This window comes from Pseudopodoces humilis, chromosome 9 (genome assembly GCF_049639895.1).
Source record: "Pseudopodoces humilis isolate 2021_Gansu_Grassland_sample_001 chromosome 9, ASM4963989v1, whole genome shotgun sequence".
Lineage (NCBI taxonomy): Eukaryota > Metazoa > Chordata > Aves > Passeriformes > Paridae > Pseudopodoces > Pseudopodoces humilis.
The window spans coordinates 29853988-29998166 of NC_142208.1; the positions used below are offsets into that span (position 1 = coordinate 29853988).

The 144179-nt window shown below is 40.5% G+C and overlaps 2 protein-coding genes across 2 annotated transcripts; one reads left to right on the top strand and one right to left on the bottom strand.

The window, feature by feature from the left end:
• The first annotated feature begins 15966 nt into the window (after window positions 1–15966).
• SLC18A2 (solute carrier family 18 member A2) lies at window positions 15967–43236 on the top strand. The gene is made up of 15 exons (XM_005520778.3): window positions 15967–16295; window positions 18055–18406; window positions 25625–25683; window positions 27734–27817; window positions 30158–30250; window positions 30645–30734; window positions 30831–30874; window positions 30949–31009; window positions 34342–34437; window positions 37289–37367; window positions 37616–37667; window positions 38082–38145; window positions 39115–39234; window positions 39794–39927; window positions 41801–43236. The coding sequence occupies exons 1-15, from the start codon at window positions 16175–16177 to the stop codon at window positions 41909–41911; spliced, it is 1560 nt and encodes a 519-aa protein (XP_005520835.1). The 5' UTR covers window positions 15967–16174; the 3' UTR covers window positions 41912–43236.
• A 1217-nt stretch (window positions 43237–44453) lies between these two features.
• PDZD8 (PDZ domain containing 8) lies at window positions 44454–96654 on the bottom strand. Its single transcript, XM_005520779.3, has 5 exons — window positions 95666–96654; window positions 79434–79556; window positions 75360–75462; window positions 50147–50309; window positions 44454–49078 (listed from the first exon to the last, which is right to left on the bottom strand). The coding sequence occupies exons 1-5, from the start codon at window positions 96568–96570 to the stop codon at window positions 46884–46886; spliced, it is 3489 nt and encodes a 1162-aa protein (XP_005520836.1). The 5' UTR covers window positions 96571–96654; the 3' UTR covers window positions 44454–46883.
• Between the last annotated feature and the right edge of the window lie 47525 nt (window positions 96655–144179).

Genomic DNA, 144179 nt, shown 5'->3' on the forward strand with positions numbered 1-144179 from the left:
CCTAAAGCAAATTACAGCCTCCCTTGGCTTTATTTGCCTTTATCCATTGAAGTGTGGTAATAATACCTTTGAGGACTGTGGCAAAGCCTAATATGCTGTTTGCTCGCCATAGGATAAAAGATTTAATTAATACCAGAGGAGGAGCTAGATTCTAATTCTTTGTTCCCATAATTGATCTCTACAGGCCTTTCTAGCATTAGAAAAATGAACATTTCAGACAGAAAGACTTATTTTGAAGTTTATTGTCTTGTACTGACAAAAAAATCACTGGACACACACAAAAAATTTTAAAAAGTCAAACCAAACCACCATCCATCACATTCCAATTAAAATAATGGTCAAAACAAACCCTAACACAGTCAGAACAATGCTGACTTCAGGGTGTGTTGGAAGACAGGGGAGCTCTTTAAAACCATTTCACCAAGCACACCCCATGTACAAGTGGGGGTGTGAGATGGGTAATCACTTCAGGAACTCAGTGGGAAGGTGCTTGTTACCATTTCAGGGTTAGGAATAGAGAAAGAACATGGATCTGGCTGAAGAATACCCTGAATGCACAAGTTTTCTCTTCAGGCAGATCAGTTCCCCCTGCACTTCCCCATCATGCTCATGGAAACAAGTAGCAAGGAGGATGCTTTCAGAACCACTGTGTAAAGCTGGTGTCACCACTGTGCAGTGCCAGGAGTTCAATTTGGTGATCCTCCTGAGTCCTTTCCAACCAAGGATATTCTAATCTATGAATACTAAATGCCACAATGCATCCTGGATGTGAAATTTATGTCTCCACTCAAATTTCAGGCTGAAAAAACATCCCTGAGATATCCCCCTGGAGGCACACAGAGCCTTTTCTCCTCCTTTGGAGCCCTGGTCTTTGTTGGAAGCCTCCAAACATGATTTTTGTTTCCTGGGTTATCTCTGAAGCAAACTCTGCCATTTCCATCCCATTGCAAGCAGTGATGTTTCCTATTTTGCAGCCAGTCAATATTTGAATTGGCAGGAAGATGGGGTGTTTCAAAGGACAGATAATCTTTTATTTGTTCTCTTCCATCCTTGCCTATACTCAGCCCAGACTTCTGCTTAAATGTCTCCAGTTTCTCTTATTACTGTTATTTTTAGTGGAATTTTAGTTCCAATGGTAGGGGCCACGGGACTTAAATCATTCCAGCCTATAGCCCAGGTAGCATAGCTGATTCTAACTGCACGAGGCAGCTCTGATGTGAACACAAAAATGTCAGCTCCTGCACCACAGCCCCATCCCAGAATAACACCGACCTTGCCACCCCTCTAAATGCTGCTCTGGATGCTGAACTTTCCCTGCCCTGAGAGCAGGAGGAAATGTAATGCACAGGGAAAGAGACTGGCTGCCAGCGATGGCCATCAGTGCAGGGATCAGTGATGAAACGAAGGAAGAGGAGATGTTAACCAGAGGTGACATGTTCCTAAGTGTCATTCCTGGGCCATGGAGGGGACTGTGTGACCTTGGGGTGCCTTCCTGAGAGGAAGAGGGAGAATGGGTGCAGATCCCTGCTGGTGGCACCGTGCTAGCCCCTGCTGTCCCCTTTTGCTGTCCCCCAGTGCTGACCCTCGCAGGGGTTTTTCCGTGTCTGCTTTTGAAGGAGAAGACAGGGGCTGAGCATGCAGAGCAGGCACAGCAGCCACCACTGCCCTTCCCCTGTGCTCCCTGTCTGCCTCTTCCTGCTCCCACCACCCTCCTCCAGGGCAATTCTCTCACCATCTCAGACAGAAATCCGGGCAGAAATCCGTGTTGCATGGAGCAGCCTGGATTTACAGTGGGGGCTTCTGAGAGGGACCAGGACAGCATCAGCACTGCGCCCCTTGGGCTGCTCTGCAGATCCAGAGGGGTGAAAACTGCTCCAAATCCATCTTCCCAACACAGATTTATTACCCTGGGCTTCACCAGTGTCCTCATTCACGGTTGTGCAAGCTGTGGCTGTGACTCTGTGACTTGGGGCTGCAGCAGCCCCTGCTTTCCCAGGCAGTGGCTGTTGTCAGATAAGAGCAAGATAAAACAAGGGCTGCTCACACACGGAGGAGAGAGGCTGTACACGCACACAAAATGAGCCCAAGCATTCATTTTGCTATCTGCCCAATGAATTTTGCTTCTGGTATTAGGAAAGACTGGCTGGAAAGCTGTAATAAAAAGCTCAGGGGTTATATCAAAGCAAGCAAATCATTTTGGTGAGTATTAAGTTCCATTTATCAATTAATTTTTTTGGGGACAAACAAATTTTAAAAAGAGCAAGATCTGTTTAATAGAGTTACCTTTTGAAAACCTATCAGAAAAGCAGTGTGCTTTAAATAAGATCATATATCCATAGGTAATTCTTGGGAAGGCTTACAGGATCCAGAAAGGAAATGTTAACATTTAAAAGTGTTAAATGTTAAATGTTTGTTTCTGTTTAATGATCTTCACTATACATTTCAGACCCTGCTCTTTTTCTGACTCTACAAGTTGTGTATATAAAACCGACAAATAGAAACAGAAGCATGTTATCTGTGCAATCGAATAGGACTAAACCACACACAAAAGAGTTTCTAATATTATCAGCTATTTACACTGAATGGATTATTGTCTCACAAAGAAATTCAGCCGGATTACAATATTTGATAAACACCAAGAAGGAGTGCTCTTCCTGTGCAATATCCACAAGGAGAAGTTCCAGCTACAGGATATTGCTGTGCTTTTGTAAACATTTCAAGCACAGCACTGGTTGATGGAAATGCTGTTTGGATTTAGGTGGTCATGCTCAGGCTGCAAGGTAACAAATGGCTCACAAAGAAGCTCGGTGCTGTCTCATGGAGTATTGCTGCTGCACAGAGTATTGGTGAACCCCTTGGTTCTGGTATGGAGGGAGCCTGCAGTCCCAGCCCAGGACTGGAAGTTTTTTATGTTATTCCCTGCATAACTAAATCATGTTGAGGCAATTCCTGCCCTGAGGAACACCTGATTACTCCGAACAGCAGAGGCAGAGCTGCGTGCAGGAGTGCAAGGGGGAAACAGCACAGCCGAAGGTCAAGCAAGCAGCAATTTCTGTGCCACCTGTGCCAAGATTTTTGTACTCATGGGCTGAGGGAGGACAACAGAGTTTCCTTAAATCTTCTTTGGAGAATGTTTCTGGTGTCAAGAAAAGCAGAAGATGAAGGACAGTCTATTTATTGAGAAGATAAGAGAGTCTGAGCATTGGGGGAGTGTCCTGAAGCTGGCACAGAGGTGCCCAAGGGCACACCTTCAGCCAGGCTCTGTTCTTTAAAGCAGCCTGCTTACTCTGCTATTCGTGGACACAGCCACTGCACTTTCCAGCAGGTGCAGTAAATGCAATTAGTTGCTATGGATATTGATCCTGCCTTTAGAGCCGAACTTTGAAGTTGGTTTGGGTTATCTGAAAAACAAAGAGGTAGCACGATGCTTTGCCTTCACTAGGATCGCAAATTATTTCTTTTATCCTTGAATTTTCCTTTTATTGCTTTGCTTTCTCTCTTTTATTTATTCTTGTGAAGAGACAGTCTGTGCAAATATTGTGATTTGAAAATAGAAGCAATGGAGGCAGCCTATTGAAAGCTCCTTTCATGTAGATGCAGGCTCTGGCAGAGCTAGATCAGAAGTTATTATTTTTTTTTTTTTGCAAAGAAGTGGGAATACCTGATTGTTTTTGACAAAGAGAAATCACAAGGAAAGAAAAACATAGTATATAATTACAATCAAAATTCTAGATATGCTCAAGATTGGATTCAAACTGAGACTGCAAACAGCCCAGAATGCAGATGTCCAGCTTATTAAAAAAAATAAAAAGGTTATTTAGAAATATCTAGATTTTAATTTTAAATTTCCAGAACTCCTGAAGATTTCAGGAACTTGATTCTCAGATCCGTGGTTTGGGTTGCCTTTATCTTAAAGTTATGACGGATCTGCTACTATGCAGTTATATGGCTATCTTAAAAAAAAACAGGAAAAAGATTTTACATTTAAAAAAAAATATTTAATTTAGGAAATTAGGAATATTTATTTCAGAAAATGAATCAGCTACAGATATGCAATGCTGAAAAACTGTGCCCTGTTCATATTTTGGTGGTTTATATTTCTTATCAGAAGCTTTGCCTTATGGCGATTGTTCACAGTGTAAAATTTCAAAAGCATACTTAATTACTCCTGAAAAAGGATTTTCAATCAGAAATCAGGGAAAGTTATTGGAAAACACATCATTACACAGAAGTCAACTGGCACCTTCATCACTTCTTCACCTTCTTTACTGGAGGCTATCTAGAGAATTATAATTATTATTATGGTTATGTATATAATTTGTATATAAATATGGCTATGGATGTAATTTTCAGCTTTCAGTGGATATATCTTACCTGGATTCCTCATGGAAAAGGCACAGAAAGAGAAGGAAAAAAAACAAATTAAGATATGCTCTCCTGTTAAAATCCAGAGCCTTTTTCCCACGTCAGGGCTTTAAATAAGGAACTAAACCAGGGAAGACATTCCTCTCTAGTACAAGTCACAGTGGTGCTCAGTCCATTTCCCTTTCAATCCAGAAAATGCGGTCAAAATGAGATTTCTGCTTTAAATCTGCATATAATTCTCGTGTGAAGCATCTGTAGTGCCTGGATTTCATCCCACTAACTGCAGGCATTTTGGAAAACCCAAAACCTGCTTTCTTTATGTAAGAATTTCCTTTCATAAAAAACAAAAAAATTGTAGCCTGTAAACCTGGGACTGTTTATTATTCTTAAAGCGATTCTTGTCCATAAATTCTCACATATGATGGGAAACCCTAGAAGCTAAAAATCAAGAAACTGCATGTAAATATTCACCAGCACGGAGTCATAAAACACAGTAAAGAACCTGAAAGCTGAAGGGAAGAGGCTATGAACATGGTCCTCCCTTAATTTAGCTGAGTGAAGCAAACAAACCTTTGGAAAATGAAAATGAAGAAATCAGATCATGAATAACTATAAAGGCTCATTAAAACCTAGACGTGCGCCCCTCAAATATAATTACCTTTAATATGATTTCATCAAATGTCACTGGAGAGCTGGAAACTCATAATGATGAAACACTTTTCACCCTACAGTGAGGAGGCCTCATCTGGCTTTATAAATATTGACAGTGACTGACTCTTCCTGCAGGGAGAATCTGGTGGCTGGAAAAAGTGGATGTTTAATCTAATTGAGAGCCCAGGCTGCGTCACTCTGGCCCCTCTCAGCCCTGGTGCTGTGTCCCAACACCTGCAGGATGGTCACCTCCACTCAAATCTCACACACTGGATGCTAAGCATTTGTCAGACCTGAATATCCAACTGTGGAACTTCCCTCCCCTAAAATGATTCACAAGGATTAACTAACCTGCCCTGGATCAAAGCACCAGTTGTGGTGAGCTGACGTGTAAAGCAGAGGAACTAGAAGGATTTGTGACTGTGGAAAAGCTGTCCCCAAATATTTTGTGTGTGATTGGCTTTGTTTACACAGGAAAATGGAAGGAAAAATGGTATAAAACTATATAGGTTAAAAAAAAATTATATAAAGCCAGGATTGTATGACAAGGAAGATACGCTGTGTTACAGAATCCGGATTTTACATAAGTTCTTTCCTTTTCAGACAGACAAAAATGTGAAAACCCTAAGTAAAATTTAAAACTTTTGATGTCATGCACAGAGGAATCCCTTCATTCCTTTTGCAGAAATACTCTCCTGCTCATGGGCTGGTCCCTGGATAAAGATGGGTGTACTGGAGGTTTTTAAATGCAGTGTTCAGTAAATGACACTTTTTGATTTCATGGCTTCTGTGGTCTTACCGTTGTGTCTTATCCATTCTGCTGTATTAAAGAAAAACATATCTTGTTGCCAAACTAAGCCTTTTTAAAGTTTTCAGGGAAAGCTCTGGTTGCAGCTTAGTTTTTACAGTTCATGGCTTCTCAGTTTGAACAAATGCATCTTTTGATTCAGCACTCACCCTGTTATTTGTAGTTAACTTTTCAACACCAAAAGGTTGAATCTCTCCCTCCCTGGAGGCTGTGAGGAAGATTGGTGCTGGTCAGTGGCTCTCCCAGCAGAGAGCTTCTCAAGACTCCCCTCTCCAGGAGGGACCTTGCTGATCTTTCTACACCCTTCCCATTCCACATGCCAGACACAACCAGGTTCCTTGCCATGGTATCTGTTAATTCCTGGGTTTTTTTAACCATCTAACACCAAGCCAGCTTTGCTCCTCTCTTGCATTACTTGCATAAAATGGCAAAACTGAGAAAGCAGAGGGGTAAAGAGGTGTTTTATTGATCTGCTTTCCCCTGGAAGATCCATGGAAATCCTGTAGCCCATGGACCATTGGGGCTCATCCAGGACTCCTGTGGCTCTGAGAAGCTGTCACTGTCAGCAGGCCTAACACATCAGGAAAGTTTTAACCCTTAAAAGTGGAATTTCATATGAAAATATGCAGCAAGTTCACCGATGGCCAGAACTTTCTTCACTGCTTGGAGCTTTTCTGGCTCCTATTTTCTTCCTCTTTTTCTGAATGCATTTAACACAGCTTCGTGCTTTTACTCATTGTATTCCCTTGGAAAATGTCCATAAAGACACCAGGAAAAGCTCAGTCAAATATGCTGCAATAGAAATGTCCAGTTGCAATGCAAACATTAGGTTTTTTTAAAGTAGGACTGAAAACAAAACTGCAGATCTCAGTTTATTAGTATATTGTATCCAAACCTATATATACATAAATATATTATATATATTTATATGTATATAGGTTTGGATATATATAAATATATTATATATTTATATATAATCATTATATATATATAAATATATATATATATAAATATAAAAATATAAATTTATATATATAAATACCTATATACATATAAATCCATTTATACATCAATGTGACATTACATGTCCATGCTCATGGATCCCTGCACATACTACACTAAATTATCAATCACATTAAGACTACACAAGACTCAAAAAAGCTTGAAACACCTACAGAAAACAGGAGGGAGCACAGCCAGTTTTGATGGCTTCTGACAATAAATAGTAACCTTTATTTTTCACTTACATAGCACAGGCCATACGTCACATCTAGGGGCAAGCTAATGGGAATATATCCATTAACAACATCAATTTATTCTCCTTTCATTTCAGGGTTCTACAAAGCAAAATAAAATATGAAATAAAGCAGGCTTTATGCTAAGGGAAATGTAGTTTTGAATTTGAATGCATTGACCAGGAAAGAATAATTTGCCCCATGTTTTGGGGTCATTAGTGTGGGAGATAGTGCAGTGCAGTCCAGCAGAGTCTAAGTTTAGAAGTGATATTTTTCACAGAGCATGAAGCTAATTAGTCCCTCTGAAAATTCCTTCTCAGTCCCTCATGGATTTTTTTCTGAAAAACCTCAGAAAGTCAATACAGAAGTTCCTTTAATGCTATGCATCTCTGGTTAACTCTTTATTTTTCAGTGTAGGACCAGGATGAGTGTGGCAGTCCTGAAGGTTGCTCAGAGTTGTTACACTTACACACACTTTTGTGGGCTTCAGTATTGCAGCCATTACTAAGAAAAAAATAAAAGGGAAGGGGGGGGGATTGTCCTGCTTTGATTTTCTATTGCTCAAGGCAATGCTGAAGAAAAGAGGGTGTGTAAGAACCCCAGGATTTGCACCTTCAGGCCCGGGCTGCAGGCACTACAAGCACATGAACTCTGGTGATAAATTTCAGTGGATTTCAGTGGATCCTCAGGGAAACCAGCAGCTCCACTCACAAAAAAGCAAATTGGTTGTGCACCAGAGTCCTGTCTGCTGCTGTTTCCTTCACTTATGGTTCTTCCCTTCCCCTGTTTGCCTTCTATCCTTCCCTGCTTGCCATGTCCATCGCTTACTTCTGCCACCTCAAAGGCTTTTGGAGAACAAATGTTATGAAGACATTTCTGGCAAGGGCAGCCCAGACCAGCACTTACACCCCTGCTGTAAACTCGGTCCCTCACAATGATTTCCTTAGCACTGAGATGTTTTCCCTTCAGTTGAGCAGCTGCAAAAAATTACAGGCTCTGAAATCTCTGTGTATTGTTCACTCTGTGAGTGGTAGGGATCTGCTGGAGCCAAGTTCCCTTCCATATGTGTAAACTGTTCTCCCCAGAAATATTCCTGCTAACTCTGCTCTAACCAGCCACTGGTCTGACAGATTATTTCTAGGCATTAAAAAGATTTTCTTCAACCAAACACATTTAGGATTTTCTAATAGCAATTTAAACCTAATCTGAGAATGTCTGGAAGTGGAAAATGACTTCTACATGCTGAGGATAGTGTTCCATTACCAGTAATTTATTGTCTTTAAGAGCATCACTGGAACATTTATTGACACAACAAAACACAGACATTTCTGGTTTATTGTAAAATCTCATTGTGCTCGGCCATTTGTGACTAAGCACAGCAGTGCAATTTATACTCCCAGGCAGGGCTTCCTATTTTTCCAAGTGTGTTTAGACTCATATGAAGATTGTACGGTCCATGGGACAAAAAACAAATCTCCTTTTGAAAATCAGTGTAAAACCACAAGCACTATTGGTGGAAGAAAATCAATTAAGATCTTTAGAAAGGAATTTGGCTGAAGACATTTACTACAACATTTCCAGTTGTGTATGCTGGAAACTAAGAGATTATGACTGGTTTGTTGAAGCAAAGGGTCTCAGTCATTTTAGATTGTAAATCAAGTTTTTGTGTTAAGAATTCAACAAGCTCAGATAAGTAAGATATAAACTTAGTATTTGTCTCTTCATTGATTCTAGAACAGACATTTCAGAGAAATATAATTTCTAAATAAAAGTTATGCAAAAGAGAACAGTTCAAAAAGCTTTTTTTTTTTTAATACATAAATATTTATAATTATTGCTAAAACATTTTAGATCCAGTCCTGCATAGTCACAGCTTGAAGTCAGGGATTATACATGTGGGTAACTGTTAGGTCTGTCAGAGGACTAGAGTAGAAAGCTTAGAATTTAATCCATTAGCAGTGGGTGGGGGAGAAAGTCCATGGATGGTTCTGGGTGGCCAAGGAGATCCTGAGTGAGTCCCAAATGGCTGAGAGATACAGCTCATGCACCCCACATTTCACTGATGTTCTACTGCATTATTCACAACAATCTCAGAACTGAATTTTGCAAGGATTCAGAATTGTTCAATGTCTATTTTTAACCTTCTGATATTTTAGAGGCTCTTGTGCATTTTTATTTTGAATATATGTATTTCTTGGTACATTTCACCAATCAACTTGATCTCTACCACCTACCAAAAGAAAAATCCATTGACTTCTTAGGTTTGTCTGGAATTGCTCCTACTTGCAGATGTAGGTAGGTGGCAGGAACCTTTCTTCTGCCTTCCCATCTTCCCTGTAAGACCAGAATATTTCATGTAAGGCCTTGTCCTGTAAAACTAATGTGATTTTCTCCAGGGCAGGAAGTTAACATTTCTCATTGACTGCACTTAATTCTAACATATTGCATAGAGGTCTGAAGAGATTTCATTTATGCCAGCAATATAAATAAAGCCATACAAAAGCTTTTTGTCCCCCAGCTGATCTAGTATCCTTATTCCTGCATTACAGTTGTTTGTTTTCTTGCAAGCTCTGAATATTTCTTTGTGCTCTTATCCCATAATTATTTCATTAGGACCTATGAGGCTGCTGCATCAGCAGAGCACATTCAGCCCAGGTGTTGCTAAAATTGTAATCTATGGGAAGCAATCACAGTATTCAGCAGCCTGCAGGTCACACCTGCTCAGGGTGCTTGGCTTGTTTTTCATTATGAATTTTCCACAGGGTTTATCCCAGGATAATAAATTTAGATATAGCTCTGGCAGGCAATTAAAGGATTTTAGAGTGGATTCACTTTTCATGATGGATGGGGTTTGCACTTAACTGTTAATTAAGTAAGGCAACTTTTTGAAGCACCTTTCACTGATGATTGTGTATTTGAGGGACTCTACTGTGATACCATAATTCTTGAAAAAGGCAGAAAATCCTTATTTTATTGACACTTAACTTGTCTTTTAAAAAGACTAAGTTACAGCTTGGTTTAACCCTCTTAAAGCAAACTGCACTAAAACTGTGTTAAAGAACAAGGAACGACTCCCCAGGAACTCCCATGATGAGTGGGTTGTGCACCATTACCTGAATAACAGACCTTAGACACACACCTCCCTTTATGTACATATGCCTGTAAACACAAACTCATCCTGCATTCTTATTGCTAAACATTTTTCTTAATGCAAGGAGCTCACAGTTTGTGCCTGGAGGGGTCTGTGTTTTCTTGCAGACACCAGTTTCAAAAGACATGTAAGCAGTCAATATAAACACAATTCACATGCAGTGACTGAATTCCTCTGAGCTCCAGGGATAAGGAGGATTTTTTTGTCAGAGGCTTTTTAGTTTCAGACAGATTTCTGAAGAAAATAATTAGGTTTGTAAAACTGAGGCTAGCATTTCTTCCCATTGATCATAGAGCTAAGAGTGGCCTCAGGGCTGCGTTCACTCCAAAAGCAAAACCAGCTTGGAAAGAACAGATACAACAAGGTGTAGCCTAGTTATTTTCCAGCTTTTAATGTGCTTGGCAGAGCCTCTTTCCTTGTCAGATGAAACATGTCAGAGCCAGATCTCTCCATCACTAAGCTGTGGTCAGTAATACCAGAGTGCTCAGACAAAGCCTGCCATGGAAAGGCTGAAAACAGCTTTCCTGGCCATCTTGCAGCATGATGGTTCTCCTGGACAGCTCATGAGGACAGACACGTTAAATCCTCTGCCCCATGCAGCTCCTGGCAATGTTTGCTCTCTGGAATGAAAAATATTCTGGCTGCAAAAAGCCAGCAGAGAAATGCTGATGTTTTGGGGTGTGGGATGGAGGGGCACTGCCTCTCCTTCCTCTCCTGTCTCCTGAGGTTAAATTTCCAGGCAAGTCCAAAAGGTGAGGATATATATGCCTGACAGACCAGGAAACCATTGCTACTGATGAAGCATTCATGTGTTTATTCTGCCATTACTTTGCCTACCATGCATATATGTAGACAAATATTTTCCCATCTATACCTAAACACTCTTTTCAATCACTAATTCTTTTAAGTACTCCAGGTGATGTGTTTTCTTCAGGGGCTTAGACAGGGAGCAGGCTTAAGTGGTGTTTTTCTACTTAAGCAGTTCCCCAAGTCCAAAATTGTCAAATGCTTTTTTTTTAATGTGTGTAGCAAAATAGTTTATGAAATTAACTTTAGAGACATTTCACTGTAGAATACAATTTCCTAAATTTGAAATGCATTGAAAATTTCAGACCTTCACTGAGACCCTCACAATGTTTTATTTTTTGATTAATTTTCACTGTACAAAGCAAACCTGAAGGAACACCATCTCTGACTGCTATTGCTATTCTGGGCCAAGCCCATGTATGAACAATATTTTAGAATAAGTGCCCTAACTTGAAACGCTTTACTTTTTAACATGTTAAATTATTTAGTGTATATAGATAGCCTATGTCAATATGCATAGAAGTCCAGGATTTTGTCCATGACACATGTATAGTCTTCCAAAAGCATCACAACAAAGCATCACCTATTTATGTTCATATTTTCATCCACTCTTCCACCACAGCTTTCCTACATCTGTAAGAACCTCCTGAATAGTTTCTTGGTAGGTGGGGAAGTGTCTGCCCTCTATTCTGTCATTAAAATTAATGCAGTTGTTTCTGTTCAAAGGGGAACAAGTGATATTTTACTCCTTTTTAGCAGACACGGGAGCTGTTCAATCTCTCTTCTTCTCCCACACCCCCTTTCTCCACCCTGAGCCTTTCCAGCTTCAAAAATCACCCCCTCAGAGCATGGCAGACCTGGTTATCACACACTCAGCTGTCCAGGCAAATAAATGTTTAGCATTATTGATGAATTGGTCAGTGATTCTCTTAAAAGCAAAATTTCTGCTTTTATCCCCCCTCTCCTCTGAGCATCACATGCCACAGTGAGTAGTTGTATATATAGAAATACACATTCACACATAGACTTTCTGCAGGTTGTAATTTCTGCAGATTAAAATACAATGCACACCCTCTGTGCCTGGAGAAGATGAGATGGATTATTCAGTGAAGCTAACTACCACACAGTCTCACTGCAGAGTAATTAGCAGCGTGACTCTTGGGCACAGAGGGGGACAAAAAAAGTCTGGAAAGAGCTGCAAAGGGTGAAAAAGCTGACTAAGTGTACTACTTGCTATTAGTAAAACATAAGCTGCCAGGTATGCCTTCCAACTTAAATTGTAAGAATTATTTATAGCAGGGATTTTCCCCAGCAGCAATAACTGCAAATGATTAATTCATACAGAAAGCTAAGTTAATTATGAAGTATTGCAAATTAAAACTCCAAGCACTAAAAATAAATGTAAATCTTACAAGGAGACAGCTTTGAAAGGGATTACTTTTCCCAAAGAAGCCAGCAAAGTAGTGCATTTCTCAGACTGGATTGTGAGAACCAGGAGTGGTTTTTTTCTAAATTTCAACATTTAAGGAACCTGTAGGCAAATGGGCAAAATTCCACTTCTCCCTGGTGCTTGCAATGGAATCATAGAATGCTTTTGGTTGGAAAGGGTCTTAAAGATCATCTAATTCCAAAGTCTCTGCCATGGGCAGGGACACCTTCCACTTTACCAGATTGCTCCAAGCCCCATCCAACCTGGCCTTGAACACTCCCAGGGATGGGAAGTATTTATAAGTCCTGAAAATTTTTATTTCTAAATAAATATATGCATTTGGAACTAATTTCAGAGTTTATTTATTTTAAAATTTTCTTATTAGAAGTTTATTTCATATTCATTTCTTATTAAAATTAATAAAGTGATCACATTATTAAATATGGGCCTAATAAGCATGTGTATAGTTAAAGCAGCCAAAGCAAATAAAAAGTAGAGACTTAGCAAGAGATGAGCTGACCAGCATTTTTCAAAGCATGAAAGCATTTTTGAGCATTTTTTCTCTACAGTTCTGTTGAAAGCTAAAATAACAACTGGAAGAAAAAACTCCCTGGCTTTTCTTCACTCTTTTTTGACCAATCTTAATTACAAATTACAGAATAGTAAAAACTTATAATCATCAACAGCTGATTTGGCTGCAGTCCTTTTCTGCTTGTTCTTCAGTGGACACAGAGATGATTGATTAAAGATAAATGGATGTCAGTGAAGGAACCATTATTTGCTTGGATGCAGCTCACACCTGGCAGAGCAGCAAACCTGCCCTGCTCCCTTCCTGGGGGTAACCACAATTCCAGAAGCTGGAATGCTCCAGAAGAAGTATCCAACAGGCATCTTCACATGCAGATGAATGTTTTGGAGTGCTCTTCTGTCTGCCCATGCTAATAGCACAGGCATGATTATGCATTTCTATTTCAGCATAATTTATAAACAATCAATTAGCTGAAGGCGAGAGAAGCCAGGACAGTAGGAAAGGGGAGTGATGTAAAACTCCAGCAAAGTGGGCAGATATTGGCAGTGTGTTGTAGCAGCACAGCAAGAGAGGGGTGAAGAGGACAAATATGCCAGAAGAAAGGACTGAGAGAGGAGGCAGGAGGAAGGGAAGGTCCCCCCTGTCATGTCATTGATGCCAGCAGATAGAAACAAATTGCTTCTACAGTCAAGTCCCTCTTCAGGGATGGTTAGAAAAACATCTTATTTCTCTCCACATCTGCTTTTTGACAGGTGACAAAACAACAGCATTGCTGTCGATTCACTCTCCTGTGAACTGTTGGGAATAAAAAATACCCAGGCCCACATTCTCCTGGTAAAATATTGTTATTGACATTCCACTTATGTGCATTCCATATTAATGCTGCTTCTCCTGCTGACCAGAGCTGGTGCTTCCCTCCTCCTACTGCAATCCATGAAAGCTGTCAACTAAATAATGCCACTTTTTGGCCAAGTGCCTTCTGTATCTGACACTTGAAAGATGAAGCATTTCTCCTAAATTCAGCCCAGCAGATTGTATTTTTCTATTTCCTTTGAATACAGAAGTTTTGGAAAGTCAGCTTCAAACGTGAACGTGTCCAACTCCTGAAGCTGCTGGTTATAAAAGTTTAAAAACCCCAGACCAATTTATAAGCCATCATTCAAGAATCAATAACCTATTAATAGCCTTGGGTGATACTTGTTGTGTGCTGGCATAATAGGTTCTATACAGAAATAATACATGGTGGACATGTCAAATAAAATCAAAGCTACCTGCAAGCAAACAAAAGAGAGCTGAGCTGGCAGCAGATCCTCTCCTACTTCTCATTCTTTTTAGAAAAATCTGTGTGTAGCAAATAACCCACTGTTCTGAAAATTTACTCCCATTCCCAAGACCTGTTAAGCTTCACCCAGAGATGGGTTAAGACCTAAGAGAGCAATTTAGGTCATAAAAATTTATCTCCTGTTATAACTGACATTGGCAAAATTCCAGTGTGAATGTCTTTTGTTCTCAATCTGGGTGTTCACAGCACGAAATGGCTGCTGCCACAGAGGCACCAGCAGAAGTCTGAGCACTTTCCTAAGGAACCTGCATCAGCAGTGAAATCACATCACACCAAAGATGGAAACCACTAAATGCATTAAAATGCACAGCAAGCAATGCAGCTACAGGAATAAATGACCTGCCCAGTGGTGATGTCGTCATCTTCAGCATGACATTTGGATCTGGGGCTACTGAGCTCCTGGTCTGTCCTGATGCTTTCCCTCCCATTCAGTGGGTTTTCCCAAAAGTGAAGCTCTGTGAAGCAAAGAGCAGTTCACAAAGTTCGGTATTTGGTGACTAAAAGAAAGTAGTGTGCTATGTGATATGAAAGATGGGAGTTTTACAGAAGTGGAAACCTTTGTTAGAACGTGTTTCTTGGCCAGTTCAATGTGGTTAACCTCTTTTTTAATAGAAATTAAGAAGAAGGCTGAGTGAAATACTTGGAGTGCCATGAAGTGAAAATAAAAAAAATTAAGGGGAGACCTCATTGTGGTCTTTAACAACCCTATGAGGGGAAGCTGAGGGCAAATACTGATCTCTTCCCTCTCATCATCAGTCACAGGACTCAAGGAAAGGCATGAAGCTGAGTTAGGGGAGGTTAAGGTTGGATATCAGGAGGAAGTTTTTCTCCAGGGGTTGAGTACTCAGGCTCCCCAGGACAGCGGGCACAGCACCGAGACTGCCTGAGCTCAAGAAATGTTTGGACAATGCTTTTGGGCACATGGTGGGATTCTTGGGGTGTCCTGCACAGGGCTGCCAGTTGGACTCGATGATCCTGGTGACTCCCTTCCAATATTCCATGATTCTGTGAGATTCCTAATTTTAGGCAGCTCCGTGTGGCTGCCCAAAGGCTGCACTGACGCGCTCCGGAGTCTGAGCAGTGATTTTCCCTGCCCTGCCCCTGTTTCGGCACATCCCCTGGGCACACAGAGGTTCTGGCACATCCCCATGGCACACAGAGGTTCTGGCACATCCCCTGGGCACACAGAGGTTCTGGCACATCCCCTGGGCACACAGAGGTTCTGGCACATCCCCTGGGCACACAGAGGTTCTGGCACATCCCCTGGGCACACAGAGGTTCTGGCGGGGCCCCGCAGCCCGCCCCGGATGCCCCTGAGCATCCCTGCCGGGGTGGGGGCACAGAGAGGAGGGCAGCAGCGGGCAGAGGAGGGAGGGGAGTCCCCCCTCGCCGCTGGCCAGCGCTCCCCGGGCTCCCAGGGGGAGCAGAGGTGCCGCCCCCTCTCCTCTCCTCTCCTCCTCCTCCTCCTCCTCCTGCTGTGCCGCTCCTCCGGCGGCGCTGCTGGAGCGGAGCGGGGCTGCCGGAGCGCGGCGTGTCCCTGACCGTGTCTGTCCGTGTCTGTCCGTGTCCCTGACCGTGTCTGTCCGTGTCCCTGACCGTGTCTGTCCGTGTCTGTCCGTGTCCCTGACCGTGTCTGTCCGTGTCCCTGACCGTGTCTGTCCGTGTCTGTCCGTGTCCCTGACCGTGTCTGTCCGTGTCCCTGTCCGTGTCCGTCCGTATCCCTGACCGTGTCCGTCCGTGTCCGTGTCCGTGTCCGTCCGTGTCCGTGTCCGTGTCCGTGTCCGTGTCCGTGTCCGTGTCCGTGTCCGTGTCCGTGTCCGTGTCCCCGCCGGGCTCGGTGTCCCCGGGGGCCGGAGCATGGCTTGGGGCGAGCTCGGGCTGCTCCGCTGGCTGCGGGAGAGCCGCCAGTCCCGCAAACTCATCCTGCTCATCGTCTTCATCGCCCTGCTGCTGGACAACATGCTGCTTACCGTGGTCGGTAGGTGAAATGGGCTTCTTGCCCTCGCCCGGGCTCTGCCAGGAATGATGTCCGGCGGCTGATGTGCTCCCTAGTGCCTGATTAATGCTCCCAAACCCAACGTTTGCAAACACCGCTTCATTTATTTCTGTTTTTAACCGTGAATTCTATTCCAGGCATCGCGAACGCGCCGCCGTGTACATCAAAGTCTTGCTTTATTTCCATGTTAATTGCAAGATAAAGAGCTGTATAAAAAGATCCTTAATAACTCTTTCCCACCCCGCTTTTTCTTTTTTTTTTTCCTATTTTTTTTCTCTTTTTCCTGCTAAACGCCACTAATACTTTATAGAACGATAGATAACGGTATTTTTAGCTCATCATCATTTTTTCTCCTGTGGTCGTGCAACTGAAACAACCGGCTAGATAACATTGGAGATGCCTGTTTCCTTGTGATAGTTCCTGTTTCCCCCACACTGGTCTTAAAATGATAGGTTAATAAGAAATTTATCTAAGTCACTTTTAAGAAAAGCACTTCCATGGGTTACTTTAATAAAATAATACAAGTTTTGATCAAAGTCTAAGATCCAACTTTTAATGGCTTCAGTGGCACAGTGTCAAGATTCAGAAATCTACTCAAATAAGACAATTGAATATTTTTCACTGGTAGACTTAGAACTCCTCATATTCAAATATTTATATGAATTGAAAGAATATGGTCCAGAGAAACCAGTGGCTCATGGATGTGCACACAAACACACAGGAATGCACATGGTTCTCCTGGAAGTGGCTTGGTCTGTGCAGAGCCAGCTCCCAGGTGATGCTGCAGACTCAGCTTCTGAATTTCTTGAAGGGGCTTCAGGTTAAAAGTTGATGCCATAAGGTAAACCTTAGTTAGAAAATATCTATTTTTTTGCAGGTTGATTTTGGAAATTTTTTTTGCGTTAATACATCGCCTTATAAAATTATTATAATCTTATTACTTGTTTAGTAATATGTATGCTAGAAGCCCTAGAAATTATTACAGTTTGCAGACTTGAGGGGCTGGGCTTTTTCAGGATGAAATGCAAGATGGGAAGGGGTGGTTCTGTCACTTGTATTAAAATGAATGAACCTGACATCTGTTTTTACAAACCCTGAAATCCTCATGCCTGAGATACATATTAATGCAATTAAATCTCAGCTAAGATCCTAAAACATGTAAGCATGGTTTCTTTGGATGATTTTCAATGTAAATTTTAAAATAATGAGACTTGTAAATATCAACATATAAGTTCCTTGATATAGGTCTGTTAACGTTTTTCCTTCTTATGGCTGGTACCTATCAATATTTCTGTGGTTTATTTTAGAAATCTTTTTAATTGTATTTTTTATATTTTGGTTTAATAATTATTCCAATGCTCTTCTCATTATTCATGCTTTTGCAGCCCAGTAAAAGGACTTGTGCAACCACGTGTGACAAAGAGGCTTCAGACATGGGTTTTGATACTTCTGATATTTTGCTTAATGATGTATTTATAGAAAACCTTATGGAAATCTTATGAAAGCTGGCAAAAAAATAAAGAATAATGTAAACAAACTTTTTTTTTTAAACTGCACTTCTGAGTTATGGGTGTGTTTTTTCCCATGAGCAAATTTCTTTTTCAGTTCTGCGTTTCTGAATGTGCTCTGTAGGAAAGCCTTGCATTCCCTGATCAATGGCAAAGCAAGCAAGACAACTTGGTGATCCCATCTACAAATAACCTGATAGTAAGATGCCAATGTATTCTATTTGTTTTTCCAGTGCCAATAATTCCCAGTTACCTTTACAGCATCGAACACGAGAAAAATGCCACAGAAATCCAGACCACTAAGCCTAACCCACCCCCAGCAACGATGGACAATTTTCACAGCATCTTTTCCTACTACGACAATTCCACCATGGTCACTGGAAATGAATCTGGCGAGACCCAGCGCGGAGAGCTGCAGCCGACCCCGACAGAGCAGATGGTTGTGGGTGTGACCCCTGCCCCCTCTGACTGCCCCAAGGATGACAAGGAGCTGCTGAATGAGAACGTCCGAGTCGGTCTCTTGTTTGCTTCCAAAGCAACAGTGCAGCTGATGACCAACCCCTTCATAGGGCCTCTGACAAACAGGTATTTTCAGGATTTCGCACTGATGTTTTAGCCCAGATTACTATTTCAAACAGATTATTCTTAATTCTCTTTTTGGCCCTGGCTTACTGCCTTCTTGCTTTTTCTAGAGGAATATTTTAGTACATTGGGTGAACGCTTCTAGGCACGCCCTTTCCAATGTACTGCACATCAGCCATCAGTATCACACACTTTTCCTCCAGCTTCTGAGACCCAGGGTTTTTACAGAAACCTTTGCTGAGATGGTGTTGAAATATCTCCCCTATAGTTATAGGAGGCCAAAAGACTCTGCAGTGTAGTATTCACCAGGATTGTGAATTGTCAGTATTCCTGTGGCACCCACGTTAGGCAAAGATGATATTGGAACTGTAGGCAGGGTTCAGATCCCTTCCTGCTCTCCCTGAGAGGAGCAGCTCTTGGTGTGATGTGGTGGGTGATGGTTTGGAGTTGTCTGAGGTGAGAATCAGTGGGAAATTTGTGAAAAGTGAACAAATGTCCAACTTTGCTGATGCCATGTTCATCACCAGGTTCAGTGGGTCCCACATTCCCATCAGCACATGACTCTGCCCAGCCTTCTAATTGCTGCCTCTAAATTCATGGAAATACATGATGTCTTGAACCAAATACGTGTAAATGGGACTTTACAGAAAATCTATTTGAACCAGGGTAAAGCTTATAAAAACAGTTACCAATGACTTAAAGCCCCTCTTCAAATCCAAGTACTTGTGATGCTTACATGAAGATTAAAAATTATAAATAATGTCATTTAAATGTTTGACATTAATAATTAAGTTGATTTCATTGTTAGCATTTTGTGTAACTGCTCCCCGCAGAAGCAGCTTCAGTTCTCCCAAACAGACTGTGACCTCAATCCCTGCAGGAAAGAAACTCCAAACTGTATTTAGTCAGGTCACTGATCTGCATATTTCTGATGTAAGCTGTTTTCATAGAGAATTATTCCTTCCAGAAAATTATATGCAGCAGAAATTTGTACTTGTAGAACACTTTTGTTTAAGCAGTCAATGTCCATCAGAGGTGACAATACTTAAAACAACCAACATGCTCCAATGCCAGATATTTCAGATTTTGAGGCCACAACTACCTTGTTTAGGTTTTAAAGTGTATATATACATAAAATACAAAAAATATAAAAATATATAACTATAACTATAACTAAATATAAATAGTCTGAGTGTTTCCTTTCAGTCTAATAAAAAGTATCCAGCTGAGGGCTAAGCAGCATTTGGACTCACAGTGTTATGTATTCAAAACCTGTGTTTGATCTGTGGAACTGATCTAAACACAATAGACAGTTTCATTTCTGTCTCATTTCCCCTTATCACCAATACATATCACTGACACAGATATAAGTATGCCACCACAAAATTACTTTTGCACAAATATTGCTGCCAGCCGAGAAGGATTTTTCTTACCTGTATTGTTTAGTCAGGAAATCATAGCTCCTCTGTAGGTAAAGTACCATAACAACAAATAATGTTTTTATAATAGTTCTTTGGATGTGCTTCTAGTTTTTCCAAACTGCCTAAATTGTTGCCCTGTTGGTGTTTGCTCTTTTTGTGTTAGTGCCACCATTTCCTGCCAAAACAGGAGAAAGGTGTGTGGTCACAGCTCTGGGATGTGCGTGATGCATCCCTGGGTTTGGCAATGAGGCAGGAGATGTTCTTTTGGCATCTCCCTCTCCTGGCAGCACAGCAGTGTGAGCTTTAGTGCTGGGAGCTGAGTTTCCTCCTGGAAACTTCCTACAGGTTTTTGCCTCGGGCAGGGTGTGTGGCTGCAGGGCCAGGTTTGCTCACATGCCCGGTGAGTGTGAGAAGGAAAAACAAGGAGCATGTCATCCCATCATCCCACATGACAAACTCTTTCCTCATACAGCTGAAGTGAGTGCCTTAATGGAAAAGTGGCCCTAAATTAGATTTAGGGTTCACTGGTTTCATGCATTATTTGTATCATGGTACTGTTATCAGCCTTTCTTCTGAGAAATGTTTAATGGGAAATGTCAGTTAACACATTTATCAATTAACTCTAGAAACTATTGTAGATCCTCCCCCTCTTAAACTGACAATTTCTAATAACAATGTATATGATCAACTAAAATTTGTGATTGTATAAATCAAACAGAAAATATCTGGGTAATTGTTAGAAAGACCCTTACCACTGATAAGCTGTTTGGTTACTGTTAAGCTTTTTGCCTTTGTTGTTTCTACAAAATTCCAGCAAAATATCAAAGCTTAAGGAGAAATGCTTGCTTGTTTCAAGATCAGCGTGGACAGTTGGTTAAGATGCCCAGTAAGTTTCTTTTTCAAATGAGTAGCACACTGTGTACAGTGATATTTATTTTCCAATAGCTGTTCAAGAGTGATTTAGAATTTTAATCAAGTGCTGGTTTTCACCAGGCACTGGCTTTGAGTGCTCGAGTTTGTACAGCCAGCAACAGGATGTTGTACTCATATGAGTCTGTGCAAATAATCACTATTTTTTAGGTTTTCTGAAAGTATTGGAGATCTGTTTTCCCTTCCTTTAAAGTTACTGAAGATGTAGATTTTCAAAAGCAAATTTCAGAATCGATTTCATTCAAGGAGTATGTCCTGCAAGGAACATTTCTGATTTAAAGCCCAGCTCTTTTCACGCAACACCAGACACACCTGGCTCAGAGAGCGGGTTTGCAATTCCTGAAACAATACAAGTTCCCATGCCCTAACAAAGTTCTAGCAGAGCAAACACCAGTGATGGCTTTGCCATAGGAAGTCAGCAACACACTTCCCACCCTGGCACAGTTTCAGGGCAGAGCTGATAAGATTTTGTGGGTCAGAAGCACATTATGTTTTTCCTGGTGGTGAAATTTGTAAGACACTCTGCACAAAGCACAGCATTTGACACAGGGCTCTTTGTGAGGAGGATGCACTGGCAGTGGGGGGAGTGCAAGCTCTGCCTAAAGCTGTCCAGTGAAGAGAGTGGGCAGAAGGCTGCCCTTTATACCACACTGGGTATATTTTATCCAACTGCACTGGGACAGGAGCCCAGAGGAGCTGTGGCTGCCCCATCCCTGGAAGTGCCCAAGGATGGGGCTCTGAGCAACCTGATCCAGTGGAAGGTGTCCCTGCCCATGGCAGGGGGTTGGAAGAAGATGAGGTCTAAGCTCCCTTTCCCCCAAACCATTCTGTGATTCTCTGACTGACTCCACTGCTGTTTTCAAACTCTCACCAAGCTCTGTGCACCAGGCTGTGAGCCCAGCTGTGCCAGCCCCTCAACCACCAGAGCCAATCAATGCTGCTGCCTTCTTTTTTTCATCAGTCTGGAAAAATGTGTAGTTTTAGCCTTGTCCTTATTCATATCAGCCTCAAAAAACATTAAAAAATTAATAGCTATTTTCATTATCACCCTCATTTTGACACCATCCTGGCTACAGCTTTGAACTCCTTTGCATGAGAGAGCGAGTGAGCAGCTGGGACCACAATGTGTTCGTGCCCAAGACACACAAAAGAAGGAAGCCGAGGAATAAATAACATTTGTAACTACCTATTTACAGTTCAGCTCCTGTGTGAGCTTTCCTTTCAGGCTCTGGCAGGAGACTGAGGTGACCTGTTCTGCAGGCCACGCTGTCCCTCTGCCTTCCCTGTGCTCCAACATGGGACCACACGCCCTGGCTCTGCTGACCCTACGTATTCTTCTTTAACTCCACAAATATTAAATGGTTCCTTGGTTCAGAACCTCGAAGAACATGTTCTTGGCATAAATCCTCCCCAGTCTTCACTGCCAGTGAAGAAGAGAGCCAGAGTGCCAGGCAGGACAGAGCTAGCAAGGGGTGCTCACGGGGGTACCATGGAGCTGTGTAACAGCAGGGTTGGAATCAGTGGATTTGCAGCACTGTAATTGATAATTAGGGTCTAATAATCCACAGCTGCTCACCTGGTCAATGTAACCTTTATTGTGCTGATGCACAGAACCAATAATCTGTTGTCTTATTCTAGAGTAATCTTGTTAGTGGGTATAAATAATTTCCTGAGAGCCCTACAATCTGGAACCACAGTGACTGAGGTGGAGTTCATTTGGGCATTCTCCATCAGTGGCAGCCTTTCTTTTCCATGCTTCTAGGAGTGACTCAGACTTTTCCAGAGATCAGAAATACTTGTAATAAGCACTTTTAGCTGCAAGTAGCCTTGGTGAGAGATGTGCTGGACTCTGTTTCAGAATTGCTTGGAGGGTTTTGAAAGGAGTGCCCCAGAAAATTATATGCTTGGCCATAGTAACAAGAAAAAATAAGAGAGAAGGCAGGCTGTTATATCCTTTGGTATTGCATCCATGCAGAGGAACAAAATGCAGAGGTAATTGTGATGGAGGGTGCTATGTTATGGCTGAGATAAAACTGCATATTCACTGTCTACACATGGCAAGAACACGTATGGCCCAGGACCAAGGGACAGAATCTCTGAATTGCCTGTTGCAGGTGGTCCCTCTCCTTCTTATGACTATTTCTGTTGTATTGTGCACTTGTTCAGCACAACCTCCCAGTCTGTGCTCTCTAACGTCTCTAGAGCAGACCAGACCAGGGAATGCAGCTGCAGATTAGATATTTGTGGTAGCACAGCTGCCAACTAATTAGTGCTGCTGTTTCAGGAGGAGCTGGGTTTGCCAAGAGGCAGGGTTTGTTGAGATTGCCCAGGAAAGGACAAACTGCATATCTAAGTAAATGTCAGCTGGATTGTCTCCTGAGAAAGCCCAACCACGGCTTCTAGAGGTTCAGCAATCCCATACAGGGGCAGCACTCCAGAACTGTGCATCTCCACATTGTGGGGGATGCTCTGGGCAATGTTATCCTTTCAGATATTATAAGTATTTGTTTAACTCCCACCCTCTGCTGTGTGTCACTTTCCACCTTTGCTGTGGCCCTGTTTGTCCAACGAAAAGGAAGAATAATATCTGAAACTGCAAAAAATAAGAACAATGCTTGAACAGTATTACACTGAAGAAGTGACTTCCAAAACACTTCTTCCTAACTTCAACCACCACAAAGTTCCCAAGTGTAGGAAGCCTACTGGAAGAGTTGAAATCTCCTTTATTTAGTGTGATAGCACTGCTCATGAATGTTTATGGGAGATCTCACAGCTCATGTCTCTGATGTAATGATGGAAATGGGAATGTGGGAGTCAATTTGGATGGCATATCATTGCATTTCATGCAAATAACTGAGTATTATTTCAATGTACTTGCAACAGAAGCAAATTGCTGACTTACAGGCCCTGTGTTGAGTCTATGAATGCTTGATTTCTGTACTGAAAGCAGAATTCTCCCTCACAGTGTCCATCCTAGATACATCTGGGATGGCCTTGACAGACCCAACCAACCCTACTTTACTTTGCAGTGGGAAAAGGCATAAGGACGTTCATCTTCTGCATTCATGCCCCAGAAAAATCTGCTAATGCTCACCACCAGCAGTATCCAAACCTGCAGGGCTTTTATTCTTTTTTAAATTTTTTTTTAATTTTGTTTATTTTGTCTGTACTCCTGTACAGTACTTTCTTTAGTTGAAAAACTCAAAATCAAAGCAACTGTGATCAAACTCTCTGTGGCCTGTTCTACCTGGGCCCACTGGGAAGTGCTCACTTCAGCTCTGAGGCAGGTAAGAAGTTGGCAAGAAGCAATTTTTTATTTCCTCATGTATCTAGAAAAGGCAGTGGAGACCAGCATCCCATTGTGTAATACTTATGACACACACAGCAAGGGAAGCGCTGGCTTAGGAAAAATCATTCACTTTAAATAAAGCAGACAAAAAAAAGTATTGCTCTTTAATATATCATGTATGAAGATGCTGGGAGATTAAAGTTCTTATCCTAAGGCCACAGGGGAAGTTTGTGATAGGGATTTAATTTGCTTTGGTGACACCAGTTCAGGTAAGCAGCACATGAGCAACCTGTCTCTGCTGGATATTTAAAACACCCACTTAGAGATTTCAACTAGAAGAACATGGGCACCATGTTTTTATCATATTTATCATATTTTAATGCAGTGATGATTTAAGGCAGAACACCACATGAAAGCTCAATTTATTTCATTCACAAGAATAACACAAATAATGAACACTGAGCTCTGTACTTTAGGAAGTTTTCCATTTTCAAAGGTCCTTGATTGTATAAAAATATTAATACAAAAACAAAGCTCGGAATAATTATTTTGGTTTGCCTGTGTCATGACTACTGTCATTAAAAGGACCATTTTTGACCCTTCCATGATTTGATTGACCTGCTTTAGCCATTTAAATGCACAACACTGTCAAATCACTGGAAACTGAAATCCTTTGAAAGTACTCCTCTGAAAATCATGATCCATTGTTGAAGAATTTGGCCATTAAATAATGGCAAATACATTTGAGATGCACAATCCTACAAAAATGAAGCTGTGAGCAAAGTGTGCTGGATAGAATATGCACATTGTCTTCAGAGCTACATAGGTTTTGACTCTAGGGTAGATTTTTAATGGTGTGAAAAATAATATATTGTGATTTTAATTTTTTTTTTGTTGAATTTTCAGTTTTATCTGCTCAAAAAATGTATTTGTTTCCCAGCCAGGAAGTTCTTTATTTCCTGAAAATTTGGAAATACTTGCAGCAACCAGGCATTTCTACAGGCTGTTTAGAGTCCTAATGAAGAAATGGGCTGATGAAGAAAGCTTTGATCAGCTCTGTTTCTACTCCTAAACCCATGGAAAGCAAAAGTATTATTCTCAGGCTCTTTGGGACTCTTCCAGTGCTCCTGAGGCAAAACTCCCAGAAAAGCTGATGACAAATTTTTCCAGTAAAAAAGCCATTGGCTTGACTATGTCTCATTATAATCATTGTCTCATGAGGATGGAAACAGATGAGCATTGAAACACAACTGGGCTATTTCAAAGTTCAGCACACTCAGGGAAACCTTTCCTTGGCGTATCTTTGGCAACCTCCTAGAGGCCCAGAGGGGTTTTATTTGGAACAATTAAGGCAGGATGAGAACAGGGCAATCAGGGCAATCATGAGAAGGATTTCCTCCAGGGATTTCAGGTATAAAGTCTGCTGTGTCCGATAAAAATCAATTTGTAATGTGGACAAATATGGCCATGTGGTCCACAATAAATAGTTCAAGAAACTACAGGTCGGGTTTGTGTGGTGTGTGAACTCGTGTAAGACTAACTCAAAACCTCAGAAATGTGAATATTCATTTTGTTTTCCAGAATAGGCTACCAGATTCCGCTGTTTGCTGGCTTCTGCATCATGTTTGTTTCAACAATCAGTAAGTGCCCACATCTTATTTGGTCTGACCCAGGCACAACTTTTAAATAAATGGTCCATAATAATTATCACTAGGAATTCTTCTTGCTGATGTATGGGGACTAATTTCCAAGGAAAATTTAAGGGAGTCAGCTCCATGTTGATGGTGGTACTGATGAGTTTTGAACAAGTGCTCTCTTGGGTATCACAACTCTTCATCCCACCTCAGCAGATCTCTTCCTTTGCTGAATCTTTCAGGTTTTTCTGACCTGGAGCAGTGCTCAGGCACTTTACACAGGCATGGGAGAGCTGTCTTACAAGGCCCTGAACAAGTAGATATCATGGGGGTTTATCAGAAAGATTGTGAGGCTGCAGTGGCTCATGAGGAGAGGATGAGTCAACAGGATCACAGCGTTGCTAAACATCGCTGTGGGATGTGCAAACAGGAGCACAGCCTGCAAGTCAGCTGAGATAATTTGCCTGCTTTAATGGCATTGATAAGGCTTCAGCTGCTGTTTTATGTTTGGTTTTGGCCTGACATTTAAAGCTGTGGCCCAGGCAGAGTACAGAGAACATCAAGGCTCATTAGAAGCCTGTGAGGATCGGTGAAAGAGCCGTTTTTGCCTCAGAAGGAAGATGTAAGATGTATTGGAGCCTATGACAAAAAAAGAAGGGGACAAAGAGTTTTCCATGTCCACTGTAAATAAAAGAAAGAATGAGAGGTTTCCCAGAGGAGATGTGGATGCCCCATCCCTGGAAGTGCTCAAGACCAGGTTGGATGGGGCTTGGAGCAACCTCATCTAGTGGAAAGTGTCCCTGCCCATGGCAGGGGATTGAGCCAGGTGATCTTTAAGGTCTCTTCTAACCCAAAACATTCCATGGTTCTATGACCTTAAAACTGTATCATCAAGGGGACTGAAGTACTAGAGAGGATGATCTGGTCTTAAAGCCACTGACAACTCTGTGTTTTAGGAACACATTAGATAAACTCTGGTTGGGATGTGGATAAGAGTAGTGAGGCTAATTCATGGCAGAGCAGAGAACTGCTGAAATTCTTTTTTCCTTGATTTTTATTGAGTTTTATGTGTCCACACAGTAGGGATTTTTGTAAAACGTGGTGAAAAGCCCCAAGAGGCACAATCTCACAGGGCAGGTGGGAGGAGTGGACATGGATCCCATGATTAGTTGGTGGATAACACCTTCCTGCAGCTGTAACCTGCCCAGCAAAATTCCTTAGGTGGCCAACAGATGGGAGCTGAAAAAAAACCTTTATGAACTCACTCTAGATTTAATGACACTGACAACAACGTGGGCTCTACAGAGAAGTGGTTGAATTTCTGAGAAACTCCTATTTTGCAGTGTTGTGGGTGGGAAATTTAGCCAGGCTGAGTGCAGCATCCAGGGGCTCTGTCCCAAAAGTCAGGGAGTGGCTGAGGGTGAAGCCTGGGGTTAAATCTCTTGGGGAAAAGAAAGAGTGGCACATCCTCTGCTGCAGTTTCCCTGCTGTTGCAAGGAGAAGGAACTTGCTGGAGGTTTTGAGTGGGGGGATCTGGCTTCCCTGCTCCTTCAGCCAGCTGTGCTCCACACATCTGGCAGCAGCAGGGGAAAACCTCTCTCCACCCACTCATTATTGGAGGAAACATTGGTGAGTGGGTGTTACATCCTGCCTTCCCCATGTGCCTGGAGCTCCAAACTGGGCAGCCTTAAAAGAACCAGCATGGAGAGGTGAGGCTGGAAAGAAAATTCTTATTACTCCTCTTGTGTGCAGCTGAACCACAGCAGATGTAATCAAATCCTGAGTAATTAGTTAAAACTGCTTGGGCTCTTGCATTCGGTGTTACCTGGAGGCTTAGACACCTGAGAGCAATTCAACACTGACACATCTAAATGCAATAAGAGAAAATAATGCAGTTAGCATTGAAAGTGGCACAAGTCACTGTAAACACTTGACTGGACTGTAGAAAGTTTTTGTGATAGTTTCAAAAAATCAAACTTTTTAACCTAGTTAGAGTTAACCTAATTTTAAAAATTACCTGGGTTTTTTTTGTTGGTTTTTTTTTTTTCCCCTGCAGTGTTTGCCTTCTCTGGAAGCTATGCATTACTATTTATTGCCAGGTCCCTTCAAGGAGTGGGCTCCTCATGTTCTTCTGTGGCAGGTAAGAGAAGAGATGATAGAGAAAAATGCAGATCACTTTCAGTAATTTTTTTAAATTGAATTTTGTCAGCACATTCAATAATTAATACAAAAATATTCAATTGAATCAATTTATTTTTTTTTTCTCCCTATCTCTTTTATATGAAGTAGCTCAAAAGCAAATGTCTTTTAAGACTTCCTTGGTATTTGGGTTGCAGTAAGGTAGAGCACTAAATGAACTGCACTCTCCCTGGGATTTCTGCACCTGTGTCTTCAACATTTTTAATTCATTTTTAGCCATTTTAAAGGTCACTGGGAACTTATGTTGGTACTTATTACAGTTAGAACAGCAGCTCTGTCTGCTACAGAAATTTCTATTATAAAATATTGTTTTCTAGGGTTTACCATGCTGGCTGCCAGCTTGGGCTCAGTATTTCTGTACCATGTTTCCAAAAAAAGTGTCTCATTTTCAAATGAGTAGGTAAAACAGAGTATGGGTTTTCAGGACAAATTATTTCAGCATTCTTGAGGCTGAGGCTGGAGAAAATATGTTTTGTTCATGCTGAGTATTTCAATCTTGAAAAAAATTCCTGCAATGTCAGGAAACTGATGCCTGTTAAGGTTGCAAGTCAATCTTTCCCAAGGGAAGACATTCCAGAGTCAAAATCATTGTTCAGCTGTAACTCAGTCCCTGTGCAAGGGAACACCTTGAGCTACGGGCTCTTAGGTGAACACAATACTTTCTTTTTTTCTCAGCCAATGTAGACAAAAGAGCAGAAAAGGCCAAGGACCATCTAGCCCACCCCTTTCTGAAGGCAGGATCAAATTAGTATCTGTCATTCCTCATGCACACTTGACAGGCACGACCTCAGAAGCCTCCAGAACTGCCCTCAGCATCCAGCTTGGTGCTTAAGTACATTTACGGTCAGGAAGGTTTTTTCCTGATGTCTCATCTAAAGACTTTACTGCCATATGAACTTATTTCTGCTTCCCATCCTTCAGAGAACACAAAGAACAGTTTCCTTTCTTTATCTACCTGGCTCTCTTTCATATTGCAAGACTGTTATCACCACTCACAACAGTTTTATCCTCTGTGGTTTAAAGTAGGAAGACTTGCAGCTGTCCCTCACCGATGTTATTCTGAGCCCTTGCTCACCCTCGTTGCCATTCTGTGCATGGTCTCCAGGCACCCCCAGATTTCTCCCTGTGCTGCTCCAGAAGCAGACCCAGCTCTGGGAAGAAGCTCTGGCTCCTTACAGGGTCACCAGCAGTGAGATTCTCATCATGTATCTCACAGGCAAAGGAAGCTTTGTATACCATTGCTGCCAGTCATTTGCTGCCCTGCATTTGTGTGTGCAATCATCCCTATCTAGGGAGAACTTCGTGTTATTGTCTTTGCATTGCCCCCTCCTTCTTTTCTTCCAGATTATTTCCCCAAATCCCACATTCATGGTAAATTCTAATGCAGATCTCTAACAGCTCTCCAGCTGTTCATGCAAACAGTTGATGTCATCCACTCTTTTCACAGTAATCCACACAGGACCTCTGCTCTTTTGATGCACATCATGGATGGTATTTACTGAGTGATCAACCATGCAATGTATTGTTTTCCTTCTCTGTGTAGCTGTGGACCTTATTTACTGAGTCCTATGTAAATCTTGGTTTGAAAACAGAATTATTAATTTCTATAAGGACTCTTCTGCAGCAGTTACGTCTACAGTGTCTGAGTGCTCCACAAAAAGACAAGCAAATTAGGCTTCATGTTTCCTTTTATGAAATGAAGGTTCATAATCAAGAGCAGAAATAAGGCATGTGAAGATAAAGGTCAAAAGGATCCTTTAATTTTCTGATGCTGAACGTGAAATACTCATTTACAAAGCAATCAGCTCTGCATAATTTCTCATGCCCAGAGCTCTGTCCACAGTTGGAGCTAAGTGGACACCAGACCTTTGTGCACTCCAAGTATAAATAAATGATGGTGAATACTTGTCAAAAGCTTTGTTTCTGCTCATTGGAAAGCATCATCTAAAAGCTCTGTGACAAAGAGATGAAGAAAGGATCTAACAAATAAGGGCATCACTAAATTATCTGACTAATACTGCACAACAGAACATGGTCTTGGGGACCATGGACGTTGCCAGGGCCATTTTTGCTTGGAAGTTAGTTCTGTGGGGAAGGACTATATATATAGATATATCTCTGTGTGTGTATATGTATATACAAAAATACTTGGTCATTTCTGTATAATGTTTCGTAGGTGTGGCAAATGATGACCATAAACTGTGGCACACAGATGCTTAATTTTGTGCTGTGCTTTTTTCTTTTCTTTGTCTCCCTTTATTTTATTTTTGTTTCATTGTAGGGATGGGCTTACTTGCCACTGTTTATACGGATGATGAAGAGAGAGGCAATGCAATGGGAATTGCACTTGGAGGCCTGGCTATGGGAGTATTAGGTCAGTGAGTTGGAGGCTCTGCTGGCAAAAGAAACCATCCCAAAGCATGATCTTGGGACCTCTGAAAGCAGCAGAAGTATTTCCTTGGGTGTCATGGTATTGTGCAATCTCCAGACAGCATTCATGGTGCATGTGAGCAGCTTGTCCCGCAGCAGACATTCCCTATGTGGATACGCGTGTCAAGCAGTAATCTCTGAGATTTTTGGGGTTTGTTTACATTGCAGAATGTTTTGGGGAATGAACAATATGTTATTGCCATGATCAATAATCTTTGTGGGGATTTTCAGACTGGATTTTTGGTTGCTGTGTGCCAGTAGCAGAATGCCCAAGCACTCACAGGGGATTTGTTCAGAGTCAGAGTCTTCACAACTGTGTTCTTTCCTTTCCTTGGCAGTGGGACCGCCTTTTGGGAGTGTCATGTACGAGTTTGTGGGGAAGAGCTCTCCTTTCCTGGTGCTGGCAGCCCTGGCTCTGTTCGATGGAGGTCAGTAGGTACCCGGAGTCACCCTGAAGCACATCCCTCTCCTGCTGGCCATCCCCCTTCCTGGAGGAGTGTTACACCAATGATTTCTTTTCACAGCTGTTCAGTTACTTGTTCTGCAGCCCTCCAGAACACAGGCAGAAGTGAGTATTAAGGTAAAACACTGCAGGAATGGGTGTCACTTTGCCTTTCCTAATCCCAAGCTTTTGTTTCACAGAGTCAGAAGGGGACACCTTTACTGACACTTTTGAAGGACCCATATATCATTATTGCAGCAGGTACCAGACCTTTTTTTTCCTTCTTTAAACCAGCCATTGATGCCATCCCTGGTCTCTTGGCATGCTTTGGGCTGAGCTGCTTTAACAGTGTTGTCATTTGCCGGTTTACTTTATGTAAAGATCTAAGAATGTGTTGGTAATACAGAATGAATGTACCAGTAAAAGCAAAAAAAGGCAGAAAACTTGAAATAAATGTGAAGTAACTGAGAGGCCACTAATGACTTGCAGGTGCCTGCTGAGGCAATGAGATGTCGCCAGGAAATTTCTTGTGAGGCAAGTGCCTTGGCCAAGGCTTTCAGAGTGAGGGATTGCCAGCACATCACAGGCAGGCACAGGGAATAACATTGAACTTTGTTTCTGTTTGAAGAGGGAGTGAGTTTGGTCTCTTGAGCCTGAATTGTATTTCAGGAAAGGTCTGGGTGGAATGGTGAGTGGTGTTTGGTATTATATATATAATTTTTCTAATGAGCCTTTCTGTCTCAAGAGAGGCTTGTATTTTTGCATCGCACATTGTTGAATGTTTACTCTGAAGTCTGTAATTAAGCCTGGCCCTTTCTAATGTTGATAAAATACTTGGAAACAGATAAATATTTTCACAGTTCTGTTTCTTCATCCTAGCTTATTTGTCCAACAGAACAATTCTCCCAGGCATTTCTGAAAGTTTTCTGTTTCTTGCTGATCTTAGGGAATTATCATAACCTTAACTCTGTGGCTTGGTTGAGCTGTGACTTAAGTTATACAAACCCTTTTGCTTGAGAAATTCTTGGAGCATGAAAAAACCACTGAATAAGAGTATTTGAGGGAAAAGTATAGCAAAGACAGTACTTGTCATAAGAGATCAGATTTGCCATTCAGCTGATTCAGTAACTTCTCTTACAGCAGTTAAAGCATATAAAGTATGAGAAAGTCCCTCCCATGGATTATCAATGGGCTTAGGGGGAGAACCTGGGGACTCTGCCTCAAGGGACAGAGGCTGCCCAGGGCTTTGACAGCACAGGTGATGCTCATGTTCTCTCACCTCAGCCTTCTCTCCTTGCTTTATTTCCCTTGCAGACCAAATTTGGTTTTGTCAGAGCTGAATGCCAAATGCCCTGGTTAGAGTCAGAGGTGATGCTTCACAGGCTGTGCCATCAGTACCCATTGACCAGGCAGGAGAAATGTCACTGACATGTTTTGTCACTCTGGTGGAAGCTCAGGGAGTGAAACCAGTGACATTCTTGAATCCAAACCTCACTGACAGGGATTCCAGGAAAATCAGTGCTACTGCCTGACAAAGTTGCATGGACAGACAAGTTAATTTAAACTATCAGATTCAAAAACCAGAGCTGAGACAGGTATTGTGAGCACACAGGTCCTTGAGAAGGCGTGGGACAGCTTTTCATGGTGTCCTCGCTCTTTCACAGGAAAATGCCAGTGGTGTCTGTGGCACTCTGCCAAAAGCTGAGGGGGTTCTTGGCTGTGGAGATGAGATTCAGCTGGAAGGCTGCAGTTTCACACCTTCTGGCCAGCACAGGACATTTAATCTAATTCAAGGAAGAAAAGATGTAGGATTCATGCTCTCAACACATGGCACTTTAAAGAAAGGTCGGCTTCATGCAAGACTGGGGAAAGAAATAATTTATTTTCTTTTGAGGAAGCTTTGCTGAGGCAGCAGGCTCTTGGACTTTGCCCCAAGATTGCAGAATACCAGCTCAGGCTCTCACTTTTCTCTTGGGGCACATTCTGCAGATCTGAAGTACCTTTATCACCCTGAGTACTTTGGTAAGCTCTGGTGATGCTTCCTGGCCTAAAGAGAAGTAGGTGCCACAACTGTGTGCAAGCTAACCTGTTTCTCCTTTCTTTGTGGGGTTTGCTCAGAATAGAATAAATCCTTTGCTATTTAAGCTGTCTCAGTTAGAATGGTCCTGCTTCCACTTTGTGCAGCCTGAAATGTTTTGTCCAGCATCAAGGAAGCTGTTTGAGCATGGCTGATTTTGGCTTGGAAGAGCCCCAAGGTTTTTAACTGGGGCTCCTTACAGACCCTCTCTGGGAGCTTGCAGCAGAGTGGAAAGGTTGGCTTTTGTCTTTAGGGTAAAGCAGTGCTGAACTGCTGCTCCTTGCCCAGGGAGGGGAGTGAGCCAGCTAGCCAGCAAGTTCATTTTAGGAATTGTGGATACACTGTCTAATGTATTCTGACAGGTTTGAGCAAAGAATGACATCAGTGCTCATTTGGTTTTGAACCTTATGATGAGGAGCTCCTTGTGAGAGAAATAATGTTTCTCTGACCTCTGAAAAATTCAGCTTTTTTAAAAAAAAAAAAGAGAAAAAAAATTTATAGTAAATGACTGGAAGAGTCCAGAATATTTTCCTGAAATACAGTGGCTGTGAGTATTAGGAAGAAAGATGGGAACACAACTTGAGGCTGTCACTTCCAGCAGTGACTTCCAAAAGCCATTTTGTAAGGGATTAGCATAGGGGACATGTCCTGTTGCCCTGCATTAAGCTTTGAGTGCCTGAGGGTCTTTTGAGTAAGCGTGAAAGGCATCTTGAATGCAAAGAAATACCGTGGGCTTTCATAATCCCTCCACTAAAGCTGAAGTGCACTGCTGAGGAGAGATGAACACGACACAAACCCACTGGAGCCTGGCACTGCAGGCAGTGGCGTGGGGCAGAGCTGAGCTGGCAGGCAAGACTGAATCAGCACTTCCACCACTTGATATCCTTTGTGTTGGGTTATTAAAGGTCCAGGGATTCAAAAGAGATTGGTAAGCATTTGAAATTCATAGGGCTGTGCAAGCTCAAAGCCGTGTTTGCTGCACAGGCTGGCTGACTTGTAGGAGCTTGAGAGAGAAAATTCCCATTTGTGGGGAACAGACCTCCCTGTGGCTGTATCTTGGTATTTTTAGGATCAAGACCTCCCCATCCTGTCATGTGATGTAGGCATGATCTCTCAGATGACAGAGGGTCAGAGCCTGAGCCTCTTACACAACAGGGCTCTGGTATTGCCCCAGGAGACCAGGTGAAGACCAAGTGATTGTAGTTTTAGCTAATCATTTGTACAACAGACCTCATGAACTTTCCAAATGTCATCAAGCTCACTGCAAACTTTCACATTATGAAATAGCTTAACCTTTATTGTAGAACTTCTAGGAGAATAGAAACATATAAAAAGTTAGCATTCAGTGATATTACACTGTGTTCTATTTAATGTTAATCACCTTCTGACACATGACAAATAGGGCTGTAAGAAGTGCAAGATTTTATGTAAAAGCATCCATTTTTGCATGGTGTTTTGTTGATAATATAAAGAAATAATTGCTACTATTTTTTTCCCCTCCCCTTCTTTCTTTAAGGATCAATCTGTTTTGCAAACATGGCTATTGCTATGCTTGAACCGGCTTTACCCATCTGGATGATGGAGACCATGTGCTCAAAAAAATGGCAGCTTGGTAAAGTACAGTATATTGTTTGCATCTCTATATTTTGTCTATTGATTCCCTGAGTTCTGGTCCTGTTAAAGATTATTTGTTTTGGGGTTGTTTGTTTGTTTGTTTTTTTTATAATCTGTAAAGTGCCAGTGTTAAACCAGCAGAGTTACAAACACTGGTATGTAAAAAAAATACAGTGGGGTGATGTTATTGCAATAGAGGCTCCTGTAATGGGCTGCACTCACATTTCAAGGAAAAATAGTTGCAGGCAGCCTCAGGACTGGGGTTGATGCAGCTCCACTGGGAATCCCAGCACTGCTTTGGCAGTGAATGTTGGCCAGGGCAGCTGCAAGGTGCGGGTTGAGCTACAGAGCCAGCCTTGCAGAGCAAAGCCAGTTGTTTGGTTTTTCCCTGTAGGGAATCCCTCCTCAGCTCCTAGTTTGAATTGCCCTGAGCAGGCAGGCACAGAGATCTGCAGCAGGAGCCAGGCACGTTCATGGCAGCACCCCCTCCTTCCAGGCCACTCCTGGTGATGTGGAAGAAAGATGGAATTGTGCTTAAAATGGCCACGGGGACATGAGGAGCACTTTCCCTTGGAATTGAAATATTTGGCATCCTTTAGTGGCTGCTTAATCACCTCTGTCAACAGAAAGCAGCGGGGAGCCCCACCTTGGACCTCGTTATGACTTTTAGGAGGGACACAGCCTTGGGAAACCGAGGCCACAGGTGAACATGGATCGTGCCTCATGTGTCCATTGGCATCCAGGGGAAATCTGGGGCAGTTACTTCTTCTTTGAGGTGAACAAGAGCAGGAAAAAACACCAGAAAGTGGATTAAGTTCTAGTGAGTGACAAACCATGTGTGAGGTTGATGTGAATCTTCTTAAGTGGAGGATCCCCAGCCTTCATCTATCTCTGATTGATTTCATGAAGTGTTCTGGAAGGTATTTTTTAATATCAGTGTATAGCATGAAGGAAAAAGAAAAATCCTTCAGGAAAATGATGTTCAGCTGATATCCCTGATCTGTGTTAATGTAGGTGTCCCTACACCCTAGAGAAAGCACAAATTCTAATTAAAGGAGTTGATAACTAGAGTGGCCACAGATGCAGCTGTTCATGTACTGCTGAACCTGGCAATAACTGCTAGCCTGTAGTACAGCAGAATGAACATGCAGACTTGGGTATTTTGAACCTCAAAAAAGAAAATAAATACTGCCTATCTACTTCCCTCACAGTTTCATACTACTGGTGCAATGGAAATGAGATTTACAGAACTCTTAATAGAACAGAGGTTAATAGAAGGAAAATATCAATTTTAAATTAAGACTAATTTAACCCCTTAATGGTACAAGTAATTGACTCCATTTCACTTTGTCTGATTTGACAGCATTAATTAAAATTTTTAAGCCTCTTAAATTGTAAATTGAACTTCAGTGTTTTAAGCAAATTGTTATCTTATGCAATTGGAAATCCAGCTGTTTGAAGCCTGATCTGAAGGAGGTATAAAGAACCTTGATTTGACCAATGAATATTGCTATGCCTAAAGTCTATTTAGAAAACTATTGTTCTGCCTCAGTGTATCACAGTTTACAGACCAACCTGTGCAAGTCTTCTTTAACAAGCCTTTGCAGTATTATTTCACTTTTACAGCTGTCAAGGTCTGCTCTGTGAGACTGTTTGGTATAACCAGATAGCTCCAAGCACTACTGAAGTAGCTGTGGTTACACAGGCTAAAATTAAACCTTTCCCCAGCGCCACCACTGTAACCCACAAGGTTTTTAATCACAGGATATTGCTGTGCTAACAATTACCTCTTGATTTTTTTCTTATGAATGTATCAGAGAGATGGGAAGGAAGATGGATAGGCAGGAAATGAGAAAACCTGTGCTGCCCTGGAGAAAGATGAGGAGCATATACACATGAAGGAAGTGGTTGGACTGTGTACCCTGATGCCAAGGCTGCTTTCTAAATCTCTGGCTGGGTCCTGTCCTGGGACTTGTGTGTAAGGAGAGGATGAATACTCCTTTACAGACTGTAATAACTGGCTTTTAAACCAGAGATATCACCAGACAACAGCATCTACTCCAGATACAGCCTCTGCTGTGGCAACTTCAGGGAGAGAAAAACACTGCTGGTGCCAACAGTGTGCTCTTCCAAGTGGAGGTGGGAAATGAGAGACACAGAATTTACTCAGGTGTCCTCATCTGCAAACTATTACAGTTTTTAAAATTTTATTTTATTTAAACCAATATGTGTTTTTCTTTAAAAAAATACTAAAAATATGTTGGCTTAATAGCTTTGGTACAATTTTAAAGGTTTTTTCTACCCCTACATTATGGATACATGCTTGACTTCAGTCTCTGCTTTGACCAAGGGCCACATCATGGCACTACAGACATGCCTGTAACAGGAAGATTTGGGGCATGCCCAGGCTTAGAGGGGGACTGTCACTTGCAAAGCCACAGCAGCCCTGCTGTCCCTCCTGCAGGGACCCCTGAGCACCCTGGGCTGGCTGCATGTGCTCAGCATATGCTCCAGAGGCCCTGCAACTGCAGGAGAGTTCTCTCCTTCACCCATCCCAAAGCTTCTTGTAGGCAGATATAAACCTGTTGCTCTTTGTTGTTCTGTCCCCTCTCCCAGACAGTTCTTGTGTCTAATGCTGAAAAAACTCTTTTCAAAGGCATCACGTTGCTCCTGCATTTCACAGATGATGTCCTTAGATTTCATGGGAAGGCTGCAACAAACCGGATATTTGATTCTTTGGGTTCTATTAGATGTGCCCAGATCAAAATTGCAGTGTCTGGGATTTATTAGTTTCTTCTAACACTTCACTAAAATCCTTGCTGATAAAACATCTCATTCATATTTTTCAGGCGTTGCTTTTCTTCCAGCCAGCGTCTCTTATCTCATTGGGACGAATCTTTTTGGGATACTTGCGCACAAAATTGGAAGGTATGCTTAATTTAAAATACTAATCATCTTCCAGTTTCCTTGTGTATCGTTTCCAGTGTTTCCCAGGGCAGTTTACTGATAGTGGAAATTATTAAAGCTTGTTCTATAGGAGCAGAATTGCTTTTTTTTTGAACACATTGCTACTTTTGCTGTTTAACTCAGCGCTTCAGACATGGCTTTGGAACATTCAGGATCAGCTCTAATATCTCATTATCACCCATCTCTGAGTGATGTCTCTTCTTTGATAGGTGGCTTTGTGCTTTGCTCGGGATGCTAATCGTGGGAATAAGTATTTTATGTGTAAGTAGACAATCATGCATCTTTTAAATCACGTGAATGTTTGTGTGCTCATCTTCAAATACGCGCTTTTCCCATGTGACTTTTATGACACTCTATTAAACAATGTGTGGTTAATAGGTTCCAGATCAGAGTTTTGAGTGCTTTCCAATTTCAGTGCTTCAATTATTTTTAGGACTGATGACTCCGAGAGGAGCGTGCTCCTCTGTTGAGCCGTCACTCAGCAGTTTATAATAGTAAGTGTGTCAGTGGTTTAATGGCACAGTTGTCAGAAATGACAGCTCAGAACAAGGATCAAGCTCTCAGGTCTGTACAAAGTGGGCCATAACTACTTGGAGAATTCATCTCAGAAAAAGAAACTTGCCTCATTAGCACATGCAGCATGATGTAATTAACTGCCTGAAATTTTCTTTATAGGTACCATTTGCTAAAAACATTTATGGGCTCATAGCACCAACGTTTGGGGTTGGATTTGCCATAGGTAAGAAAATTTGCAATGAGTTCTTACAATCTGTTGTTTCTGTAAAAATGGTTTGATATGAAATTACACAGAAAATCAGTTTTGTTGCCATTCTGGTCTAACGGAGGTGAAGCCTGAGCTGTGGCCCAAACTGGCAGGCAGAGCAAGAAGGATTAAGGGACGGGGAGTTTGAACCAGGCTGCTTTAGACCAGCTGGGCTCCCAAGCCTGTCCAGTGCCCCAAATCCATAGTCCTTCCTGTACTGGAAAAAGGATTTATATAGACATTTCCACAGGAAAAATAATAATAAAAAAAGGCTTAAATTTTTTGTACATGAAGAGGAATTCCCAAGCTCATGCACATGTACTCTTCAGGGAACATGTGTGAACTTTCTGGGCCATGCAGGCAGGCTGCAGTGGGGATCTTTTGCTTTTCAGTGCTTGGCTGCTCAGCAAATGTTCTGGGGCATCTTCACATGAGGGATGTGTAGTGGGGAAAGAAGCTACAGGCACGAATTCAGATCCCAAGTACCTCAGCTGTTTTGTGAGCTGTCTGTGCTGTTTCTTGCCAGGAATGAGGGTGTGTACCAAAAGACATGATAAAAACACCGTCAGTAGTTTTGTTTGACTGGGGGCTAATGCTGTCCTGCAGGCCTTCAGTCAGGGTAAGCTCCCACCAGGTAACTTTCCCCTAATGACTTGGCAGGTGATGTGAGGTGGGAGCTTTGCACAGATGGTTGGTGGGAAGTGTGGACATACCCTAAGCTCACGTCTCCTGTGACACATGTACACATGCCCACACCTGGCCCCAGACACAGCAAAGACCATAAAAAGCAAAGCCAATGCAGACTATTTTTTCCACAAATCTTTCCCTTAGTTATGAACAAGCACCCTTTTCGCTGCTTTCACATCCCTTCTCAGCATGTAGTTCACCAAGACGTTAAAAGAAGGGGAAGAAAAAGGCAGCATTTTCCTGGGATGTGTTTTGCAGGGATGGTGGACTCCTCCATGATGCCAATCATGGGCTACCTGGTGGATCTGCGCCACGTGTCAGTCTATGGCAGCGTGTACGCCATAGCCGACGTTGCCTTCTGCATGGGTTTTGCCATAGGTAAGTCCAGCCTTTCCCTGCCTGGAAAGCAGAGTTAAGAAAAGGGGAATCTGCTACAATGCCAGGTGTGATTGCCAGGGGTACTTGCAGATTTTATGGGAAGAGGTTCTTGTTTTCTGCAAGAAATCAGAGCAGGGGGAATTGTGTTTGGCTTCTGTTCCTCTCCTCTGCAGCAATGTTGTGCTCACTTCATGAGCTGTAAGAGGCTTGAAGGTGTCTGAACACAAAAAATGGGATATTCTGAGGAAAGAGGCCTTGGAACATTTAGAACTAACACCACAGCTGTGTTCCAAAGGTCTGTGAAGGGAATAACTCCCCACTGACCCCCTGCTTCCTTGAGAGCATGACACAGATGCCCTTAGGAACATCTCTAATCTCCTCAAGGAATGTGGGGTATGGAGCCAGGAAAGTTCTATGATATAATTACAAACATGTCTTTACATTCCTCAAGTCCATTTTTAAGATGGGGGGTTTGTATACAAAATTACTGTTGTTTAAAGTGACTGCTGCAAACTTTGTGTCTGAGCAATCTCCAGAAAAGGGTTTTTATCTGTACAAGGTCCCTCTGCTGGTGGTGCCATTGCCAAGGCCATTGGATTCCCATGGCTCATGACAATTATAGGAATTGTGGATATCCTCTTTGCTCCCCTGTGCTTTTTCCTTCGAAGTCCACCTGCCAAAGAGGAGAAAATGGTAAGTGTAACTTGCTTTTGTTTTGTTTTTTGCTTTTTAATTTATTTTTTGGGGGGGAGGGTGGGTTTAGTGAAACAAATGATAGCTTACATTTGCATCTTTGCCTCTAACTTCCTCAAAACAGGAGCAGCACAGTGTGTTTCACCCTCAGGGATTAACTTTGGAATGAACTCCCCCTTCTTTTTATGTCCAAGATACATAAAGGCAAACCCTTTATTAGATAGATGTTACAAAGTCACGGATTTGATTTTTACGGGACAGGGTCCTGCAGACATTCCTCTGCAGCAGCATACGCTGTGGTGGAGTCAGCATAGAACTCACTTCTCTTTTCCTTGAAGAGCCAGAACTCTATTGGCCAATTGACCAAATCATTCCTTGGTGTGCCTCAACCTGCTTTTTCCCATGGTCCTCTAGAGTCTATTTTCAATCATCTTTTTTTCCTCCTTCTCCTTCCTTCATACAGTTCACCAGTCCCTACAAACTAGTGGCTTCTCTTGTCCAATCTGTGCCACAGGGCTTCTCTTTTAATATAAATTTGCCAAAGACTTAATGCTCCAAACACTCAGAGCTCCCCAGCCACTGTAGGGTGTGTAAGAACAGTGTCACCACCTGGAAGTTTAGCTCACCCAGCACTCCATCCTTGCTCTTCCTGAAAAAGGCTGATCTGTGCCCAAAATGTAGTTGCTGGTTGTTTATTTGGGTGAAAAGAAACTAATTTTGCATGGTCGTGGTCTTATTCTGCAGTGGAACATCTCTGCAAGGTAAGGACAGCACCTGCTGCTTGTGCTGCTCACTTTGTACCGGCACAAGGTGGAAAATTGAATCTTGCTGAAATGATGGTGCGTGTGAGGCCAGAGACCTTCTGTTCTGCTCCTATTTGGACTGCAGAATCCCAGAGATCCCAGTTAATCCCTTGTCATGACCTTTGCTGACTGCACTTGGTTTAGTTTGCTTTGGTTTTCTTACATTAAATAAGGCTGAGGAACAGAAAGGGAAAAAATAAAATCAGCTGTTGTTTGCTGGCAATATGAAATTTATCACGAACTTCCATGGCCCCCACAGTTTCACTTGTAACATCACAGCCCCTGAAGGGACAGGATCTTTCCCCGTGGCTCCAACACCTTCCAGCATCTGCCACCTCTAATATACCTTGAAATGCAAAATAGCTCCTGTTCCCAAAGCGGCTCATGGCCCTAAAATGATGTGACAATTCTTTTAGGTTGGAGGAGAGTCAAAAGGAGGGTCCCAAAATCGTGGTCTTTGCATGTTATTAACCCCTACATTTAATTACAGTCAGCATGAAGGACACTACACAGCTGTTCCTTGGAACAGCTTGGGACTTGGAACTCCTTGGGAAATTTCAACCCAGAAAATTTAGTATTTTATCTGGCCCTTACCATGATTACCACTTTTAGCTTGGCATAGGTGCCAAGGCACAGTAGTGAGACCACCACTCTTGGCCTTATCCTCAGTTATGCTGTTCTGGCTCTCCATGGAAAAGGGGGACAAAAGCAGGAAAAGAGAATTGGCTGGAAGCAGTAGGACTCCTCTTGGCTATTTGTCCAGGTTTTAATGGATGGAAATTAATTAGGGGGTGGGTAAACTACTGTATCTGGGGAGCAGGTAGAGGTATTTCAATAATACCTGGGCTGAATTACTGGAAATAGAAGTTTTCCAGATGCCTTTAGCACCAAAATCCCCCCTCACACAGACCTGTGGACTCGATTTCCCCTAACTAAAATCAGTCTGGGCTCTGCCTCGGGGGAGGAGAGGTGAATCCCTGAGTGGTACATGCAGCATGCTGGCTGTGGTGGAACTGCCCCAGCCTCAGCTGGATGTGAAGCAGAAATACTCACACTCTGTTCTCTTCCAGGCAATACTCATGGACCACAACTGTCCCGTGAAAACAAAAATGTACACCCAGAACAACATCCAATCCTACCCCATAGGTGAAGAAGAGGAGGAGTATGAAAGTGATGAATAACAGAAAAGCCATATATTTAGGTGTACAAAATGCTGTGGTTCATGTGAAACATCTCATCCAGAAATAGGTTTTAGTTGTACTGTAAATTTAATAGTGAAATGGTCAAAAAAAACCAAAGGTATATTATTTATTGCCCGTGACTATAAAGCAGACTGCAAACCGCCTTACAGGGGGGAAAGAGCTTTTATAGACCATTTGTACAGTGTTACTCTTTGTGTATTTAATTTGAGTATTAGACTCTTTTTTTATTAAATGTGTAGTAAAAATCTGTATAAAATGTGAATTTTAACTATTTGGTTTTTAAAATCACCTCCTTGACAGTATTTCATACTTTATTTGGAGTTATAGGTTACTGTCAAACTTAAAGTCTTTCTTATTTAATTGGAAACTTAAAAAAGCAACCCTCAAAGAAAACCTATCCAGTTTGCATCCTTTTAAGTGCATTGAGAGGAGTTGGAACTCGGAGTACGGACAGCACTATCACTTTTTTCATCAGCTTCAGGTCGTAATATATCTAAAAAACTAAAAAAGAGGCACAACTTCTCTGCCAGTTTAAATAGTGAGTTCTCCCTGAACCAGCAATGTTGAGGAAAACATGGTTGCTAAACAGATGAGTGTATTACTATTATTGGTATTTAACAAAGTTTTAATCAAGCAGTTGTGCAATATGAAGCCCCCCAAACTCACACCACCAGGTAAACAAGTCGGTATGAACGTGCGCTGTTCCTTTCCCTTAGCCGGGAATGTAACAGCATCAGGATACTTTTTATATTTCTCTTTTGCATATTTCACCATATTTCAACTTTATTTTAGCTGCATCTACAGTGAGTGGTTAGGAAAAGCTGCAGTATTACAATATTTAGTCGCAGCATGTACTGAAAGTGAGCTGTGAACTGGAACAGTTCAACTGACTCTTTTACATGCATTTATATATAAACCTAAAAATTCAATGTACATTTATTTTGTTAAATGAGTTCAAATATACTCTTTGCTTAAAAAAATGGAAGCAAAGCCAGTTTGTTGCCACTCTCTTAACATTTGGGGACACAGTCCAATACAGGTGAAGTATTGTATTAGGCAGCCCCTGCCTGCATTTAGAAAAAACAAGACTTGGAAAACAAAGCATTTTAAAAAACAATCCCAATGTCCTTCTCAGCCATGGTGTATCATTTAATTTGTAAAATGCAAAATCTTTATGTGCCTTCTCTCATGTAATTGCAGATGTTTTATGTACTACAGCATAAATACTATGTTTACATATAGTTTTGTAAAGCGTATATACTATGGTCAAAAAATATGAAAAATATAATGGATCAAACTTCAAGTATTGCTCTGTCAATAATTATGCATTCAGAACACATCAAAATAAAGTTATCTGACAGAAGTTCATGATCTATTGTAATAAAGTGAGAAAAGAAAAAGGAATGACCCCCCAGCCCCATGATTCGCCTGCAGTGTGCGTTACCAGTGTGGGGGAAGCGCTTCTCAGAGCTCCTTCAGACACCAAGATTCCATCCTGTGATGAATTCTTCACCAAGTAATAATTGTGCAGATCAGTGGCTGTTTATATTAGGCTCAGATTTTACTGTGATTTGCACACTTGGAACTTTGCCCCAAGAGCTGTTATTCTACTCCAATGAAGTCTTTTGGTCAACATCAAATTGTTAATCTGATCAAATTTGGGACTGAAATACCAATGCAAGAATTCTAAATTATTACAGGATGTGTTCATCTTTTTGCCAGCTGATCAACAGCGTATTTCTTGAACTCACAAGTATATAATTCAAACTTAGCAACTCACTTTTTTTTTTTTTTTTTTTTTTAAGCACTGAAAGGCTTTCTTCATGGCTTTGTTCTGTATTTTTGAGCACATCAAAACTAAGGAGGAGTTTGCATTAATCTGCAACATGAGTATGAGGAGGAGACCCAAGGAGCGATTAATGGATCACATTCCTCTGCTGCAGCTGGAGCCAGGTTTCTGCTGGGCCTTAGGGAGCAGCATCCTCTCATGATTTGCCGAGCAGATCAGTGCAGTGCAGCGGCTCCCCTGCTATTGCTCCACTCCTGCTCCACCAGAAGAAGATGATTAATTAAAATCCACACAGTCACTCTCATGTTTGGAATCTCTGGGCCACCTTTCCCCCCACTCCCAAATAAAAACTTAGCAGTTGTTTTGGATATTTTGAGTAATGAGTAACCAAACCTTTTTTGGTGACAGGACAAAATTTTACTCAGAAAATACACAAAAATCCTCCTTCTGTTCTGGAAATTATGTAGATTTTTACTATTTTGTATATTTGGATCTGTGTCAATTCAAGTGTGATAGACACACTTTATTCATTCACTCCCACTACTTATTCCTCTGCAGCTGTAAACTTCCACAGATGATTTATTTCAAATTTCTCAGCAATCAATTCAGTTATCAGTAGTTTTATATAATGCAATATGTATTTTTCCCCTGAAGATCCTTCCTGTAAGTGGTGGCTTTAGATAAGCTACTGCAATAGAAGTGTTTAAAAAACATTGACACAATACAAGAAAGTTGATAATTTAGCAAAACTATTTTATTAAAGCTTATTCTCATGATAAAATAATAGCCAACAAAATCATATTAGGCAGGTCTTCTGCAAATGTGTGTAGCTGCCACCTATTCAGATATCATTAAGTCAAGATATTCTTGTTTTCTGTGGTATTCTTTATTTTCAGCTATTTACAGTCAAGCATGAAGCAAAGATTACATCAGGAATGTAGTATTACAATTTCCCCCTCGAGATTCACTGCTTATTGTAAATAATGCCAGATAGGAATTTATGTTTTCCTTCTTATCACTAAAATACAACTATTTTGCCCTTTTTCCATTCGGTATATTTAAAAATATTGCACTACATTTAATTAACCTCTTACAATCATCATCATTAGCAACACTATGTGAGGAAAACGATATCCAGCTTTTCTTGCCCACTGTGTTACACGAGTCAATTTAAAACCATGAAAGTGTTTTTGAAATCAGTATTTGCATTGTTTTCACAGCTCCTTCATGTGCACCAGGGCTTAAATGAAGCACTTGGATATATTTGAAAACCTCTGTAGTAGTCTGTAAGAGCAAACACTGATGGGACTGAATGCAGATCACCACCAATGGTAAGCCGCTGAGAAAATGGAGTGGGGAAGTCTTAATATGCATCTCAAGCAAGTACAGGTTAAATACCTTTTAGACAAGAAGGGAAGCTAATTTTGTGCGATTATTTGCTGAAGCTTAATTTCAGAAGTGTGTCACATGCCTGTTTTAGCATGGATAGTGTTTTCCATACATCAACTAAGTAGTATCAACTGCCCAGAACTCACAAAAAAGTGCAAGTAGTCGCATGACTGGCAGTAACCATTTTGTTTAGAAGCATAAGCACGCTGTTCCATGGTGAAAACCACTGCTTCTTAATTTTGCCCATCACAAACTAAACCAAGAAGCAAATTTAAAGGAGAGGTACATTATAGATTACCTCAAGAACTAAAGGAGTTATTTTACCATCTCAAACTCCACTCCCACGAAGGCTTTTTTTTTTTTCTACTACCTGCAATACCAGTGATAATGATACAAGTACCTAGCACAGTACCTAAAATAAAGATGATATTTTATACAAAATTTCTAAACACAGAAGATGAAACAAAGACGTGTCTACAGGAAATAAATAAGAACAATGGCCTTAGCCAGGTGATGCTAAGATCCACGATTTACACATAGCACAAGACCAGACAGTTCTTTTCAAAAGCAGCTGGCTGAATTTCTTCCTCATCTCTACTGGACTCACAAATTAACTCAAATAAAACATGTTATATACACTATAGGACATTTTGCTGACAAAGGTGATCCTTCTGCTCAGACTCTATCTTCTGTCTGAGAAGCTGAATGCAACTTACCACTTTAAGATTACTCAAAAGTGTTGAGAGAACATTAGTTACTTTGTATTTTGCACCTTAAGCTTTCCAAAATGATAGTCTGCAGCAAAATATTAATTTCTTTATACTACTTACACCATCATTACATGCTTTTTCACAGAAGGCAATGAAACCTCCAACTCTTGTGAAGAACAACTTTCCTTTATCAGGCTAGCAGATAATACAACATCACAAACATATGATTTTGTTCTGGAAGGCAATGAGCCTCTTACCTTCAAAATATTCCCAATTAAAGTATTATGAGATACCAGTTTATACTTTGATATCTAACAATAGTCCAAAGTTCTAAGGAGGATTTTTAGTTTTTAGCATAGCATTACTACATTTTGTGTTAAATACAAACTACAAAAAGTTCTTGTATTTAACAAAAACATGGAAAACAAATGATATGCAATGGTAACTTCAGTAAGTATTAATAACAGACAAAATTAAAGACCTTTTGTTTGCTTTCATGATATGTTTGGCAAAAGATACACAACTACCTAGAAGACATACAATAAAACTGATCAACACTTAAAAGCCTGGCCCCTCGGTGACTTCTGTGTCAGTCATCAGCTTAGGCATGCAACAAGCTTATAATGTTTTCATCATACAATGGAAATGAAACATTTTGAAAACCCTGCCTGTTTACCATTGAAAACACTACCAAAAAAAACCCAAAAAACAAATAACAACAAAAAAAAAAAACCCCAAAAGATACAGAGAGGGGAAGTGGGGGCAAGTAACACATTAAAGGAAACCACACACATTGATATGAAATGGTAAGATTACATAATTAGAAAAAATAAAAATAAGTTATTAAAAATAAATTTCCAATATAAACCCCAAAGTGTAGTTTTAACCAGCTGGTTTAACAAAATGATGATGCTGTAGCTGGAGAAGAACCACTATTAGCAATTAACTGTGGAGAAGCAGGACACGCACATTATACCAGTGTTTTCATTTAATTTGTGTGTGTTTGGAGTTAAGTGCAAAGTATTCTTTTAGTCCATTCCTTCAAAGACTAAATATGTAAATATCAGTCTACTGATTGAGGTGGATCAGCTGGTTCTTCTGATATGATGTTCAATGTTGGAGCCTCTGTCAGACTGCCATCTTCGCTATCAACTTCTTCTGCTATACTGGATTCCTCAGAATCTTTAGTCACTTTTTTGGATTGCTTCTCTAAGAACAAGGTCTCCAGGGACTCTATATCCTCAATGCCTGCCTTGTAGTGGATCATCAGCAGCGTGAGGGCCTGCAGTCTCTCACCCGACTTAGCCAGCGCAGCAGAAATAAGGGCTTTTTTCCTCGGGTCACTTGTCTCTTTTGCTTCTTTAACGAGCGAATTATTGTTTTCCAGCTCTTGGTCTATTTCATTCTGCAGCTTTTCCAACATAAACTCCAACTTGTGAAAACGCTCCTCTGTGGGTAAACTTCTGTAGAGATCCCGCCCGATTTCTTTAACAGCAATGAAGACACTGTCGTCGAGGCCCCCCTCCTTGCGGACCAGCTTGATGCCGGTGCCCACGGCGCGCTTGGAGGGGCTGCTGGGCCCGCTGAGCTCGGTGTCGCTGCTCTCGTTGTCAGACGTGTTCGGGGTGTGCTTTGGCGAAGGCTCGGCCACGTCCGGCCCCTGCTCGGCCAGGCGGCTTTTGGGCACCTGCCGGAGGTTCAGCAGGCGGGTGCTCGTGTTGATGATATGCCTGGTCAGACCTGTAGTTCTGTTACCAGACTTGGCCTCGGAATCAACCCGAGAGGAGGCGGCTGCAGGAGCCTCCTGTCCCTCCGCTCTGCTGCTGCCCACAGTTCGATCGAGCCGCTTTTCAGCTCCTACACAAAAGGGCATCTCGGTTAAACATTTTTCTTGACATTTTTTATGGCAAACGTAAGCACAGAGCATGCACTGCGAAGCCGCTTTAGTCCATACTTTCTTTTTGCAGTAATCACACCAAGTTGGATTCTGAAACTGAGTATCCTGAAAGTTATGCTTGTTGTCTGTGAGAACTTGTCCCAAGCAAGGATCCTCTTTCTGAAGGGCACGAGCTTCCTCTTCTAAGTGACATTCCCTCTCTTTCTCCAGAAATAAGCTTGAATCATCCATCTCACCTTCTTTTAAATATTTGAATTGTAAAGTTACATCACCATAGCAAAATTTTTCATTGAAACCTTTATGGGTTGTCAAACTCCGCAACGCTGTTCTGGTGACTGCTGCTTTAGGTGTAGGAGCAGCCAGTTGAAATTTCCTAACAAATTCCATCGAGGATGTAGCTAGACAATCTAAAGCAATTTCTTCAAGTTTTATGCTTGCATATCCTAAGCAGATAAAACCACCTGCTTTGAAAGGGTCTCTGCACCACAGTGCAACATTAAGGTACTTATGGTATTTTTCTACTTCAAATAGACAGGAGGATGTTCTCGTCATCGGCCATCGGCCCTGACGGATTTTATAAGGAATTTCTGGTGACTCCCACGTTCGATGATCATCACTATCTTTACCACTACGCGCGTTTTCTGTAAGTCCATCTTTTAATGCATCTTGCTTCGGTGCTGTTACTACTTTTGATACTGCTGGGTCTTCTATCTGATCACTAATTTTAATTATCTTCTCTGTAGATTTTTCTCCATTATTTGCAGGTGGAGGTGGCCTCTCTGGTTTATCAGAACATACACCTGCAGTTTCTAACACATTTTGGCTATCACTAGTAGACAAAATAGGCTTAATTTGTGGCCTAGGTGGCACAGGAGGCTTAGTACCAGATCCTTGTGACTGCTTACCCAATGGCTGTGATGCATCTGAAACCTCAACAGTTTTAGGTGTTACCACTTTAGCCCCATCTTTTTGTTGCGTTTTTGATGCTGCCTGATAACCTCCTAAATGCAGTTTTCGATTCAGGATGGGTGATATAGTTCCAAGAGGTTTAGCAGCAGCAAGAATTACTACTGACCGTTTGGGACTTGGAGTTGTTGGCAGATCTTCTTTTTGGTCAGGTGCATCACAAGCTAAGTCTTCAAATTCTGAGTCAAAATCTCTGCTATCGGTATCTACTGCTAAACTATTCTGGTCATCTTCTGCCTGTGCCAAGAAAGCTGTGTCCTCCAATTGTCCAAATCCATCCTGCAGTGCTGAGCCATGCTGATTATACCCAACAGGCCTTTCATAAAAGACTAAAACTCTGTCCCCAGCCTGTCTAATAAGCTTCAATACTTGGACAGTTGATGTGATTTTAACACCTATTAAAAAAAAAAAAAAAGACAAATATTATTAAGTTCTAATTATGATAATAATCTAAGTGACCAAAAATAGTCAACAAACACATTGTTGCTCAGTAACAAAGGAAGTCTATTATGACAGAAGAGATAACTGAAATGTAACAGATGGATTCTCTCCATTTTATTCATATAAATATGGAGCTGGAAAAAAGAATTACATAAATACTCCAGTTTGCTGTCCTTAATAATACTGTAATCTTAGTAATGTTGATTTGATATGGAAACAGCTTTAACCTTGGTCTTACTGTAAAGTTTCAACTTTTCAGCAGTAGACATGTGACAAAGGACTCAAAAAAAGATGGGTATCTTTAAACACAACTGTAACAGAAGCAGGCTAAAATGAAAATAGTTGCTATATGTTAATGAAATATGGGCATAATGCTACATTATCAGTGTGGCTGGAGTGAGCTGAAACATATTCCTGAGCAGAACTTGCTCAGAGCCATTTGATGTATCTCCAAATTATGTGCAAGCCAAAATATCTTAATGAGCACACAGTCCACATACAGTCATGCAGAGGATCACATAAAAATGACTTTTCCTTTGTTCTAAAGCAATCATCAGTTATCTCTTCAAAGGAACTGAAAACCCTTTTAAATTACTGGAGTATTGCAATGGGGATTAATTTAGGCAGTATCTAAGCAAAAGAAGTAATTTATTCAGATTTTAAGCTCTGGTCTGTAAAACCTCTGTAAGAGGTTAAACTTCCTCCTAGCCCAGTCACATTAATGTTTTGGCTGAGGTTTTTATTGTTTTGATTTGTTCTTTGTTTGTTCTGTTTCTAATGTTGTTGTCAAATGTTTATTCAAGCTTCTTTTGCCTTTTACCTATGACGGAGTAAATAAATATTCAAGAAAATAAATCAAGCAAACAAAGACCTTAAGTGACCATAAATACATAAATGTTAGCTTTTGAGTGCCAAGCACAACTTCAATTATTAAGAAATTAATAATGATTAAGAAAGGGAGATTAGCCAAACTGCAAACACGACAAGAAGGACCTCATTGTGAAATTTGACATATCACTCACTGCCAATTGCCAGCAGTCTGTCTCCTCTCTGGAGATCAGCAGCTGCAGCAGGTGAGTTTGGAGTCACAGTTTCGATGACAACGTGCCCTGCATCCTCCTCCTTGGACTGCACAAGGCGCAGTGTGAGCCCAACGCTTTGCAGATTCCCTTTCACAAGTTCTGCCTGCAGAGAAAGAAATCAAAAGCATCTCAGTAAAACTGACTGCAAGGATTCATGGCTACTCTCAATAATTTAAATAAAAATTTAATAAAATGATACAATTTTAATATTAAAAACAAATTATTATTTGAAAAACGCATTAGAACATCCATTGACTTCACCTAATTGATTAACTGTCTGCCAACGAAGTTTACATCTTTGGAGGTATTCACAAAAGTCCCAGTCCTAAATCAAATACTACTATTAAACACGAGCTCATTTTCCATTTTATTAGAATATCCAGGTATCACTCTGAATGTAGCCCAGTTGTTCTATAAAACCTAACACTATGAATAGTTCTCCAGTATTCTGTGAAAAATGGTGTTTGGAGTAACAAAAACAAAACTCTTATATACTTACACATTACTAAAGGATATTTAGAACAAATCTCAATTAACAATAGCCTAAAAAGTTTCTTCAAAGACTCAAACTCTTTCCTCATACTTATCTTGCAAAAGAAATACAATTTACATTTTAACTCAAATAACCTAAAATATCTTTTTCAAAAAAACAACGAAAAAGGACAACTGAGGTGCAATCTCTGTAGTTGACTTTCATATGACAGACCAAGATAGTGATTAATTATTTACAGACCTCAATGTCTGAGATCTTTGGCAACTTTTTTCCTAATAAAAGCAGTCCTTAATGAATTTAAGAATACCACTTTTTCCCCTAAAGCACATTCCTTTTAGACTATTCCAAATTACTGTCTACCATCATTCCATCAACAGATATTCTATTTGAAAGGAGAATTCATATGTTTCAGCTTCAAGGGTAGAAATTTAATTTGCTTTTTTGATTCCCAAGAAGAGAGAGGCAGTCAGTGTAGAAACCTCCACAGGAAATTTTATATTTGGTTTCAATTTACTGAGTTCAGGTAGACAGCCTCCTCCTTCGGCCTTCTGCATTTACTTTGTTGCTATTCAATTGTGGATGTTTGAACTGTCTGGAATTGAGCCTCCTCTTTGGAGGATGTGATTGTTTACTCAGTTTGTGCAATGGCTTTCCACAGATGGATTATTCAGCTCAGTCCATGGCTCTCTCCTTGGCTGCATGGCTGTCACTTCTTTCCTATAATCTTAACAGCACTGCATCTTTTTTTTTTTTTAATTGTAGTTCAGTTCTTTATAGAAATAAAAACGCTATAAAAATTCTATAGCTTGGCAGTTTGCTATAGAACTGCACTGAGTTTGAGGAAACAGACTTGTATTAACTTTTTAAGCTTTCTCACTATTTTCTGCATTGTCCACAGGCACCTACTCTTTTTTCTCAAACTTCTATAATTAATACCCAGTAATGTATGTAAGAATAACAAGACCAATATAAGCTTAATTGCAGTTCCAAGACTTAAAGGTTATTCCAGAATGAAACAAGTAAATAGTTGCCTACAGAAACAACCTTGATGGAGTTTTCAGGTTGATTTTTGTTTGTTTGTTTAAATGCCATCCTCATTTACACCAAAACTATTGTTACATAATTAAATTTCAGAACATTTAAATAATAAACTGCTAAATGTTAAGAAATGAAGAAGTATTATAAATGTCTGTGGAAGAAGATGAACTTTTTTTATTTAAAAAACCCTGAATTAGTCTTCTGCTTTAGTCCTTTAATTATATGCAATATAGCTTTAAGCTAGCAATTCACAAATGTTGCAATGTGCTGCATGGAAACAACATGAACAATTACTGCAATTTCAAACAACACTAATTGAATATTTTAACTGTCAAAAACACAAATGACATGAATTTGCTTTGGCAGCACACAAAGCTGCAACAAAAACAACATCCAAAGATCACAATAATATAACTGCACATTCTTATCAAACAATGAGGAAACCATTATTTCTGAGCTTTGCTCGGAGTCCAAGTACCCAAATCTCAGTTTTCCTATGATGGTTCCTTTGTAAGTCTTGCTCTAAGCGATTAAGCTCAAAAAAATATTTCCAAATCATTGTGTTTGAATAGAAGAGGAACTATCATAACGAAGATCAGGAAGTAAACTCGCATTCAAGGAATGCTGACAAACATGAAAATTACAAAGGGCTGAAAAACAAATTATAACCACTTTTTCCCCTAATTTCTGTTAGTGCACTGAAGTAGAAAGCTGCTTAGTGAGAGAATTCCAGGAAAGAAATGGATGCTTAGAACACGAAAGGAAAAAAAAAACAACAAAAACTTAAAGATGGCTTTCCTTTTAACACCCTGTTATTCTGGCCGTTTAATTACATTCCTTTAGGAAGTCATCTATTTTGACTATATAGTTTCTTCTGAAATCTTACGTTAGATCTGTATCTCAAAGCCCAGAACTGGAGTTCATTAGTAAGAAAAGATGTTTGAGAATCATGGCCTGTCCAGGGTGGACATCCTGTTAACTTTGCACGGCAGCAGAAGAGACATTGCTGTGAGTGTGTTCACTACATGAGACAACTCTTGTCCACTCAGTCTCTGAGCAGAGCAGAAAAACACCCAACTACTGAAGGAAGGTGGCCACCACAGCCCTGTCACAGGGGTCACCTCAGACAAACCTACTCCTTTCTTCTACAGTTGGTATTTTCTCATCCATTCAAAGAAAGGCCCAAAGTGATACAAGTTTTCCAGAAAGTCACAAGTCTTGTCTGAAAGAGAATGTCAGGAGAAGAGCTGGTGTTGCCACATCTTTTTTAAGAAAGGCAGCAATGACCTCTGACCACTGTTGGTACATGCAATCATGGCAAAGTGCATGGTGAGCAGATATGGAGAAAGGGCATAATTAGACAGTAAAAAGGGGAAAAAAAAGTTACCAAAGCTCTTTTTAAAGCATTTGTCGGTACAGACTCTTGATGCTCTTGAGTTTCCTTTGAATCCAACGACTCCTTTGAGCAGAGCTACACAGTGGATGACTTAACAGTGAAAATATTCTGTAGTGCAAAGACTAGAAACCCCTGAGGTGATCCCCAGCATTTCACCCTTCCCTCCTCCTCCAGGGAAAGACCACATGAAAGAAATGAGGGACAGCTGGGACCCAAGATATGTAGGTATCTGAACATTTGGCTCTCATGCAGGAACACGGCCTGCAGATTACAACACGTATGACTCACTGATGGCAAGGAGACTTCCAATATTCCAGCAGTATCTGATGGAAAGCTGTTTTTGGAAGGAGAGTGCCTTTGAACATAACAAGCAAAGTTCATCTCAACTTTTTATTAACTTTGGCACAGTCACAAGCTTTCTCATGAGGTAAAGTGGTTTTATTTATCAACCCAAACCAGATGAACAGTTTCCTTGATTCTTCTTTCTGGCAATTGAGAGAAACACTGCGCTATCTCAGGCTACAACGAACGCAGGTGAAGAGCATTTGGAGGTCTCAAACACCACCCACCCCAACAAGCTCACTCAGAAACTCAAACATCTTTGTATACCCAGCACAGTTACTTTATGCCTTTCTGTCTCCCCCTCAGATTAAGACTTGATAATAAATGTGAAGAGCCAAAGACCTATTGGAACACAAAACACGAGGAGGATGAAAATCAGCTAAGTGACACAGAGGTTAGAAGAAAATTGCTGATAATGAAAGGACATTTATTATCAAGAAACCTTGCTGCAAGGGAGAAAAACTAACAGCTGCACCCAGGAGAAAGGGAAATTTTAACCAATTAGCTATATCATATTAAAGCAAGTTTATTTTAATTTGGTCTAATTAATAGCTCTGTTTTACAAGGTCCTGCAAACCTTAGTAGTTATTTAAATAAGGAGCAAGACAAAGCAGATATTAGCACTTCATTGTCAGTGACAGGCATATATTCAGTGTATTTTACATTGAAATAGTTAGAGCTAAACTGTATCACTGAACTTAGAAAATGTACCTCTTTAAAAAAAAATTGCTTTAAAAAAAGCAATCCCCTAGACTATTTATTAAATATTTGTTGAGATTAAGATGCAACAAAACAGGAATGACTATCCTGGAGAAAAAAAAAAGTAATTTCCTTAGTGTTTTATTATTAAAAAAACCCCCAAACCCCAACAATAAAACAAGAGGACACAAGATGTCCATTAACTTTAAAATTAATAGAACATTTTGATGTGGAGCTGTGAACACTTGACTTTTACAGGACAAAGTCCATAAACATTGATTCCACAGCACAGGCATCAGTCTGTTTGTATGCACCAGCGTATGAGGCACTGCAGAGCACAACCTCACTGCTACTTTCAGTTCAATATTGGATGTATGCTCTGGAAACACAATGCAGGAGAAAATTATTTTGGGTCTCATACCCTTTTCTTGTTTCAGCCTTGTTGTTCTGAAAGCACAGAAGTTGAATGTCAGTGAAAATCAATTTTTCCAAACCTTTTCAAACATGAACTGAACTTCACAGCTCCACAGTGATTAATCAGAAGTTTATAGCTTGCTAGTATCATTTAAATGACCAAATATTTGCATGAGTGTCAAAACACAATGCAGTTTTAATCTTCAAATGCTTAATGAAATTATCAATCTGAAATAATTTACAAATACAATGGGATGATAAATAAACATCCCTTTTACAGACAAAAGATAAATGTGATGCCATCTCATTTACTATTTATTCCGAAACCATGTATGAAGTTAGATTATTATTTGATTCAGAGGTAAGAATGCCACCAGTAATACTGAAGTCTCATAAGTAGATTCTAAGTTAACATTAGATACAGTACTTCCATTCAGAATTTCTAAGACAAGACATAATGTTCATTAATAAATACAGAGATTACAACATCTAGGAAAATCTGTATGACAATCTCTTACCAGCAGTGCTACATCATTCAGCTAAACTTTAAAAACTCTTAGGTGCATACAAAAACAGAAAATCACAACGTTAAGCCATAGCAGGAAAGTTAGAGCATAACACTTCTGCTTTTAAACCAAACTGCTTATTTTCAGGAACTAAAAAGGAAATGGTTGTTTTTGTAAGCTTAATTTTACACTGTAAAATAATTTCTAATATTCTAAATTTACTTAATTATTTGTAAGCATTAACTTCATAAATCTTTACTAGAATTTAGCAAGCATGTCACATTCTTTTGAATAAATGCTAAGAAAAGCTTGATCAAGTACAAATAAAATTTTTTATTTTACAGACTTTACATCAACTAGAAGAATACCGCTTTTCCAAATTGTTCATATTCCCCATCAAGGGTATGTAACACACTTCATGTAGCAGAAACTGAAGCCATGTCAGTGCTGTATGATAGAACAAAATAGATTTTTTTGGCCAAACCATCAGAGTTGCCAAAGGAGATTTTAGGTATTCTTGCAAGGTATAGTCTAATGCATTTTGAGGAAAAAGAAGTGAAAACGTCTGTGAGTATGTCTGTAAAGTATTACATTCTCCCAGAGAACCCTGCACGCTGAGAGGAGAGGAAGGAATATTTCATGTCAAAACCCCCCAAAACATTAAAGTCCAAAATTGGGAAGCAGTTTCTTCTCTTTGGAAGACTCAGTTATTTGTATTATTGAAAAAAGGTTTTTGGCAAACATCCTTAAAACATTGACTTTAGTATTATTGCATTTTTCCACCCTATTACTGAATGGAGTTATTATATATGACCTGCACAGCAAAGAGAGTGTGAGATTATTTACAGGGGAGAAGAGGCAGTGAAAGGAAATGGGAATCACCAAACTCATTATTTGCTCCTTAGAAACACCGGACACAAAGGAAATAAAGTAATTTTCTTTTAATGTTCCGGGAAGATTTCAATCTATGCTTTAGAAAATGACTAGATGTTTTTCTTCTCTGTGTGACACAGCCCTGAAGCCTAAAAAGGGAACTTGTGCCAGTGTAGCACAAGTCTTTTCCAAACCTCTTCTCCAGCCCTCCTGTCCACGGGGCAGGATAACCCGAGACGTGTTCTGTTGTAAACCCTGACTAAGGAATCCAAGATGACAGAAACATTTCTCAGGAACAGAGAAAACTCCCAGTTAGAGAGAGAGAAATGTTTTCTGAGCATTCAAGAGCTAACCCTGTTCTTGGGATGCTTAAATAGCTCAGGAGTCAATAACATATGCCCTTATTATAAACTGTGGTCACTGTTATATCTTACACATGCACAGGTGTAATGATGCAGATGTGTGGATGTGCCTCCATCTCCAGATTTAACCTGTGTATGTCCTTCAGCAGGTTCTGAAATGTTGAAACACACTGACAGAAGGTTTAAATAAAATAAAAAGCTGTAGTAATATTTATGGAATAACTAGACTATATGACAAACAATGAAAAGGAAGGAAATAATATCTGTAATCAAATTAAATCTACATAGAAAATTTACCTAAGTTATTTTCCTCCCCACTAGAAAGACAAATTAATTACAAATCACTGATTAGAAAAAGACTGATGGCAATGTAATGTAAAAGACAATATACTGGCTACTTGAAACATCAGTACACATTACAGCTAGAAGCAATATGCCATTCTAAGAAACCAACACATACTAGGAAACAGATTTACAAGCTTGGAAATTAATTTACTGATTTTGAAATTTTTTTTCAAATAATTAATAAAAGACTGCTTGACTAAAAAATTGATTTAATTTTTTCCATAACTGAATCTAAATCCTAAATCCAAAATTGCTACTGTTCCACAAATTGTATCAGGACTTTATGACAACTAACATACTCTTTCCTTGCTATGTGATCCTTCCTCCATACCAAAGATACACACATCTTTAGTTTTATTCAAATGGAAATTTTAATGTATTTTTCCACCAGGTTTATATTGGTTTTTTATATATTGATTTATTTTTTGTATTTATATTGATTTATTTTTCACAGGTTTATATTGATCCAGTTAATTTCAACAAACATTTTAATTTGTCCCCACCTTTTTTTAATGTCTTAAGAAAACATGAGACAAATACATTGAATGAATATGTATTTCTTCCAGATATACAGAATTGTAGGTGAAGGGTGTGTGTGTGTGGTTTTTTTCCAAAATAATTCAGTTTATCAATACATTTAAACATTTAAATATATATACACATGTGTGACTAGAATTTTCAATAAGAATTCAAAAGGAAACTATCTGCTGCTTATAAAAAAAAAATCCTGTTGAACAGCAATCCCAATTATTGATTTTTCACAATTCCTTTTACAGTCCTAACTGAACAAGTGCCAAAAAGATATTCTTATGTCCATTTTGCCTGAAAGAAGAAATTTGATGATACTATTAAAAGCTTAACATGCAAAACCAAAATAAGTTTGGAAAAGATACTAGAAAGGACTTCTACCATAAGGAGATATCACCAATAAAAATAAAATTTCAACCACATTTTCTTAATTTTTCTTTCTGTTCTGTGCCACATATTTGCTAGTTAAACCACTCCTTACTTCTACGCAATGTTCACTGGAGTGTTTGTAGTGGCTTTCTGGACCAGGCTGATCCTTAAAATTTTAGACAATCTTAATTGTTTTTTGCTGAACCTGGTGTTCTGCCTTCCTCCACTGCAGCACTTACTCTGTGCTGAAACCCCATAAATCAGGAGGGTTTTTCTGTACTCACACCTGCCCTGAGCAGATCTTCACTTGCTTAATCCCCTAAGAAAATTTAACTTTTCACACTGCTCACCCTTCTCTCCAAAACCTCTGAAAACACACTCTGTTCTGAAAACAATTCTCAGCAGTAACACACAGCAATCAGCCAACACTCAAAATCATCTTGAGACTAATTATTCACACAATTTTTCTAGTACAAATATCAGAAAACATCTAGTGCAGTATCAGAAAATAAGTTCTTCAGCTTCTTTCCTTTGATTCAACATTGCCCATTTTGCAATTTCTGCATTTTTGACGTATTTGTGCATTCCATACCCTATCAGCTGGAGCAGCTCTACAGGACTGGCTACACTTTGGTGCCTCATTGAGTGTCACTGAACGAATAGCCAGCAGCTGTTTTGTGAAATACTAGGAAAACCAGATTTTTTATGACTGTAAAACAGTGAAAAATGGTAAGTGGGATGTTCTACTTTTTTGCTGTTTATCTTTGCAGTCTTGTGAACTCCAGTCTGTGCATTGGGAGACAACGATCTCAGATGGACACTGCATTTTTCCCATTTGGTTTGTTTTACTTTTAGGAAGAAGTTATGGACAAAGGTCTTGATATTTTTTTCTTACTAGTCATCTTAAATAGCAAGCCAGTGGGACTAATTTTCTGTTCTACACAATAACTTGTAAAACCCAAAAAATACAAGTTATAAAATATGATGGTAATTTCATTCTGAAATGAGTTACATATTGGACCTAGATCATATTTAAAACAGTAATTCATTAAGGCCACAATACTGCAAATGTTATGCACATGTCTAACTTCACCATCATGAGCTATTTGTCTGAAAATAAATGTGACAATTCATCGTAGGAAAATTAAACATCTGCATGTCTGCCTGATGAGCACTGAAAACATTTGACATCAGCAAAATCCAGAAGAGGCTTGTTACTGAACAGAATGAGGAGCTGTATCTTATTTTCCCCAAATACTTCTGACACATTGCAGATACTCTGGCTAAACTACTCCTAAAAAATTGCACCTTTCAATTGCACGGTGAAGCAGGTTACATGACATGCAAAAAGCAAACTGTTTAGCAATTATCATGAATTGCTGGGGCATTCTTACAGCAATTACAGGACTTGAATGGAGGAGTTAAAGACAAACAAGGCAGCAGAAAACCTACATTTAACTTTGAAGTGTCAAAAGCAGGTAAAATAAAGGCCTTCAGTTATAGGCGGAGCTCTTCTTTGCAGAGCAATTTAGCACAAACACCAATATAGCTCTTTCTTAAGTGCTGTTACTCACTGACATCCTTCTAGTCTTGATTAAACCCAACTTCGATGATTTCCTTTGGCTCTGAAGAATTGGAAAATATCTATTTTTTTATTTTCCTAATGTTATATCACCTTTATATATAAGCCTTTGATAGGAAAAAGGCTTCCTCCAATAATGCCTGAGCATTACTTGGTCATCATATAAATATTTTATACAAAACTCCAGTGATCTAAAAAGAAATACTGAAATAAGGTTACCAAGTTCATTAATAATACCATGTGCGACATTCATCCCAATAAAAACTTTACCTTGTTATGAATCACTGCATTGCCAATTACAGATAAAGGAGATTGATGAAAGCCTGTGAGTTTGTGCACTGTGAATCAGTGCACATGAGAGAGCTCAACCCAGGGGTTTGCTCATCTCCAAGATGGAAGCAAAAAAACTGAAAACATTCAAGTATATACATTAAAGTAAAACCTCTAAAACAGTAATTACTTATATGTATCTTGGAAGTATCTAATGAATGGTGATAAGATAGCTACTATTAATCTTCTTGCAGTAAACTCCAAATATTGGACTATCAGCTCTTTATAATGGAAATAATGGCCACAGTGAAGAGTTTTCTCACAGAGAAACTGCTTGGCAATTTTGACTATCGGACCCAGCAGCATTAACTATCTGAATACTGACATGGGTATTGCCATCAAAAATAAAAATATGAGAAGCTATTACCCATTGTGATTAAAAGAATATACATCACAGAGGCTAGTCTCCATGGAAATAAGATATACAATATAATTTATATTCACTAAAAAGTAGCAACTCTTAGATTTCAATAATGGGCTTAAAAGTCACATTTTAAAGGGCTTAGAAGTTACTTTTCTGACAGAAAAGCTACTCTCTCAGAAACAAAGCATTAAAACTGCAGGTAATACAAATTACACTCTTATCAATAACACAGCCAAACCAACAGGGACCTCACATGCACCTAGAACCTCCATATTCATACAATTTGAAATATTATAGAACTTAAGAGAACAGTTTTATTTCTGCACTGCAGAAACACTGTTTTCTTGGCTACTGGTACATTTCTCATCATCATTAATGGCTAGATGGCTACTCAAGCAAAGCACAAGCCTGAATAAAACCCACTGAGTGTCCAGAGTCCCACATTCCCACTGAACTAGCTAAGCCCAAGGAACTAAAGCAGATGTAGTAATATGAGTCGTGATCTTAACAGCTCTTCAGAGATAACAGAAGACCCATCTGTATCAAAATGAAGTTCCTGTTGTGTACAAGCCCCAGCCCCACCCTTTGCCCGGTAAAACCAGACCAACACTTCTCTGAAATTCTACGTTACCGTGGCCAGAAGAAAAGAGGATTTATATTTAACTTATTCCAAATAATTGCTGTGAGAAGGCCAACATTTTGTATATAATAATCTTTCTGTACCTAGAAAGGCAGCCAAACCACACTGAGTTGTTTTCAATTAAATTCTGGACAAAATGCTGCAGTATAAACACACAACTATACAACCAGTAAAGGTTTCCATGACCATACATCTATTTCTGGTTATTTTGTTGAACACATCACATCAAATCAATTTATTTATGGTTATAGGGCACAAGTTGCTGGCAGGCAGTGAAACAGCAGCTCAGTGTCACATCTGATTAGTAGCACCAAGACAACAGCACACCTAGAAACCAGATTTTCATTTTGTTACCGACGACCATCACTTATAAAAACTGCCACAACTATTAAACTGAAAATATCTTTACATCAACTCAGTCAAATACTGACAATTCACTCTGCAAAAGAAATCAATAGCCAGCTCTATCTCCTGTGCGCTTGAAAAATAATCCATTATTTTTTAATACACATAAAGATCAATTCCCAATAGATTTAAAGAATAATTTAGAAACAGGTCATCAGCTGTAAATTAGAATCCACATACCAGCCAGCTTTGCAACCGAGCTTCTAAAAAAACTTCATGAAAATCCAAATAGCTGAACTTTTCATAGAAGGGATCTTTGTCTGCAGCGTTCTTTCCACACAATCAACGTGACCGTAACTGCCTAATAAAAAGTAGGATTTCCTTTTCCTATAGTCAGCTATCTGAATGATGAGAAAACAATTTGTGTAACTACGTCTTCTCCAGAAACTAATTTTAGATCTCAAACCACTTAAAGCACATAAAAGAGCTAAAAAGAAATATTCTTCCAGAAACAGCTTATTAGGAGTAAGCCCAAAAAAAAGTTAAAAGAGAAGCAGAACACTACTCATAGTGGAAGTAAAAGTTCATTCCTTGTGACCTTTATTTTTTTCACTATCTTCTGGTTCAGAGAAGTAATATATACCATGTCCTCATCTCCCTTTTGTAAGGTAAGTGAAAGAATGAATAGGAAATTATGTCAAGCTTAAAAACTTCTTTTACTTCAGCACTCACTATAACTTCATACACTCTGGTTTTATGCACTATTATTTTTAAATTAGCAACATATTTTATTGATAGTTGGTGAAATATATATGAAAAATACCCACGGAATTTCATAACGCAACATGTTTCTACTTCCCTTTTCCCCTTCTCTCTTCTGTCACCAGAAACACAGCTTGTTTGGGACTGTGACCAATTACCTCTTCCAAAGAATTCACAACTCAGTCATTAAATTGAAAATTGAACAAAGGATTAGTCAATACTGTACAAGGCTTGAGAAATAAATTTAACTTTAAAAAAAAAGTCATACTGAAGAAGGTAGGAATGATTCAGCTTACTTAATGATTTCAATGACTCTTATTATAAAAGAAAAAGAAAATTGCATCCAAGAAGTTGATGAAAACTTGTGAAGTAATTTGAATACTTGGTTCAGACTATGGTACTTTACCTTTTTGATTATCACTGTAAGGGCACTGGTGAAACAGCCAAAAAAAGGCATCGTTAATAAATGGCACTTTCAAAACTAAGTGTTCAAAAGTCTGGGGTTTCTCTTTTGAAGTGCTACTTTAAAAAATATTTCATTTGAAAACCTACAGGCTTAAGTCATTAGGACTCTATAGAAAAAAACGATGTGCAATGTGATGAATGATGAAATACCTCGCAGTAAAAAGAAGAGTAAACCCAACAAAATTCCCAACAGCAAAGCTTCAGGATACAAAATTACAAATTTAATCATCAGCTTGCTCCCAAGGTTATACAACCAATTTCTTCCTGCTGGAGTTCAGTATTTTTTATATCCTCTACAACACACTAAAAAAACCTACCAGAAAAATTATATTCTGTCAGGGTATAGGAGGGGAAAAATAAAGGGGTAAAAAGATTGTGTATATAGAGATGGGAAGGGAAAGGAGATTGGGGAAAAAAAATCAGATCTGGACTAGAAAATTGCAGTTTGTAAATCCATGGCTTCACTGTGACGGCAAAACACTTCTAATTTCCCCATTCCCATGACCTCTGAATAATAAAACTTAATTCACATCAACTACCAAGAAACCAGTGGATGTAACTTAATATTGATAATTTTCAGTTATTTGTGTACAGTGTTACATTTTGGTAGAGACATCCATGCATATATTATATTAAGAAAGGATTTCCCTTTTTCACAAGAAAAATGAAAAAAAAAAAAAAAGGACAACTTGGGAGCTAAGAAAGCAAAACTATCAATGTTTTTTTTTTACTTAGGAGTTATACCAAAAGACAATCATAATGAATAAACATATGTGTTCATCATGCACAGCTTGCCCTTCCTCATGAACTCCCCCAAGTCCACAAAACCAGCCTGTGACTTAAACACTTTCATACCATTTGATCAAGAGCATCACAAAGTAATTAAACCTCAGGTAAATCTACACTATTAAGTCAGACAAACATCAAAATTAACTGCAATTTAGATGCTTTCAGCAGAAGCATCATTGATTTTTTTGCCATTTTTATACAAGAACACATTTCTAAGTTGACATAGTATTTTGCATAGAAAGCAATACAAGGTTAAAACTGGCATGCAAGGATCATAACCTGAATATAATGATAACATGAACTAATGAGTTGTTAATAATTATTGGAAGAGCTATGGTTTTATTACACAGAGAGTGAAGGAGACTAAAGAGGACTAGGGCCAAGCTAGGCCACCTTCTTGGTTTAAGTCTCTACCTAGGTAAACAACTTTTTTTCCAACAGAAGTTCAAATTCTCTTTTACAAATAACTGTGCTTTCTTTAAAAAAGAAAAAGAATTGTAGAGGTATACAGACACTCATAAGTATCAAAAAAGGAGACATAGCTAAATTAATACAAAGATGAGACTTTTCCAATGAGCAATAAGACACTTTGAAATGGATATCAAAGTTATGTCTCCAGATTTCAGTGACACTCACTCATCAGTTGACATACCAGCCTTAAAGCAGCATGGCTAAAATATGATTTTCTGAAATTCTTAAATAACAAAAAATTGCACTACTAACAATAACCAATTAAAAATAAATCTCTACACTAGATAAGACCCCTAGCCAACATTCACATTACAAAGTATTCAAGATAAATGGGAGCAATATGCAAAAAATGGAACTAAAGATATGCTGGGGAAGAGACAAAGTGATAGAAACTCAAAAACAGCTTGTCTGCATCTACAGTGCACTCCTGCACACTTTGCATATCAACCACACTCTCTCTCTTACAGAAGGCATTGCTTTCAAGTATTTCTGACCAATTGATAGCTACTGACTGCCTGCTCATTCAGCACTCTCAACTGCTATTCCTTCCTTAATAAATGCCATGTAGAAATGGTACCTATAGATTCATTAAAAAATGACTGTACACTTCAAGTTCATTATTTATTTGCAAAATTTTTACTTTTCAATAATGACAAATTAACCACTGCTCACCTATTCTGGGTTTATGCTGCTGCCTTAAGAGAAATAAAAAAAAAATTCCATCTGTTCTATTGACAGCAGAAATTTATACTCCTGCAATTTGCATTTGTCAATACGTAACACTTGAAGCTTACCTCGTAATCTGTAGAGCTGCTAGACACCAGTCATCAGGACAGCACAGAGCAAGAAAAAAACCAATCTAGCTTTCAAAAGGAATAATCTCTTTCAGAAGCTGGTTGGTAAAATTACTCCTCAGTAAAATGCAAAAATAAAAAATAAGATAGAGTGCCAAGTCTCAATGTCAAATATTTATTTCTGATATGGACAGAAGAGAAGAAAGAGAAAAGAATTTGCTTGCACCTCTCCCATTCTACCACTGCTTTGCTGAAAAGGAGGCCCAGGATAAAATCTGTCTAAACCCACACAGCATTTTTCCCTACACTGTTCTTCCTGCAGCCACAGCAACATTCCTTGAGTATTTTCTATTATAGATTTAAAATGTGTACCTCAGCATTTGAAGAGTTATTCACCAGGTTGAGGATTTGGCAAAATCAAAAAAGAACCCTTTGCTCCACTAAACCATTTCTGAATGTGCAGAAAAATGTGTATTGTGTCCAGGACATATTTCTAGTGCCTTTACAGGTTACTGCTTCCATCTGTTAAAACAAATTCAGAAATAAAACTAATCTCTGTAGAATTTTTTCTTCTTAGTGAGAATCAGGTTCTTTATTTTCTGGTAAATCTCATTTATTTTCACTACAATTACTAGATATGAGGGAATATTGCTTTAATGACCCATCATAAAATCTGTTCCTCCTAGCAGCTATTTTTAAAGCTCGGGAATTAATTACAACTCTTGGTTACTTCAATACTGTGCAACCAATACTTCTGGTTCCTCACCCACTTCTACACATCAGTTGGCAAGAATCTGAATGCTTCTGCTCACAACAGCAGCCAAGAGTTTGCTCCTAGTTATTACAAACATTTTTAGAATACCTCCTATTTCAGATTCTCTTCCAATAGTGAAAGCTTCAAGAACTCCAGTGGAAACACAAGCGTTTATCAAAATTGGCAAAAAACTTGTTTAAAAAAATGAATTCTCAGATATTGTTTTGCAAGGAGTAAAAATTTATCATAGATGGTCCCATGTTTTGGCTAAACACCCACTGTAGCCAAAATGAAGAAATTTAATATCACTTTCTCTCTCCAGCAGGTCTGTACTTCAGATGTAATCTTGATGCAATTTAATTAAGAGTTTTTAGGCTAAAACAAACTGCCTCCAGCCTGGACTGCCTGCTACACAAAGAAAGTTTACTCCATCTGAAGCCATCCCTACAGATATATTCTTCAGCTAGTCTGAAGACTAAATTTGTCTTTTTGTGAATTATTTTTATTTAACTGGTTGAAATCAGATAGATCTGCTGCCCTGCCCTCCCCTTCCTGTGTAACATCATAGTCTGTCACATACTATTTAGCAAAAATGAAAAAACAATTTGAAGAAAAAAACCTTTTTTATCAATGAGCAATGCCTGGCTGTGTTCAGAAAAGCATCTGAGCCAGCTTGGCATTGACCTAGCTGGATCTGGGACCAAATTACTTCCAGAGTTCCCTTCCACTCTAAATTACTGACTCAACTCAAACTTGTCTAGATACCATTTTAATCTTGCTTTGGACTATATATATTTATAAAGACATGCTTGGAATTCAGCCAATTTTTCTGCTTAATGTTTCTGATAGTATGACCACATATTTCCTGGGAGGTTCTCAAACCTGTAAACAACATACATTAATCAAGCACTTTAAAGATTCCACACTAGCCAAATACTCACAGCTACTCTACTCCCGTGAGCTGACTTTGCTGGTAGTGTTATTCTTGTCCTACTTCCTCCGCTCTCTGTTTGTGCAGCAGAACTGGAGCAGGTATTTATCACTGCACATGGTCTCCTGCACCAAGCTGACAGTCACTGTTTGCTCAGAACACCCCATGGTCCCCACCTCCTCTGCTTTGATTTGCACTGGAATGTGCCCCTGCTCCTGGAACAGTGCATTCCCTGCAGAGGAAGCTGCACCAGTCAGCAGTGGTGCTCCTTATGCTAATCCTGACGTGAGCATTCCAGGATAGAGCAGAAGCAGAGCCCAGCAAGACCTCCAGGAGTGTGGTGTGGAAGTGCTGCCCTCAGTCCCGAGGCTGTACCTGTGCTAACAGGGGCAGCCTAAGCTCCCTAATGTTCACTTTGCTTGCAAAATGCACATCAGCTTCCCAAACTTTCATTTATTTATATGTACAAGTCCATAGAGAGAATCTGATCTACAGTCTATATGCAAGTCTTGAATCCAAAAATAGAGTAATTGCCATATTGGTGTGTTTCATAGTCCCCAAGAACAGACTACACAGCTCAAACAGAACTGTACTCCAGATTTCACAGAAATACCATGGGACTGAGCAGCACTTTGTGACTTACACAAGTTACTTGCTGTACACTTAACTAGTCCAATGAAATCCTATTGTAAATGTGCATTTGATTTAAACCAGTGGAGATCACTGGTTTGAAAGGGGGAGATTTACAATGGAGATGAACCACATGTTTTTTTGCATTAGAAGTTCTGAACACTGTAATCCTGTATGCTCCCTTCACATGTAGCTCATATTGTTATGTAAAGTGATTGTTTTTAGTTTACAAGCTGCTGTACAGACTATTCCTGATATATTCTCACAGATGTGTGATTTAACTACTGTGGAGCCTAGAAAGAGATTTCTGCAATTGCTCTCTAAACATCAACCGTTTTTTCTTGACTCTGCTGATGAACTTCAAGTGAGTCAATTCCAGTTTCTCAAGGGTCACTTATTGTATTTGCAAGTATCTACATTTTTTTAATGCATAGTCAACCTGTTATCCATCAGATTTCCATATATATTTAACTGAAGTAAAGCAACTGATGTTTTTCATTATATATATTTATTAAGTGCATGTACTTATATATATGCACAACTTATACATAAAAAGTGCATATGCATATTTATAATATATATATTTTTAGATGGCTTCTGTAATTTTAAAAAATCCAACAAACAAAAGACTAAAAATATTTCTATGTATCTGCCTCAGGTTTCTAAGGAATTAGGTTTCTTTTCTTTCCTTCAGACAAGGAAAAGCTAAAGCTCCCATTAACATCAAATGGATCTGAGGGTGCAGAGACATGATCTTTGTTCTAAACTAAGCATCTAAAAATGGAAAGGGATGACATAAGTATAGATCTGAATATACTGACTTTTGGTTAAAGTATCTGTGAAGACACTCATAGTTCATAAATTCTGTTTATGTCACCCAAACTCTGACAGAGACAGCCTTTAACCAGACTGTATTAAAGGAAATGCTCCATTTTCTAATGATGACTTACTCCTTATCACTTCTGATCTGCAGGTGGCCTTTGCAGAGCATCACTCTGCTCCCTCTAACCTTAATACACCAGGTGACCTTTTAGTCATTTCATTTGGATTATGGGAATTGGCAATTCCAGGTTTGATCCTCAAGGCTTTTCCAGGACAATTGTTGCCCACTCCCATTATTCTCTTATTACTCTCTGCTGCCATTACAGAACTCTGGGAGGACATGCACTGCACTTGCCTCATGAAATGTTTGCTTATACATTTTTTTTAAATTATGGAGACTATTTTTAAGATCATTGGTCACCACTAAGAATCACTTACCTAGCACTGATAATTATCTTAACATTCACTTTTGCCTGCAAAGTGAGATTTGACTCCCGCTATTCTATGGCCATAGAACAGCGACAGTGACTGGTAATGCAGTAACCAGTGAAAATTATAACAATATAAATTCACCACTGTTCTCTTTCACTCTATGTGGCCTCCCTGTGCTGAGCTCCACCAGACCTAGAAGGGACTTGTAACACTGAGACAAGCACCTAATTTCTGGTTCACCTTGTGATTGAAGAGGAAGAAAGAAAAAAAGACAAACAGTTGATTTGAGATAATGTTCAGTTAAATAATTACATTCTAGGAAGACAAGATGTGACACATGTAACAACACTGAGTCCAAGAATCTGAACTACTTAAAGCATTTGACCTCATAAAAATAGTTACAATGCATTAGAGTGTACTCAGAATAAGGAATTCCTCCCACAAAATTAAAGGCTTTCTTTGCAGTCACTCAGCACATTTTATGCCTGTATTTTGACACTTGAACCACAAAATTTAAAATGACTAGATATCAACTAACTATTTGTGGTGTATGAAAATTCATTTCTATCCCATTGAAGGGCACCAGATACCTATGTTAAAGAATGGTAGGTTTATTAGTTAAATAGTTGAAATAAAGAATTATTTTATATTTATTGATGATATTTTTAAAAATTTCCTTTCCAATTTCTTCCTGCTATGCAACCTGGTGATGCTTTTGTTTAAGCTACTGTAATTGTTAATTTCAGCAGTGTTTAATAAAAAAATAGGAAGCAGAGCCAAGCAACTGAGATTTCTTGTATGGTCTTCTCAGTAGTTATTAATGCACACCAAAATATATAAACAGGTGAGATGTTTATACTCTGAAGCAAGGACATTCTCAGATTCCTGAAGGGCAGAAGTAAAACATCAGCTGTTCTGTGACAACTACAAGCACTTGCCTCTCCTTTGACACCTGCTGAAACTCCAACATAATATTCTGTTCCTTGACTGCAAGATGAACTTCCAGATGATGAACTGCTTGTGGCAGTAATGCTCAGACACATTCCCACTGAGCAACTCGCAGTCAGAAAAGAACAACTCTGCAACTCTGTCATGTCAAACCTGCACACATCTCCCACAGATTTTGGAAGATGACTGGTTTTAGGAGAGTTTGTGAGCACCAAGTGCCAATTCCTTGCTATTTCTTAACAAGTATTTTTACTCACAGCCACAGGCCTCTTTTCCACAACTTTCTACCCACTCCCAGGCTTTCTCTCTGGAAAATGTTTCTGTTCAGTAATTACACATTCAAGCACAGACTCCCCTTCATTATTTTGGGAGCCATAACTGCTCACCAATGGAAGGAAAACAGCTGTCAACCTGCCCAGCTTGATGAGGCCCTGATTTGGTAAGGAAACACTGCAAAATCACTAAAATCTGTACAGATGAGTAAATTAGCTCCAATCCAGTTACTACCTCCTTAGTAAGAACAGATCCCAGTCTCTCACTCTGAAAAGAAACAACCTTTGTTAAGAAAAGGCTAACTATTATAAGGTTATCAGAGAAAATGTATTTTAAAAGTAAACTGGAGGGCTGAAGAGGAAAACAAGCTACAAACCAATGAGAATAGAATCAGCTTATTTTTCCAAAGGTGGCTGTAGATATCTGTGCTTAAGTAAGTCCCCTCCCACTTCAGCCAGGTGAGGCAGCCTCCAACACAAGCTACCAGCTCATCTGGCCATGCAACTTTGCAATTGGATGTAACAAAATTATTTAAAAAGTCATTCCAGAAATACTGAATTACCCAGAAACCACTTTGTATACTCTGGTCAATAAAACACTGTTATCTCTTACAATAAGCCATACTGTTTATACAAATAAAGTTAGCTTCCATGCATCAGACATCTATTTATTTAGCAAGATCAGCTATCACTGTAAATCAATTTCTTCACAAATGAGCAAGACAGCTGCTGTAAAACCCACTTAAAGCTCTTTTCTGCATTCAGTATTTAAACATGTAGCAGAACAGGCAACAAGAATAGGGGAAAAAAGTCACCAGCACCACATCTGGTGACACACTGAAACAGTCTGCACTTTTACAAGCATTTCTAAGGAAAAGGTATAATTTACTGTTTGCTTAATAGTTACATATCTTTAAATAAGAAGCAGTACATTAAAAAGTATGACAAGCTTACAACTAAGAGTCAAACTGGGTGCTATCAGGATGATACATAAAATAGTCAACTGAAAGGTAACTCAGAATCTGTACTACAGGTTGGCTATTATATGCATAAAAACAGCAAAAAAGAGTATTCTTTTCATATCAGCTCTGTAAAAAGTACTAAAAGAACACAACTAACCCCTGAGCAAGCCTGAAGTTTCACATAACTTTTGTCCTACAACAGTCATACAGAAAAGTCTTACTAAGGACAATTCACCCAGCACAACCAACTAAAAGGCTGGAGCCTTTTTCATGACTCTATGATGAATCAGGAGGTCACTGCCATGTTTTCAGATGTCAATACCTTGCAAAGTATCAACTTGGAAGACCTCAGCTGGACAGACAGTATCACCAATGGCATCTGCAATACAACTTGGCTACAAAATCAGGAGATTTCAATTGGAATTGGGTGGCTTCAAATCAAACTTATTTCACTATACAAGACAAGTATCTGGTAGCAGAAGAACTCCTCCTAAATCCAAAGGCCATGAATTAGCCATGATATGGCAGCTCTCCTAATAAGAGCTGGGGGTGAGGAAGTACAAGAACACAGCTTCTTCTCACTCAAGTTATTATAAATTAATTTATCCATTAATCTTCTCATCTAATATTTTAAATTTGAGATTCGGTGAGTCAGATTTGTTCTGAGCAGTCAATGTCTGCAGCACTCAAGAGAAAATCACAATGTCAGAATTGGTCATAGGGAGAAAAAGGTGCAGGGAAGCCCCAGACTTGGATGTACATGCTACATTTAGTACTGTTTGCTGCCAAATGCCAGAGCACGGCAAGTTCCACTTTCTGCCTGCCCCAGTGAGTGTTTATGCCCAGGCTGCAGCACAGGACAGCTTCTGATGAGCAGGTAAGAAGTACCAGGTCAGGCTGTGACTGGAATAATGGCATTGGGTTCTAAAGAACTATCTGAATATACACTGAAATAAACCCCTCTGTTAATGGGGTTTTGGTGGGGGGTTTTTAATGTTCCTATTCAACAGTCTCCAAGCAGTAAAGAACTACAGTGCATTTCCACAGAAGGTTGTTCGTCACAGCAAAGCTTTCTGAAGCCGCAAGTCAAAAAGCTTCCGTGTTTAGGATGAGACTGAAAAAATCCTGATGGCCTTCAAGTTTATTTGAAAGACAGATTACAGAATATTATGTAAGGCACAAATCTCAGAACTATTCCCCATTGTATTTACAAATATTACCAAGTTTTACAAGATCATGAATTTTCATAAAAAGTGACATTTTCAAAAAGCTTTTCTTGCTTTAATCCTCCTTCTTTCTTTTGATAGGATTAAATGTTGAAATGGCAGGCTGTTAAATAAGCACAGTGAAATGCCAACTGTGAGGCATTTAGCTCCGTGTATTCACAAATTAACATTTCACAGTTGCTTTAAATTTTGACATTATAGTTTAGTACCTTCAGGCAACTCATTTCAGAAGGTGCTGGATTTGATTTACATTATTTTTCATTTTAGATTCATATGTTATGGTACTGGAATACCTTGAAGTTTCCCTTAATCCCTGATAAAGGAAATTTAATTTTACGAAAAGCTGAGAAATATTGCTCTTTTTTTTTAGAGTGCAGGATTGAAAGATGCTGCTATAGGTCCTCCCCTTGAGTTAGTCCAGTGCTGACCACAATGTTCAGAATGAACTGGAAAAAACATCAAGCAGTATTCATAAAAAAGCACTGGGATGCTTATCTTAATTCCTTAATTCATTGTATTATTAGATTACTTCAGTAGATATTTCTGTGCTTCTGAGACAACTGCTACAAGAGTGAATCCTATGGGCCATCAGATGTGGCATTTTAGATGGAAATTTTTACTTTGCAGAATATGAAATGCAGTTTCAGTATTGCTAAAGTTAATATTTACAAAAGGGATTTCAAAAAATTGTAATGGAGAAACCCCATCAACAAGCAGAAAGCCCCAATATTTACTGCCTGTAGAAATAAGAAACTATGGAGAAATATGAACCTGTGGTTATTCTTACAGTACCACTTCAGACAACATACCTGACACCAGAGTTTAAAGATGTTCCCTTATATTTTTCCTGGGTTTACTTATTTAATGATCAATAATGGTTCTCTTGTGCTCCTGAATTTCTATAAAAAAGACTTTAAGAAAAAACTTAGAACAGGTACATTTTTGATGTGCAGTTGAGAATCCCTCCTCATTACTTCATATTCTTACAACCAGTAAAAAGCACAAACCATTCACAGTTTACATACAGTTTTCCAGGTATAAGACTAACAGAAGATACCAATCCCTTTGCAATAGTTTCTACACTATTTCTAGAAAATTACTTAATCTTTATCAGAAAAATCAGTATGTAGATAAAAGAAGCATGACTACAAAGATTTGCAGAGCACTTCTTAAGAAAAAAGATTCTCACTTCAATATAACTGCACTTTTGAGTCATTCTCCTCTACAGAGGTGGATCCAGAGAAAAGCACCAGCACCTCCAGAGCAGTCAAGGCACTGCACTCAATGCACAAGGTACTTACAAAGCTACCTCAGGTCTCTGCTACTCATACTTCAAAAGTTCATCTCCATGTCCATTCTTCTGCCAGTTCTAAAGAAAGCAGACTATATTTTCCTTTTATACATAAAGAAACTTTGATTTTTGCTGAAAAAATCATGCTATTCTTCCCCAACACTACACAGGAAGTGCTGCCACTGGTAAAGTCACAGCAAGAGCCTCACCAAGGGTAGAGAGGGCCCAGGGCTCACTCTGAACAGATGTGCTCCAAGGGAAATACAACTGTTCTTTTTGTTTGTAGAAATCAACCTGGTACTGCTGACTGGCAGTGCAGTGGATATAACCATCCACATTCATGATATAGCCTCCACTTCACATCTACAAGCATGAATCTCATTATTTAGAGATATCTCACATAGAACACCCGTGAGGTAATCCAATGCTGCTAATGCTAATTACTGTATCCTAGCCATACATCATTTTTACATAGCAGTGCACTGATTAACGTTAATTCCAGTAGCATGTACTAGTAATTAAAGTATTTAAGGATGTTTATGTGTTTCACATGGGAACGTGCCAAATCACTCTCTGAAGTCTTACTCATGTTTCAGATTTGACCAACATAAACCTGAGACACCTTTGTATTGTAACAGACACTTCAATAATGCTCCAGATATATTCAATAACACAACATCTTTTTTCAAAATCAATTGTGACATCTATTGATGTTCTATAAATTCTGGGATCAGATTAAAGTCTTGCCAAAATTCATTACAAAGTATTAAACCTGTCTAATCTTTTATCACTACTACTAACGCAATAAGAAGAATGAAAATGTCAGGAAGTACAGAAAGTTATAAGAATTGTCCTCAGCAACATTGTAGAACATAGTCTGAATCAGGGGATGTATTGTCATGCCTTTGTGAGGCTTGTACAAATTAGACCTTGTTTAACCAGAATGTATCTTTTAACTTTTCACTTCAACTTTGTCTGCTATTTCCTCTTTGTAGTTTCTGAAGTTGTTGTTCATTCTAACTTCACCTCGAGTAAGTACTGAACATATGCTCATTAAAATAAGGATTTAATATTAGAAAGGTATTAAGTATTGCCATCAGCTGCCTTATGGTTAATATTGCATTAGGGCTAATAATCACAACTAAGGATAGAAGTAAACTTTTTGTTTGGAAAAATAACATTATTATTTCCTTATAACTAACTTACTATTTAACTAATCACACAGTTAATATTTCTGAAAAGAACAAACTAAGTTCTAGTGCTAAATGTGTAAGCAACACTTCCTGTTTCCTTGAGGACCTTTGAAAATCTTACCACTCAGTGAGATGTCCTAACATTTTGTAATTTGCAAATTTAACCGGATTTCCTAAGGGAAAGAGATTTCCATGATTTCGCTACATCTGCTGAATATAAATTGAGAACCAAAAAGTAGTTCTGCAAGCTTCTAATTTTCAATATTGTCTGATATCGAGACTTTAAACCAGGCCACCATTCCAGAGTCCTCAAGCTCAAGGTGGTTGGGCACAGTGAATTCTCCAGTGCCAGCCGAGCTCGAGATGCAGCACCCCAAGCTAAGGAGTCTCTGCTCTCCAGCAGTGTTTGAACATGCTTAATGAAGGACTGCACCACAAAGGCACAAAAAACCCTCTGTACATTGTGGCATTGTGGGCCACATTTCCAAAACCTTAGGACATTTTTTTAAATTGCCACTTCATTTAAAAACCTTCCATTTCACTTTAGATACTGACACATGAGTTTTTGAGAGTCTCTCCCTGAATACTTTTCCATAGTTTTAAAAAAAGCCCTTCCACCCTCACTCGTTTACTCCTACTGCCATCTGCTGTCACAAACACATCAGTGCCACAGTGTCTGCAGAGCATTTTTCCTTTCCTCTTCTCTTTTTAGAGTGTAAAAGAATGTGTTCTAACACTGCTACTCAACTTCTAAAAATAATCACACGCTCATTTGTCTAGAAGTGTGTACTGGTAAATCAATGCACTGCCACCTTCACTGCCAGAGCATCAACCCTGCAGATCTGTGCATGTTTTCATACGCAGCTGCTGCTCAGCCATACACCCTTTTTGGCAAAACATAATATACAGTAAGCTGAAAACAAATAACACAGCATTTGTTACAAGGATTTTAGACCCAATGCAAAGTGGAATTTAATGGTGGACAACTGAATGAGATGTTGAAATTCTGGATTCTTGCTGCTCCAAGATGCGGAAAACGATGCTGGTCTCCAAACACAACTCCAGTCAGATGTAACAAAGGCACAGGCTTGAGTTAGTGGCACTCAGTAGAGGGTAAAACACATGACAGGGATTTTTGTTCCAGTGATTTCTTTACATGAAACCAACCGTTAACATGAAGTCTTTCTAAAGCTTTGGGGGGGGTTTCTTCAATAAGCACACTACTTATTGCTCAGCACAAGCCCAATTCAGTTTGATTACTAACACAATATCCCTCTAATGTAAAACTAAAAGGCTCTTTCATACATCCCAGCTCTTCTCCGAAGAAATAGAAAAAGGTCATTCTCACCCTCACACACAGGAAAAAGGCAGGCAATCAGCACACTGTATGCTGCTAAACTCCCGTTATCAAGTGCAATAATTAGTAAAACACTACCTTACAATGCTGGCCCCGCAAAGACAGGTGAATCTCACTGCTTTCTAAACACTGCCCCACCCAAATATAACAGGGCTATAAAAATGTATATTTCCCATTGTTTGTTTTAATGCAGCTGGACAGTATATTCAAACCAGGTACAGTTTCAAGCACAGTTATGAGAACTGAACGTGATGTGATCCATACATGGTAACTTGACTAAAAATTAAATAACTGATCTGCTGTGTTTTGGGTTTGGTTTTTTCTGGTATATCACTCATTTCACTGCCTAAAGACACACTTTCTAGACAATGTATCAAGAGCATAAGACAAATTGCAATATGCAAAGATGACACCCTTTTTTTTCTTACCGTTTTAATAGAACTTCTTGATTTTTCTTCCCAAACATTACTGCTCAGCTCCATTGTGCAATGAACATTTGTTTCTCTTTCATAGGATCCAAACATCAGTAACCTGAAATAGAAAAGCCTATGGTAAGAACTGTAGTATCATTACATATACCCCAGGTATCACATTAAAGTCTCTATTCTTCATCTATACACTTTTATTGCCAATGTGTATACACAGAAGTCCAGAGAGAACAGATTGCACAGCCTTACACCAAAGGAAAGACACTGCCACCCTCTAGTGGAACAACTCCAAAAATAAAAAATATAACAGAATTTTTAGCTACAGGGTTTTTTGAGTCACCTTTTTTTTTCTACAGTGCTTTCCTTTCTTTTTTTGGGGGCGGGGTTAGTTGGTTTGTTTTTAAATAAAGTGTTCAATTGGCATTTTTCCCTTTTATTTTAAGAAGAGCAACAGTAGCCACGAGAATCTTCCACTTTAGTCCTAAACATCCCCATGTGAAGCTCTTGTTGGTTTAAGAGAGTGCTACTGTAGATTAAGACAGTTTACTACTGCTTATATTTGTATTTCATTAAACTGGGATCCTCTTATCTATGATTTTTGTAGCACTTATAACAAAGAGTGGTTCTTCATGCATGATATCCTATTCCAGAAGGCTACAAAGCTTTTCAGACACATATTAGTACTATGAAAGAAAATAAAACCTGGACTATAAACTTGAGGCTATAGAACAGCAATCTAGTTGTTCACAGCTTATCTCACAGAGCTGGAAGCAGATAAATATTTGAAAATAACTTCAAATAGACCTTATTCATTCAAAAGAGCTGTTAGATTTTAATTCTCCCCTAAACTTCCTATATACATTCTATATAGAAATATATACTTTCTATATGTTTGACAAGAACAGTTTCTAAGCTTTCATCTCAAGTATCTTATCTGTGATTGTGATGTGTTATACAACTCTTTAGATGATACAGACAAAAGCTGTCAGAAGAACATGTCAATTTTCTCTGTTTATCTTGACATTGTTAAATAATGTTTCTAGGTTAAATACTTATAATCAAGAAGTACCTCATTTTTCAGATGTGGAGATTTTTAGTAAAAATACTTTGAAAATTAAGTAAAGCTATCGAAGACAACTTTTACCAATAATCAGAACTGGTAAAGTTAAGACAACTCAAGGGTAAACACCTCTATTTTGCTGTACTGGATAGAAAAACAAGCACATGAGATAGCTCAAAACAGGAATAGAACAATTTTTAACCAAAACTGCAACATAAGTCACAAGCAAAACAAAGAGCCATATTGTGATTTCACCTTACAGTGGGGGTTAACAGCACCTGCTAACCTGGTATAAAGTGATCAAACACATCACAAGATAGCCAAATTACACACTTAAATTTTAAAGAGCTCTTCATGCTGGAGTTTGGAGCTCAACTTCCCATTTCAAAAAGACAAAGGTGAAATTTTAACTTCTGCTACAGTAAGAAAATTTTTGTTTGAACAGTATTTCCATTAATATGCAAACAAAGGTGCTGTATCCTGTAAGACAGCTGCACATAAAGACTGACATTATTATATATGACTATATCTTAAAGAGATATCCAAATCTCACAGACTGCAAAGTGCCCACTTTATGGCACAGTTTTGGAAGTGTATTCTTGCCTAATAAAATCAGAGTTTATGAGGTATGCTACTTCACAGTGTTTCTTTAAAAAGAAACAAAAAAACCCCAAAATTTAACAGAATATTGCTTTGTTTTTCCGTGTTTCTTAAAAGTTTTTAAGATAATGACAGATAACAGCATTTTTACAACAATTATGTTCTTTGAGGGCATTTTTTGAAAACTTGAGGTTTTTGTACAGGTCAGATTTGCAAGACATATTCAAATCAAAAGATTTGATGTCAAAAGACATCTTCCTTATTATTTCTTTAAACCAAAGTTCCTATCCTTTCATTAATTTATGAGCAAATTTAATTTTTCTTTCAACAGCATGACAGCAGAAAATTGCTATGGTCAAGCCTGCAATTACAAAAGAAGTGTGAAAAGTTCAAGTTTTTGGTCTTATGAAGAGTATAATTTAATTAAACAAGCCATTCCCAATATAGAAAAAGTTTGCTAAACATTTCACCACTATAGTTTCACCACTGATATCCTGACATAGATGGGAGAAGCAGCAGAACTCTATTACCTGACTAGATAGAAGAATTCCACTTTCAAATTCTGTAAAGAAGTCAAGGATCACCTACCGTACTGAGAAAATATAAAACCTTCTGGGGCACTGAGCAAAACTGAAAACCACAGAGAAATTAAAGTGATCTTTCATTCTGGAATGAGAATGAAAGAATGAAAAATGTTCAGGTTCCTATGGCAGATGTAAGTAAAAAAGCCCTGGATGTCAGTACACAGCGCTGCACTGGGAACTGACCCAGCCAACCTCCACACCAGCTCATAGAGGCCTGGTGGAAAAGGGAAATCTGATCACTGTTACTTTTGTAAATATTGTATGTTTCTTCTTTCACTACACAAATTCTCTATTTCTCTTTCTATCTCATCAACCTCTTCAGATGCAAAGCAAGAATATTTACTCACTAGGGACTCTGTGGACAGCAGTTGTAGCTGTTTAGTTCAGAAAAAGAATGTGACAACTGGAAGATCTGAGGAATTACTGTGGGTCCAAGAGTCAGATATCTCAGCTGAGAAGCGTCTGTTGAGATGATTTTCAAGTGTGTGTTTAAAAATTCCAAGCTGCATAGAACACTTGGATTATGTCAGACCTGACAAATCAGCAACTGCATCCTCTCCCAGCCATCTGATAAGCACCTGTGACAGCTGAAAATACTGAGTTAAGAATTATGTCAGACTGAGCAATCTAAGGTTCTCTTGTCAGACTGAGCAAAGAAACTCAGGAGTTGATGCTGCACAGTGCTTCAGATTCAGGAAATACAACATTTAAAAGATTACTTTCCAAACCAAGAACAACTGCATACAGTGTAAGGTGGTCATTCTGGTCCACAGGATAAAAACAAATGCATCACTGGGCTGAAATTGGAGAATTGCTAGGAAGAGAGATCAGAGTTCCCTTACTGAGAACAGTCAAAGGGGAAATACTCCCGGAAGCCAAGGAATGCAGATTTAAAAGTTATTTAGCATCCTTGGATCATCCACAGAAAACACCACAAAGATAGGGAGACAAGGTAAGCAGGAATTTTATCACAAAAATATATTTTCTGCTGCCACCAAAGAACCCTTAGAAGCAGAAGACTATCTTCAGGAAATCCTGACCACTGATAAGTCACATCAGTACAGCAAATACAGCTCAAATGGTTGCACAGTGCTACAGAAAGAAAGTGCAAGGCAGAGTTGATATAGCAATGAAAAATGACAAGCAATGAAAAGAAGAGGTTAAAAAAAGAAGAGTCTTTCTGCAAAGCAGTTAAGTTCATAAAGAGTAGAACTGCACATAACTAGATCAAAGCCTTAGCACTACTTGGATAAGATCTAACATGAACCAAGAGGCCTGACAAAAAAACCCCAATAAACCCAGAGCCCACACACCTTTTCTCCAGCTTTGAAGAGAATAATATTCTCTTCAGTCCATGAAGGAAGTAGATTGTATTTCTTTCCATTACTTTGTTCAAGACCAAGACAATAAATAATGCCATATAAAAGTGAATTGGATTTCTCTAAGTAAGACTGAGTGAAATAATTATTTCCCTTTGCTTACATAATACAGTAATATAATTACAACACTTACATTGTCCTGGAAAGAGACTCATAATTTGGTGTGGCAGAAAAGCAAACCAAGCAAGTAAGAGGAGGCATTGATTAGCTTGTAACCAGGCAAAATTCAGAAAGGCAAAGGCTTGCCCGACATAAACCAGAAGTGCCTCAGAAAGTAACTGCAACTTTCATTTGTTCATTTTTACTTCAAGACAAGTACATTTCTTGTTTAAAGTGCAGTCATAACACCAAAGCTTCCACTTCGACAATCAGAACTGGCCTACAACTATAATTACTACAAACTGAGCAAACACAGGTCCTTGCTTAGTCAAGAATGAGCACAAAAACATACCTTGTACATTCAATTAACGTGACCTTCAGTCGACCTTCTGTCAATAGCAAATCCTGTATACAGAGGTCTCGGTCTTCATATTCCGCAGATGGCAATACTTGAATTGGAAAAAATGGCTTGAACCTGAAAAATACAGAAGAAACCTCTCTTAATTCAAATTCCACAACATGAATACACAAAAATATAAAAATGGTAACAGGATGATAATGAATCTTTAACACTCTTCAAAAAGAGAAATATTGCCATTCCTACAAATTCACTGGTCAAAAGGAATGAGTAAGAGCTACTAATGCTTTTTGAATGTAGCAGACTGGACAATACAAACAAAAACTGCTTCACAGGAATATGTGAGGAATGAGTTACATCTACTAGCATAGATAATTTTGAGAAAGTGGGAAGCTGGTAAAAATCACACAGCATGTTTATCTGCATAACCATCACAGCACAGAAAGATGAAAATAACGTTTTGACCCTAAAGCTTAAACTTTTTATGACAGTGTCGTTGGCGCACCCTGAACACTTCACTTTAGTTACCCAGACTGATTCTTCTCTCACTTCGTAGGAAACTTTAGGTTTAGCCAGTCTTCTTGAATAAAAATAAAGATACAGGTATTCTAAACATTTGCCCCTAAGCTTTATTTCCCCCACTGCAGCATGTGATTCACAGGAAAAGGAGTTCATGTTCAAGATAACGTGTGTAAAACACTGACTATCTCACCACATGATTCTCTCTCTTTGATTAGAAAATGCTGACTTATAAATACCAATTTGGTTTTTGAGTGATAGTGCTCTGCTGTAGGACACAGCCCTGATCTGAGGGAGAGAAAGAGGGGGAGAGGCTGCACAGCTGCAGCCCCAATACATGGCTGACACACAAAGGCAATCCCAACAGCAAGGGCCACAACCCTGCACAAAGAATGATATCACAGCATCTGAACTAAAGTTTTTGAAAAAAACTCAAAAACCTCTTACAGGGTATTCCTTCTTTCTGTCTTTATTGTTCTAATTTCCTAGCACTGCCTTGTGCCTTGGTTTCCATCCTCTGTCACTGATGCAGCCTCCCAGCAGTTATTTGTGTGGAGACTCACAAATCGCAGGACAAGAGCAGCACAGCCTGCAGGATGTCCCTGCCATTTCATGAGAAAGAAGTCTTTCATAAGTACTGCTTGCTCAACCATCAGAGGCATCTGCTTGTCACATTCAGGGATCACAATATGTTCAGGAAACAGTCACATGGAGCTGAACTGAAGAGTTTCAGAAATTCAAATAAATAATTAAGCATCCTTTAACTGTCAGCACACACTTTGGGAGGGAGCTCCACGCTCTGATTCAAGACACTTCAGTTCTGTACGAGCAACAGCCTCGTACAGAGCCATGAGAAAGACATTTCTTTTGTTCTCTTTGTGAATAAACACAACTCAACACTCCAGCTATTTTCCTGAAATCCAATTCAACTTCTAACTTTAATTTGGTTCCAAGTTTCTCCCTCATTAACTCCTTCTTGAGGAAAACCATTCTGAAACACGCCACATAAAAATACTCACTTTTAAATACTTTTTAAAAAAAGTCTTGTGCATGAAAAATATGAGGTTATTAAATCACTTTGGCCACCGTTTAGGTTTATGAGTATACCACAAATAACTAAGTCAAAATATGCCTTGTTCAAGTACTGGCTGATCTGGTACTGTACTCATAATCTTCCTTTATAGTTCTTGAATTACTAAAGTAATAGCAAGCATTATAAGGGTAGGCAAAAAAACCACCAAGATGAACCCAGTGTTTTGATTCTACAAAACTTCACACCACCTTCCTACCGGCCACCTTCCCACACAGACCCACCTCACATTTCTCACTTCACCCTGTTCCTGTTAGGAATGATTTTACCCCCTCAAAATACAGACTTAGCTCAGATTTTGTTAGGCAGAAAAGGAAGAGCTAGGAAAGCACAGGGGAAAGCAATGCCAAGTTTTGAGTGAATAGGTACCTGTAGGTTTGAGGATTTTTAAGCACTAATAAACTACTTTTCAATTACTACCAGCAACTGCCAATACAATACACCTTCTCTCAAATCTGTTATAAAGATAGTTTTCCATTGGAGCATCAAACCAACAACAACCATTCTGAGCTTCAGTGACTTACTGAAACAAGATTTCTGGCAGGGAAAAAAAGACAAAGGAAGAGGATTCAGTAGGTTACCATTAGTTCCCCCAATTTCTGCAAATATGCTAAAAGTGTTGGTACTTCAAATGTCATTTGCTTACATATGGCACACATCCTGCAGGCCGTTTACAAGAACACAAACTTGGACAAATCTATTTTAAATGCTAAAAGTAAGAACAAATCAGAAAAGCAAAATAACAGACTGAAACATTCCAGTAGGATGCAGACATATCCACCTACACATTCAAACCAAAACTATCATCCTCAAGTGACTTCAGAATAAAGTGTTAGTGCAACACAAAATAATGAAATAATCCCCAGAAAAAGCCATTTTCCTTGCTAGATTAAGACAATGTTTACCGTAATTTTGATTTCTATTTTCAAAATCCTTTTTTAAAAATTTATACAGCAATGAATTAAAGAGGAATTAATTCTAAAATACCAATACTGTTATATACAATAATATGTAAAACACTTAGCAGTGTATGGGGGACTTTGTGCAGCACTTCTTAAATTTTCTACACATATGGGATTAAAATGCATTCTCAACATCATGTTTAATTTACAACAAGCACTTATGTTCACTTATCACAATTAATTTGCAAAATCATTAGCAAAAAAAAAACAAACACATCAACTACTTCCATTGGCACTAGCAACATATAAAGAGCTGAATATCCCACATTAAATGCATTTTTAATGTTTTAGTGCTGCTCTGAAGACTTCCAAATTTATATCATAGCACTTATCTATTTAATTTCCAGAGTTTGTGCATTTCCAAAATTAAACATCAGACAAATTAATATTTCCTGCAGATTTCAATTACATATTAGGAAACTGAACTGTTGTCAGAGATTTAAGTGCAAGACAACACTATTTATTTGGAAAGTCTTTCCCACTGGGAGTTGGTGAACTAATACAGACCCAAATGGGGACTGCTGGCAGCAGGGTGGGTCCGTTCCTTGTGCTGTAAAACCACACACAGGAAATCCATGTTCCCAACAGGGTCAGGCATCACAGGCTCTCCCATCTTTTTCCCCATGGTAGGAAAAGCCTGAAAGCCTCCCCACCTCTTAAAAGCAGGGCACATGCTCTTACAGAGACATCATTGCTCTCCTGTTTGGCAGGATGCTCTCTCTGCAGAAAGCCTTTAAAAGTGCTTTATATTAAATGCTTATAGTGTCTTTTCAACTTGTTTTTAAATTACCAAAATCCCTCCACAAACTCATCTTATTTGTCCAAAGATCTGAAATTCAGACAGCACACCATTAAGAAAATGCTGGCTAAAACCTAGCATTAATATGAAGAGGAATATCCATCAATCAAACTTCATGTGACATTTCAGCAAGTGAAACCCTATAGAAACATTTAAATTTAAAAGAGGCTGTAGCACAGCGAGTGTTTCTTAACAAATACTGCAAGATACAAACAGCAAAAATTCCTCCTTCACACGAGGAATTAGATTATTATACTGAAATTACGACAAAGTTATTGAAATAATATATAGGATTAAAGGTAGACACTAAAATAGCACAATACTAAGCTTTTCCACACACAGCACACAGCAAAAATGTTTCCAGCCACTGAAGGCAGTGTCTCCTTGACGTGAAGTCCTTCTACCCTCTGCTCATGCCAGACTTCAGAGTCACTTCAGTGGCTCATTTGCTCTTCAGTGACTCATTCCCTCTCATCACCACCTCCTTCAAAGTCTAGACCAAAAGTGTATCCAGAAAAACCCAAGCACATCAAGCTTACTCCCTTCATTTTGAGTGCTTTCAGCCCCTGAATGGGGAGAATTCTCCCGTCCAGTTGCCAGTTTTGGGAGGCAGAACTCATCTACTTGGAACAAGTCTGGATTTGGTGATTTAATTTTAAATATGTCTGACCTACATTCCCTTTAATTTAAATTCACTATTCTGTGATTATTTGTGGTCCTTTAGCCAACTTTTAACAGAAAAGAAGACAGAAGTCCTTTATACATACCTTAGTTTAATTAACCTAATCTCCGAATTAACTGCTCCACTCAGTACCTACTTAATAGTATTTTTAGTTGCATGCAGAAATCTATTGAGAATTAAAAAAATATCTATTTTTCTGGTATGATAACCATATGCTTCTGTGTCTGCTCATTGCATCAGTTAAGAATATCCAGAACAACAGTAAAAAAAACCAACAATAAATTGTTCAGAGCTAAACATAGACAGGAACAAAAGTCAAAAGCTCTCAGTATTCCATCTCCTACCTGGAAAAGCAGAAAGTCTTAGCTTAATTTCCAAGTGCAGGAGGAGGTGGGATTTTGTAAAGCTTTTGCTAGGAAGTGAGAATAATTTTCTAGAATAAGTTACAGGAAGGGTTTTAAATTATTCTTTGGTTTTATAAAGGAAGTTTGGTATCTAAAACAGTGTGTAAAATTACTGAATATCAGTTTAAGACCACATTAAACACTTGTATGTTATTAATCCTAACACTACTGACATAAAGATGAAACTCTTTCAGGTTTGGGTATTTTTAAGTTACATTAACTGAAATGAATTTTAATAAAAAGCAAAACTATTTTAAACCTCAGAAGAAGAAATCAACCAAAAATACAAGCATCTCTGGCATAAAGCTACTCTGAATGCATTGCAAGTCTTAAGTTTCATCTAGAACGTTAAGCAAAATTCTATCACAATCTGAAGAGAGAGACTGTGTTTAGTAGCTTTCAATTTTGCAAGTGATACTGTGTGTGAAGATTCTAGTATCTAAAGTACTGTTAAAAGAATAACTGTGGGATTTATTTTCAGTGTGGGGATTAATCAAAAGGTTCAACTAACTACACAACAGAATTGAGTCATTTTTAGATTGTGTTTTTCACCTGAGTTACAGAAACACAAGTCAGGCACTTGGAAAGTGTGTAAATTTCAAAGAGTGATTGAGACCAGATATTTTAAGATATGAAGAAATCCTCTATTCTTACAGTGCATGTAATTAAGATGAAGTTTTACTTCTGCAAAAATTCTAAAATATTACAACCCACTCCTAAAAAGACATGATCACCTTAGTAAGATTTTAAAAGTACTTATCAGCTAACATTTACAGTTGTCAGGTATTACAATGTAAACAGCTTATATCATTCTTCACCCTGAAGATATAAAAATAAGGCTTTATCCTTATTTTGAACAAGGAAAAAAGTGGCAGTACTGGTTTCTTTGTATATTTTTTTATAGATTTTAGAAAAGCAATTTTCCAGCTTCCACTAATTTCTGCTGCTGAGCTGCATTCACACCCAGGGGACTTCTAACAATTCAAATTATACTAGATTTCTTTAACGAATAAGACTAATTTCAGCTTTACTCAAAGCCATGAAAATCTGGCTGACAAGAAGCCTGAAAAAACACTGCAATAAGAAAGTGTTTATTTTCTAGGAAGTTTTATGGTAAACTGCAAATCAGATCTAGTAACCCACCCACAGTTACAGGATATTCTGCCACACATATGTAGGAGGCTCATACACACAAGGTCTCAATATATGAACAGTCCCTCTTTTTTTTAAAACCAAGATCTCAAAAGAGAAAGAAGGCAAAGCAAGGATTTTACTATTTTTTTTTTCTTCAAAGAAGTTTCACACATTTCCAGATTTTTAAAATAGTCTTTTTTCTTCTCAGTAATTCTGAGGTATATCTTGAATCATACACTTAAGACACTTCTCAAACTTCAATTTGTTCTTGACTTCCACAAGAACAAATAAAAGAATAAATGCAGTCTAGTAGCTTCTTCAAAAATATTATAGTTTTTTTCCCTGCTTACATAACAGAAATTGCAAATACAACATGGACAGTCTTAACAATATGGTTTTACTGCCTGTATTGGAATAGCTACAGGTAAAAAATAAACCTTACCAGAACTTCTTTCTTATCAGCACAAACCAGAATAAACTGACCAAGTGGATACTTTTTTGAATTTCAGGAACTCTAGCTTCCCAAATTCTAAATGGCAAAAATACTGAAAAAGCTTTGTTAACTCAATGTTAATGTCAATACTTGTTTGATCCCTGAATTTTCAGGTTCTGGTGATTCAAATTAAGGGATGAAAATCCTGCTGTAATTTAGACAGGATGAAGACAAAATTTCCGTGTCTAACCAAAAAGCCGGAATTGTTGTGGCTCCAAATGGGACAGAAAACACAGAATATGCTTATGTTCACGTAGAGCTGAAAGAGAAATAGGTGTGGTTTAGCAACCAGGTATTAGGCCGTCAAGGAAAACAGCAGCAGGAAAAAAATCAACAAAGAATAAAAAGCACACACACAAAAACCAAATAAAACCCAAGCCACACCAAAACTCTATCTTCAGCCAGATGGATTAGAGATTGGTCCCAGTGACTGGTTCTAGGCAAACATTGGCCTTTGCTCACTTCAGCAGATTGTTCTACCATAAGGTAGTCTCAAGTCTATCCAAACATCACCGGTCTGCAATCCTGGTTACAGTAAAAAGATGACGATGTTCTGTGAGAAGTCTGAGCTCTGAACATGACTCACTCGCTGAGCTGAAGAGTTTTAATCCTTTGCTTTAAACCCCAGTCTATATCCATGTTAAAAAATGTCTCTTAGGGTGCTTAGACAGAAAACAACTGTCTCACTGCTGAAAGGAGTCTCTGACAGCTGTAAACTGAAAGTGAAAAAAATATTTGTATCTGTTGTGAATTCTAGGCAAGAGAGCTTCCCAAGGTTTATCCTCACTCCGTCAGTCAGTTTTAAAAATGCTTGAACTGCACAAGCTTCTCCTCAATCTACATTTACGCAGTCACTTCTGACAAGACAGAAGATGCTCCAATTCACAGCCTGGGAGCTCAGCCTTGGCAGTAGCATTTTCAAAGCTGGTGACTGACAGCTCACCCTGCAGCTGTGAGGAGCAGTCATTACGGGCCTGGTTTGCAGGGAGCTCAGGGACTGCAGTGCTGGGGAGGGCACGAATGGACCCAGGGACACACCATGGCCATGTACTTGCCAGTTGTCCCCCAAGCAAAGATGACACCACAGGCAAGTCACAGCATTTTATTAATAGACCCATACTGTAAACAGGATCAAGTAACACAGAGGCTCAGTCTGGACATGACCTGAGGCACCACTGTTGACAATCAAACACAGGAAGGGTTTGTGAGGTTAATTAACAGGAAGAATTCCTGCACTTTCCAAATCCTGCATCACTTGTGGCATGTTACACTTAGGACTTGTGATTACATTTGATAGATGCAGCTGTTCAAATTATGAATTTGGATACTTTCTCTAATTTGCCCTTCATTCAGAGGAACAGAGGAAAAGAAAAAATGATCTAAGTTTTGTAATATTGTTTTAGAACAATACCACTGCCTAACACTGCTGTTCCCACCCCACCCCCCTTTCTAATTCACTGGGCTCTCTTGGCTTAGAAACATCAGCTTGTTTTGTTTCTTCTAACATACTGCATCAAGTTTTGTTAGCAAGTATGCAGTTATTCTTAAAAAAACCAACAAAAACAAACCAACAAAACACCACACAACTTGAAGTTTTTGGAGTCATTTCCTCTGGTTAATTACTTAGGAACTATTCACCAAGCCAGATCATTCACAGGTGATGCAAACACCACCAGGAAGCGCAGTGCCATGTCACAGCAAGACTGGATCTTCGTATTTGAGCTCAGGCAAACTGGAATAATGGTTTAATAGAGTTGAAACAATTTGCTACACAAGTGACATTCATTTAAATTTTTACTACTCAGTAGGTTTAAGATACTACATATAAAACATAAGTGACAGGATATTTTTCACAGCTTAAAGCATAATTTAAAGCATTTTACATATATGGTAGTAGTTTTACTACCAGTATTACTATCTTCATTCCACTGGAAAACACCACAATCTTGTACTTAATACCATTACAAAAGTAGATTTTAATATTTATACACATTTCCTGCTGAGTGAGCATTTTTCATAGCAATGCTGCCATTGACACTGATGCAGGAGAATATCCTGCTTAGCATTAGGTCCCAGTTAAGAAAGTCAGGACTGAAGTATGTGTTATGATTTCCATTAGATATCATCAGATAATTTTTAGAAGACAGAAAGTAAGAAATAATTTTTTTCAATTTATATCTCAGAGCCCCTGTGAGTTTTTCAGCCACAGCAACAAAAAACTGCCAAAAAATTAATTCCCAAATGATTATCCTAATTTAATTTTATGCTAGTCATATCCAGCAATTAATTACTATCTTTGAGTGTGTGTAACAGTGTGATTAACTATCATCAGCTGATCACTGTAATACACTCTATTTCAGTCAGAGCTTTATGCCATCTGGTATGCCTTCAAAAATGTATGAACTCTATTGCTGTTGTAGAATTCCTTATGAAACAGCTTTAAAGGAGAGGGCTGGGGACACTGCTCCTCACAGGCCATTCTGCTGAACTCCAGCAACACTGAACAGGGGAATTGTTATGAAGGTAAATTGTACCCAATAGTTTTAAGGCTAAAATGAATTAGAGCAGCTAGTAGAGGGAAAAAAAAAATAGCAAACCAAGCAGCTCTCCAGAGCCCAACTCAGGGCTGAACAACAATTTCTGTAATTTTATTTTTTTTTTACCTCACAAAATTTAAGGTTTTCCTTCTCCTTCTTTTATTCTCTGCTATGCCCAGCATCTCCTGGCAGTTTGCAGAGCTGTTTTTGGCCACAGACAAGTCTAAAACACTGCCAGCCTCCAGCTGAGTCCTACAGCAGTCCTGAGAGGATTTAATAACTCAGGCAGAGCTCCACAAAGGTAGGAGTCCCTCTAGAAGGAAGGGTTCTTATGGAAACAGATGTACCCAAATAGCTTTGGGCAAGTGTAGGAATCTTCATCATCAGATTGGATCATTGCTTCTCTTCTGGATGAAAGGACAGTTTGAGATCACAATGCAAAGTTTTTATGTAGTTCCACAACTCAAAGATTTTAACAGACTGGGATGGACATAAATTATCTATTAATGTAACCTACCTATGTGGGTTGCTAATTTCCCTCCATACTCAGTTTAGAAAATAAAGCTTGTTAATCCTAGAAGTGTTAAAAGTCCTTTACTATACTCTAAAGAAAAAAACAATATAAAGAATACCCAAATGTTGAAACAGTTTTACATCAAACAAGTGTGAACATGAACTGTAAACACAGGAGCAAAGTGTGACTTTAGGCCACCTCTGCAAGAATGCAGAATAAGCAGCTTCCCACAGAAAGCCAGACCATGAAAGGCCGAGCTCCAGTAGTGAATCCAGCAGCTTGAGGCTGAGCTTCACCAGCACTGCACTGCTCTACCCCACTAAAACCTACTGTCCTTACCCAGGCTGCTTTTAAGAGCTTTCTGATCAAGTGTCATTTGCCAGTAAAAGATTAACTGTTTCATGCATTTAGAATATATAAATAGGTTTGACAAAAAAACACTCCTATATTTTTACATTCAATGAGCTACTGAAAGCTCTATTAGCTACACATCTACACAGGTAAATTCTGTGTCATTGTTCCTTGAATTAATCTCCCCAGGAAAACACAGTGTTCAGTTCCATGTGACAAGTGGGGAACATTAATCATACTATCTATCCAGAGTCTAAAAATCATAATACAGCCTGTAGAAGGTGGTTCAGAAAAGCCCAATTCCAGAGCCTGAAGACACCTCCCTGCTCCAGCAGAAAGGCTCAGAACCAAATCCAGACATTGCTTAGGTGCCTACAGTTCAGCAAAGTCATTAACTCCTATATGATCTATATTTTGAAATAAGTTACCTTAAAAAAAATAAATACTACTACTGCTTATTTAATATTTTATTTAAATGCAATTAAAGCAACAGAAATTAGGACAACTGAATAAAAACATCCATATTTGTGTTCACTGAGCAGCATGATCAGTTCAAGATCAGACTCCAGATGAACAGAAATGTGGTCTCAATGCTGGTGTATACAAAACACCATCAAGTACTAAATAAATCTTAGCAGATTTTTCAGATTTATTCACTATCCACATGAAAGTTCACTGCAGGACTAAGATCAAGTAACTTTTAAATAGAAGCTAGCAAAGGATTAAATGAGGTAATTTTTTTTATTATGGTACAGTGTTTTATATACTGTCGCAAGGAAGGAAAGTTGCAGGAGGTCCTATTTTCAGATCAATTATGCTGGTTGGATTTCTATCTGCAGCAAAGGCAGATACAAATCACCAAAACATATTCCTTTCCCCCTCACTGAGATTTTTTCTTTGTCCCATACCTCTGGTCTACAAATTTTTTCACTAACCTGTCTCAAGTCAGTGATGTGTTAACTCCTCACCCTTGTAAGGCAAGAATAGAAAATGCAAGATTTGTTGACTAACCACAGAAAAAGGCTCACTCTTAAGCTGAAAAGAATGCCACCTGTATACTGGGAAATGTCTGGTATGTAGCTGGTCACTCATTAAATCTGACTTTACTATGAACGAGTTTCAAACTGGCATTCTTTCAGAACTCAATCTTTCCAGTGTAAAAACTCATGATTTGCTGAAGCTGGGCAATATGACTAAAAATGTTTCAAAACCCTTAGAACTAATGGATTTGAACTTGCTAGCTACGTAAGGTTTACAAACAGACACTGTACCATATAATTTCATACAATCTTAAGAAACCTGTACTTAGTGACCCTCCAGAAATTATGTATGCCTGAGATGGTGCTCTCCTAATATAAAACAGTAAAAAGCCCTGCACTACAAAAAACTTCCTTCTACATATAACAGCCTCAGAAAAAATAAAAATATTTACTGTTCTGAGGTTCGGTTGTGCTCATTGTGTGTCAGGTTACCTACAGACCCATTTATCCAATTCCTCTAAGACTAAGCAAAACCACTTGTCCATGTACTACTAAGATAATCTTCCAAGCATGAAACTACTGACTACAGACAGATCTACTGAGTGAAATTATCACCACTTTGCCATTAGCAGAATAGTCTGTGCTGGCATCATTCAAGGCAGTATCTCTGGGACAATCTGAAAATTACAGCGCTGCTTTACCATCAATTTTTGTGAAGCAGAAAAGGACTCGGATCCTGGAGGCTTTTTTAGTGCTTTTGTACAGTAGATGAGTTTTGTATCTAAAATAGGCATGGTGTTAAAAAACTCAATAAATAGAACCAACAAACAAATAAACCACCCCTCTTTCCTTTCAGCAGCAGTAGGAATGAGAACTTCAAACAGGAGTGTCCTACAGATTTAACCAGTGAGAGATTCATATCAACTACAGTAGAAATCCACTAAAAAACAAACAAACAAACAAAACCCCTCCCTTTGCAGCAGCTAAAGGTCTCTGAAGCAAAGACATGATCACAGTCCCAAAATCTGAATATTTCTGGTCATCATATGAATAATACATACTTTTTAAAATTTTATACTTTTTCCAATACCATTTCCTCATTATGAGGTAATTTTTATTGTAGAACACATTTCAAATCAATAGCTATTTACATTACTTCTAGACTTAAGTTTTGCCAAAAATAGGAAACTACTATGTAACTCTCAAATTGCATTCTATAATGGTAAATAAAAATAGGTTTGTCTAATTTTCTTCCCAGAGAAATTCAATATAGCCCCAGCTTCCAAATAAAGCACAAAACTATTTAACACGACTATATTGCAAATAATCAGTTCTAAGGATAATTCATATTGGAAGCCAGAGGAGGTCATCTAAACACCCAATACAGAAATGGTAGAAGCGATGCTTTGTGAGACTATCTATAAAGAAAAGAAAGTTATTCCCCTCTGTGGCAGCACACATTAAAATAAAGCAGAGTTTCCCAAAGCAGACTAGTATCAATACAACATATTTGGAGTTTTTAATGTAACAAGCTAAGGAAAAAAGTGTACTTGAAATATACAGAACTGACCCACACTGCTTAGGCAACACCTGGTCTGCTTAGAATCTGAATGGATGAACTTGCAAGATGTGCAATTTAAGAAAAAGGCAGTATCAGGTTTTTTTACATCGTTGTTTAAGAAACACCAATAAGTTCAATTTTGGCAGAAAAAGGACTTTACATATACACAACAGGCTCTGTATCTTCATTATGGCAAAGTGTATTTTTATTGCCTAGAAGGAACTAAATCTAAAAGCAAAATCAGGAGCTGTGCAAAAGAGCAAAAATACACCCAACTATTACAAAGAGGATAGACACAGCAGAATCAGTGTACTGATAAACCTGAGGTGAGGGGGGGCACAGCAAGGCTGTCACCATAAGCGACTTAATAAAAGGTTAATGAGCACGGTAGAGTTCATTAGAGAACTAACACAGGGACATGATAAAGTTCAAACCAATATGAACAGTGTCTATAGCATTAAAGAACTGTTTGAGTGTATACAATGAAAAACCAAAGGCTGGACTCAGGCCAGGAGATAAACTCCACTTTGTGCTGACAGTATTCACTGCCATGGTCTATTAAAAGAAATCTACATGAAAACAAGGTTGTATTAGATCTTCCCCACATCTGAACCAGACACTGCTCTGACATAACAAAATGTTTGCAGAAAAGCTGTTTGCATTTATATTTTAAAGCAACAAATACATTAATATTAATGACAAAAATTTAACTATTATCAATAGAAATACATAAATCCTTTATCAATGATGACCAAAAAAAAAAACAAACAAAAAATACCCAGCCTACATTCACTGGATTTTACCAGCACCCTTACATGCAGGGATTTACTTAAATTCTACTACACAAGATAGCAATTTCCATTCAATGGCAGAGCAGCTACAAAATAGGGTGTTTTGCCAGACACAAACACATTTGTAAAAGAGACAGAGAAAAGTGATTACATGCTATTAGAGTAAAACACAAATTACTACTTATTAGTTTAGACATAAAGTGCAACCCTTCCTTTTCAATTAGTTTATTATTATTTATTATTTTATTATTAGTTTATTATTATTTTCAATAATTGCTTTTATGGAGAAAAATGTGTGTAAAATGCTAGACAAACTTTAAATGCACTTACTAGGCTATACTGCCTTTCCCTATAGACTCTAAGGAGTGCAGCAGGAATGCAAGATGCCATTCCCTGCTTTCAAGGTACAGTTATGCAGATCACACGAAGTCTGTAGAAATGGATGATACAAAATATGATCCTACTCATCACTGCTGTGCTGCATAAATCTGTACCTAACTGGAAAGAATACAAAGTACTTGTGTGGTAATTTGGCTGTAGCAACAGACAGTACACATATGAATATACATTTTTTAAATGCAGTGTTTTTTAACTAAATAAGAGAGGAGGCTAGGATCTGTAACAAAAACTTAGTTACAGGATGTTCAAGATAACTGCTGGCAGAAGTTCTCTTCATACGCCATTCACCACCAGCAATAACCTCTACAAGTTGCCAAATACAAAAGGCAAAGAAAAAGGCATATTTTTATATGCTAATTAACACCTTGAAACAAGATAAAACTCTTTTGTGGGCTTCAGTGTGGAAGCCAACAGAGTAGCAAAGTGCCCCTTTTAACCAGTTGAAGAGAGAATCCCTCACACTCCAAGTACTTTTGTTTACAACGTTGTAACCACTGCTATTCAACGTTTTATTTATAAAGTTACTTGAGCAAGGGTAGGGAGACATCAAAAAGGTTTTGAACTACACATAGAAACAAATGCTGTGTACTTAAAGCCATATAGGCAATAGGACAAAAACTGGGAGAGAATAATCACATTCCATGTAGATGAGAAACTTTTAAGTAAGGTAAGAGGTTATTAAGCAGTTGTGAAACTCCAGACTTTCTCCTATATATTCTCTGCTAAGAAATATATTATCATACCATGATCCCAAATCCAATGTAATCTTACAATTCTGTTTAAAGCCCCACTTTTGCATCTTATCAGCAAGGGATTTGATTTTCCAAACCAGCTCTCAGTAACACCTGAACTCTCAGCTCTGCCACCACCTCAGAGCGTATTGTTGCTACTCAGCTGTTAGCAAGTTTGGGGATTCACCTGCCTAAACTCAGCTGGGACACGCTGGGGAAGAATTTGCAGTTTCAGACTGTGTTTTACAAAACTTTGGGACACTGTGGATAGCTAAAGGTTCCCACCTGAAGCTTTAAAGGCCATGTTATGGACAGGTGGAACACCAATGACCCAAACTTCCTTCCTTAGGACAACTCCATTAATGTGCATTGAGCTTTGTGTCCTGCCTTAGTGCCCCCTTCACAACACGGGAGGTTGGAATGATGCGTTCAGTACATGGCATAAAATGTAAAGGTCAAAGCATCAGAGCTGGGCACTGTTTCACTAAACACAGCAGGCTACCAGCCCACTATCTAGTGTGAAAATCAGCTATGATACTGCATTTTCCTCTGAAGCATTCACATATTTCCAACTCCTTTAACCAAAGAGAACACTTTAAGTTAACTGTTAATTCTTCTTAGTTTTATAATTATTTATGCTTTATAATATCATATATCAATTCACAATAGCATTCTTACTGTCAGTTACCTTCTGTCATCACACTTCTCATTTCTGTCTCAGGCTCTGCACTCTGCTTCTTTCCTCATTTGCCCCTCCACTCCCTCACACATGCCTCATTCATTCTTTATGGTGGCAGAAAGTTTGAGAAACTCGTGGAAAATTGACTATCTCCAACTAAATGATGAGAACACCTCACTGTCCACGTGCATCTCTCAGAGGCAAAGTGAAGATGTCTGTCTTCATCTGCTGAAGGGGAGGAGAACATCATCACAGCTTGGACAGGAACCCTAAAAACTTGTCTAAGGAGTGCAAAGTTCACTTGTACTTTCTAGATGTGCTGATAGTGCTGACTCTGCACCAGGATTGGGCTATCCCAACCTCTCCTGCGTGCTCCTCTCCACAGTTTACAGCTTCACTCTTCCCCAAACAGTAAGAGAATGGAAGCAAACTTGCTGTGACAGCTTCCCTGCTGTCCAGGGATTGCTCTCTTCTGGAGGGCAATTCAGTACCTCAAAATTTGAAAGAACCACTACATTACTCGAAAAAACCATTTATTGCCCTCTTAAGGCTATCCAAATCTTGGATACTTTAAAAATCCACTTTCATGAGAGCACTTATAAATTCAGTTGCAGGGGAACCAGCTGAAAAGGCTTCAAAAATTACACCACTACAAAGCTAATTACACTTCAAAATCCAAACAAGCATTTTCAGTTACTCATCTCTCATGAATTTCAGGGAAAAGGCTTATTGCAGAAGAATGTGGTAAACAAACCTAAAATCCTTCACACATAACAAAAGCTACAAAGAACAAACAAAAGAGAAAGGACACGTGGCATCCTAAGAGTGATAAGACACAACAGAAAGGAAACAGTACCTGAGCAGTGGTAAGACATTCAATATCAATATTAAAGGACAGAAACAAAGCAAGTATGCCTCATGCCACTTCAGCTACAGAAGTATCAGTGCACATTTCATTATATTCACTTTATGATGCAGTCTGTGTTGCAATGTGTGCATTTGTAAAAGAAAACGTACTGTAAAACAAAAAAAAAAAAAAAGCAAACCCAAAAACGTCCTTCAAAGTTTTGCTTACCACAGCAGTAGCGATACTTCCCTTATCAACTTTCAGATTCCCCCCAAAATTACTGAGGGAATTCAGTAGACCAGAAAAGAAGGTGACTGCCTATATCATGGGATCTCAAAAATATTCCTTAGACTGTGAACTCTACCCTTTCTTATATTAAGTAATCATCACCTCACCTCTAGAGGTAAGCAGAAGCCACAAGTCTTGCCCTGGTGGCTGACCAGTGGCAGAACACCCCAAACGCGCACACACTCTCCATGGAACCATCCTCCTACCTCTTCCAAAGAGGGGTATCATGGTCCAATCGTCACAACATCCCCAAACTTTTCACACGTAGGAATTCTGCCACTTTAGTTACACCCAGATGAGGGCATGCAACAACCTCACTGTGCAATGGCTTCTTCACCTGTTATAAATGGAAAATGATCCTTCCTTTCATGGAAAACTTCTGCCAGCAGACAAGCAATGTATCGCGCTAAATACCCATTAAGAGCAAACCACTCAAAGTAAGGCTGAGGACGCAGAACAACTCACCTGATTTTATAATTGGGTAAGGTGTGCTTGCGCTTAATTACTTTCTTGAACTGGTTCACTATGATGGAAGTGAGCTGAGGCATGGGCCTCCCTTCAAACTGAGATTTCACCTCAAAGAGTATCACGGGGTCGTCCATAAAAGAGAAGAACCAGTGCGTGAAGGGCAGGCGAGTGAAGACCAGCTTCAGCTTACCCATCACCCGGGAGATCTTCACGAACAGGTAGGCCGACTTGCCGAACACCAGGTCGGCATCGATGGCCAGGTGGAAGCCACCATTGTACTCCAGATCTACCTCAAAGCCCAGTTCCTCGGGAGTGCCCTCCTCATTGCAGGCCACCGGCCGGATGAGCTTCACGGACTTGAAGACGGGCAGGACATCGCCGAGAGAGACCTCCCTGAGGCTGAGCCCCTCCAGCACCTTCCCTGTCATCTTGGCCTGGAGCAGCTCCTCGAACTCCACCTTGATCTTCTTGATGACCCAGTCCCTGACCAGGGCAGTGTCCCTGAGCTCCCTGAAGAGGAAGAGGAAGATGGCATTGAGGAAGTGGCACGTTTCCTCACGGGAGGAGGGGGCCGGAGGGGGCTCCGGCTGCTGCTGCTGCGGCTGCTGCGGCTGCTGCTGCTGCTTGGGGCCGGGCTCGGGGCCCGGGGCGGCGGCGGGCGCAGAGGCCGGGGCCGGGCTGGGGGTTGGCTCCGCGGACGCCGGGCCGCCGGCCGGCTCCGCGCCCTGCAGGTATTCCCTGAGGCCGTGCTCGGGCGCCACGCGGGAGTAGACGATGCCGCCGTAGGCTCCGTCCGCCCCGGGGGGTTCGGGCTTCCTCCTGTAGACGAGCAGGAGCTGAAGCAGGAGCGTGAGGCAGCAGCCGGCCAGCGCCGAGAGCAGGATCACGTACAGCAGCGGCATCCTCGGGCCTCCGCGCTGCCCCGGGCGCGCCGCCCTCACCGCGCCGCCGCCATCGCGGGGGTCGCGCCCGCGCCCCACCGGCGTTTAACGGCCGCGGCCGCCAGGGGCCGCCTCATCCGGGTCCCCCCCGCCGCCAGCCGCGGGGCGGGGCGGGGGCGGCGGCGGCAGCCAACCAGCGGCGCCGGCCCCGCCCTACCCCCGCTCCGATTGGCGGGAGCGGCGGGTTACGTCATGGCGCCGCGCGCCGCCGCGGCGTCACGGCGCGGCGGGCGCGTGCGCGCGGGAGGAGCGGCGCGGGCGGGGCGGCGGCGGCGCGCGGAGGGGTCACCCGCGGCCGTGAGGGGCGGCGCACGCTCCCGAGAGCGAGCCCGGGGCGCGCCCCCCAAGCGCGCTCCCGAGACCCTTTCTCAGGGCGCGCTCCCTGCGAACGCTCCCGGGGCACAGTCCCCGAGACCCTGTGCCGGGGCGCGCTCCCGAGACCGACCCGCGGTCCCCGCTCCCCTGATTTACTCCCGGGCGCAGTCCCGACGCCCAGTCCCGGGCGCGCTCCCGAGTGCCGGCGGGCCGTGCCCGGTGTCGCGGGGCGGGGGAGCCGGGCTGGGCGCGGCCGCGGGACGCACCGCCCGTGGGAAGGAGCCCGGTGTCGGTGGCACTTGGTGGCCGAGGAGCACCGAGGGGCGGTGACGGAAAAAGGACATTGAGCATCTTTAAAAATCGGCGGGTGGATGGGGATTGTTTCGGTGAAATTGCTCCGGAGAGGGGCGATGAGATAAAGTCTGTTTTCGTGGGCGTTGTGCGACTTCCTAGAAACCTTGTTTCCTGCTGATGAGAGATGCTTTTAGCACATTAAGAAAAACCAAACCAAACCTGCCTAGATGGCATTTTATCCAGCTCTGCTATTATTGGTGATAAGATATAAAATCTGTTTCCGTCCCCTTCAGCCATTTACTTGTGCTTAAAAGTCATGATTGAGTAAGAGGTAGAAATAACCAACCAAAGCTGTGGAGAAAAGGAACACGAAGAAAAGCAAGCTGAGAGCTTTGCATGGCATTTCAGCCTCTGATGTGCGTGATGAGATCGCTGCTGTCCCGTGGGTAAGACAAGCAAGGACAGAGGTTTCTTTTAGGACAGACTGCGGCTTCGATGAGATCACAGAGGAAAGGACAGGAGGAATCTCAGTGTCCCAGGCTGCCCAGAGCCCTTCCAGGGAGGCGACAGATGTGCAGGAGGCACAGACAGTGACAGCCCATCAAACCGGGGACCAGGAAGGATGGACATTACAGCACTGCTTTAAAATCAGTGAGTGAGGATAGAGAGAGGAAACGTGACATGAGGCAGGGCTACAGCATGCAGAAAAACCTGTGACTCTTCAGAAAGACTCATTTTGAACATTTTGAGAGGCTAAATCGGAAGAGTCATTCAAATTTCGCTTACAGAATTGTCATAGAAATAACCATATTTTTACTGGAAAATATAAACATATATCCAGAAGAAACTACTGTTTTCTAATCCAGCAAACTCATTTAAAGACCAGATCAAAGCTGTATATACTGTTCGAGAATGTACTATGTCAACTGTATACTGTTTTTCCAGGTGCTTCCCTTTTCAGTCTTGAAATAGAAGTTTTGCAATTTCTGAAAGGCAGCAACAATTGAGACAAAAGTTACTTAAATTATTAAGCTTATTTTTTACATTTTTTTTTGTTTAGTTAAATACCTAGCTAAAAGTTCTTAGATAACATTATATTTTAATAGAATAAAAGAAAACTCATGCTCACATAGTTGGTTGTTTTTTTCCCCAACCTCCAGAACTGTTTAAAAATGCAAACAAGAGAAGAAAATGTGAAATTTTATTACCAAGAAGATAAAAGCTCTCTTCCCCATCCCCCTTCGTAAAGCGTGTGGGGTGGGAGGACTGAAAAGCTCTTGATGATGTAGTGCTGTGGTTTGAAACTAGAGATTCAGAGTATGAATTTTTTATAGGCCTTGTTACTGAAAGTTGAAATGGCTGGGTGTTTAACAGAGCACTTCTATAGAAATACCAGAGAGGTCATTAGTCCAACATTTGAGCTGCTCTGTTACGGGCCTTTACCGTGGCTAATACCGGCATATGTGGTAATAATGGAAAGGTTTGGGATTTGCAACTAAATGGCTTTTCAGATAAGGACTGATCTATTCAAAAAGGCAATAGCAGCCTTGCTTTTGGGTCAGGAGGAGCAGTAGGAGGATAAAAAAAAAAAAAAAAAAAGTCACATTGCAGATGTCTCAATTGAGTATTTTCTTCTGTTAGACAAGCAGAATAGGGAATTTGGCACATTCTGTGCACCTGATGGCAGCTTAAGAGCCTCTGAAATGTTCAGCTCTGTAATCGCTTTTCTCCTTCCCCAGGAACATTTTCAACAGGAGCTGTGTTATCTTAAAAGACACGTTATGAAGCAAGAATCGGGCGTGTTTTAGGATTTTCAATGAGAATGGGAGAATGGAGGGAAATAGCAAATGTGTTAACGTGAATACAAAATGATTATGCAAAAATGTTATGTAACACAGGATTGAAATAAAATTTTTAAAAAAATTAAATTTGTCAGGTAGACGAGAAAAAGAAGATTCATCTTAATACCATCTAAAAAGGGGCTTTAAGAACATATTTTACTTTGGCTTCCATTTAGAAGGTCTTATTTGAATTTTTTGGAAGTCTAGATAAATAGAAAGGTTTATGTAGTCTCACCAATTTCACCCTGGTTACACAGAGCTTTGTAAATCTGTAGAATGTACTCAATTGTTTACTCTTTGAATAGCTGGAAATTATTAAATGGGACTCAAGACATGCAAAATAAGAAGGCCTATATTTATACTGATCTTTTGAAAAAGTATTAGGAAATAGTCTATTAAAAGGGATATTTCACCTGTATTTAAGCAAGGAAAATGCTCTTTTCATTTGTAAATCAATTTAGTACATGATGGCAGCAAATCTTCAAGTGCAGAGATTCAAAATTAATTTCAACATTTGTGGGAGATTTCAACAATGATTGTGCACAAAGATTGCAAAATATTTAGAGTTCTGTAATTGCTAATAGAGAGCAAGTAGCATAAATTCACAGAAGGGGCATATTTGAGGCAATTGTCCTGTTCTAAATAAGGGGTGGTGGTGCCTTGGGAACATTTGTCTTAGTTCACCTCACTGCCTGATCCAAGGATCACTGGCCTTTAGCAGCATTTGCAGTAACCCCAGGCAGCAGAACCTGGAAAAGCCACACACTTTAAAGTTCACGTTGTGGCACCAAGGAAAGAAACATACACATCACAATCTTGGAAAGGCAATTACAGATGGGGTGGGTTTTATTTTTTTCAGAACTGCAAAGTAGTCTAAATAGATTGTTTTTCAAAGCAGGATGTTTTGTAATGAGTGGTTTTAGTAATTTTCTTCATCACTGGAGTAAAATTGTTGCCTTCTTTTGTAATTTCTGTTGGCAAAATGATTTCATTCTTTCCTGGGCCTCCTATTGTTTTTGTATTACATCTCTTAGAGACCAAAATTAGATTATCATTCTCATGGTGCTGCATGAAACAGGATTTAGAAAGTGATTAGGTAAATTCATGAGGAAAAAACATTGAAGGCTATTAAACACAAAGATTGCTGGAAGTTGCTCTGTGACAGACAGCTGGCGGGTGTCTTTTCCTTTTGACTGTCCTCAGGCATCTACAAATTGAGACAGGATATGCTGCACAGAGAGCAGCTGGTCTGATCCAATGCTGAAAATATGTTAAAATATATATATGTATATATATAGGAAACACAGTGATCCGTACTGCTTCCAGTTCTAGTTCTGAACTCTGCCAAGCACAGTGTTACCTTAATATCAGGCAATTCTGCATTTTATTGGTATAAACTTCTTTAAAATACTGGGATTTCAGGTGAGATTTTCTTCGATGCCATTTTAATTCCTACTTTTTCACTGTTTTAATTCTGCCTTTGAAGGGGCAGGTTGCACTGTGAGTCTGCAGAAAGAGCTCATCCTGTTTGTAGCTGGTCCCTGGGGAGATTTGTTCAACTAACCCGGAGGAATTTGTCTCATGCTCCCTCTGAGCCTATTCCTTGTCCAGAGGAGAATCCACTACTTGGGGCTCCATATTAATTTCCAAATCTCCCAAGAACATTTCACTGTTATAACCTAAATTCCCCCACTCATTAATTTTGTGGGAAAAAAATACAGTTTGGGTGACTCAATCATATTTAGGCTGTGTTAGTGCTACAGAGACCCACCACCATTTCATCAGCCAGAATAAATCATTGTCTCTATTGCGTTAATGCATCCATTTATCCTACTAAAAATTATGACACATGCATCCCCCAACTTCTAGTTATTTTTAAGGATGGAAACTGAGAATTTTAGGAGGTTTTATTCTTATCCTAGAAATGTCTCACTGGAAGACTTATTTTTTCAAGATGGAAGTGCATGCTACATATTGCTTTTTGGTGGTTCCTACCTGAGATACCCAACCCTCAATTTTCAGAGGTTATGAGAAACTGCAGAATTTACTTTGGAATTGTGAATATTGTGTGCAGCAGGAGGAAAAAAACCAAAACAACTCCATTGGCTGAGCAAAGATGTGCCCCAAATTAACACTCACTTTTGAAAAAGAAGAGGTTTTTAACTCTGTGTCTAAATTTGCAGATCTGGTATAATCTGTCTCACAACAGGGATACTGTCATTTATGAACAGCTTTGCAATCTTACCTGCAGCAAGTACAACACTTGTTTGGTAGGAGTGGCTCAAAGCCCAACCACTTTGGATCAGAACATGTTAAAACAAAAAAAGACAGTGAGGGTTTGCATCCGAGGTTTAGTTTGGCCCAAATACAAACCCAGTATTTTCACCGAAGCTCATCTTTAATTATCTTTTAAAGTATGTTCTGCTTGTTTAATCAAGAGCTTAACATTTTGGATGTAAAGATGCTTTGGATACTTACTTCAAGAGGCTCATCATACTCAAGCTTAAAGTATCATGGTTCTTAATTAGGGATTCTGTTACTAGCTTACACAGACTCTGGTTTTTATTATATCATGGAAAAAGATACTTAGGAACTGTAGCTCTAAGATAACTTTGCCAAGATTAAAAAGAAAAAAAATTGAATAGCTATTTTAATTGTAAATATAACAAATTCAGGTTTTTAATATTACCAGTATGCAAGGCAAACTGAAGATTTCCTTTATTGCCTGTCTGATGTTACATCTTAAGTCCAAAAACTGTTACTTAATTTGCAGATGCGAGTGAGACTTGTCACACGTATTTCACTTTTTCCTGCATTTACTTTACTGACTTGTGGTATTCATGTAAATGCCAGTTTTCTTAAGCTTTAGAAAGTGAAATGTTTGGGACAGTGATTATCACATTTGTCATTTAGTGTTCACTCCAGAACCTTTTCCTTACGTGCTCTGAAGCACATTCACCGTCCCTACTCAGAACTGCAGGCAGCCTCCCCAAGGCCCTCTTGCAAGCTCCCAAATTATCTTTTTCAGAGTAGAGATTGTTTTAGCTACTTCCCCTAATCCATTTCAAGTATAATTACACTATGGTCAATATGTTTTTCATGTTCCATAACCTCACAATATTTTTTTTTAATGCTTGCCTCATTTCCTGGATTAGTCCAGAGCAGCCTCTGGCTGATGGAGAGGCTTCAGGAAACTGCATTGAAAAGCAATTTTGGTTTGCACGGGGATTCACTAGCTAAAGGGTTAATACACACTTCAGGGATGAATGTGGGGCTGGAGATGAGGCTTTGTGCCTCACTTGCCCTTCATTAAAAGTGTAATTCCCTGCATCAGTCCACAGGTAGTTGGTTGTGTCCAGCAGCTGCCGGTCGTGGAGCATCTCCTGTGTCTTCTAAGCCTCCAGATAAGCCCGGCCAAATCAGGCCACAGAGAGAAGCTCCTTCCCTCCCTCCTTCCCTCCCTCCTTCCCTCCCTGCTGCTGGAGGTGATCACCCCTGCAGAAAGGTCACAGCTGCACACGTGGCTGGGCTGCAGCTGCTGCAGCTCAGAGAGAGACTCTTCATCAGCCTCTATATCTGACCCTTTATCCTTTTATCAGCCTCTATATCTGACCCTTTATCAGCCTCTATATCTGACCCTTTATCCTTTTATCAGCCTCTATGTCTGACCCTTTATCAGCCTCTATATCTGACCCTTTATCAGTCTCTGTCCTGCAGCAGGGAGGGCGAAAGGGCTGTGCTGGGGGAAAGAAGCACCTGGCATTGGCACAGTCCCAGCCTGAGTTCATGTCCTGAGGTGTGTGCTCGGGAGAGCTTTGTGCAAAGACTCAGTAATCCAATTTCAGCAGCTCCAGCCCTGGGATTGGTGACACGCCATGCCAGGTCCTGCATTCCTGTAGCTGTTCACATCCCCCGTGGATCCTCAGCTGGAAAGAGAAGTGAAGTAAGGGAACAGGAGATTTGAGGGAGCTTGCTCCAGTACTTCAAGCTGGAGGGAGTATCTCAGAAACTTTAGCTCATATTGTAGTTTTCTTGGAAAAGGAAGATTCTGGGATTTGTCCATTATTCACCTTAGTGTCTCTGTTTGCTGCTGAGTTTCGTACGAGGTCTCAAGCCATTAAAACAGAAAAGAAAAGGGAATTACTGATCAGCTCATGAACTTTATGGGGAAGGTGTGTTTGGTGTAAGTGCAGTGCAGGCATGACTGTATCCTGTCCCCCTGGCATTCCGTGGACTTCTGAGGCCGCTTCACAGGGCTGTACATAAAGCTGTCCATCTCAGCATCTGTAAATGTGTTTGTGGAGCTGAACCAGTCACTAATGCCTGAAGAGATCCTTTCATCTCCCCTCCTGTTTGGTCAGCCCTTCCTCCTCTCAACCCAGCAGTTCAAACTAAAATTAGTATAAACTTTTCCAAGCACTCAAAGGTAGACCAGGCATTTTAATAGAAATAAACCTGGGGTAAAAAACACCTTTTGTACTGGCGAGAAGCTCAGGAAAGGTAGATGGAAACATTTATTTACATGTTCTCATTTCTGTTTCTTCCTACACACAGGTTTTCGCAGCAGTCTTCCCCTGCCTGTACGGACGCTTCTGAATTCAAAGAACTAAAAGATGCATGTGAGCTCCCATGGGTAATCTATACACATGTAGTTTTATTCCCTTCACAACATATTTCTGCACAAACTCAAATAGTTTTTCTTCAGATGTCCCCAAGACTATGTTTAATAACAAATAAAAATCACTGCAGTCATATCTGAACTAGAATTTTACATATTTTAATACATATATATATATATATATATATATATCAATTTGGGCTACATATTTGTAATAACATGATTTACTTTGTTTAACTATGTAAGACAAATAGCTGTATTATTGAAATCTCTGTAAATACCATTAGTAACACATTTCAGCTGAGAAAGAATAACAGTACAATTCCTGCCCTTCTCCCTTTAGACTTTATTTAATAGACTGGTTTCATACTACTTCTGTTCACAGCAAGGCAAACATTGGCCGATTTAAATTCATCCAGAAACACAACCTCACACTCAAGAAGTGATACATTTGAGAGGCCAGAAGCAATTCATAATGCTACAAACATTTTGCAAGTTGCCAAACTGTATTATCTCTGTAGTAACAGTGAGATCTGGCTTTATGCTTTGACATGGAGTCTAGGCCGTAAGTTTTAACACTTTTTTTTTTTTTTTTTTGTGCATAAGACATTGCAGAGGAATGGGCTAAGTGAACTGCCTACTCAAAGGAAGTAACAAAAATAAGTAAGAAAAGAGTAAGGAAAATCAGCAGATTGGGGAGGTTGTTCTAAAATTTGGATTATCAGTAAAAATAGATGGAGATCTCTGGCAGAAATGTAATTTAAAACAAGGATCTTCATGTTCACTTCCAAACTTCTGACAAGGCAAAAATTCCAAATCCCTCTTAACTGAAGAACAACTTCCCCATTTTTGGACAAACTGTACTCCTGTAGCATCATTAGGCCAGAAGGCAAAACTCCTGGATGTTTGTACAGTTTTGGATCTGTTCAATTTCCACTCTCTTTTCCTGGGCACTCAGTGATGCTGAGGATGCTGAATTGAGTGAGACGGTGAAATTCCAGTCTGCAGGCTAAAACAAGTGAGGAACCTGTTTGTTGTCCTCATCATCACAGCAGATTAGCATTTCCTCCCACTACCAGCCTACAACTTTTCAGTTATTCCACTAATTTAAGAAGCATGTCTCAAAACCACAGCTGCCTGAAATGCAGCCTATACACTTCCATTTGAATTTACTTATTGAGCTCTACATCTAACAAATGGAAAAACTGAAGCGAATATTTTCAATATGAAATTTAAAACTACTCTGAAATAAGCCTTAAAGAAGCTTGGGTTCCTGAATAATTTCTGCTAAAATTTGTCATCCACTCAAGGTTATTTAATCCAAATCAATATTAAAATAAAATAGCCAGAAAGATGAAAACTGTCATCTAAAAAGTGAATCTGAACTTCTGTGAGGGCTGTATTTCCAAATAATGTTATTTTTATTGGAATGAGTAAAGCTTAGGATATGGTAATAAAATCTTGGAGTTTTTTTTGCCAAGATTTTGACTTAATTGCTTTTGATCAAGCAACATTTTCTCAAAGGCTTTTGAAAAGAGTAGCCCATGTAACTACATGAGTAGCAGCAATACATTTTCTGCCATTGGTACTGTGACCCCATCAGCTCAGCTTAAAGACAAATAAAATCTTTCATGCAGTCAATGCAGTTTTTATTTGAATGCCATGTGTTGAAACTACTCAGATTTTACTGAGGGAACTCCAAATGCATGCACTGCCAGCCATATGAATGATAACTCTTATTTTTATAATAGGATTGCTGCATTTATCACCCCAATTACAATGATCCTAAGCACTGATCCTAAGCCCTTCTGCTTTAAAAAAGGCAGAATGTATTAAACAAGGGATATCTGCAATGGCAAGAAACTGTTAATGGAGTGCTGAAACTGTGCATCTACAAATTGTTAAGGGTTGAAAAACAGAAAAGCTCCTCTCGAGTGCTGTTTAGTTCCACAGCCTGTGTACTCCCACCACCTCGTACAAGTGGGAGTATTGTCAGTAGTCTGAGAGAGAAATGTTACCTATGAGGAATATAATCAATGCATATCACATACAGTGGCTATAATAAAGGTCTCCGTAGCAACATTAAGAACAGATATTTTTAAATGCTCTTAGTCTCATGTTCGTGGGTTTTTTAAAATACAACTATTAACTGCTTCCACTGCAGATGCTGCTGTGAGCTAATCATCCAACAGAACTCCTTTGCTGAGGCTTGAAAAGATGATCCCTGCCTTGTTTTTCTGCAAATCACCACAGGCTTGCTTTCCCCTGCAATCAGTTAATATCCACTAAATATTGCACCATTATTTATCAACAGGCAGCTGGTCTGAAAAATCAACCTGTCAGAGCTTTCTCTCTTCTGAGAGAAGCCACAAGAGCTGTGGGAATAGGAAGATTTTAAAAAGGAAAACTTGGGCAGGTTATGGCTGACAATCCACCAAAAAACAAGAGATCAGGGAGGCTTATTGTGCCCGTGAGTGGGGCTGATGAAGCAGAGTTGGAAGGTAAGGTGGTGAGGAGGAGGAGGAGGAGGAAGCTGGAAAGCTCCTCAAAGGCGTGTGAGCTGCTGCAGGTGCTGCAGTGGGGGAGCTGCTGTGGGAGCAGAGCTTGATTAAGAGAGGAAGAACAACAGAAAACAGCTGGGTTTATCTCAGGGATCAGAAGTGGCCGCTTCTGGAGGAGGAGCAGGAAGAATGACAATATTTTTCTGAGAAATGAAGCAGCGTGTGTTTTTCTTGCGTTTTCTTGCTCCTTTGGACCAGCTTTCCCAGAGCTTCAGCCCCTACTGGTTCCAGTGTAAAGACTGAGTTAAGGCAAGCATGGATTTCCACACCTCCTTGTATCCAGCATTTTTCTTTGTTATCTCAGAGTAATCCTATTTTCCCCTGATTCCTCAGCTCTACAGATGGTGAACCAGTTTGAGAGGGGAATGTAGATTTCAGGCAGGTAAAACAGGTAGAAAAAGGCTGAGCTCTGCCCTGTGCTTAGAGTGGTACTAGGGCTTCATTTCTGAAAAGAACAGAAAGCTCTTCCTTTTCACTGTTAACTTTTTCAGAGCAAGGACCAATAATAGGAATAATTTATACATTGCTGTACACAGGAGTGATACAGCAGTGATAGAAGCATGTATTGCAAGCCCTGGACTTCATTAATTATATATAAATATGCATACTGGGTAAAAAAACAGCCCTCCTAATTTGTTAATAGACTTCTGAGATGCTAATCTTTGCTTCATCAGCTTAAATGCTTAAAACACAGTCTGCCAATACTGTTTGTACTGTGCAGTAATGATCTGCTTTGGAGAGAGCACAAACCAGGGGGCATGAGAGTGTAGTCATCCATTATCCACTCCATTATGCACACAGGGTTCTGGTCCATCTCTGGAGTAGCTTGGGCACAAAGGATGTCAAAGGCAGGAGAAGGGAATCACAGGTAAACATGTAAAAATTGCATGTTGAGGAGGATGGCAGGAAAAAAAATGTGTGGGGATTTAACAGCAGGCCTTGTCAACAGCAGGGTATGCAGAAGGGTAGGTAAAAGGAGTGGATAGATAAAATGATTGAATTCTGTCCCATTCTAAAGCTCTTCAAGGGACATCAGTGGTCTCTAACAGGGATTCACAGGTGTGCATTTGTGCAACAGAATTGCCTGGGCTAGGCATAGCTGGTTTATTTGGCTGTTCCTTTCTCTTCGATTAGGATGGGAACACAAATTTCTTCAGCTAATTCAGCTCTGTCCCTAATGGTAATTGTCTGGGATGCTCTCCTTCTTCAGGACTGAATCCCCATTCCACTCATGCTGTTTTGCTGGGAAAGCCTGGGAGAGAGCCTGTCGATGGCAATTTGGCTGAGCTACCCATATCTCTAGGAAAAGGGCAGCCATCAGCAGCTCTGTGAATGCTTAATGCAATCAGTGCAGCTCCTGGCTGGGAAGTAGCTGAAGATTTAGGACCAACTGCAAGATCTGTTCAGGATCTGTGCCAAGGAGCAGCTGGACAGGCTGAAGCCTGTTACAGCACCATGGTTCATAACGGAGGTAATTGTCTGTGTTTGATTTTACACAGGAGATTTGTGGGCATCAGTGCTTCCTCCACACCAGTTGCTCAGCATATCTGAGGCTGTAACGTGAGCTCCCCTGCTTTCTCACTGTCAGAAGGGCAACATCAAGGACATTTTCAAAGTGTATACCAAGTTATTTGTGAAAACCTCTTAGAAAAATGAAAATATTACTTTTTCACAAGGCCAAGTTCTTATTTTATTCCTATAGTTACCCTCATCAGCATGACTCTTTCCACAGTAACTTTCTTTCATGTCTTTTCTTCATGTGCATTTACTGGGGGAAATTCTTCATTTGACACACGATAGGTGCCATTAAGAGCAAACACAGGTTCAAATTTAGGTGAAGAGGAGGTCAAACAGAAGCAATGAAGATTTATAAGCAAGTTATTGCTGTCCTCACACCATTGATTTTCCTCTTTTGCTTTCCTCACTTTTTACATTTAGTAGAGTTTGCAGTAACAATCTGTAGTTGATCTACATTTTGTATTTAATTTTGTTGTTTTGGGTTTTTTTTGACGCAAGTGTTACCTACAGAAATAAATTTTAGTCAGAATTCATCAGCACAGTCCTGTCTTCCCTCCTTGCTCATAATTCTGGCTCAATATCTTGTTTCTATGTTATTCTCTGTCTGAGCTCAATATGCCCAGGGTGATTTTACTTTGAATCTGCCCATCCCAGCATTTAAGGAGGGTATTTTAATGATTTGGATACCAGACCTGGAGAGAACAGCCCTGTGAGACAGCAATGCCAGGATTCCTGCCTGAATTCTCACCACAGACATCAGCAAAGATGCTTCATTGTCTTCAGAAGGTATTTAGTCACCTGAATCCTGAGATGGAGCTTGGATTTTGAAGCCCTGAAGTGTAAGATGAGGATGAATGTGCTTATTAAAATTACAGGCTGGTTAGATAAGTTGGACATGTAGACACATCTGGGGCAGCTGGAATAAATATCCCTAACCATTATCCACATTGATGAGCTAATTTAGCTCTTGTTGGAAGCCAGGGCTGCAGGAAACAGTGTTAGGTGCTGTGGAAGGAACACGGGGCAGTGAGGGTGCTGTGGTAGCTCTCACTACATTTTCTCTCTGTCTGTGGCTTGGTGACTCATCTTTCACACTTACTCATTTTCCCATCTACCAACAATACAAAGTACCCTTTTCTAACAGAGAAGCATTTTGGGTAAACAGTTTAAGAAGGATTCTTGGTGAAGAGTTCTGGTTCACAGCTTTTCTGAGGAGTGCTTGTCTTGATGCAAACACACCTCTTTTCCATAGCCCATTGCTTACACAAGAGCTCATAGTTTGAGCAATACCCCATATCTACTCAGTGCTTCTCTAGTCCAGAATTCGTGATGGATGATGAGAATTTGCAATATCTGATCCTCTTCATCTGAAGATTTCATGCTCAATAAATCTCATGCATTTTTTTTTCTTATTTTCATCTGGGAAGAAAACTTTCAGTGCCTTTTCTGTGTTTGCCTTGGCTCATTCTGCTTTAGCTACACTTGTTTCCTGATTTAGCTCATCCAAGGAAACGAGGTTCTGCATGGGTCTGGCAAACAGGGTGTATGTTCCTGTGTGCTATGATGAAGTAGCAGGTGGAGAACATGATAAACAAGTTATTTGGAAATGCAATTAGAGATGACAGGGAGTAACTTGCAAGATTTTGCTGGAGACCCAAACAGGCTATTGCTAAATAGGTGCTGTAGACTAACACAGCTGAGTGGAAGGAAAATCAAATAGAGAATGGTCATAATAAAATTAAATAGATTTTCATGTAGGAAAGGAAGGAGGGGATCTTCTGTCTTATATTACAGATACTAGAGGTTTGTGACTTTCAGTTAAAATTTTTTTTTGTTTGTTTGTTAATTTGGTTGGGGTTTTTTTCACTAATTATGAAATATAATATTTCAGGACATTTATTAAATAGTTCAGGAGTTAGCCACACAAAGACTCATAGCTGCAGCCCTCAGTAGCATTAAAAGCCTAACCAGCACAATAAAAATATATTATCCTTTGAACAGTTCCTCCTGAAGATACTCTTGGCTTGAAGAGACAAAATATGGTCCAAAACTTCATCTTCATAGATCTTCTAGCATGTGGGGCTCTGAAACTGTTCTTTTTGAATAGCTAAAGATGCAGAGCCAGCTTATTCTTTCTCCAAAACATCAGCATCTGCACATCAGTGTAATGTTCTCCAAAACAGAGCAGCAAAGAGTATGAGATCATTAGATCTTGCCAAGGTTTGTCTAGTCAGGCTTCCTGTAACGTGATAGTAAATCCAGCAGCAGAGGAATACTGGAAAACCTAAGTGCAGTGCCCTCCTTTGCAGGCATTACATTAATATGCCATTAAATCTTGTCAGTTCTACTTATTGATGTTAAGAGGAGAGCTTTGCAGTTGGGTAGACATACTCAAGCAATCATTACAATGAAGAAGTTTTTCAGTTTCTTCCCTTTTTTGCCCCCAGACTGAGCTCCCATTGAGGTAGAATTAGCACAAGGGGGCCTGAACTCACACACAAAAATATGCAGCATTGATGGCTTTTTTTTTTTTTTTCATCCCTGGCTAATGATAAAATTGCTGCCTTCACCAGGGAGCACAACCCTCATTTCTTAACAAATTTTGAAGACCATGAGTACATTTCTCACCATGCAGTTGTGGTACCTCACCTATAGATAATCCACAATCTCATAGAGAGGTCCAAAGAAAACAGCTGAGAGAAAAGACAGCCAGCAAACATCACAATTGTGTGCGTTCAGAAGATCCTGAGGGAGTTCCACTTAAAAACAGCATTTCCACTTAAAACCAGCATTGAACCCAGTCATTGAATCCACTCCCCTTGGGGACACACTTTTTTGTAGTGCCACCACCACCCCCCCAGAGCTGAGACTTCTCTGGACAGATACACAATATTTCTGAGCATAAGTTAATAAAGATTTTTGTACGTCTCTCTGTGTTTCTCTTATGTCTTCACTGGGAGCTGGGCTGGTCCCTTTCCATGGGATGCAGGACAGCCTCATGGTCAGTGCAGTATCTGCTCCACAAGGTGTATCCTCTTTTGCATCTCCACAGTGCAAAGTGAGAAACCATTCCAGGTCAGGGATGAAGAAATACTGTGGGGGGAAAAAAAAGAACAGGCCTTGTTAATTGATTTGGACAATGCTATAACATTCTTCATTCTGGGGAGGCAGGAGAGGGAATGAGATGGGGTGAAGGAATTAGTTAGGAAAGAAATAAAACTCGGCTTTCCTCCAACAAAACTTACTTTCCAGGAAGCTCAAGGAATTCCACCTTTATTTCTTGCTACAAGAATTAAAAAAATAAAAATGGAGACACAACCAGCGCAGTTGCTGTCTGTGCAAATGGAACTGCTCCCTCTTCCACACACAGCAAAGATTAAATCTTTATGCTCACTGTCTCCAGCAGCAGGTAGCTGTCATGAATCCCTCACCCTGGCAGTGCTGGTGATCTCGAGTCTTGGAGAGAGACCAGGGCACCCCAGCAGAACCCCACCACACTCCAAGACAGGACAGCACTGCATGACCAGTCCACAGCTGTTTTTCCTTTCAGCCTGCAGCCACCCTCCATAAATATTTCCTCTTCTGCAGGTGGGTCACCTAAGGACCTTATGCTTGCCAGGGATTTTTGGAAATAATAATAATAATAGTGACAAAATATGCTTCAGCCACCTCTTTTAAGGTTTCATTTCTTACTGAACTGCCAAACCACCAAATCTCAAATTTTGAGAAAGCAAATCTTACTATTTGCTCTTAATTCAGCCAAGTTTAATCCTATTACATTCTGTTAACTCCTGCTAGACTTACATTGCCTCATAAAGACTCTGCTGGAGACTGATACTGTCACTTAGTTACTTCCTTTTCTACAACCACTCTGCTCTGTCACCCACCTGGCAGCAGTGGCATAAAGCTTTCCATTTCTAACTCCTGCCTTGCAGCCTGATATTTTTCTTAGATGTGATTCTGATATCTGGTAATCTGTTCACTCTCTCCTAGCTTAGAGGATGTTTCACACCCCATGACAGGGGGTTACTCAGGGAGTAGCTCAGATCTCCTATGGATTCAGGCACTGCTTACTTTCTGTTTCTTTAGCAGGAATCAAACTTCTCTGTAAGATGATGGACTTGTTCTGTTCAGAAGGTTAAGCAGAGGTGCTAATTATACTGCTGAAGTATTAGTAAATTCCTTGGATTTGGTTTGGAAAGTCATCCCATCATTTTCTTAAAGGATCAGAATCTGAAGTTACTATGAATGATAGTAAGTACAAGCTGAGTATAAATAGTTGCATGTGAATAATAAGAGGTTGCTGCCATCTGGGTCCTATTTGGAGCCTTAGCATCTTTTAAGCATTGGTGAACAAACATTACAAGAAATGGAAGCAGGAGAGAAATAGGAGTCATCCTGACAAGGGTGAAACAAAAAGTGACATGACAGAAATGTCAGCCATCATCATGATGTCCTTAAGCAACCACCCTGAACAGACGAGCAGGATGTTTTATCAGGCTGCTATCTCAGATAAAGCATCAGCAGGATCTGAAAGGCTGGCTTATGTGCCTCTGCTTTTTAGTTTCAATACATGTGTTTGTAGAGTCAATTGTCATTCCTCAGAGCATCCGTATTCTAAATGTAAGCAATGAATAGTGAGCAGGGTTTTACTCCAGCCCTTTCCACCACTGTGAATTAAAGGTTTGGATCCCTGTGCAAAACTTGTTGCTCAAGTGCCTAAATATAAAACCCTGGATCAAGCACAAATCAAGTACACCAGAGCCATAAACCAGGCAAGAGCATTACCAAAGCCCAGGGCTCAAAAATGAGTGAGCTCCTGCAGTGTAATGAGTTACTTACTGAGCATCAGTGGAGCCAGATGTTCTTGGCCTGTCTCAGATTTGAGGAAAAATGTGTTCATTTAAATGTCAGCAAAAGAAGATTTAAGATAATGCATTTTTGCTGCGTGTTTGTGAGAGTCTAGAAGAATGCATGTGGTGGAACCCCCAGTCTCGATGAACACACAGAAACTCTCCAGCCAATGGTAACTTGATTATCTCCCCCAACCCTGAACTGAACCACAGCAGTCACTCCAGATTAGAAGTGAACAAGAGGCACAGGGCTGCCAGAGAAGGTGTAAATTTAATGTCTTAAATGGCAAGTCTGGTCAAGTAAGAAACAGTGTTCTACTGAGGATTTCCTTTATGGAGTCACAGCATCAGCACTTCACTGAAGAAAAGGCTATTGTCTCTGAGGGAGAGTTGAGCATTTCCTAGTGCACAGTTAGTAAAAAATAGTGTGTTTCTGGCTCACACTGGGCTGGTCAGTATTTTTTTCATGCACCAAGAAAGAGAATCAAGGTATTCCCTAGTTCCCCAACACGTCCAAACCATCTGATGCACTCCTTGGTGGCCTGGTTCATATCCCCCATGAGGAGTCACTCTGCAACCCTGGCTCAGCAAGAAGTCAAGCAGAGTGGCTGCAATCCAAGACAGTCCCTGTGTCTGCTTGTTCAAGGTCAAGGAGCTATTTTCATGCTTGGAGTATTCCCTTTGCTATATTTAACACATTGTGGGTTGGAACATGACAACGTGAGAAGGATAAAAAGCAATCATGATGTAGAAAAACTCTCATGATGTAGGATTGCCAAGTTGGACTTGGACTACCTGGATCTAGTGGCCATCTAAACCTTGGGAAATAGGGCTGTGAAAGTTTTAATTGGGATCTGCACTGTATCTCATATACATTTCCTTTAAAAGAAGCATTGATAGATCCTTCACTCATCATACAGAAACCACAGCATCTATATGACTCTGCCAAGTACAGAAAGCCCCTTTGTTTAGACAGCATTGCCAGAAAATGAATAAGTAGCCAAGGAGATGAATAGAAACCATCTGAGAGCCAAAAAGCCCTTGGAATAAACTTATTAAACAAACTGAAGACCTGCATAGATACCCCAAGTTTATCCATACTTTAACTCCAAAATAACTTATTGAGTGAATTAAGCTTATTTTGAAGGCAAATATTTATGGAGGGAGGTTTGTGTGGGTCAGAGCAGAAGACAAGCTCCTGGTACAAGATCTGAGTGGATACGTGTATATATATCTATCTCTATATCTCTATATGTTTATAACTCTATATCTCTATATCTCAATATCTTTATATCTCTATCTCTATCTCTCTATATATCTATATCTACATATATGCATACATATTCATATATATTCCTCATTCCCTGGATGGTGGCAAATCTACAAACTTTTGGGGTTTTTTTGTTTGTTTGTTTTGCTGGTTTTTTTGCATTCACAACACTTTTAGGAGACCTGTAATTAGTGGTAAATCCAGCCCAAGCTGCTACATCCCAAAATTACTGTGGCTGTCTCAGTTTGTGGCCACTGGATGTCACTACTGATCCATTTCAGAGGACCGGCAGATTTTTATGAGTGCAAAACAAATGCCCTCCTAATTTGGAGAAAATGAAACATTATTTTACTTCTTATTATTGTTTATAAGAACTTGACAGACCATTTTCCTAAGTCAGCATAGCACGCCTGTCTCTCTGTCTGTAGCTGTGAAGGAGCACAGGCACAGACTGTTTCCTTGCATTGCCAGACAGCTTCTTCTAATCAGGGAGGAGATCTTGGGATCCAGGGGGAAAAACTGCAGATTTGAAGTGATGGTGCCATGTCAAGACTGCTTGGAGCAGGAGCACCTCCCTTCAGCCTGGGCTCATGAGCTGGGGAATGCCAGGAGCCTGGCAGGGGAGGGTGCTGGGAGCCTGCTCCGTGCTTTCCTGGAGCTGGTGCTAAATGCTAACTCAGCAGCACCCCCCTTCCCTGCCTTTTCCGTGGAAACAGGGCAGATTTGCTTATTTTCTTTGCAATAAAATACTGATCCCGAGTATTACGTATTTTATAAACAGCAGTGGCAAAGCACCTGCCAGGTCACTAAGGATGGTTCTCTAGAGACCCACCCCAGTGTGCTGGACACTTGCATGGACATCAGGTGAGAGCTGGGTCTGCTTCTGAAGCCTTGCAGTAAAGGAGGTAACAGAGATCAGAGGAGAAGAATATTCTGTTCTGTGACATCTTTGCTCTGCTCCTCTGGCATCCCCACAGACCAGAGGAGAGGCAATCTGACAGTAGCAGATGAAATGGGGTTCTGGGGAGGGAGGAGAGAAGTTGACATCAAGATTTGGATGAGAAGATAGATTTCTATGGCAATGAAAGTCATGTTAAGAGATTCTAGGACAATCATATCAAAAACATAATGAAAACAGGAATTAGTCTTGCTTCCCTGAGACCTCTGGGCAGATCATACACATTTACCCACTCAATGCAGTGCTCTGGGAGGTTGGCACAACCACTGGAGTGCTCTTCTAAACATTCTGAGTCCACCCTGCACTGCCTGAGTATCACTGCACTTCCTGAGAAAACAGGAATTAGTCTTGCTTCCCTGAGACCTCTGGGCAGATCATACACATTTACCCACTCAATGCAGTGCTCTGGGAGGTTGGCACAACCACTGGAGTGCTCTTCTAAACATTCTGAGTCCACCCTGCACTGCCTGAGTATCACTTCATGCCAAGGTTGCCCAGAACTTTCCAGGAAAAGGTCTTATTTGCCATTCAGTATAGCCTCACAAAACTTTCATCATTCAAACTGAAAACTCCTGTTGTTTTTCTGCCTCAAGCTGAAAAACAAGGGAATAAAACTATTAATCTCTTTCTAAGAAAGAAAATTGAAAGAGAAATAATATACTCAGTAGGGACTTCTGGAAATTAATAATTGGACTCTTCCAAGATTTAGCCCCTTTAGGCAGGCAAGATCCCCAAGCCACTTGAAAACTGGGTGGCAGCCTGGGAGGAGAAAGGAGAACAGGACCAGAGAGCTAAAGGGATGGAGATTTAATAGACAGGGTAAATTAAGTTGGTATAGGCAACCCAAAATTACTGCCTTTGAGCTCCTCCTTACCACCTGGAAGTGTTTTGAATGCATTTTTGGAGTACCATCCCCTTGTCACCCAGTTTGTGGCTGGGTGTTGTTTGGGGTGATTCAGGTACTTGCAAAAGCATAGATTTTGGAGCTGCAGGGTTCCCAAGCCCCATTAGAAGCTCTTGGGGAGCAGAGCATGACCTTACAGCCACGAGCTCGGTCCAGTGTGAATTACATCAGCTTGCTGAATTCCTGCAGTGACACAACCAGATAAAGATAGTGGTGACCAACACCCAGTTATCTCATGGAGCTGTGGCTCTAACGGGGCTGAGCTGGGGCTCTCCCTGTCACCAGCCCACTGATCTCATTGGAAACCTGAGGAACTCCTCAGATTTATGCTGGGAGGCTCATTTTGATTTAATCAGTCTGGCATTTTGCCAGTGGAAAAATTTCCTCTCTGAGATTTTCCAGCCTGTTTCAGTGAGAGCTGAAGGATAAGCCAAAGAGGTCTTCAGGAGCTCCTCTTTTTCCTCCTGTTTCCTTGCATGCAGACCCATGTTAATGCCGTGGGGAAATAGCACCATGTGCAGAGTTGTATTAATGTCATGGGAAATGAAAGAAATTCATGTAACAGCACAGAGGGGGCACAGAGCAGATACTTCACCTAATTGGCTGATTTTGTTCAGGAAAAGAAGCAGTAGGACCATGCCCATGGGATTCACTACTTTATTTAAGTCAGGGTATCCAGTGAAGTACTCTCACTCTACCAGTGTGACTGGGAATTTGGCTGGAGGGAGGAGGAAAAGCAAAAAAAAAATAAAATAATTAAACACTATCAAAAAACGTAATCAGAATAAACAAAATGGCTTTTTGGACAAATTTGCTCCATCCTTTCTGACTGTGGATTTCTTTATGTAGTCTGGGAGAGCCAAGCAGGCAGCAAAGCTCAGCCATGGCCTCTTGGTCCCAATGTACTGCAATGCCTGTAGGGCATTTAAAGCTTTCTAATACGTTAAGTAAACAAGGTGAATGGATGTTTGGAATCAAATCTAGTGGTCTCTACACCATGCCAGGACATCTTTCAACTCCATTGCACTACCATTGGTTTCAGCACAATTATTTGCAAAGTAAGAATCTGCTCAGCCTGAGGGAGAGAACCTGATCCCTTGTTTTCATCTGAAAATGTAAACTTTGCGACAAAGATAATTTCCATTTTGCAGAGGTTCAGTTTGGCTCTGTCTTCAAGCATTCTGTAAAGCAGCATCTTACAGAAAAGCCATTTATTAGTCCAAAGCAGGATACTGGATATCAACTTTAAATCATCTTTTAGAATCATAGAATTATAGGATTGATTTGGTTGGAAGTACCTTTGTCCAGCCACTAACCCAGCACTGCCAAAGCCACCCTGTCCCTAAGCACCACATCTACTGGACTTTACAATACTCCCAAGGTTTGTGACTCCACCACTTCCCTGGGCAGCCTGCACCAGTGTTTCCCCACCAGCTCATCTCTGAGCACATGGGAACAACCTGCTCCTCAGCCTTGAAGATTTCCTTCCTAAAAATGTCCAGCCTTCCTGAACTCCTTTTCCCTTCAGCTCTTCTTCCAAGGGACTCCATGAATCAGCCTCCTAAAGAGGCCAAAGTCTTCCCTCCAGATGACCAACACAGCAGCTCTGTGGATCCTTCTCCTTACTTCTCTGAGAATCAAAATCTCTATCATTCCATGGTCCATGTGTCCCAGGTGGCCTCCAACCATGGCATCCCCCACGGTCCTTCTCTGTCACAAACAGCAGGTTCAGTGCTGCCTTTCCTGGCTGGCTCCCTCACCAGCTGTGTCAGGAAGTTCTCTCCTGCACACTCCCACCACCTTTTCCAGGGAGAAGTCCTAATTCCTGCCTGACAATTCTCAGGTGCTTCTGTGGTTTCTAACATAGCAATAACTCTCGTGTCTCTGCTGCTGAACAAAGCCCCATCCCTTCTTTCACTGAGAGACCAGACCAAAGGGCTTCACTAGCACCCTGGCCCTCAAATTTTGGGGTGCTGGCCCCAGGCTTGTCTCTAGCAAGCCTGGGTTTCTCCCTTCCCCATTTGAATCTAGTTTCAAGCTGTCTCAGTGAGCCCTGCTCACTCCTGTGCAAAGCTCCTTTCCCGTTTTGACACAGGTATAGCCCATCTGTTGCCATCCAGCTTGGTCTCATGTAAACCAACCCATGATCAAAAACCCCAAAATTCTGCCAATGACACCAGGCTCAGAGCCAGCTATTGATCTGCTGCCTCTTCCTGTTTCTTCCCTCATCATTCCCTGCAACTGGAAAGATAGAGGAGAGCATTGCCTGTGCTCCTGATCCCTTAACCTGTTGTCTCAAGCCTCTGAAACCTTTCTTGATGGAGCTTGAAATTCTTACCACAAATTTATAACTTCCTACCTGAAAAATCATTAATGGATAAAATCCAAGACCCACACCAGGGCAGAAAGCTTTCTCTTCACATCTTTAATCTGGACTCTAGGAAGGCTGAAGACTTTAAGAAATGAGTCTGACATAGTAGACCTTCTGAGCCCATCGGGAAGGAGTCTCCTCTGACTCTGACCCATTTTCATCAGCTCCATTTCACACTATATATTAGGCTAGAAAACTTCCATTTTCCCAACAAGTAAGCAAGGGGGGAAGGAGCTGGCCAGAGCTTTCCAAGGCACATTGGCAGGATCCTTCCTTCCCCACTCCACAGCCTGGCAGATGACTCCCTGAATGCCTCAGCACCCGCTGCACGCTTCTCCCTCCTTTCCTGGAAGTGTTGCTTTGTCTTGTGGAAACTCAAATACATATGATAATACGTAAGGAGTTCTTACTAGCTCTTTTTATGAGCACTGTGAAAGATGTCAGATGATTATCTGAGGCCTCCTCACCAAACCCATCGCTTCAGGGGGACACAGGGAGGCTGGCAAGAAAGGGAAATCCTATGGCCAAAAGCTCTTGGAGAGAGCAGTTTCTCCTCCCACTTGCAGAGACCATACTTAAATATTTGTGGTGTCATAAATATGCTCTTTAGTGTGTGCATTAATAGGTCTCTGGAACACAGCTGGGTTTGGATCTTGGGCTTGTGAAAAGCAAGGTAAGCAGTGTCCAGTGTGTGTGTGAGGGGGTGTTGGTGGAGTGTCTGCTGGGCTCAGGGTCATTCTGTTTGACCCCATCCTGGTACTAAAGCAACCTGCCACCATTACAGCTGTGGGATTTTGAAAATAACAGGTTTTTATCGCTAACCTGGATGAATATAGCATAAACATTACATATAGGGAGGAAAAGTTACTACCATGGGGAGAGAACTTGGCAAAACAGAATTCTAGTGCCTTACACATTGTATAGCCACTCATGCATGCATGAAATGAATATAAGAACATATAAAATTGATTGTATAAACATAACTGATAATATTCTGGTTACTCTCCATACAGTGATTTTATGCTAAAGGGTGTCACTTACCTAACATGGTGCTAAAGCCTCAATCTGAAGTCTTAATTCCCTTCTTCAGCCATGTTAAAACCCCTCCTTTGGGAGAACTTCTCTTTTCCCCCATGCCCTTGCTTTCCCATGCTGTTTGCTCATGGCTGCAGAGAAGTCTCTTCAGTCTCAGAAGCTGAGGTCCTTCCTAAGAAAAGCGAAGTTAAAGACATGCTGAAGGCTTTACCTGTGGCAGTTTGGTGGAACAAGACAGCAATCCCTCAGGGGCAGAGGGGTTGAGGTTATTTTTAATGATTTCCTTCATGTCACAAGTAAAGTTTAAATAGATTTCTGTGCCCTGAACATGAGACCAGTAAGAAGTGATTTCTGTTTAAGTGGGTGTTAGGAGGTAGGAAAGAGTGTTGTAATAACAACCTGTCTCATAAGCCAAGGAAGTGAGATGTTGAATCTGTACCCAAACAAAGAGTGAACCTGAGTCACAAGAACACTTTGTATTTATAGGGCAGCTTTCACTGGAGAATTTCAGACTGTTCCAGAGTGTTTTACCTACCTGGAGAGCCGGGGTAAACATGTGAGCTTACACCAAGTGCAGCTTTCCTTAGTGATGTCATGGAGCCAAACACTCAAGGAACACAGAGCCTGGGACTGTTTTGGTATGAGTAAGAGGACAGATTTTGGCCTCATATGCTTAACTTTCACATCTCTTTTCCCTTGTAAATTAAGCTTTCATTCCACTTTATAGATGGGTAACTGATGTACAGAGATCCCAGGGAGTTTGTCTAAAGTCACAGATTGAGGAAGGTAATGAAAAAGGACCCAAAAGTCTTGGCTTTGTGCTCTAACCCCGAGGAAAACTTAATTTGGCACTGGCAGCTGCTTGATCTTTAGGGCTTCTGCATGAACAGGGAGTAGTTTGGTTAATGAAATAATATCCCAGGCACATATGAAGAGCAATTACTTGCTCTCATATAAACTCTCATGTATTCATCTAGAAAAAATGCTCATGACTCAGTCATCTGGGATGGTTCAGGCTACTCAGCCTCCAGCATGAGGCGTAGGCATTGCAGTGGTAAAGTTGAAAAGGAAGACACGTGACCCCAATTACTCACAAGGAGAAGAATTATGATCTCAGATACAGTTGTATAAATCCAAAGTCATTCCCCCCCCGAAGTAATTGGCATCATATTGTATTTTCTCTAACATACAGGAAATCAGAAAGCAGTCTGTAATACCAGTTTGTCTGCAGAGCTTTGTTCAGGGAGAGACTTTGCTCTCCTGCAATGGATGTTAAGTGATGGAGAAAAATAAGACTGGAAAATGTACAAGGAATAAAAATGTGCCAAGCTTCCCTGTAGCAACAAATTACTACCTAGTTTTAACAGCGTGCTTAATGAGGATTTCACTTTCTTAAACAGGTTTTCTCCATTTTTAATAAACAATGAAAATGAACCAATATACATAAAGACTGTCTAGCTGACCTGTATCCCAATTTCCTCTTTTTTGCTCTGGATTTAACAAACACTGAGGAAGGAAGGCGTTCACTGTCAGGAAAGGTGAAGAAAATGATGAACTTAGAAATGCACAGATGACAACAAACACAGATCTAGTATTAGGGACATTTCAAGTTCAGAGAAAGGATTAATTAATGTAATGACCACAGTAAATTGTTCCTGTGGGACGTGGGAAATTGTATGAAACTATTTCCATTAGGGCAGAACAAAGGACTTAAGGTTTGAAGAGTGGAGACACTGGATTCAGCACAGCAGGAGATCACATAGAAAAATATTTGAAATAGACCTTCCATTTATCATTTCTGAGATTTTGATAATTTTAATATTCTCAACTTTATGGTTTCAGTAATTTGGAACTGACAGATGAGAACTTTACCCCTTGGGACTACAGAAAACCTGGCAAGAAATGAACAGGGAAAGGATTCAGTTTGAAACATTATAGGCACCTAGCAAGTTTCCAGCACATCAGGCAACCCAGAGGTTTTAAAAATATGTGTGCTTTTAACATTTTCTAAGACCACAGAAGCAGTTCAAACATATGTAAAATTATATTATTGGCAAATTGTACCAGCAGCATACAGAGGGACGCACAGGAGTTATTCCTTAAAATCTCTGGATGTGCAGGAGGATGGATGGGTTGCCACCACAAAGCATCCTGCCTGCCCCTGCTGCTGGCAGGAACACAACACACAGCTCCAGTGCATGTAACAGTACTTTATGGGCATTTATTGAAATTTCTGGCTGGTCACCCGGTTCAGATTCCTTCCTGAAATGTCTTGGCACGCACATCTTGTTGATATAATTTCTAAGTATGCAGAGGACATGCTTGTGCACCAGTAGAGCTGCAGATCTTGTGGACTTAGGAAAGTTGATACCTGTATTACATGCATGAATGCAAAGCATGTATACTTACACATGCATAAATGTAGATGTATTTTACACATGTGGCAGCATGTGTGTAATGGAGTGTGACACAAGGTCCAGGGGTATCATTAGGAGACACTTGAGTGAAGGTGGTGAGGAAACTCTTGGCACTGGCACAGCTGAATTACTGGAGCCTTCTGCCCCTTTGCAGGGAGAGGCATTGTAACAACTTGAAATGTTTCTGTGACAGATCCAAGAATAGTAAAGCCTTTCCCAGCATCAAGTACAGTCAAAGTGATGGTTTGCAGTCACTTGCTGTGTGTAATTAACAAATCTCCATATCTGCCTCAGTCAAAACTCCTGCTGTGGAACTTCCACATATCTGGTAACCCTGGCAGAGAAGTGGCCCCAAATACAGCCAGCCCAGTGCAGCTAAGTGGGGTCAGCTTCTCTGATGCTTCATAATCCCAACTGTGTCCTGGTCTGGTTTGGGCACCCTATAGGTGCAAAAACGTAGAGCAAAAAACAAAGTCCTTTAATTAAGTATCCTTTATTACTAAAGTAATGAGTGTTTTTGGAGCAGTTTTATGCTATTTCAGTTCAGGGGTGATTTTTTTTACTGAAATAGTACCCCAGCCCATGCCTGCACATGTGCAGTGTGTCCAGTGTGATCAGCAGAGAAGGTGCTGCACACCAGAACAGCAACACCCACTTCCCACAATAAGCTCATCTTCCCTCTGAAGAGGCAGTTCTGCTTTTCTCATGGAGAGACACTTACAAGAGCTGCCCCTCAAAGTTCTTCTCTTCCTCAATGGGACCCCAATGGAAGTGATCACAAGGTTTGGCTAACCAGCAGCATCTGGGTCTCTGATCCAGGGAGAAGAAGCTGGACACATGGCACATTTGTGAGATAAAGGAGTATGTGAGGGGTAAACACCTAAAGGACCCTGAGAAATTAAAAGGTATCCTGTCATCACCAAGAGTGTGCAGAGAGCTGTGTTTTGGCAGCTGGGAAAAATTCACACAATATAGGACCAATCATCACAAACACAAGAGGTTCTGGTTCTTGAGAAGCTTTAAAGAAAAGGATTCTAGCCAATGTTGCGTGAAAAGGGAGCATTGTCTCCAGAGGTGACACACCTCCCTTACTTCTGTTTAGGGATCTTGAGTCTCCTCATCATAGACACAGTCCCTTACAAGCTCTGATGGCAGCACAGGGCTGTTTTCCAGCACCCAGACCCCAGCCAGGACCAAGTCTGCAAGGCTCTGGGAAAGGTAAATCTCTAAAATTGCATAAAGATCGCTCTGCAGACCTATTTTCAAAAGTGTTGATACTGATCTAGCTTCTCTCATGTGAAAGCTAGCTAAAACACTTTGGTGAGGGTTGTAGGGCTGCAGCAGAGCACTTTGAACTGCCTTTTCCTCATTCTTGGTGAATAGAGAAACCTTTAATGGGGTATTTATTTAGTGTGCCAGAGCCAACAGGTGCAGGTAATTTGGAACTGCCAAGGACAAATCACCACGTGTAATGTTAAGACAGTTACTCCAGGGAGGAGAGAGGGAGGGGGAAGTGCTGTATATTAGCATAACTATCTCCTCACACATCCTCTCTCTTCTTTGCATAATATCCCAGTCTTGTGGGCCCCTGCCAGCAAAATAAAACAATGATCCCAGCCCTGTGGGCCTGTCATTATTGATTTATAAAATACTTACAGCTAGTTATGTTCAATGTGTCCTTCCATTGCAAGAAGGAATTACTGGGCATACAGTGGTGTAAGACTGCAGAGTTATTATCATGCTACAGGAGTTACATATAAAGGCATCTTCAAAATGCCTTTTTTTAGGCATTTTGACCACTTTACAGAAACCCATCTGGAAATAAACGTAGCTGGCCTAATGTATGTAATGAATTTAATGTGCTGTTCTTCCACATTAAGGATAAATCTAATAGGATGATTGAGTGGGGCCAAACTTCTCCAGGAAATTCCTTTATAATACATGATTGAATTATTGTTTTTCTATTAGGGCAGCCAAAACATTCAGCGTTCTTGACAATGCAGGATGTGTGCCGTAACTTTTTTGCCACTAAGCTAGGCATACTGTATCTGGACATAAGCCCAGCTTTTTGAGTATTTCCAGTTGAATGATTTATTTATTTTCCAAAGAAAGGCTACATAAGTTATACAGAACTCAGTAGACTTCTTTTCGGGTCAGATGACAGAACTTGGTGCCTGGCTGCCAAATGAGCGAAATCTCAGGAATCCGGAGGCATTTACAGCAAAGCTGAGATTTTCCTAATGGATACCTAAAAGTTGTGCTTAGGAAACTACTGAACCTTTGCTCAGTAGAAGTTGTGTGCCTAACTTTGCCTTTGCAAATCTCTGTTTCAGGTCTGCATTCAAGCCCCTAAGAATCCTGATTTTCAAAAGTGTTTGCCTTCCAGCTTCGACCATGTAATCTAAGAGAAGCTGAATGTGGCACATATGAAAATTTGATTATTTATTTATAAGCCTAAATATGATTCTAGAAGCCTGACTTCAAATGCATTTTAAAACCTAGGACCAGATTCAATGATTTTAAGGGTATTTTCCAACCAAAATAATTTGATGATTCTATAAGTTGAATATGGATTGTTTGGTTGTTTTTTGTTTCTAGAAAGACATTGCGTATTTGAGATACTCACTTGCACTCTCAGGGGTGACAGCCATAAAACGTGCATCATTATTAGTGTACATTATGAAAATATGCTGTGACTCTAAGACATCTTGAAACCCCAAACATAAGTGTATGGCAATATACAAAAGGAGACAGGGAGAAGAACTCTGTATTTTTTCAAACTACAGCTTGGGAAAAGGTGGTGTTTATTAGTGTAGCCTCCTAACCTTGTCTAAAAGATCTCATTGCTCATTTCCTGTAGCAACAGAGCTTCTTCCTGTCTGTCTTCTTAATAGGGGAGGGCAATTATTTTTCTTTTGTGAATAAAATACTTGACACCCCCCCCACCTTCCCAAGTAGTCTCAGGTCAAATCAGTCATATAGTTGCAGCTGGAAACTATTTTTGGCCTAGGTTTACAGCTCTGTAGAGGATATCCAGATACTTGACCAAATATTCAAGGCACTCAGCCAGGGTGTGGGAGATGGCAGGTTCAAATCTCTCTGGAGAAGTGGATTTGAATCCACCCCCAGGAGGTAACTATCATCAGCATCTTGCTGTGTACAAATGATGAGTGCGAGAGAATGATTTGAGAAACCCGAGGTTTGACCAGCTACTTGTGTCACTTGAGGCTTTCCTCAGTTCTTGGGCTGCAGAGAAGGTGGGATGGGGCAGAAAACCGAGCAGTGGCCTCGGTTTTACCTCTCAGGCTAAACCAAACCACTTTTACATTCAACCATCATCTGTCTCAGTCATGCAGAGGTGAGGCTGGGCTCGCTTTCACCTCTACCCATCTCCCTGAGAAACCAGTGTTTGATTGCTGTGTTTGATTTCTTTTTAATCCTCCATAAACTGAAACTCAGAGGTTATCTGCCACCGAGCCAGGATCCTTACTCATCTGGCAGAGATCAGGTTCTGACCTCTGGGACATCAAATAAAAGCAAGGAGGAGAGTAATATTTGTTGGCCTTGTTAGTAACAGAAAGTGAAAGACACCCAAGTGGGTAAAACTGTACCCAGTACCTGCTCTGTGCACAGAAAATGCTGGACCTCTCCTGGTGATATTTCTCTACATGTGCCCCACAGCCTTGCTCCTCAAGTGTGTCTTGAGTCAAACAGCTCTCCAGGTTAACCCATACTTTTTGTGCAGGATTCCTACGCTAGCCGAGTGTTTATCATCCTTGAGGAATCTCGCCTGTGGAGGCTTGATTAATTTTTTTCATACACATATAAACAGATTCAAGATGTTCTTGCTCAGCCAGAGGATAAAGGTCTCTCCTGCTATCTCAGTTCTTCATCAGAAAAACAGTCAGTCCCAATGTGCCAAGATTCTCCCAAAGGCATTATTGCCGTCATCTGGGTTTGCTAACGCAGGCTTGCAGGCATCCTGAAAAACAAGGACAGTGTCCTTTCCCAGCATGAACTCAGAATTCTGGATAGTCCCAGGTTTGAGCTGCTTCTTACATGTACCTAGAGCCAGGAGAGCTCTCAGAGAGACCTGGAGATCCCATCCGCACTGCAGAAGTAACGGCGGTCAGCTTTGAACAGTGGCCCAGCCTCTCCAAATCAGAAGTATTAAATCTGTGATTCCAGTTTGGACAAGTGCAGAGAATGACCTAAACCTTCTTAGTTCACTCAAGAGTCTTCCTTTTCCCTCCTAAGCTGCCAAATCACGCTGCCAGATATTGCTTAACCGCTGATGTGGGTTTGCACTGCGTGTGCCACGTGTGAGTGGATGTTAAAGAGAGTCATTATCATTAGAGAATCCACATTTGCTATAAAAAAGTCACTACAAAATCACCAAAACCTCATCAGAGGATTGAGCCACATGCATCCACTAGCAGCCTAGGATGCTCCAGACCCACTTTTCCTTTCCTCCAAGGCAGAGGGCAGGCTGTGTGTCCAGCACAAATCCAACCAATCTCTAAGGAGTCTCTAAGTGATTTCACTGATCTTAAATGAAGAAAAGATTATTTGGTTTGGGATTCAAAAAAATGAAAAATTTCTGCCATTCCACCCTTTCTTGCCAAACCCCAAATATTTAAATTGAATGCAACTGGACCAAAAGAAAATCCCACCAAAACGGAGTGTTTTGATTATCTGGGATCTCAGCCTTCTTACTGAGAAATAAGGTTACAGAAAGTGGAAAAGAAAGTATATTTTAGAAAATCCTTGACCCCATGCTACAGCCTTGCCCTTGTATCAGTGTCCTAACAAGGTGAAAGGCTCCTCTGAACAATTCTGTTTAATTCTTTGTGGGACATACCTGCCTATTCAATCCCATATAAATCACCTGTACTATCTCATTTACAGTCTAATCATCAGCACAACTGTATTCCAAACTGGCAGCATGAACATCCAGGTTCAGGATCTCTGCTTTCTTCTCCCCTTTTATTTTTCCTTCTGTTTTGCATGTATGCACATCCACATTTCAGATATAGCAAATGATACCAGGTTTTTAATTCCCCCACCATTTTCTATCTCAGAGAAGTGTGCAAACTAGAATTCTTAGTTCTGAAAGACCAGAGCTTGTCAAAGCTCTCTTCTGCACCACTGACATATTTTCATGTTAACAAAATAAAATGCCAGGGATTCCCTGTAGCATGTTTCCAGCTTTCCAGAGCAATCTGGGGAAGGAGCTTGTTCACTGATTGCTACAGCTACACAATGTCATGAAGTGTCATTATTAATATATTTGCTTTATTAGGCAGAATAATAGAAATTATCCCCTCATAAATTTTTTACAGTAACTCCTCCCTACACAGGGCTCTGGTTGATGAGAATTGTAGGTTTAATTATTGGGACATGTGCTTTAATGTGTTTTAATGTCATGTTTTCCTTTAATTGTATTGTATTGTAAGCCTGCTCTAGAAATAACACTATTAAAGTTCCCTTTCAAAACAAAGATCAATCAAAGAGACAAGCAATTATTTCATTATCCTTAAGAAACTCATAACATAATAAAAGGAATGTTAAAAATAAACTAAATGGGTGTACTTGATTGAAAGAATAGATCAGTCCTAGTGACTGTTCTCAGAGAGTAAAAAATTATCCAGGATTACATTTTCACAGCTTTGAGTACATTATGGATTCTCTGTTTCTAACAATTAAATAGGGAAGACTTTCTTCAATAATAAACTAAGAATGAAATTAGCAGCAGTTGTATCTGAGGAGAAGCAAACACTCTGGATGGAAAGCCAAAACTGCAGTTTTGAGGGCATTAGGTGATGTTTGGATTGACTGAGTCCTCTCCAGCCTGGCTTGAAAGAAACTCCAGCTGTCACTCCACACCATCCCTTGCTGGTGAGCCCCGGAACACTCTAGAAGGGAATCTTACAAAGCTTTATGAGCTTCTTTTGAGGTTTTTTTCAACTTTTTTTTTAACACTGGAGCTTTTCAGAAGCTCAGATGCTGAAGGTAGAAGCAGTTGAGAGGGACACCAGAGAAAAACTTTTTGTATCAGAAAAGCTTTTCCAAGAAACTACAAGAAGAAAAGCTGTTAAGGGAGGAGTTTGTCTCTCTTCTCAGTCCTCTATCCAAATCTGACTTCTCTGGCCTTTAGTCTAAGATAGGCAGCACCTGGTAACCATGGGACAGCCTGGCTGCAGAAGGTGAAGGCAGCTTTGGGGCGTTTGTCACGTGTAGCACTGGGGCCAGGTGGACTTTGCAGCATGGAAGACAAAGCTCAAAAGAACCAGAAAGAAGAAATTTCTCCTTTCACAGGCAGAGTAAATGCCTTGCTTCCTGTCTGCTCTCCTCAGTGGAAAAACCAGATGGGAAAACCAGATGGGGGACGAGGGATGTCAATCCATCACCACTGGGCAGGCCAGGTGAGCATCACTGCTCTCATCCAGGGCCAGGGGACCCATCAGAACTGATTCTCATGGGGTCACTCTGAGCAAGCTGTGCTGGGAGCAGCTCCTTGGACGTCAGCTCGACCTACACAGCCATTTTTACCAGCATAACTCTCCCAGGGGAATGTGTTTTTACTCCTTGCAGCAGAACTGGACTGGCAGTGCCTTCCCCTTTGGTTGGACCTGAGCTTGAAGCTGGAAATAGTCCAGTCAATGCTGCTTTCACTGAAAAGCATGAAATAAATTCCTGCTCAGAATTCTTTTAGCTCCCATTGTTCCCATTTTCCTGAGCGAGGAGGGGAGTGAGAGCAGCTGCAGCTGGCCATGGCACCAGGTGTGGGAGCAGGTGACATCCCTGGTTCCAGAGCTTCGTTTGTCACGCTGACAGCAAAGATAAGGGTTTCAACATGACTGAACTGGGTCCTGACTTCCAGAAAGCAAATCCCTCTTGGCATCACTGCATCCCAGCATGGCACCATTGTTGGTTTAACCAGTTTCTCAATCTCTATAACCAGTTCATCCTGCCTGAGGTGTATGCATCAGTGTTTGTTAGAGTAGATGTCTCATGTCTTGTGATTGCTGAAGAAAAGTCTCTGCCTAACACTCTTCGTCATTTCTTTTTCTGTTTCTTTCTCTGCTGGGTGGGGGGACTTGCTGTGGCAATTTCTTTCACATGTTAAGACTGTTGTTTTTCTAACACAAAACATACATTTCAAAATCTTAGTAGGAAAGATATATTTCTAAGTCATGTTTTTTTGCCAGAGGAGTAGTGAACACTAAATGTTGGCTGTAGACAGTGATAGACTTGGGATTTGGTAGTTAACCAGTAAAAATATTAAAACAGGCAAAGTCTGTCATCATGTAAGAGACAGCTTTCAACTTTACTAAATGTCTTTCTACTTGTAAAGTTAATGGAAACCAGTCACAATGATAAAATCTGTGATTGTCTTAAATAGAAAGAATTCTTGGTTCCTTGTGGTAGAAAGAAGACTGGAATTTAAATTCTTGGGCTTTCCCTCCTCATTTTTAATTCCTTTCATTTGATTAAAAGAAAGTTTTTTAAATGAACAGGCCAATGCAGGAAGAAAAGAGAAACATACATCTTAGCAAGATAAAACCCCAAGCTCTTAAAAAAAATACCCAAACCGTGCAATTATGGAAAATCCAACAGTCCCAAAACATGTGGACCCAGAGCAGATGGAGAAGGTAAACAAAACCTTGGGCAAAAATGGGCAAATGTAGGAATGTTAGTGGAGAATGCCTGATAAAAACATGACGGGAGAAACCACCATGCAAACCACTTGCAGCTCAGGAAAAAGAACAGCAATGAGGCAGAGATGGGAGCCGCAGATAACAATGTGTGGAAAATTTCTGAGAGAAATCAGGGGGAAAAACAAGCACAAAGAGAAATCTAAGAGATTCAGATGTGCTGAAATGCCAACAGAGTAGAGAAAACCACCAGGGAAAGAAATTGTGAGAGCATGGAGTTGAGGAGCTGTGATAGCTCTGGAGAGCCTCCCCAGCCACTGAACATTACGAAAGAAGGAAAAACACCCCAGACCTTCTGCTTCACCTTGAACATCTCTGCCCAAAGGAGGAGGCTGCACTCTGACATAGTGCTGCTGTTGCAGCCTTGCTACAGGTCAGGTCTGGAAGAAAACCTCAGCTCTTGCTCTCACTTTGTGAAAGAAGCTGTTCTTTCAGCTCTTTTAGCAGCACAATCCAGGCTCAGTCCCCTGCTTGGGCTCTGAGACAACAGCAATGGCCCAAAAAACAAATAGCACAGTATAGTCTGAGTCTCACAGCGTCAACACTCAATGGACTGACTCTTGGTAGCCTAGGGAAGATAATATTGGCCCCTGCATGGAAGCCAAAATGCAAAATCAGCTGGTGTTTAGTGCAGATTTTTGTCTGCCCTCTGGAATAGTCTTTTAGAGTGATGAAAGGGGAAGTAATATTTTCTAGCCTATGAAAACTTCTATTGTAAAAGTGGTCTAGTCTGGTCTGTGCTAGAATGAAGCCACGACTCCCTGATGTTTCCCATTAGCTGAGAAAGGCTCTCATCACAGCACACATTAGCCAGTGACCTTGGCACCTGCCTGTTCAGACCTACTGCTGAGGTCGGCTCTCCCATAGCTCAAGGGGGTCACCACAAGGTTCCTCTGTCTCAGCCTCATGTACTGGAGGCTTTTTGTAGTGGAACTCTAAGGATCTGGAGTCTGACCCAAGTCAACGAGAAAGCAGGCTGGAATTAATCTCTGAGGGCTTTGCCAGTGTGGTTTAACAGCAAGATAACCAAGTTATCAGCCAGGGGCGTTTCTTCATTCATGGAAAAATACAGTCCAGTGAGTGGGGCTGTGAGAAACTCCAGGGGATGATTCATGCCACCCTGAAGCAGGTACCTACGACAGGTGAGTCAGGGTGCATGGTTGCCTCTCTCTTGCTCCATGGACCAGAACAGCAACCTCAGGATTTATTGAGCTTTAAACATCCAGCTCGCACAGGGCTCATGTTCAATTAGGAGAATCCACCCAGAAGACTTTGACATGTTTGGGACAGGCCCTACAAGGGCACGTGCATTTGGAAATAAAATTTGCTGGGAAAAAAATATCAGTTAAGCCCTTTTACTCGGAGGAATGTCTATATTGCTGCTTCTCCAAATTTAAAACTTTCTCTTTGGGTCCGGGTAGGAGAACCATGTTGGTTCTCACAGTACCTAGGGAAGATTTCTTAGTCCAGGCTAGAATTGAATAGAATAGAATCTAAAATGAAGAAAACACCCCAACCACAAGAGCTGAAAAGTACTGCAGTGATAATTGTTCCTGTTGGAAGAATCTGAGCTTCATTTGGGAGGCCAAAAGAACATCTGAAAGCCAAAGACACAAACCTGTCAAAATGGCATTCACCAAACCTGTGACTCCTCTTTGTCCCTCCTCTTCCTGATGCTCTCCTGAATTGAACTGAGCTGCATCTTAGCAATGTTAACATTAAAGTGTTAAAATATGCTGGTTACCTGTGCAAAAGTGTAATTTGACTTAAAAGAAATACCTCAGCAAGTGGTCAAGTGTAGCTGGCACACATTTATGCTGCAACATAGCTCTTGATGATTCCTCTTAAATGTTCTAATTTAGTCATTCCAGGCAATTTTGAGAAATATTGATAGTTTTACTAGTTTTTAGTAGTAATGGACAGTACATAATTACTAAAAATGTAATATTTTTACACCTGTGTTCTTTTATGATAGTGTTACTCCTGTGCAAAATTAAATGTCAGCAAGAGAAGAGTTATTCTAAAATGCAATTTAAAAGAAATGTATTATTACACTGAGGAGGTAATATGGTGATTTAATATGGTGACTAGTCACACCTGAATAACTAAAGAGTTTGTTTTTACAGGAAAGCACTAAGTTTACTAAAGTGAGGGAAAAGTATTTTATTACAAATAGATTATCTTGGTGCTTTCACTCAGTTTGGTGCAAAACTTCACGTAGAAACTGGGATTTGACAGAAGTGTAGCCGGGGAAAAAGATTTTTTTAAAAGCAAAGGAAAACCAAGTAAAAAGTTATCAAAGCAAGGTCACTAAACACAAAGTGCTGTGGAAGAGAGCAGCCAAAGACCTTCCTCCACAGCTGTGGGTCCGTGCTCTGCACTAAAACCCCACAGGGTAGGGCAGGAGTTACTGCAGCAGCAGGCTCAGGGGTGCCCCACCCCTCTTTGGGGTGAGACAGAGCATCTCCACCGCTGCCAGTAGCCATTGGACTAAAAGCCACACTCCACCCACTGTAATTTATGGAGCTGGAGAATTTATGGTAGCTCATTTTTACAAATTCTGTTCAACCCAGGAGCACCAGGTGCTGCATGAATGAAAAAGAATGTTCAAATTTTTTCATCTAGAAATTTCTAGAAGGAGCTTAGTTTGCTGACACCATAAATTCAAAAAGTCTCTTTCGTGAGTACATGGTAAATTGGAGTTAATTGCAATGCTGAAGTTCTTATTCTGACTGGGAAAAATTCTGTTTTACACGTGGGTCTTCTTAGGGCTGGAAGGCAAGTTTATCCACAGATATGTCCACTGTGTTCTCTTTATGAGGAGAGAGGTGTGAGAGGCTGCAGGACTGAACCACAGATTAGAATGTGTCATTTATGTCATCCTCCATTTTTTTCAACAGCGTGAAAACTGCAGGAGGTTTTGAGGAACCCCTGCCCAATAACAGCAGAAAAATTCTGTGTGTCTTTCAGGGTAAGAGAACAGTGTATCTTCATTCTACAGAAAATGGTTCTGCTTTCTCCTGAAATGGCCTCTGTAATTTTTTTATAACTTCCTTGTTTTCCATCAATTCAGTTTCCCTTTGCTGATTTCTTGCATCAGACTATTCACTAGATAGGAGGATGTAAAAGAGAATTAAAAAATAAAGAAAAAATAAGGATCTGTTCCCAAAGACAGTGAAAACAATGGGAGTCAAAGAAACTGGCATTGACAAAAGATTTTATTTCCCTCAGGAGAGTAAGAATGATCCTAGCCAAAATTTTATAAAACAAAAATTCCAGTAATAAGTCCAACACAGCAGAACATAAACTGGCATCCCATTTAGGCTCTTCCTTCCTTGGTAACAGTGGCACACACCTCAGATTATGCTTGATGAGTGAGGTAAAAGTTGTCATTATTGTAATAACTGCATACAGCATGGTCTTTAATCTTGCTGTGGAATTTTAGGCTGACTACTGTACATATTGCTTCCGACTGCTAAAAGCTGAGGGTAACCCCTCAAAAAAGATAAAAATCTCTTTTTTTTTTCAACTTTAGAAATTACAAACAGAAGAGTCAGTGATGTAGAGACACACACAGAAGGAAATGATCTGAGAGAGGCTTTAATAAGCTAAATAGGTTCATCCTAATGTAGATTCATGTCTTCATTAATTTAGTGGATGATTTTCAGAAGACTGAGCTTCTCTTCCTCTGGAGCAGGCAAAAGGCAGCTAAACTCACCCCCTGCTGATTTGCTGTGGGTAAAGTCATCTAGAAATCACTTAATCTGAAAGCAAAAATCCTCTTAGGTATTTTTTCCAAATACTTCTCTGAATAGGCTAAGCGTAGGCAATCATGTGTGGAAGATCATGGTTTAGCTGAAGGTTTTCCTGCAACACAGTCCCAGCCCTGCATCTCTTCCCCTCTGCTGTGCACCATGGCTCTCCCTGCCCTGCCCTGGCTCCCTGGGCTCCAAGGAGCTTACAGCTCCAGGTCAGATTCAACAAATCAAGTTAGAGGCTGGTGAGGGGCTGGGAACACAAACCCTGTGAGGGAGCTGGGGTTGTTTAGCCTGGAGAAAAGGAGACACAGAGGTGACCTCATCACTCTCCACAGCTCCCTGAAAGGTGGCTGTGGGCAGGTGGGGTTGGTCTCTTTCTCCAGGCAGCAGCTGACAGAATGAGAGGACACAGCCTCAAACTGCACCAAGAGGAATATCGGTTGGGTATTAGGAAAAAGTTTTTTACAGAAAGGAATAAATCACTGGAAAGGTCTGGCCAGGGAGGTGGTGGAGCCACCATCCCTGGATGTGTTTAAAAAAAGACTGGATGTGGCACTCAGTGCTATGGTCTGGTTGAGGTGTTAGGGCTGGGTTGGACTCGATGATCTTGAAGGTCTCCTCCAACCCAGTGACTCTGTGATTCTGTGAAATCTCATGAGAGGGAGCTGTCACATGGGGTCACATAAAAGAAAAAGCAGCACTCAAGAAGCAGGTGTGTCTCAGGCACCAAAGCACTGCTCCTGAGGAGCTGACTGAATGGCAAGAACACCTCTGCTTCCATCCCAGCTGCTCCCCAGTGCCCATGCAGCAATAGCAAGCCCCCACGTGCCAGCTGCTCCTGTGGCAGGCAGAACAAGACAGACAGGGAGGGAACAAAAGCTCCAGCCCAATCCATCACCCCAAAATCCTGTGTGCAGTGCAGGATGTGCTGGAGCTGTGCAAGGAGACTGAGAGCTGTACAAAACTGGTTTTAAAAAAGCCCCCAAACATATTCTAGTGTGGCAATGATACACATTGGTTAAGGGAAATTTAATGCAGAATAACAGTTGGCTTGGATGTTTCTATCTTCTCTGGAACCATTCAGATTGGGGGAAATGGCTGTCTCTGCCCTGTAACAGCTTTAGGGTGGCTGTTGGGTTTGTTGAGAGGTTGTGGTCAGGAAGGTTTTGTTTGCAGGTGCTGTGCCATAGGTCTGAATGGAATTCTCTGAATGGGGTACTTTATTCTCCTTATTGCACTTTGAGCATAGAAAATACACTAAACCACATGAATTCACTTAAATAAACAGCTCCTGTATCTCAGTGGTAATCTAGCTGCTACAAACTGTTGCTGAACAGCAGCCTAACTCTGACACGCTTGCTTTTGGGAAGCTGGAATCCAGAAATTGATTTCAACTTCCCAAGTACCAAATATTGCTCTTGCATTAAACACTCTTCTTTTTTCTTTCTTTCCTTTTCTTTTTTCTTCTCCCAAGGCTTTTTAAAACATCTCCTGATTAAAAGGTGTCACATTTCAGTATTGATTACCCATTCAGCTTTTAACTGGTATTTTTATGATTTTGTTTCATGATTTTAACAGGATGCTGGACATCTACATTTGGAGGCTCACTAAAAACCTAAAATTTTCTATTTGATTGCCAGGATCTTTTTTTTTTACTTCTTATTCACTGAAAATGACCAAAAATAGTTTAGCTGCAGTGCTTGCCTACAGTGAGATAAAGATATTTTTCTGTGCAGTGCAAACTCACATGATGGTCTTTGCTACATGACAGTAAGACAAAGATCTTAGCTGGGATCTGATATGGGGATCTGCATGAGATGATTTATGCTTTTTATTCTCATTTGGTCAGGGTAAGGACTTTTTACCCTTTAGTGGCTCATTTGTGTCTGGAATCCCTGCATCTGTTGGCAGCAGAGCTTGTGCCATGGATTAACTGATGAATTAGGCTTCAGTAGTGAAGAATGAGACTTTCTTTCTCCCCTCACAGTCTTTAAGTGGTGTTGTTGGTCCAAATCCATTAATGGTTTTGCTACCATCCTCCAGCAACGTGGGAAAAGAAAAGACAAAGACTATTCATGTCAACAAGAAATTGGGAGGGGGGAACAAAACCAAACCAAACCAGGCTTTCATAATCAAAGAAATGTCTCTGTCCTTATACAGTGTAAAGCAGGATTAAAAACCAAAATGTATTTAGCATTCCCCAACAATAAATATGCCTGTAGTGTGAAAAACAGCATCAATAACACAGAGATAACTGACATGCCTTTTTAACTGCATATTTCAGTTGAAAAGTTTTGAGAACTCACCAAAAAACCTCCCAGTCTGAGGCATACAGAGCCTGTGTTCACACTGCCACACGATGGATGTCTAATGGTTTCCTCCAGACAACAATCCTTAAAATATCTAAGACCTTATTGCGTTGGTGGTGTTTATAGCTTCTGCTGCAGCCTAAGAGCTGAGGGCCACAACTGCAGTGGGAATGGCAGAAAGAGAGAAAAAACAGCATCCCCCAGATCCTGCAGTCTGAGCAAAACCTCATCTGCCACCTGTTCTTTCCTCCAGCTGATGGTTTGTGTTTTTTCCAGCCTGACTCTTCAGTGAAACCTCTCTGAGATAAGAGCAATTTGTTGCTGACATGTCTGTGCCTCATTGGCTTTTAAAGGGTTGATGAGTGAATAAACAATAAACTGAGTAGAGCTTTATATGTGCCTCTTTGGGTTTTGGGGTTTTGGAGTTTTGGGGTTTGGGGTGGTTTCTTTTCTCAGACAGGGAATGGACTCCAATGGCTTTTGGAATATTTACACTTAGCTGAGGTTTTTTTGAATCCACAAAATACAGGCCATAATAACCAATAAATTATATCTTCTGTGTAGTTGTGTAATTCCATTGTAATTCTCTGGAATTCTATTGAAATTCTTCTTGGAGATGCCTCTGTCCTTCGCTGGATCTGGCCAAGGAATTGAATGTGGGCTAGTGAGGAGCGTTAATGCAGTGATGGAACATGTCCATTCACTCTATTGTGATTCCAGGCAGCCAGCTTCTTTTCCAGTGTCTCTCTTAAAGGCTGTGGCACTTGAATGAAGCAGCACTAGAGTCAAGCAGGGCACTAGAAGCCAATTCACCTTCTGCTACCTGACCTGTGAAAAATATTTAAATAGAACCATAGAATCATCAAGGTTGGAAGGGACCTTGAAATCTTCCAGAGTCCAACCATCCACCCAGCACTGCCACTGCATCCCCTAAACCACAAAGCCTCCCCTGGCCCCTGGAGCTGCTGGTTATGAGGAGGAGGTTGAGCCTCAGCTGGAGGTGAATGTGTTCACTCTGTTCCCACCATCCTGCTTGCATCTGGCTACTCCAGGCAGTGGCTGCTTTACTTAAAAACTCTCCACTGCTCCCTGAGCAGCACTGACAGCCCCACTGGCAGGGTTAGGAACACCAGCACCGCTGTTCCCTCAGCACAGCTGCATAGAAATACACCCCTTTAAAAATAAGATTTTAAAGATCTCATTTTAAGATGTAGCTACATCTTAACCAAGTACTTGAAAAATCAAGGCAGAGAAAGCCCTTTGCTAACTCTAACCTGAGGCCAGTGCTTGCTTTTGGTGCTGTGAGTTGTGTGGCACATTAATCCCTATGGATGATCTCTTGCATGAAGCCCCATCCCCACTCCTGGCATGGCCAGCCCCACCTTCTGATCTATCCCCTGCCTGATTCATGTGGCAAACTCCAACCTAAATTGCTCTCTCCAGATTTTTGCTGGCTGATTCTACTGCTGCCCATTCTGTCTTTTACTAAAACTGCCTGTGAGTCGCTCAAACCCACAGAGTCTGTTTCGTTTCTTCACTCAACCCTGTCATGATCAATTGTTTCAGCTACTTCGAGCTTTCTGTGGAACGTGTGCCAGTTTTATTTCCAAGAATGCAACATCACCAACATTTTTCAATTATTCAGATAGGTTTTAGGCTGTCATCGTCTCCATCTCCCTGAATTACTCACGCTTGCCCTACCTCTGGTCCTGCTGACACTAATGTGATGACACTGACTCTGCAGAGGTTACTTCCAAGTCCAGCAGGAAGGAGAGAGCAGGATCCATCCCTACTATGCTGCCTCTCCTGCCATGTGGAGCAATGCTGAACTGCTCAGTGCATCTGGTTTCAAAATAAAACCCTCTACAACAGACAAATATGTTAAACCTTTGAAAGACTTATTTCCAGGTTTCAACAACATTCTCTTCAGAAACGAGCACTTAATGGAGTTCATTTAAGGTTGTCGAAGCCACAACTTGCTGTCAGCACTATTTACCACTTCAGTGGCTCAGCTAGAGCCTCAGCTGTTGTGAGCCAGTTCAGTGCTAATAACGGAGTCCTCCTGATTTACATCAGCTGAAAATCTGAGCGAGCTTCTGCCAGGCTGACAGCCTTCCTCTGCTGAGTTCCAGTAGCTGTTTACACGCTCACTCAGTGCAGACAGTAGGAAAAACAGTTTTTCTTCTGACACTCCTGTCTGTGCCCTATTTTTAATGTAAAACCAAACGAGCGTGGCAGATGCTGCAGCGTGGGGTCCTCTACTGACTGGGCACCTCAGCTGGGCAGACACCAGGGTTTGCTTTCACAGCCCTGGAATGCAGCTGGAGCAGCTCCTCAGTGGTGCCTTGTACTCCTCTCTCAAGGACTGCATTCAGGGTCTCTTCTCCCTGGTCCTCTGGGAGCTGATGGAAGCAAATCTCCATCTCTCACAGCAATCCCCACTCCTGCACTCCTTGGCTTTGCTCGTCTGGGCTGAGAGGAGGGACCTTCATTTTTCCAATCATTACTTTTTAATTCTCTTTTCCAGGAAGAACAGCTCAGTTCCTTTACATCCATTGAGCTTCTTGCTTGCTGCTGCTCTAATTTCCACTCCTGCTCCCAAGTTAAAGAGCCACGGATCTTGCCAAAGCCATGGCACTGGCCCATTTCCAGACATGCAGGTTAAAATTATCAACATTTTTTTACTTCAAGCCTTTTATCATCTTCCAGGGTTCTGCCCTGGCTAATGCTGTGTCTGAAGCCTGTAAAAAAACTGTATCATCAACTCACAGAGCCAAAGCCCTGCAAAATGGCAGCCATCTGCTTCATGGTAAACTGGCAGGGCCCAGTAAGCTGAGAAGTGCATGATTTTAGGGGATAAAACCACAATGCCTTCTGTCATTTATTTCAATAGTAACATTAATTTTATTATCTTTACCCCCCATTTTGCCACAGAAATATGCTGAGAGCCATCATGGGAGGTTTTGACCCTCTGAGTTCTTAGGTTGATGAAATGTCAGTTTACACCTCCTGCAGCAGCTCAGCTTTTTTAACAGAGGAACCACTGCTTGCAGGCAGATCCTTCCTCCCCTGCAAGGTACCGAGGGAATGTTAACTCCCTGTTAGCTCATCCCCATTATTTAGTAGGTGGAGAATGAATGGTGGCATCAGCCAGGGGCTGGGTTGGAGCAGGGGGCACTGAGCTCAGGGACATCGCTCCAAAGGCCCTGGGGGAGCAGTGAGCTGTCATCTGGGAGAGAGAGCTAAAAACTGGCCTGGGGGTGGAGAAACCAGGATGCAAAGGGCTGGGGAGATTTGTTAATTCACCACATGGCCCCAAATCAAAAAGCTGAGAGGCAAGTTTTTGGGGCTGCCAATGCCAAAATGTTTTAAAGAGAAAAGAGTGAAATCCACAAACACGTGTGATTAGCTTAGTAATAAGAGCATTGCATTTGTGGCTGTGCCTTAATTTCCCTTCTGAAGGGGGCATTTTTACCATTTTAAAACATACCTTTCTCAAAAAAAAATACCTCCTTTAATAACAAAAATCTAACACTTTCTCTTGATTTCATGCTTCCCTCAGATGGAGCTTTAAAGAGAACTGTTGTATATGACATGAAAAAACTGCAAGAGCTGACAACAATAAATCTTGCTTACAAGAGCTGCTACCACCACAACATTTGTGATTTCTGAATTTAATTTTAATGTACAGATCTCACATTTTTGTGTCAGTTTCTAAGGGCATATCAGGATATTGTGCTCCAGCACTGTATGTTAATGCATTCCTGCCTCCCTCCAGGAAAAATGGAATATTTCTTCTCTGAGCTTTCATGCACTCTTCTGCCAAGTCAAAGCAGAAAGGAAAAACTGTGTGCAATGTTTTATTAGGCCAAATGTCAATTTGTTTTTCTGAAATCTTTACCAATCTCCCTGGCATTTAATATTAAAACAGAGCAAAAGAAAAAAAAAAAAAAAAAAAAAAAAAGGCAGAAAAATAATAAGGCTTTCATTACAGTCAGCAGTGCCTGAGACATCCAACAGGCCGTGGTACATGGAGCTACATTTCTCTCTTACAGAAGAAAGGGGGGCAGTGAAAGATGCTTGAGAAGGTGGACAGCATCTGGGTAAAAAGGCAAGGCATAGAATCATGTTGCATTTTTGAGCCTTTTAACCAGCTTTCATTAATTTCTGCTGCGTCTGGCTAAAGACAGTGCACCTCCCATTTGGTCAGATCTTGATCTTTCCCTCAAAAGATGAGTTTCTTCCATGTGTAAAAGGATTTCAGTTTCTACCTCACTTGGAAACCTTCCTGCATTTCCAGCTCACTAGACAACACAACATGAATATAAGCTGAACCTTTTTACATATTAGCATTGTTTTGTACTTGATATTTGACACAAATCAGAGCAGGCACCTTGGTCAGCCAGGAAAGCCCAGCTGAGTCAAGAATTTCATTTGACATAAGAGCTCAAGAGTTTGTAAACTTAATTTCCAATGCAGGGGTGGCTGCTTGATCACCCCACGAGGGGTTCTTCCCTCTCCTGAAACCCAGCCTCCCACAGCAGCTCTCTCCTGGCCAGGGGCAAACTGGATCCTGCCATACCCTGTACAAGGTCTGGGCACCCCAAGTGCCACCTCTGCCCTTTGAACATCCTTGCAGCACCCCAGTGAAGCCCAGTGCACACATCCAGACCCCTGCCTGCATGACAAGGGTGCAGGGCTGCTCTGGCCATGTCCAGCTGCCTCTGGGTTTCAGCTCCAAGGAAAGCACTGGCTGTCTGTCCAGGTAGCCCCTTTGATAAAAGAGAGACAGAAATAGGTTTGCTTTTTTGCTTCTGAGGGCTGTGGAGAGACTTGGATAAGCAATGCTCCTAGGTATTTAACACAAGAACTAGTATCTAATCCAGATTTGGTTCAGACAGGGACAGCTCTGTGCCCACAGATACCTGTCAGCAGGATTTGTGTCATATTAAGAGATGCCCAGCAAGGCTCAGAAGTATCAGCCACAGATTTAAGTGACTTCTGTAAGTTGTAACTCTTTTGTATTTTCAGTTACACAGTTTTTAAGCAGGAAAAGGAGCCTGGATTTTACTTAAAAGGTCTTTACTGCAGACACTTAGTGTGTTAGCAGCCTCTGGGATCGCTTTTCTCCACTGGGTATTACAAAGGGATTCAGTCTGGGACCTTAGCCCATGTCAGGGGTGTGTGGGAAACAGAATTCATCCTGTTTCACCATGAGCATGACACAGGCTTTTTGCATGAATGCCATGCCCAGACAATGGCTTCTCCCCAAAACACCACTGGCATGAGATGTTCTGAAAATGTGCTCCATCACCTAGCAGAGCTGAGTGCTGTACTCCTGTTGGGACTGTGAATTGCTGCTGCAGGAACAGCTCTTTCCTCTGCCCCTGGAAAATGGGGTGCTGTTGCTTTGCCTCTTGGTGTTGACTTCCCCTGCTCTCGAGGGGGCTCTGAGTGACAGCACAACAGAACAGGACAACAAATAGTGCAAAATAGTGAATCTATTCACTTGCCCAGGAGTTATTCCTCCTGATGCATAGGAACATTTTTTTCCATTGAACTCCAGTTAAAAGTCTACAGTGCTCTTGCACTGAAATCCCAAAGAAAACTGATATCATGGATCATCTAATTATTTCTTTTTTCCAGGGCTGTAAAAAGCAATAACTCATCAGAGGAAGATTAGATGTACTTGAAAGTAAGAGATTCACTCTGTTTCTCCATCACTGCTGCCTCCCCCTTCCTCCTGCTGATCTAAATGTGAGAAAGGTGCCAGGTCCCTACAGAGCTGGTCTAAAATCAGCCCACAGCCTGCAGGGAGGGCAGGGGCAGACTCCTCTGTGCAGCAAGGCACTTCCCTTGATAGCACAGACCCAACCTCACTGGAGAAGGAAGTTTTTCAGGGGGATAGAAGGAATATACATCCATGACAACACAAGCAAGAATTCACAACTTTTTCTTTGAATCAGCACAAAAACATGTCCAAAGCATGGAGGTGCTCCTTTGCCTAATGCTCTACCTTTCTGAAATTATTTCACACAAAAATACAACGTCCAACAAAGAGCTTTTTGCCCAACTCAGATCTTTTCCATCTGGTGTGGTCTGTGCAGGATCCATTCATATTTGAGCCTTCCTGGCTATTAGCCCAATGAAGTGATCTGGCTAGGATAAAAGAAAATGGTGAATTTCCATTTCCCCCTTCTGGCATTCTCACTCTCTTCTATATTTTTAGTAATAATCTTGTTTACAGAAGAGGGGTTCCTAAGGAGTTACTGTATGTTAGACAAAAAGAATAGCCATAGGCCAAAAGTTGACTTGAAATATATTTCAGCAGATATTTATATTCTAGTTAACTCCAAAATTTTTTGTAAAATATCTGTTTTCCTCTGCTCAGAGGAGGAAGGGATCATTTGAGGAAAAAAAAAAATTAATAATTTCAGCCATTTATTTTTCTTCTAAAAATACCCCTGGATTTGGCCAAAAGTAGAATATATTTTCAACAGAACATCAGTGACCTCTCCAATACATGGATAAGTAATAAAAGGATGGCATATGGCCCAAACAGTGTGCAATCAAAGAGATCTTTAGGCATTTTTAAAGCCCTGGCTACCACAGGAGATAGTGTTGATTCAAGTTCCCTTTCATCTTTTTTTTTTTTTCCCCTATGCTTTCAGAACCCAGCTAAAGTATTATCACAGATGATTCAGGGAAGATGGAAAGGTCCATCTCACTGGGTTCTGGCAATGAACCCTTTATCACCCCAAGAAGAGCTTTTCTGGAATGTCACATTCCTACAGGAGATTAAGAACACCCAGGCAGGAGGTGGGGTTAAGCCCCTGTCTTCTCCTTCAGACTTCAAGGCTTGCATGGAGACTTGTGGTTTTCATTCTGCTTTCTGCACCAGCGCCAGCTTTGGGTCTGAGTTCAGCATATGGACCTCTCCAAGGTCTGGAAACGTGAGGATCCTGTGTTTGGGTTGGGTCTCCTCCTGTTGAAAACATGTCATTGCCTTCGGTGAATTGTGATCAATGTGTATTTAATAAACCACAAGGAAGCGTGCAGCTATTCAGTACCTTTCACCAAAGGCTCTGAAAGTATTTCACAAATAAATAGCTGAGTTTTATAACAATTTCTCTTTCCAGGTTTTCTAGATAGTAGGAAAGCTGACATCCAAGTGGCTTTCCCACAATCACACATCAAAACTGCACCAACTTGTGAACAGAACTAATACATCCCAATTCCAGCTCTAGTTTCATTCCCAAACAAGATTTGCTGTTTCTGCACTTCTTGTTTATCCAAAGCTGCCATTACTGCTAGCCAGAGATAGACGTGATCATTTACACCAATTTCTTTAGCTTGAAACTTCTTCCCCTCTTTAACATGAATAAATGAAATGGATAAATTTGAGCAATCAGAAGAGAAGGTGTGCAAGGAAAAGAAGCAACAGGTTCAAACACCAACTGCATGTCCCAAACCAGGGCTGGTTGCTCCTGTCCTGACACATCACCTTTGGAGGTGCTGCCATGCTGATCATAAAGCTGAGGAGAGTGGGAGGAAGGGTGGAAAGCAAGAGGCTGTGTCTGGAGAAACTGGAGACAAACCCAGTTTGTTTACTGGGTCCTGAATTCCTGCCCTGCCATGTAAGAATGATGTCCAAGGCCAAATAGTTATTAATAATTCTCATTAGTGAATAACAACAGTAGTGCTATTGGAAAATTTCAGGTCCCATAATCACAACTTGCTGCCAAGGTGGTCACTTCCCAAACTGACTTCTAAAATTAGAAACAAACAGGCCCCTTCTAAAGGCAATAAACAGCATTTTAATTGGACTAAAACCTATAAATCTGTCAGCAGCTAGTTACCCTGGCTCCCCTGTGTGATCAGCAGCTTTGAGTGCCCTTCTGGGTCTTTTCCAGAGGGCTGTGATGCGATCTGATGTCACCACAACAAAGGTGTGATAGGACAAGGCAGCGTGGCCTGGTGGCTCAGTGCTGGGGCTGACATGGCCCAGGGGGGGCTGGGTGTGCTGGACAGATGGTGTCACCATCAGCAGGACAGAGGGACAGCCCTGTGCTGCACAGCTCTGCCTCTTGTGCTGGGAACACCGGGATGTGGACATGAACTAATACCTTGGGTAGCTCTCATGTCAGGGCCACATCACATGTATATTGAAATTCATTTTCCTTAGTTGAACCAGTACATTTTCATCTATTTGATGTGTGATGGAAGGCTTTTAAAGGAATTCTCACAAGTCTGAAAAAAAGGCCAAGTGTCAGTCTTGTGATGCAGAAGATCCCATTGAGAGAAGTGATGCCCCAGCAGCATCTCCCCTGACAAGAACATGCTCATAGGGGAAAAAAAACTAATAAATGCACAAAGCAGATGGGAGGAGGAAACAAACCTTTTCTGAATGAGCAATACTGGGAAAAAATCATGATACAGTGTCCAGAACACAAGAAATAATCAGCAGTAGCTACAGATCTATGCTACTGTTTACACTTTGCTTACTTTTTCTTGCTCTAATTTTCATTCTTGAAAGAAAAATAAAACATTTCGTTAAACAGAACTGAGTATTTTACTCTAAATTACATTGGCCTGAGGTTCTCATAGAGTGCAGTAGGAGCTTCCCAGCAGACACACAGCTTCACCTGTCACAAGGCTGTCACCTGGGTGTGACTGGTGACCTCCACCGAGCTGTGGCCATTCACACCACTGCAAAGCTGATCCTCAGCTGCAGGTGTGCTCAACGCCAGGCTCCAAAGGAAAATAATAATAAATTTCAGCAGCGTGCCTGTGAAAACAACTGATTCTCTGGGCTCTTGAAATACCCTGT

What these genes read in the sequence shown, in the direction of transcription:
- SLC18A2 (XM_005520778.3), top strand. Translation starts at nt 16,175, where the DNA reads ATGGCTTGGGGCGAGCTCGGGCTGCTCCGCTGGCTGCGGGAGAGCCGC. An exon ending in CATGTTTGTTTCAACAATCA is followed by an intron (nt 25,684 to 27,733) that starts GTAAGTGCCCAC and finishes TTTCCCCTGCAG; the next exon opens with TGTTTGCCTTCTCTGGAAGC. An exon ending in TGGGGTTGGATTTGCCATAG is followed by an intron (nt 38,146 to 39,114) that starts GTAAGAAAATTT and finishes TGTGTTTTGCAG; the next exon opens with GGATGGTGGACTCCTCCATG.
- PDZD8 (XM_005520779.3), bottom strand. Translation starts at nt 96,570, where the DNA reads ATGCCGCTGCTGTACGTGATCCTGCTCTCGGCGCTGGCCGGCTGCTGC. An exon ending in CAAGAAGTTCTATTAAAACG is followed by an intron (nt 50,310 to 75,359) that starts GTAAGAAAAAAA and finishes CTTTCTCTGCAG; the next exon opens with GCAGAACTTGTGAAAGGGAA. An exon ending in CAGACTGCTGGCAATTGGCA is followed by an intron (nt 49,079 to 50,146) that starts GTGAGTGATATG and finishes TTTTTTTAATAG; the next exon opens with GTGTTAAAATCACATCAACT.